General features: G+C 37.0%; 1 long non-coding RNA gene across 1 annotated transcript; it reads left to right on the forward strand.

The window, feature by feature from the left end:
* Nucleotides 1-8,168: 8,168 nt before the first annotated feature.
* On the forward strand, nt 8,169-110,291 carry LOC141339421 (uncharacterized). The gene is made up of 4 exons (XR_012356018.1): nt 8,169-8,430; nt 44,340-44,898; nt 81,461-81,506; nt 108,650-110,291. It is a non-coding gene; the product is annotated as an uncharacterized lncRNA (long non-coding RNA).
* The last annotated feature ends 33,888 nt before the right edge of the window (nt 110,292-144,179 follow it).

Consider the following 144,179-nt stretch of genomic DNA (forward strand, 5'->3'; position numbering starts at 1 on the left):
CAAGTAAAAAATATTATCTTGTTTTCAGTAGAAACAAGTCAAAATTAAGTGCGTTTTTGCTTAAAACAAGCAAAATAATCAGCCAATGGGGTAAGAAAAATAATTTGATTTTCTGTTTGAAATAAGATTTTTTTTCTGACCCCATTGGCAGATTATTTTGCTTGTTCTAAGCAAAAACTCACTTAATTTTGACTTGTTTTTACTGAAAACAAGAAAATAATTTTTACTCGTCTAGAAAATCCCTCTTGATTTAAGAATTTTTAGATATTTTGGCTGGAAACGAGACAAAAAAATCTAAGTAAGAAAAGCATTTTTTGCAGTGTACTAATCCAAATCCAGTTTTGATGTATTCACAGTAGAAAATGCACTAAAAAGAACATGATCTTCAATTAATATCCTAATGATTTTTGGTCTAATTTGTTGGCTATTGCTATAAATACAGCCTACTTAGAACTGGTTTAGTGCTCCAGGGTCACAAATGATACAGCATTGACTGTTAATATATGTGACCCTGGACCACAAAACCAGTCATAAGGTTAAATTTTACAAAACTGAGATGTGTACATCATATGAAAGCTCAATAAATAAGCTTTCTATTGATGTATGGTTTTGTTAGGATAGGACAATATTTGGCCGAGATACATCTATTTGAAATCAGAAATCTGAGGATGCAAAAAAATCAAAAAGACTGAGAAAATCACCTTTAAAGTTGTCCAAATTAAGTTCTTACCAATGCATATTACTAATCAAAAATTACATTTTGATAGGTTTACAGTAGGAATTTTACAAAAAATCTTCATGGAACATGATCTTTACTTAATTTCCTAATGATTTTTGGCATAAAAGAAAAATCAATAATTTTGACCCACGCAATGTATTTATATACCCCAGCGACTTAAGACTGGTTTTGTGCTCCAGGGTCACATATGTCAAACAGAGGTGTATCTGTTGGCTGGATAAGTATAAAACCTGTTAGACTTCACTTATACTGTGAATTATTGAATCGATCTGTAACTGAGGAACTCTCCTTCACAGAACAGCAGAAGGAAAAACAGAGCGAGTGTAGAGCGCGGCGGACTCAGGAATGCGAGACAGGAATGCGGTTGAGTTAGCATAAAGGGGGTTTGACTGAACACAATGTCTTTGTGTTTTGGTTCAGGGCTCTAGTCACGCAAACCTGCAGCGGCTCCTCAAGAAAGTAATTGACGTGCGGCTCAGGCACCGCTGGCTCCAGCTGGACTCCTGCCAGAAGAGAGAGAGAGAGATATTAAAGCGGGTAGTGGATCCGGAACTGGGTACACTGCACTTCAGACAACTATTCAGCTTTAATCCAATGCAACTCTCAAATCATCTCCGTTTATGAGGGGACTCATTGCATTGAATAATTCACCTTTTTTGGGATTATGAGCATTGTCTGAGTGAACTTTAGGTATGCACTGCTTCACCATCGATCCTTATTCTCAAATCCAGTCCCGGGTTTGGATTGTGGGAAATGAAAGCGTGTCTGGAGCTGACGGAAGAGCATTAATGAAACCATGATTCACTCTTTTGTGTGGCGTGACGACAGCAGATCTTATCTGACTCACGCTCCGCTGCTCACACGCGATGCTGTCATTAACACATTCTCCACAAACAACGCCAGCATCCCAGAAGATGCTCTCGCTGATCACGCTTCACAGTAGCAGAGGTTTACATTCTGGTCAGCTCTGAACAGGTGTGTCCAGGTTCAACTAGTCTGCTGTGATTGACAGGCAATAACTGTGCAAAGTACGTCCTAAAAACAAATGCACTTTGGATGGCCGCTTATACTGTAATTTTCAATATGCATGGTTTCAAGACAAAAGTGACACTATTGGAGGTGTTTACTTACGTCAGTAATAATAAGGCAGGTGCACATTTCATACACAGTGGTTATTCAAAGTGCTTTACAGACAATTTATATACAAATAAAAAAAACAGTGATTCTAAAGTAAATATGAGAATAGAGTCAAAATTATGGAAATAAAATGTAAATAAAGACGAAATTATGAGAATAAAGTCGTAATATTTTGAGAATAAAGTTAAAATACGAGAATAAAGTCAAAATTATGAAAATAAAATGTAAATAAAGACGAAATTATGAGAATGAAGTCAATATTTTGAGAATAAAGTTGAATTTATGAGAATAAAGTTCTAATATTTCAAGAAAAAAAATTAAATTATGAAAATAAAGTTGAAATTATGAGAATAAAGTCAAAATTATGAAAATAAAATGTAAATAAAAACGAAATTATGAGAATGAAGTCAAAATATTTCGAGAATAAAGTTGAAATTATGAGAATAAAGTCGTAATATTTTGAAAATAAAGTTGAAATTATGAGAATAAAGTCGTAATATTTTGAGAATAAAGTTTAATTTATGAGAATACAGTTGTAATATTTCAACAATAAAATCTAAATTATGAAAATAAAGTTGAAATTATGAGAATAAAGTTGTAATATTTTGAGAATAAAGTTAAAATATGAGAATAAAGTCAAAATTATGAAAATAAAATGTAAATAAAGACAAAATTATGAGAATGAAGTCAATATTTTGAGAATAAAGTTGAAATTATGAGAATAAAGTTTAAATTATGAGAATAAAGTCGTAATATTTTGAAAATAAAGTTGAAATTATGAGAATAAAGTTGAAATTATGAGAATAAAGTCGTAATATTTTGAAAATAAAGTTGAAATTATGAGAATAAAGTCGTAATATTTTGAGAATAAAGTTTAATTTATGAGAATACAGTTGTAATATTTCAACAATAAAATCTAAATTATGAAAATAAAGTTGAAATTATGAGAATAAAGTTGTAATATTTTGAGAATAAAGTTAAAATATGAGAATAAAGTCAAAATTATGAAAATAAAATGTAAATAAAGACAAAATTATGAGAATGAAGTCAATATTTTGAGAATAAAGTTGAAATTATGAGAATAAAGTTTAAATTATGAGAATAAAGTTGTAATATTTTGAAAATAAAGTTGAAATTATGAGAATAAAGTTGAAATTATGAGAATAAAGTCGTAATATTTTGAGAATAAAGTTTAATTTATGAGAATACAGTTGTAATATTTCAACAATAAAATCTAAATTATGAAAATAAAGTTGAAATTATGAGAATAAAGTTGTAATATTTTGAGAATAAAGTTAAAATATGAGAATAAAGTCAAAATTATGAAAATAAAATGTAAATAAAGACAAAATTATGAGAATGAAGTCAATATTTTGAGAATAAAGTTGAAATTATGAGAATAAAGTTTAAATTATGAGAATAAAGTCGTAATATTTTGAAAATAAAGTTGAAATTATGAGAATAAAGTTGAAATTATGAGAATAAAGTCGTAATATTTGAGAATAAAGTTTAATTTATGAGAATACAGTTGTAATATTTCAACAATAAAATCTAAATTATGAAAATAAAGTTGAAATTATGAGAATAAAGTTGTAATATTTTGAGAATAAAGTTAAAATATGAGAATAAAGTCAAAATTATGAAAATAAAATGTAAATAAAGACAAAATTATGAGAATGAAGTCAATATTTTGAGAATAAAGTTGAAATTATGAGAATGAAGTCAAAATATTTTGAGAATACAGTTTAATTTATGAGAATAAAGTTCTAATATTTCAAGAATAAAATCAAAATTATGAAAATAAAGTTGAAATTATGAGAATAAAGTTGTAATATTTTGAGAATAAAGTTGAAATTATGAGAATAAAGTTCTATTTCAAGAATAAAATTCAATTATGAAAATTAAGTTGAAATTATGAGAATAAAGTTGTAATATTTTGAGAATAAAATTTAAATTATGAGAATAAAGTCAAAATACTACAAGAATAAAGTCAAAGTGTTGAAAATAAAAATATTTAGAGAATAAATACAATATTTTGGCTAAAAGTCAAAATTATGAGAATAAAGTCATAATATTTGAAGTCCACATTACAAGAATAAAGTTGAAATATAAGAAATACAGCCAAAATTATGAAAATAAAATGTAAATAAAGACGAAATTATGAGAATGAAGTTGATATTACAAGAATATTGTCGAATTACTACTAGAATGTTTTGAGAATAGAGACAAAATATATACAAAAAAAACTGTGATTCTAAAGTTTCATAAGACATTTAAAAATAAACAAATGCAATAAACTTAAAGAAGTAAAATCTGAAAAATAATTAAAATAAACCAGTTAAAATTAAATAAGATTAGCCATTAAAATTTTGACAATATGATCAATGAGAATAAAGTAAAAATGTTTTAAGAATAAATTCAAAATGTTATATATAAATATTTATATAAGTGTTTTGAAAATCAAGTTGAAATATTTTGAGAATAAACTCAAAATTATGAAAATATAAAATGTGAAATTATGAAAAGTATTTCAACAATAAAGTCAAAATGTTTTGAGAATAAAGATGAAATATTTTAAGAATAAAGTCAAATTTATGAAAATGTAGTCTAAATGTTTAAAGAATAAATACAATAAATTCAAAATTATAAGAATAAAGTCATAATATTTCAAGAATAAAGTTAAAAAATGTTTCGAGAATGAAGTTGAAATATGAAAATAGTCTAAATATTTCAAAAATAAAGTCAAAATATTTTGAGAATAAAGATAAAATACTTAGACAGTCAAAATTATGAGAATAAAGTTGATATTACAAGAATAATGTCGAAATACTACAAGAATAAAGTCCAAATATAGTACAAAAATACTAAATGTTTTGAGAATAGAGACAAAATATATATATAAAAAAACTGTGATTCTAAAGTTTAAAAATAAACAAATGCAATAAATGTAATATTTTAAGATTAAAGACAATAAGTTCAAAATATTTAGACAATAAAGTCAAAATTATGAGAAAAAAGTTAAAATATTACAGCAATATAGTTGAAATATTTTGACAAATAAAGTCAAAATTACGAAAATAAAATCTAAGTGTTTTAACAAGAAAGTTAAAATATTTTGACAACAAAATAAAAATGATGAGAATAAAGTCCAAATTACGAGAAAAAAGTAAAAATATTACAGCAATAAAGTGTTTTAAGAAGAAAGTTTAAATATTTTGACAACAAAATAAAAATGATGAGAATAAAGTCCAAATTACGAGAAAAAAGTAAAAAAAAAAATATTACAACAAAATTACAAGAACAAAGTCGTAATATTTTGAGAATACAGTCAAAATTATGAGAATAAAAGTCATAATGTTTTGAGAATAAAGTCCAAATTACGAGAAAAAAAGTTAAAATATTACAGCAATAAAGTTAAAATATTACAGCAAAAGAGTTCAAATATTTTGACAATTAAGTCAAAATTACGAGAATAAAATCTAAGTGTTTTAAGAAGAAAGTTGAAATATTTTGACAATAAAATAAAAATGATGAGAATAAAGTCCAAATTACGAGAAAAAAGTTGAAATATTACAACAAAATTACAAGAATAAAGTTAAAATTACAAGAATAAAGTTGAAATATGAGAATAAATTAAAAATTATAAAAAAAAGTCAAAATGTTTCGAGAATAAAGATGAAATATGTCAACAATAAAATTATGAGAATAAAAGTCGTAATATTTTGAGAATAAAGTCGAAATTATGAGAATAAAGTTAAAATATTACAAGAATAAAGTCGAAATGATTCGATAATGAAGTCGAAATATGAGAATAATCAAAATATTTCAAGAATAAAGTGAGAATTATGAAAATAAAGTCAAAATATTTTGAGAATAAAGATAAAATATTTAGACAAAGTCAAAATTATGAGAATAAAGTCGAAATAATTAGAGAATAGCGATAAAATATATAGACAAATGCAAAATTATGAGAATAAAGTTGATATTACAAGAATAATGTCGAAATACTACAAGAATAATGTCAAAGTATTTCTACAATAAAGTCAAAATTATAAGAATAAACTCTAAATGTTTTGAGAATAAAGTCAAAATTACGATAAAAAAGTTAAAATGCTTTGAAAATAAAGACAAAATATTTAGACAATAAAGTCAAAATTATGAGAATAAAGTAGAAATATTACAACAATAAAGACAAAATTACAAGAATAAAGTTAAATATTAAAATATAAAGTCAGAATTATGATAACAAAGTAAAAATATTATGAGAATGAAATTGAAATTATGAAAATAAAGTTGAAATATTTTGGGAATAGCGATAAAATATTTAGACAAAGTCGAAATTAAGAGAATAAAGTTGTAATATTTCAAGAATAAAATCAAAATTATAAAAAAATAAAGTTGAAATTATGAGAATAATGTCAAAATACTACAAGAATAAAGTGAAAATATTTAGACAATAAAGTCAAAATTACAAGAAAAGTCAAAATATTACAAGAATAAAGTCGAAATGTTTCAAAAATGAAATCAAAATATGAAAATAAAGTTAAAATATTTTGAGAATAAAGATAAAATATTTAGACAAAGTCAAAATTTTGAGAATAAAGTTGAAATAAAGGAATAAAGTCAAAATTATGAAATTAAAATGTAAATAAGGACGAAATTATGAGAATTTGTAATATTTGAGAAGTTGTAATATTTCAAGAATAAAATCAAATCAAAGTCAAAATATTTCTACAAAAAAAGTCAAAATGATAAGAACAAAGTCTAAAGGTTTCAAGAATAAAGACAAAATATTTAGACAATAAAGTCGAAATGTTTCAAAAATGAAGAAGTCAAAATATGAAAATAAAGTTAAAATATTTTGAGAATAGCGATAAAGTATTTAGACAAAGTCGAAATTATGAGAATAAAGTCATAATATTTCAAGAATAAAGTCGAAATGTTTCAAAAATGAAGTCAAAATATGACAATAAAGTTTAAATATTTTGAGAATAAAGATAAAATATTTAGACAAAGTCAAAATTATGAGAAAAAAGTCGTAATATTTGGAGAATAAAGTTGAAATTATGAGAATAAAATTGATATTTTGATAGTCAAATTGTTGAAAATAAAAATATTTAGAGAATAACAACAATATTTTGGCTAAAAGTCAAAATTATGAGAATAAAGACAAAATATAATAAGAATAAAGTCGAAATGTTTCGAGAATAAAGTTGAAATACTTTGAGAATAAAGTTGATATTACGAGAATAAAGTCGAAATACTACATGAATAATGTCAAAGTGTTGAAAATAAAAATATTCAGAGAATAATGACAATATTTTGGCTAAAAAGTCGAAATTATGAGAATAAAATGTAAATAAAGACGAAATTATTAGAATGAAGTCAAAATATTACAAGAATAAAGTCGAAATGTTTCGAGAATAAAGACAAAATATTTAGACAATAAAGTCGAAATGTTTCAAAAATGAAGTCAAAATATGACAATAAAGTTAAAATATTTTGAGAATAAAGATAAAATATTTAGACAAAGTCAAAATTATGAGAATAAAGTCGTAATATTTGGAGAATAAAAATGAAATTATGAGAATAAAGTTGAAATTATGAGAATAAAGTTGATATTACGAGAATAAAGTCGAAATACTACAAGAATTAAAGTCAAATTGTTGAAAATAAAAATATTTAGAGAATAACAACAATATTTTGGCTAAAAAGTCAAAATTATGAGAATAAAGACAAAATATAATAAGAATAAAGTCGAAATGTTTCGAGAATAAAGTTGAAATATATTGAGAATAAAGCTGATATTACGAGAATAAAGTCAAAATACTACAAGAATAATGTCAAAGTGTTGAAAATAAAAATATTCAGAGAATAATGACAATATTTTGGCTAAAAGGTCGAAATTATGAGAATAAAATGTAAATAAAGACGACATTATGAGAATGAAGTCAAAATATTACAAGAATAAAGTCGAAATGTTTCGAGAATAAAGCTGAAATATATTGAGAATAAAGTTTGGCGGTAAAACTGACAGAATTTAAAGCTGAGCTGTTATATTAAAAGCAACAAAGCCCAAAATGATTGCTGTGCATCTGGCTACAAATAACTATCATTCCCAGTCAATGCGAATAGTCGCAAATATACCTCAGGAAATACAACGACAAAGCGGGTCCGTTCATACTAACCTGCCTACACTCCCCAGAGTGCAGTGCGGCGGGTGTGTGTCACGTGACGCTTGCGTGCGCGAGCATGAGCGCTGCAGTGCGCCGCTGACAGTCTCTCGCTGCAGTCAAAGCGAGCGTGTGTCCAGCAGCAGGTGTGTGGATCTTCAGGTGTGTTCCAGACAAACCGGATGACTTTCATGGGGATTCATGGGGATTGATGTCGTTTCTGTCAGTGTGGATGCTAACGGCTCTCAATCACGCGGGATACTGCTATGGATCTGTATTTGACGGCTTCTGGAGTTAACGTTACTTAACGTGTGGAATAAACTCGCTTTCAACGGTAAAGGATTGACAGAAGAAGAAGAAGCAGACGCCAATAATCATCTGGTAAAGTTTACCTCAGTTTTTCACTCGGTGTATTCTCGTTCAACTCTTCGTTAACGTCCATTATTAGCTTTCCTCAGCGATCGCGAGCAGGATTTAATGCCTGTGGTTGATTGAAAATCTATCGCTGTTGGTTGAACAGTCGTTCGGAATTATTCTGATTCATACTATTATGTCTGTTTATATATTTTGACTTGTTGTGTCATAGATAGCTCTTATTGAAACACATGTTCTTCGACACAGAATCATGTGTGGCTGGAAGTGTGACATGCAGCATCTTCTTTCTCCGTTACTTGTGGTGTGTTTCTGGGTGTGAGTGTGTTTAGATAGTGGACAGAACCGCCTCTATTGTTGAGATCCACTATATCCAGAGATCCCCAAACAAGACCTCCTTTCTCCTCTGGAGAGGGTCCCTATGTCCAACAGCAAGTGACTCTCATGGAAGCACAAAAGAGGCTGGAGTGTCCATAAAGCTGGTCGGAGCCCCGTCCCGAGAAGGACAAAGACACACTTTGTGTCCGCCGGGGGCCCTTGACTAAACACCAAGGGTCTTGTCTTTACCGCAGACCCCGGTGTCTCCTCTTCCTCATCCTGTTATCTTAAACCCGGAGCGGGAAGCACGTGTTTGTGTGGTGCTCAGAAGCTCTTTGGGCTGATTTGAACTGTTGACCTCTGAACGAGGCTGATTTGACCTTTGGGGTCACCCGCCGTTCTTGCGGTAAACGGGGGCCGAGTGGTGCTTGTGCGCCAGTAGCGCCGCAGGTGTTTACTGCGCTGTCATCCAACACATCTGCAGTAGCCAAAAGTACATCGTATGGGTTGAAATTGTCAGTTTCATGCCTAAAATCATTATGCGGTCTTCGTTTTGGAATCACACTCTTGGTCCCAGGCAGCAAAACTTACATTTTGTAACAAAATAATAGTAAAAAAAAAAAATTTTTATATTGTTTATTAATGTTTTTCCTCCGCATTTGTGCGGTTTTCGCCGTTTTTATGCTATTCTTTAAATATATATAAATTATTGAATAAATATATATTTTTAATAGGTTTCTTTGCAAAAACAGCTTTTTATGTAAAAATCACTTTAGAAAATACCCACATTTTAAATTTTTACATTCATTCAGGGGGATAACACTGATCATTTGATATGGTTTAGTGTAAGATTTTTTGGAAAAGGCAGTTTTAAAAGTAAAAACAATATAACTTTCACCACTAGATGGCTGCGGAGCACTACTATTAATACATTGTATGGGTTGAAATTGTCAGTTTCATGCCTAAAATCATTATGCAGTCTTCGTTTTGGAATCACACTCGTGGTCCCAGGCAGCAAAACTTACATTATGCAACAAAATAATAGTAAAAAAAAAAAAAAAAAAATGTTTTTCCTGTTTATTAATGTTTTTCCTCCGCATTTGTGCGGTTTTCGCAGTTTTTATGCTATTCTTTAAATATATATAAATTAATAAATAAATATATATTTTTAATAGGTTTCTATGCAAAAACGGCTTTTTATGTAGAAAATCACTTTAGAAAATACCCACATTTTAAACTTTCATTCATGGGGATAACATGGATCATTTGATATGGTTTAGTGTAAGATTTTTTGAAAAATGCAGTTTTAAAAGTAAAAACAATATAACTTTCACCACTAGATGGCTGCGGAGCACTACTATTAATACATTGTATGGGTTGAAATTGTCAGTTTCATGCCTAAAATCATTATGCGGTCTTCGTTTTGGAATCACACTCGTGGTCCCAGCCGACAAAACTTACATTATGTAACAAAATAATAGTAAAAAAAAAAAAAAAAAAAAATGTTTTTCCTGTTTATTAATGTTTTTCCTCCGCATTTGTGCGGTTTTCGCAGTTTTTATGCTATTCTTTAAATATATATAAATTATTGAATAAATATATATTTTTAATAGGTTTCTATGCAAAAACGGCTTTTTATGTAGAAAATCACTTTAGAAAATACCCACATTTTAAACTTTCATTCATGGGGATAACATGGATCATTTGATATGGTTTAGTGTAAGATTTTTTGAAAAATGCAGTTTTAAAAGTAAAAAAAAACATAACTTTTACCACTAGATGGCTGCGGAGCACTACTATTAACTGCTATTTGACCGACAATAAGATGTCTTTTCAGTTGAGTTCATATCTACATATTATGACAATAAAAAATGCTTTTTTCGACAAAGTTAAGCATATTTTGTACTGAAACAAAACCAGTTCTATCACATATTGAGTGGCAGCACACAACATGAACATAAGAATGCAACAACGACATCTGTTTATTTTTTATTTGACAAATGATAAGAGAGCAGTTTTTATGGTCTCCAAATGTAGTCCTGTGTGTTTCATGATATGTAGATATGAACTCAACTGGAAAAAAAACTTGTGAAAAGAAATCTTTCAGGTGGTCAAATAGCAAAAAGCATATAGTGGAGCTCTGCAGCCACCTGCTGCTAAAAGTATTTATTTACGTTTAAAACTGGATTTGGCAAAAATCTTACACTAAACCATGGGAAATTATCCTTTTTATCCCCATGAATGAAAGTTAGACATGTGGGTTTTTTATGAAAGGGAATTTTACAAAAAAAAAGCTGTTTTTGTGTGCAAACCTATAAAAAATATTTATTTATTAATTTATATATATTTAAGAAATATCCTAAATCCTCCAAAAGCCGCACACATGAGGAGTAAAAACATTAATAAACAGGAAAATAACGTTTGTTTTGTTTTTTTAACTATTATTTTATAGCAAAAATTGCATTTTGTTATACCCCAAAGACCACGAACGTGAGTATTTCTTTCACACTGACATAAAATCAAGCTATCATTCCAATTGAATTTTTTCTTTGTAGATCAAGATCGTGTTGACTGATTTACAAAGTCTCATACCATTTGGACAAAGGGAACGGTTTTTTTTAATTTTAGCGAACGCCATTCAGGGTCCAGAAATCCCCCGAAGATCGCATGAGGGTTAAGATCATGTTCCATGAAGATATTTTGTACATTTCCCACCATAAACATGTCACAACTTCATTTATGGTTAGTGTTGATTTCATTAATTAGTTAAGAAAAGTAATAATACCTGCATAGGTCAACTGATTCAGACATTTGATTGGTGACGCAATATTGTCTGTTTTTGCTCTATTTTGCCAACAAAAATATGAACTATAAAGCCATCTCCGAGCAACACACTGCACTGATTTGTTTCTGAATTAATCTGTAATTTGAATGAATCAGGTGAGTCAATGATTCAACGACTCGTTCATAAAGAGTCATTTACTTCATTTCTGAATGAATCGGGTGAGTCAGTGATTCAGCGACTCGTTCATAAAGAGTCATTCATTTCTGAATGAATCGGGTGAGTCAGAGATTTAATGACTCATTCATAAAGAGTCATTTACTTCATTTCTGAATGAATCGGGTGAGTCAATGATTCAGCGACTCGTTCATAAAGAGTCATTTCATTTCTGAATGAATCGGGTGAGTCAATGATTCAGCGACTCATTCATAAAGAGTAATTTACTTCATTTCTGAATGAATCGGGTGAGTCAATGATTCAGCGACTCATTCATAAAGAGTCATTTCATTTCTGAATGAATCGGGTGAGTCAATGATTCTGCGACTCTTTCATAGAGAGAGTCATTTACTTTATTTCTGAATGAATCGGGTGAGTCAATGATTCAACGACTCGTTCATAAAGATTCATTTATTTTATTCCTGAATGAATCGGGTGCGTCAGTGATTCAATGACTCATTCGTAAAGAGTCATTTACTTAATTTCTGAATGAATCGGGTGAGTCAATGATTCAGCGACTCATTCATAAAAAGTCATTTCATTTCTGAATGAATCGGGTGAGTCAATGATTCAGCGACTCATTCATAAAAAGTCATTTCATTTCTGAATGAATCGGGTGAGTCAATGATTCAGCGACTCGTTCATAAAGAGTCATTTACTTCATTTCTGAATGAATCGGGTGAGTCAGTGATTCAGCGACTCATTCATAAAGAGTCATTTCATTTCTGAATGAATCGGGTGAGTCAATGATTCAGCGACTCATTCATAAAGAGTCATTTCATTTCTGAATGAATCGGGTGAGTCAATGATTCAGCGACTCGTTCATAAAGAGTCATTTACTTCATTTCTGAATGAATCGGGTGAGTCAATGATTCAGCGACTCGTTCATAAAGAGTCATTTACTTCATTTCTGAATGAATCGGGTGAGTCAATGATTCAGTGACTCATTCATAAAGAGTCATTTCATTTCTGAATGAATCGGGTGAGTCAATGATTCTGCGACTCTTTCATAGAGAGAGTCATTTACTTCATTTCTGAATGAATCGGGTGAGTCAATGATTCAGCGACTCGTTCATAAAGAGTCATTTACTTCATTTCTGAATGAATCGGGTGAGTCAATGATTCAGCGACTCATTCATAAAGAGTCATTTCATTTCTGAATGAATCGGGTGAGTCAATGATTCTGCGACTCTTTCATAGAGAGAGTCATTTACTTTATTTCTGAATGAATCGGGTGAGTCAATGATTCAACGACTTGTTCATAAAGATTCATTTACTTTATTCCTGAATGAATCGGGTGCGTCAGTGATTCAATGACTCATTCGTAAAGAGTCATTTACTTCATTTCTGAATGAATCGGGTGAGTCAATGATTCAGCGACTCATTCATAAAGAGTCATTTCATTTCTGAATGAATCGGGTGAGTCAATGATTCAGCGACTCGTTCATAAAGAGTCATTTACTTCATTTCTGAATGAATCGGGTGAGTCAGAGATTTAATGACTCATTCATAAAGAGTCATTTCATTTCTGAATGAATCCAGTGAGTCAATGATTCAACGACTCGTTCATAAAGAGTCATTTACTTTATTCCTGAATGAATCGGGTGAGTCAATGATTCTGTGACTCGTTCATAAAGAGTCATTTACTTTATTCCTGAATGAATCGGGTGAGTCAATGAGTCAACGACTCGTTCATAAAGAGTCATTTACTTCATTTCTGAATGAATCGGGTGAGTCAATGATTCAATGACTCGTTCATAAAGAGTCATTTCATTTCTGAGTGAATCGGGTGAGTCAATGATTCAGCGACTCGTTCATAAAGAGTCATTTACTTTATTCCTGAATGAATCGGGTGCGTCAGTGATTCAATGACTCATTCGTAAAGAGTCATTTACTTCATTTCTGAATGAATCGGGTGAGTCAATGATTCAGCGACTCATTCATAAAGAGTCATTTCATTTCTGAATGAATCCGGTGAGTCAATGATTCAACGACTCGTTCATAAAGAGTCATTTACTTTATTCCTGAATGAATCGGGTGAGTCAATGAGTCAACGACTCGTTCATAAAGAGTCATTTACTTCATTCCTGAATGAATCGGGTGAGTCAATGAGTCAACGACTCGTTCATAAAGAGTCATTTACTTCATTTCTGAATGAATCGGGCGAGTCAATGATTCAGCGAGTCATTCATAAAGAGTCATTTACTTCATTTCTGAATGAATCGGGTGAGTCAATGAGTCAACGACTCGTTCATAAAGAGTCATTTACTTCATTCCTGAATGAATCGGGTGAGTCAATGAGTCAACGACTCGTTCATAAAGAGTCATTTACTTCATTTCTGAATGAATCGGGCGAGTCAATGATTCAGCGAGTCATTCATAAAGAGTCATTTAATTTCTGAATGAATCGAGTGAGTCAATGATTCAGCGACTCGTTCATAAAGTCATTTACTTCATTCCTGAATGAATCGAGTGAGTCAATGATTCAATGACTCGTTCATAAATAGTCATTTACTTTATTCCTGAATGAATCGGGTGAGTCAATGATCCAATCACCTGTTCATAAAGAGTCATTTCATTCCTGAATGAATCAGGTGAGTAAATGATTCAGCGACTCGTTCATAAAGAGTCATTTACTTTATTCCTGATTGAATCGGGTGAGTCAATGATTCAATCACCTGTTCATAAAGAGTCATTTCATTCCTGAATGAATCAGGTGAGTAAATGATTCAGCGACTCATTCATAAAGAGTCATTTACTTTATTCCTAAATGAATCGGGGGAGTCAGTGAATCAGCAACTTGTTCCTAAAGAGAGTCATTTACTTCATTCCTGAATGATCAGACACTTGAACAAATCAAATGAATGACTAATTTTTTAATAAATGAATGATTTTTGCTGCCTACTAATGGCAGTTTGAGTTTCTTATTCAAATAATTACTTAATTAAAAAGAAACAGTTCAAGTCATAATTCTGTTTTAATCAAATAGATTATTTTGTTCTAAGCTACTTTTTGTTTTCTCATTCAACACAATAATGGCTTTAAAATACCTTTTGGGTGATTTCTCATCCAAATTTGACGTGTAGTTAATTTAGATCGGGTTAATTAATTGCCACATAGTGTATTTAAGTAGATTAAAATTTGAATCACTTGACAGCCCAAATACATGAATGTTAAAAGTTTAATTAGCTAGATTAGCAATGTTCTCTTCAAACCTTTTTTCCATGAGACTAGGTTGATGTGACAGAGAAAACTGACCATAAGACAAAAAAAAAAAAAAAAATTAATAGGCAGGGTTGCCAGGTTTTCATAACAAAACCCACCCAATTGTTACTCAAAACTAGCCCAATTGTGTTTGGAGGGGGTCCCTGTTTTTCTGGAGGTAAAATACATATTTTTTGGGACTAAATATCACATATTTGAGTCGCTTCAACCCGCGGACGTAGTGTTGAAGTAGCCCAATTCTGCGGGAAAACCGTGAACTTGGCAACACTGACTATAGGTCAAGTCTAGCAGCGCATGATTTTGTTAATGCATTTTTAAATGTAAAGAAACCAAAATAGCATTGGCTATTTAGCAGCTTCTACACATTTTTATTTGATAATGCATTTTCTTACAGCCAGTGTCACCTGCTGCTCTTTCTTTGTTCTTCAGGGGTGTACAGATTGGAATTAAACCAGTGATAAAGTGTGACACGTTTTGAACTTCAACAGTGAAGCTGAATGTTTTTGTCAGGGAGTAGATTGTCTGAGTTGTCATCAACAGCAGGATTGTGATGGTGTCCTCACCTGTGCGGTTCAGGTGCAAACGTGACAGTGTGGGAACCTAACACAGGTGAGGAGAGTGTGTTTGCAGGCCCAGATCTCACATCTGTGTTGTGCATCTCTGCAGCCCAGTGAGAAATCTGAGAAAGATGGTATAAGCAGCAGTTATACTGTATGTGTGTGTGTGATACTGCAGTTATGAGTCCAGCGCACCGCACCGCACCTAACAATCGGGCTCTGTGCGCCGTACGCTCGCCGTGTCTCTCTGTGTGTGTGTTTAGCGCGGCTCCGGAGTCGGTCTGTCATTTGTTAGCGCTGCGGAAACAATGGGCAGCTTGTCTCTGGGGTGGCGATGCTGGAGAGAGGGGGTCTGGGATCGGCCTGCCGCAGACCAAGAACAAGCGTCTGTCTGATGGAAGGACCTGCTGACCCTTCCTTAGGAAAATGGGAGCTTTGTTCAGAGGTGTGTGTGTGTGAGAGTGTGTTTATGCTGCTGTGTGTGGGAATGTGTCTATCAATGGAAGAGGCTGAGAAAACCAAATGGCCAGATGAAAGGTCAGAGAAAACCGTTTCTGTGTTGCACAAATTCCCTTGATTCCTGCACAGAAAGCCAGCAGATTTTGGCTAGTGATGGGTCTTGATGGATGTGTTAAGTCCCAGATAGCACACGTACATCTGCAAGAGTGTGCATGCCTGGCAGACGTCTGTAAGATGTCAGTTTTACATGCATTCTAATATAGAAACATCTTAAAGACATCTAATAGACGTCTATTTGACATCTGATGGGAAACCTCCAATAGATGTATTGCAGATGAGCAAACTACATCTGGCAGACGTCTGTAAGATGTCAGTTTTACATGCATTCTAATATAGAAACATCTTAAAGACATCTAATGGACGTCTATTTGACATCTGATGGGAAACGTCCAGTAGATGTATTGCAGATGAGCAAACTACATCTGGCAGACGTCTGTAAGATGTCAGTTTTACATGCATTTTAATATAGAAACATCTTAAAAACATCTATGTGACATCTGATAGGAAACATCCAAAAGACATATTGCAGATGAGCAAACATCTTGCAGATGTAAATACAGACATCAAATAGATGACTCCAACATGTTCTATCAGGGTAGACGTCTATTTGACATCTTCAAGACATCTAATACTCAGATAGCACATGTATGTCCGCAAGATGTCTGTCAAAGATCTCTTGATCTGGAAAGCATCTGCTGTCTACAAACGTCTGGCAGACGTCTGTAAGATGTCAGTTTTACATGCATTCTAATATAGAAACATCTTAAAGACATCTAATAGATGTCTATTTGACATCTGATAGGAAACATCCAATAGATGTATTGCAGATGAGCAAACCACATCTGGCAGACGGCTGTAAGATGCCAGTTTTACATGCATTCTAAATTAGAAAAACATCTCGAAGACATCTATTTGACATCTGATAGGAAACATCCAGAAGACGTCTTGCAGATGTAAATGCTATCTATCAGGGTAGAAGTCTATTTGACATCTTAAAGACATCTAATTCCCAGACAGCACACGCACGTCTGCAATATGTCTGTTAAAGATCTCTTGATCTGGAAAGCATTTGCTGTGTACAAATGTCTGGCAGACGTCTGCAAGATGTCAGTTTTGCATACATTCTAATATAGAAAAACATCTTGAAGACATCTATTTGACATCTGATAGGAAACATCAAGAAGACGTCTTGCAGATGTAAATGCAGTCGTCAAATAGATGTCTCTGAGATGAACATGTTCTGTCAGGTTAGACATCTCTTTGACATCTTAAAGACATCTAATACTCAGATAGCACACGTACGTCTGCAAGATGTCTGTTAAAGATCTCTTGATCTGGAAAGCATCTGCTGTCTACAAATGTCTGGCAGACGTCTGTAAGATGTCAGTTTTATATGCATTCTAATATAGAAACATCTTAAAGACATCCTATAGATGTCCATTTGACATCTGATAGGAAACGTCCAATAGATGTATTGCAGACGTCAAATTTAAGAACTGCTGACAGTCTATTCCTGAAGCCTCGACATTGCACATACAGCACGTCAACTTCCCTGATAGCACACATACATCTCGGAGACGTCTATTTCTCATCTGCAGTACGTCTAGTGGACGTCAAACAGACGTCTATTAGATGTCTTTAAGATGTTTATGAATTAGAATGCATCTTACAGACGTTTGTACACAGCAGATGCTTTCCAGATCAAGAGATCTTTAACAGACATATTGCAAGCGTACGTGTGCTATCTAGGCATTAGACGTCTTTAAGATGTCCAATAAACGTCTACCCTGATAGAACATGTACGTTTCGGAGACATCTTTTTGACGTCTGCATTTACATCTGCAAGACATAGTTTGCTCATCTGCAATGCATCTATTGGATGTTTCCTATCAGATGTCAAATAGATGTCTTTAAGATGTTTCTATATTAGAATGCATGTAAAATTGACATCTTACAAATGTCTGCCTGACGTTTGCAGACAGCAGATGCTTTCCAGATCAAGAGATCTTTAACAGACGTCTTGCAGACGCATGTGAGCTATCTGGGTTTGTCTGAAATGCCCCTTTCAGGTTTCTGATTCTATTAATGAGCTGATGAGATGAATCAGGTGTGCAAAGTGTGGTTGGGAACCACTTTTGATGTTAAAGAAGCGTCCCAAAGTAAAGTGGCCTTCATGTCCAACAGGGTTTGGTTTGTGGTTTTGGTTTATAAACGTATAAACATCCATTTATGCTGAAGTCTGCGGTCGTCTCTGTTGGTCTTGAGTCAGTGACTTTTCAAAAGAAGGCATGTTTTTGTCCTAGTTTGTCTGTTCTCTGAAACGGAATTGTGTTTGAAGTCATGATTGTCAAAGACAGTGCAGTCTCTGTATTTTTCTCAAGTCTAGCAGAAATATGAGACTGATGAAGACATTGCATTATTTAGTGGTTTGTGGCGCCACCTGGTGGCCAGTGAAAGTAGTTTCAGTGTGAGATCAGTGGTTCTCAACTAGCTCTGCAAGCTATTTAGATGAATACATTGTTAGTATTTGAAAATAATCAAACTGGAATTCTGATTTAAAATTAAAAGATGAAAATGGAAATAATTCCTTTTTTAACCCCTCTATATATATATATATATATATATATATATTTTTATTATTTTTTTTTTTTTTTGAAGCATAGTTCTTGTAACTTCTGGAATCACAATATAAATCAAGGTTAAATTAGTTAATACATCAGTGTTCTCAGTGTATGTTACTTAAAAAAAAAGTTGGAAAGTAATGAATATTGTATTGGAGTCGAAAATGTTGAGAAGCACTGATTTAGAAAGACTTGTGCATTGTCGTGTTAGAATGGAAAAGGCTCCCGTCTAATTAGAAGCACACAATCCCCTAGAATGTCATTATATGCTTAAACATTAGTATTTGTACTCCTGGAAATGACTAAAGTAGTCAAACCTCTCAATACTTTTGGCACTATACATGCACAAATGTCTGTAAGATGGTCTCTAGATAGGCGGCTCACTTGGGTTTAAGACTCTATCTCGGTGTGTTTGCAATAGACATATTTCTGCTGGATAATGACAAACGCTGACAGTGAAACACATCTGTGTGTAAATGCATTTCTTGGTCACAGTGCGCCCTCTGGTGGTGAGTCGTGAACGGCACACTCGAGCTGAAATAAATCTCTAATTTCTGTGACAAGGAAATTTTCATGGCAAAGAAGCACTATGCAATTCATCTGATCACTCTTCATAACATTCATGTTTCATTCATTCTCTCGTGCAGAAAGTCCAAAACACACTCGTTTGATGGAAGACATAATAACTTCTGATGTATCAGGATGTAAAAGGCTGAATTCAGGTCATGCAGTTTCTGGAATATCATTGAAAGTTAGGAAGTTTGATATTTATTTTGTCACGGAAAATAAATTTTTGTTTGTTGTTGATTCGAATTTTGTTGTATCACGTTGTTTCACATGTTTTGGCTGTTATTGTTATGGTCATGAAAGCATGAAAAACATCAATTAAAGTCTATTTAACAGGTAAAAGCAAAAAAAGTATGGATGGATCCGTTCATTATAGGTCATGGAAATTCAGCTTTTTAATCCGTGAAAAACAAGCATAAACCCTAACTGATCAAACCTGAAGACGGTAAACAATTGTGACCCTGGACCACAAAACCAGTCATAAGGTGTTAAAAAAACAAAATAAAAACGAAAAAACAATAAGCTTTAAATTAAATATCATATTTTTGTTTGATACTGACAGCTGTTTGGGGACATATTACATGTTGAAATGTGTTTTTGCCACCAGTTTTATTACTTTTTTGGTTTATGAAATCCGCCCTTCTGCTGGGATCAGAATAATCGATTTTTATTTATTTATTTAAAAGTATCCCAATCTTACTAAAACATGTTGAACAACACAAACTGAGGATTTAATCCGGATCAAAAACAAGATTTTGTCATCTAAGCCAAATTCGGATTTTTTTGAAGAAATGAGACGCATCTCTAGTTTTGACATTATTTGTTCGTCAGACATTCCTTTTTAAAAGAAAATAAGTATCGTGTTTTTTAAAGCTTACCAACATCAGGTTTTTGAGCTCTGAAAATGTCCACATTTTAACAATTTACTCCTGGAGCCATACTGAAGTGCTAATATCTCTAGAGCCGAATCTCACACAGCATTCAAAATAGAGATACTAAAAGAAAAGCTTGGTAAGACCCAATATCTAAAAGGGCGTTGAGATATCTTTAAGACTTCTTGAGTTGCATGCAGGCAAACTTTGGAAAAGTGCTGATTCCCCATTTTTGAACCCCATTGGCACATGATGCAGCACAGATTTTAAGTGCATTTGTTTAGATGTGTCCTATCTAGGTCACGCTCTTGTGTTTGCCGGCTTGTGAGGGCTTGTCTTTGTTGACGTTGGCATCTGTTTCAGTCCTCAGTTTGATTGGACACACATGAGGGTTGTGGGTTTGTTCTCTGGTCTTTTATCAGTTAATCATTGAGTCGCACCGTTGTATCTCTCTCAGTGTTTTTGATCAGGAGTCTGTGAGTCCCAGCGGTGAGCACTAGATGGCACTGTGACTCTGTTGTTATTGACCGTCGTATTAAAACCGTCCGCCTTTGAAGATCAAAGCTCCGGCGCTCAGAGATAACATCCACCTCCGCCTCAATAAAGAGGATCCTCTGCTGCTCTGGCTTTGATCAGGGCCAATGAGATCCGCCGTCGACTTCTCTTTCCGAATGCTGTGAACCTGGGTGAGGCTCTTCAGCGTTTGTACAATGCACACTTAATCATTTGACGAGCGTTTGTTCGGCTTGACAGGCGTCTGGAACGGCCGGTTTGGCCAAATCCAGGAGACGCGGAAACAGCCGATGCCAAACTCTCAGTTGGTCCGCAGCCAGATCTCTGGTCACGCCGCGTCCTGATTGGCCGACAGTAATAGCTGCGCTATAAAAGACTGCTCTGTTTCTCACACTGTCAGTCTGATCATCAATGCTCCCACAGTTATTTACATTCGTTTTCAGCATTTGGACTTTATTCTTGAAATATTACAACTTTAGTCTCATAATCTCATCCTTATTTATATTTATTTTCATCTTTTTGACTTTATTCTCATATTTCATCTTAATTCTTATAATTTGGACTTTATTGTAGAAATATTTTGACTTTATTCTCATAATATCAACTTTATTTTCATCATTTTGATTTTATTCTTGAAATATTACAACTTTATTCTCATAATCTCATCTTTATTTATATTTTATTTTCATCATTTGGACTTTATTCTTGAAATATTATGACTTTATTCTTATAATTTTGAATTTATTCTCATATTTCATCTTAATTCTTGTAATTTGGACTTTATTGTAGAAATATTTTGACTTTATTCTTGTAGTATTTTGACAATATTCTCATAATATCAACTTTATTTTCATTATTTGGACTTTATTCTTGTAGTATTTTGACTTTATTCTCATAATATCAACTTTATTTTCATTATTTGGACTTTATTCTTGAAATATTATGACTTTATTCGCATAATATCAACTTTATTTTCATTATTTTGACTTTATTCTTGTAGTATTTTGACTTTATTCTCATAATATCAACTTTATTTTCATTATTTGGACTTTATCCTTGAAATATTATGACTTTATTCTCAAAACATTTGAACTTTTTATCGTAATTTTGACTTTGTTCTCAAAACATTTAGTTTATTCTTATAATTTGGACTTTATTGTAGAAATACTTTGACTTTATTCTCATAATATAAACTTTATTTTCATAATTTGGACTTTATTGTAGAAATATTTTGACTTTATTCTTGTAGTATTTTGACATTATTCTCATAATATCAACTTTATTTTCATCATTTTGACTTTGTCTAAATATTTTATCACTATTCTCAAAATATTTAGACTTTATTTTCATAATTTCAACTTCATTCTCAACTTTTTCACTTTATTCTCATAATGTTTTTTAGTTTATTATCATAATTTAGACTTTATATTTTAATATTTAACGTTATTCTTGTAATTTTGACTTTATTCTCAAAATATTATGACTTTATTACCATATTTCATCTTAATTCTTGTAATTTGGACTTTATTGTAGAAATATTTTGTCTTTATTCTCAAAACATTTGAACTTTTTATCGTAATTTTGACTTTGTTCTCAAAACATTTAGTTTATTCTTATAATTTGGATTTTATTGTAGAAATACTTTGACATTATTGTTGGAGTATTTTGACATTATTCTCATAATATCAACTTTATTTTCATTCTCATAATATTTTTTACTTTATTATCATAATTTAGACTTTAGATTTTAATATTTAACTTTATTCTTGTAATTTTTTGACTTTTTGACCTTTTGACTTTATTCTCGAAACACTTAGACTTTATTCTCATATTTCAACTTTATTCTTATAATTTGGACTTTATTGTAGAAATATTTTGACTTTATTCTCATAATATCAACTTTATTTTCATTATTTTGACTTTATTCTTGCAATATTACAACTTTATTCTCATAATCTCATCTTTATTTACATATTATTTTCATAATTTGGACTTAATTCTTGAAATATTATGACTTTATTCTCATAATTTGGACTTTATTGTCTAAATATTTCATCTTTATTCTCAAAACATGTAGAGTTTATTCTTATAATTTGGATTTTATTGTAGAAATACTTTGACATTATTGTTGGAGTATTTTGACATTATTCTCATAATATCAACTTTATTTTCATTTTGATTTTGTCAAAATATTGTATCGCTATTCTCAAAAGTTTTTTACTTTATTCTCATAATAATTTTTTAGTTTATTATCATAATTTAGACTTTATATTTTAATAATTAACTTGATTCTTGTAATTTTGACTTTATTCTCAAAATATTATGACTTTATTCTCATATTTCATCTTAATTCTTATAATTTTGACTTTATTGTAGAAATATTTCAAGTTTATTCTTGTAGTATTTTGACATTATTCTCATAATATCAACTTTATTTTCATCATTTTGACTTTGTCTAAATATTTTATCGCTATTCTCAAAACATTTAGACTTTATTCTCATAATTTCAACTTCATTCTCAACTTTTTCACTTTATTCTCATAATGTTTTTTACTTTATTATCATAATTTAGACTTTATATTTTAATATTTAACTTTATTCTTGTAATTTTTGTCTTTATTCTCAAAAAATTATGACTTTATTACCATATTTCATCTTAATTCTTGTAATTTGGACTTTATTGTAGAAATATTATGACTTTATTCTTGTAGTATTTTGACATTATTCTCATAATATCAACTTTATTTTCATCATTTTGACTCTGTCTAAATATTTCGATTTTATTCTCAAAACATTTGACATTTTTATCGTAATTTTGATTTTATCCTCAACACATTTAGTTTATTCTTATAATTTGGACTTTATTGTAGAAATACTTTGACATTATTCTCATAATATCAACTTTATTTTCATCATTTTGACTTTGTCTAAATATTTTATCGCTATTCTCAAAACATTTAGACTTTATTTTCATAATTTCAACTTCATTCTCAAAACTTTTTCTTTAAAGTTTTATTCTAAAAATATTATGACTTTATTGCTGACATATTTCATCTTTATTCTCGAAACATTGCCATTTTTTCATAATTAACTTTATTCTTGTGATTTCAAGTTTGTTCTCAGTCTGGTCTGTTTCTCACACTGAGTTCAGCTAAACTGGAGTCTAACGTGGATCTGTGCAGCTCTGAGAGCGATACTCTAATCCTGACCATCATAAGAGTTTCTCTGAGCTCTACTCAGAAGGCCAATGTAAGTAAAGACCGAGAGAAGCTCGCAGCGCCGCATACTTGAACCCTGCCCAAATTTGCTTTCAACAAATCAGATTTGGTGTGATTTAAAATGCTTGGTTACGCAGGTTCCAGCCTTCGGGGATTACGAGAAACTGCTTTCCTGTGTCCCTATGTGTGTGTCCCAGAAACCCAACGGCCCTCGCTGACCAATCACAGCGCAGGGTCTGGCTGCCAATCAGAGCGTGGCACGGAGTCAGAAGCGGTCAGTGCGTTAGCAGCGCTCAATCAAAGCTTATCGCGTGTCCCAAGGCAAATACTACACTGTCAGATTATTAAGTTGGCTTGAGAGAGCCAACTTACTGATATTCTATTTTCTTCCTAGTCAAAATTTTCTGACTGTATCTCCTCCTAGAGCTTTAACTCTACAAACTCCAAACTCAGCCCAGATCTTCAGACTGATCTGACTCGAGTTGCTATATCTTTTCTAACTGATCGGACTTACGGTTTTCCTAAAAATGACGATTAAATCTGGGAAAAATCTCATTGACTTACATTGACGGAATGTTCAAATGAGCCAAGACTTTTCAAACTCCAACTGTCAAAATTCAAATTTAAACTGCCAGAATCCTTTGAGACTCAATCAAGCTTCCCTTCTATCAAAGAACTTGCTTCTACGTACTATTTCTAATCCATTCAAACTCATCTATCTTTCTAAGTCATGCTAACAATATGCTAATCATGCTACAATCATGCTAGTGACTTGCTAGTCATGCTAGAATCATGCTAGAGACTTGCTAGTCATGCTAGAATCATGCTAGTAACTTGCTAGTCATCCTAAAATCATGCTAGTGACTTGCTAGTCATCCTAAAATCATGCTAGTGACTTGCTAGTCATGCTAGAATCATGCTAGTAACTTGTTAGTCATGCTAGAATCATGCTAGTGACTTGCTAGTCATGCTAGAATCATGCTAGTAACTTGTTAGTAATGCTAGAATCATGCTAGTAACTTGCTAGTCATGCTAGAATTATGCTAGTGACTTGCTAGTCATTCTAGAATCATGTTAGTGACTTGCTAGTCATGCTAGAATCATGCTAGTGACTTGCTAGTCATGCTAGAATCATGCTAGTGACTTGCTAGTCATGCTAGAATCATGCTAGAATCATGCTAGTCATGTTAACATCATGCTAGTCATGCTAACATCATGTTAGCATAATGTAATGACATGCTAGCATCATGCTAGCCACATGTTAGTCATGCTAGCATCATGCTAATACCATGCTAGTGACATGCGAGTCATGCCAACAACGTTCTAGTGACTAAACTTAAAACTTTTTTAGACTTTTAAACTCCTTTAAACTTCTCAAAACTTCTTTAAACTTTTTAAACTTTCTGTTCCGGCTTTCTCAAGCTAACTTAAAGTTTGTCTTGACGAACTTTTTTATCTAGTTGACTTTGTTCCTCGTGCAGATCTTCAGACTGATCTGACTCGAGTTGCTATATCTTTTCTAACTGATCGGACTTAGGTTTTCCTAAAAATGACGATTAAATCTGGGAAAAATCCCATTGACTTACATTGACGGAATGTTCAAATGAGCCAAGACTTTTCAAACTCCAACTGTCAAAATTCAAATTTAAACTCCCAGAATCCTTTGAGACTCAATCAAGCTTCCCTTCTATCAAAGAACTTGCTTCTACGTACTATTTCTAATCCATTCAAACTCATCTATCTTTCTAAGTCATGCTAACAATATGCTAATCATGCTACAATCATGCTAGTGACTTGCTAGTCATGCTAGAATCATGCTAGAGACTTGCTAGTCATGCTAGAATCATGCTAGTAACTTGCTAGTCATCCTAAAATCATGCTAGTGACTTGCTAGTCATCCTAAAATCATGCTAGTGACTTGCTAGTCATGCTAGAATCATGCTAGTAACTTGTTAGTCATGCTAGAATCATGCTAGTGACTTGCTAGTCATGCTAGAATCATGCTAGTAACTTGTTAGTAATGCTAGAATCATGCTAGTAACTTGCTAGTCATGCTAGAATTATGCTAGTGACTTGCTAGTCATTCTAGAATCATGTTAGTGACTTGCTAGTCATGCTAGAATCATGCTAGTGACTTGCTAGTCATGCTAGTGACTTGCTAGTCATGTTAGAATCATGCTAGAATCATGCTAGTGACTTGCTAGTCATGTTAACATCATGCTAGTGACATGCTAGTCATGCTACAATCATGCTAGTGACTTGCTAGTCATGCTAGAATCATGCTAGTAACTTGTTAGTAATGCTAGAATCATGCTAGTAACTTGTTAGTAATGCTAGAATCATGCTAGTGACTTGCTAGTCATGCTAGAATCATGCTAGTGACTTGCTAGTCATGCTAGAATCATGCTAGTGACTTGCTAGTCATGCTAGAATCATGCTAGTGACTTGCTAGTCATGCTAGAATCATGCTAGTGACTTGCTAGTCATGCTAGAATCATGCTAGTGACTTGCTAGTCATGCTAGAATCATGCTAGAATCATGCTAGTCATGTTAACATCATGCTAGTCATGCTAACATCATGTTAGCATAATGTAATGACATGCTAGCATCATGCTAGCCACATGTTAGTCATGCTAGCATCATGCTAATACCATGCTAGTGACATGCGAGTCATGCCAACAACGTTCTAGTGACTAAACTTAAAACTTTTTTAGACTTTTAAACTCCTTTAAACTTCTCAAAACTTCTTTAAACTTTTTAAACTTTCTGTTCCGGCTTTCTCAAGCTAACTTAAAGTTTGTCTTGACGAACTTTTTTATCTAGTTGACTTTGTTCCTCGTGCAGATCTTCAGACTGATCTGACTCGAGTTGCTATATCTTTTCTAACTGATCGGACTTACGGTTTTCCTAAAAATGACGATTAAATCTGGGAAAAATCCCATTGACTTACATTGACGGAATGTTCAAATGAGCCAAGACTTTTCAAACTCCAACTGTCAAAATTCAAATTTAAACTCCCAGAATCCTTTGAGACTCAATCAAGCTTCCCTTCTATCAAAGAACTTGCTTCTACGTACTATTTCTAATCCATTCAAACTCATCTATCTTTCTAAGTCATGCTAACAATATGCTAATCATGCTACAATCATGCTAGTGACTTGCTAGTCATGCTAGAATCATGCTAGAGACTTGCTAGTCATGCTAGAATCATGCTAGTAACTTGCTAGTCATCCTAAAATCATGCTAGTGACTTGCTAGTCATCCTAAAATCATGCTAGTGACTTGCTAGTCATGCTAGAATCATGCTAGTAACTTGTTAGTCATGCTAGAATCATGCTAGTGACTTGCTAGTCATGCTAGAATCATGCTAGTAACTTGTTAGTAATGCTAGAATCATGCTAGTAACTTGCTAGTCATGCTAGAATTATGCTAGTGACTTGCTAGTCATTCTAGAATCATGTTAGTGACTTGCTAGTCATGCTAGAATCATGCTAGTGACTTGCTAGTCATGCTAGTGACTTGCTAGTCATGTTAGAATCATGCTAGAATCATGATAGTGACTTGCTAGTCATGTTAACATCATGCTAGTGACATGCTAGTCATGCTACAATCATGCTAGTGACTTGCTAGTCATGCTAGAATCATGCTAGTAACTTGTTAGTAATGCTAGAATCATGCTAGTAACTTGTTAGTAATGTTAGAATCATGCTAGTGACTTGCTAGTCATGCTAGAATCATGCTAGTGACTTGCTAGTCATGCTAGAATCATGCTAGTGACTTGCTAGTCATGCTAGAATCATGCTAGTGACTTGCTAGTCATGCTAGAATCATGCTAGTGACTTGCTAGTCATGCTAGAATCATGCTAGAATCATGCTAGTCATGTTAACATCATGCTAGTCATGCTAACATCATGTTAGCATAATGTAATGACATGCTAGCATCATGCTAGCCACATGTTAGTCATGCTAGCATCATGCTAATACCATGCTAGTGACATGCGAGTCATGCTAACAACGTTCTAGTGACTAAACTTAAAACTTTTTTAGACTTTTAAACTTCTCAAAACTTCTTTAAACTTTCTGTTCCGGCTTTCTCAAGCTAACTTAAAGTTTGTCTTGACGAACTTTTTTATCTAGTTGACTTTGTTCCTCGTGCAGTTGTGCTCTTTGGTTTCTCAGTGAGGAGCACAAACAATACAATACAGCTACAATATGGCAACCGTTGGCTGAAAAAGTTGTATTTCCCATTCCTACTAATCCTACTAATCAAACTTCGTTCGTGTGTTAATTCATCATTTTTACATTAGAGAAAGCGAGGTTTGGTCAGCTTCAGCTCACTCCTCGAGACGGTTTTCTGAGGCGAAGTGAAGTGAGCTCATGCTGTCAGTGTTAATGGGGTGGCAGGAGTTTTCTTGGGAGTTTGTGAGCAGGTGCTGCTGTAGCGGTCAGGCAGTTTTAATAGGATTATCACACACAATCTGACCCAGCTCTCACACTGGCACGGCTCCAGCCCTCAGAAATGACTTCAGTCAAACACTCAGGATCCAGATCACTTTGTTCAGTACTAAAACATTCAGTAGCAAGAACCTGCGACAGTTCCCGGTTCATTTAGAATTAGACGAGTCAACAAAGTTTCTTCCCATTACTGAGATTATGTTTGCGGTTGCCAGATATCAGCAACTCAAATCCCCCAATCAGAGGTGTTCTGATGAACGGATATGGGCTTTTTGCTTTATGCATATGTGACGTATGTCACCCTGGAGCACAGAGCTGAATAAATGAGCTTTCATTGATGTCTGGTTTGTTAGGATAGGACAATATTTGGCCCGAGATACGACTACTTCTGATGAAATGTAGAAATTACATTTGCCAAATGAAAACCATAATTGCATAAAAAATTGAGCAAAATCATATATATTTGTGATCATTTTAGCCATTATGCGGTAAGACAAAATCTGACGAAAATGTGACACTGACTAAAACTAGACTAAAATGCTCAGTCGATTAAAACTTGACTAAAACAAGAGGAACACTGGCTCTGAAGAAGAGAATCTGAAGTTGAATTAACCTGTAATCACCAGATTAAACCAATTGTAGACACTAATCAATTTGTGTGTGGATTTTAAATTATTTTCACAGTATTGAGTGGAGGCGGGGCTAATTAGCATATTCATTCTCTGCGTATTTTTAATGAGGAAAGGGTGTAGAGTTACTCTCTAACCATTTTAAGACATAAAGATGCTATTTTCATGGGAGAAAAATGGATAAAATCCATTATTTTATTGGATACTGTTTGGTGTGCGCTCTGTAATTTTAACCAAACCAAACAGTGTCCATTAAAATAATGGATTTCATCCATCAAAACCCATCTTTGATAATCAAACTGACATATTTAAGCATTTTTCTCCCATGAAACTAACGTCTTCATGTCTTGAAATGGCTTGAATGTAACTTTCCTCATTAGGAAAACACAGACAATGAATATGCTAATTAGCCCCGCCTCCACTCAATCACTCAAGCTCCACTTTCACTCGGTTAAACACAACACCATAGGCCACACTGGGTAAATGTATGGGGTGAATTTATTTAATTCTGAATGGATTCAGAAGTCAAGGAAGCACACAAAGCTTGAGCACTCCCCTTATAATTCAGAGTCGAGTTTCAGGGCGGTAAAAATGAGTTCAGAAAGATGGCAGCATCACAGTGTTATTTGTACACAGAGATTGGTCACTCTATTAGTGAAACCTGTTGACTTTAGCAATCTTTATTGTACTGTGTGCCAATGGTGACCATTCGAAAATTGGGAAACAGCACTTTTTTTTAGCTTTTCTCTAAAGTTTGCATGCATGCAACTCGAGAAGTATTAAAGATATTGGAATAGCTTTTTAGATATTGGGTCTTGACAAACTTTTCTTTTAACGTCTTTATTTTTAATGCCCTATGAGATTTGGTTCCAGAGATATTGGCATTTCAATATGGCACATTCACACGTTTTGATTTCAGCCATTTACTCTGGGAGCCATATTGAAGTTCTAATATCTCTGGAACCGAATCTCATAGAGCACTAAAAATAAAGATGCCAAAAGAAAAGTTTAGTAAGACCCAGTATCTAAAAGGGCATTCAAATATCTCCAATACTTCTTGAGTTACAGACATGCAAACTTTGGAGAAAAGCTCAAAAAAAGTGCTGTTTACCTATTTTCGAATGGTCACCATTGGCACACAATGCAACAAAGATTGCTAAAGTCAACAGGTTTCACTAATAGAGCGACCAATCTCTGTCTACAACTAACAATATGATGCTGCCATGTTTCTGAAGTCATTTTTACCGCCCCGAAACTTGACTCTGAATCTCAGGTGAAAATTGCCATTTTGACCTCCCTCTACAAAATAGTGGATAACTCAGTGAATATTCATCCATCACATTTAATATGTTGGCTTTCATCACTATACATGTCTATCTTTCTTTAGAAAAAAATATTAGCAAAATCAAAAACCTCTGGTTGAGTTGACCCAGAATGACCCAATATTTAGGAGTGTGCACACGATGGTTGGGTCAACTTCATACAGCGCTGACATCATGGCACAGCGGTTTTATCTCTAGAAAACGAGCCGTTGTGTTTGTGTCTGGCAGGTTATCACAAGTCACTTGTCTTAGATCCGCCGCTTAAATTCTGGTTTAATATTGTCGAGCGTAAATTCCCAATAGTCTAGTCTAGCTCTCATAAAATGACACATTTGGCTTCAGCATGAAAGCGGAGCCGCAAAAGCGGCACTTTGAGATTTGCGCAGCCATAAAGTCATCAGCGTATCGCTCAGCAGAGGGTCAGGTGAGACTCAGTATCTCAGGGACTGTAAATCAGGGTCAAACTCTCTGAGTTTCCAATCAGACGTCGTCAGGTTCAAGAAAATGTCATGTGCTGTGGCTGAATTGGTGATTTTAAGGATGCCTTTCAGATCAGTTGACGGTTAGTTGTAGCTACAGACATCAAACTCGGTCGGTATATTGGTCTCATCAAGCCGGACACCTTTCTAATTTACACCCGTTACCTGCGACCAACAGGAAGTCGGCTATTTTGATTTGAATGTGGATTTTTGGAAACATATAGCTGTGAATAAATTCATATCACTCATAGCAGAATCAGACTGTTCACACCAAACTTTGTCGACATGATGCCAAGATACTGAAGATGCTGAATTGTGAACGGCTTTGGGATATCTTGAACGGTGTTGATGTGGCGATTTATGAAAGTAACAGTAAAAAAGATGGAGAGTTATTTCCATATATCTTTAAATTGCATTATTCTAACTCATCAAAACTTTTCACATATAAAGAACAAGAAATTCTTAGGAAATACGTGTAGTTTCAAAATGTTATCGTGCTCAGAGGCCCCAAAAACATTAAAAGTGTCATTTAAGTTTGTCAGATTAAAGCTGTAATACCAGGGATGAACACTAGAGGTATAAGATAAGATAATGCTATTTAGCTCATTCTCAGTGTATAAGAATGACAGTAATTAAAGCACACATTGCTTAAAACGAAAAGTCACATTTTTCTTAAATTAGTGAAAATAAATAACTTGCACTTTCGGAAACAAAATAAATTATTTATAAAGTAATAATAAATATTAAAAGTAGAAAATAAGCAGTATCTCTTCGAAATAAAATGACTCTTGTACACGCAGTAGTGTTTTTAAAGGGAAAGTAATTGAAAAAATTGACCTGGAAAAGTTTGATCGATTATAGGTTCTGAATGTCGATTTCGATTAATCGCCCAGCCCTAATATGTACTGTACTGTCAGTGTACTTTTACATAATTATTTTGTATAGGTGCTTAAAGAGCATTAAAATCTTCTTTTATCTTTTAAGGAAAAAATATATGATTTAAATACATATATACACTCTCACTGGTAGAACAAAATATCTTATAAGTATGACACTATACTGCTCAGTTCACTTAATTAGAATGAGAAACAAATACATCAACTAAGTTAATATGTATTTATTTTTAATGTATTTGTTACTGTTAAATGTATTTGTCATTGACTACTAGAGATTGATTCAAAAACGCAGATTCATCCAGTTATGTTTTTGTGAGCAAATCATTTATTCATTCAAACCACTTGTTTATAAATATATTCTATTTGAAATATTCTATTAAATTATTAATAATTCATTCAAATGAATTAAACACTTTTTAGTAGACTGAAGCGATTCATATTTTGTCTCACATTATTTTGCTTAGTTTAGAATTGCTAGGAAATCGTGATCTCTATTTAATCTCAAAAAACAAAAAAAAACTAAAACTGAAACTAAACTAAGTTTTATTGCAAATTTAAAAACTATACTAAAATAAAACCAATTTAAAAAAGCAAAACTAAAGTAACCTTGTTGGGAAGCCCCGCAAAATAAGGTGCCCTAACAAAAGTTGTAGACTGTGCAGCAAGTAGGCTGTTGTACATGGTGCTAAATTAATGTAATACAGTTCTGTGTAACCAATTATTAGCAGTTTTTTTTTAATTATTAACCTTTAGGAATCTTTAGGGGATCCAATCGTATCCCCTATCCAATCGTTCTTTTCGTCTGCAAGACAAACATATAGTTTCAGTGATTTATTATATCTTTAAAGTGCAGCATCCAAACTCTTTGAAACTTTTTTCATTCAAAGAACTATTCATTCTGATCAAGCACAGTTCATTTCATAATTATACAAGACTCCAAGAATGAAAGAAAATTAAAAACACATATCTGATCTCACTCTGCTCTGCGCTCTCTCTCTCTCTCTCTCTCTCTCTCTCTCTGTGTGTGTGTGTGTGTGTGTGGTAAGTGGTCCAGAGGGTTACTGTGAATGCACAGTTTTCCTGATGCTACCGGGATGGTGATTGCGTTTATGGCGAGGGCCCGTCATCGCTGCTTGCAGCTATATTTAGTGTTGTTTGTTTTATTTTTGATCTAGAATTATTGTTAACCGTCTGTATGTTGTGCTGTGTAACTGTGTGTGTGTGTGTAGTTGTCACAGACTGGTTGATGTTCATGAATAAACACTGCAGTGTCTCCTGTGTGTTTGTGTTGGAGGCCCTCTGTCTGCGGGACGTCCCTCTCTCTCTCAGTCTCACCTCAGCTGGACACAATATGTGTCTGACGTCGGTGTGTTTGAGCTTCCTCAACTCATCGTCTCCACACTCGCTCTCTCTGTTTGGGTGTCTGATCTTCTCCATGAGAGTAGAAACACTCTCCAGAGAACACGGAGATGCTGATCTTTGTCTTCAGTTGTGTGTCCATTAATGGTGCCGTCTGAAGTGTGTCTGTCCAAGCAGGCAGGATATAGGAGCCAGTCTTTTACAACAAATCAATTCTGACATTTAACCAGTCAATTAGAATTTATAGAAGATAAGACTTTTATAAAAAATAAAAGTTCAGACTTTTTTTTTTCTCAGAATTGCATGGTACAAATTTGCAATTCTGACTTTTTTTCTTGGAATTGTGAGATATAAACTTGCAATTGCGTGTTATAAAGTCAGAATTATCAGATAATTGTGAGTTAGAAACTTTTTTCTTTAGAATTACAACTTTATATCTCACCATTATGACATTGTGAGTTTATATCTTAATTCTGAGAAAAAAGGTTGGTGATTTTTTTTTTTTTTTTTTTGATTTCTGGAAGAAGACTTTTCTGCTCACCAGGGCTGCATTTATTTGATCTAAAGTACAGCAAAAACAGAAAAATTATTAAATATTTTTACTATTTAAAATAATTGCTTTCTATTTGAATATGTTTTAAAATGTAATTTATTCCTGTGAACAAAGCTGAATTTTCAGCATCATTGCTCCAGTCTTCAGTGCAACATAAACTAAGATATAAACTCATGATTGAGTTAAAAAGTCAGAATTATGAGATATAAACTTTCAACTGAGTTATAAACTTTTTTTCTTTGTTTTTTTTTTCTCAGAATTGAGTTTATATCTCACAATTCTGACTTAATAACTCAATTGTGAGTTTATATCCTGATTCGGGGAAAAAAGTCAGAATTGCAAGTTTGTATCATGCAATCCGGAGAAAAAAGTCACAATGACCTTTTTTTTTACTTTTTTTTTTTTTTAATTCAGTGGCAGAAACGGCTTTCATAGGGATCTGCGGTTACAAATAAAAATAAAAATTATTGTTGTTAGATACACTGCTGTTAAAAAAGTTTGGAGTAGGTAATTTATTCATTTTAAGTAAGATATTTAAGGAATTAATCATGATTTCCACTAAAAATATTGGGCAGCACAACTGTTTCCAATAATAATAATAATAATAATTTTTTGAGCAGCAAATCAGCATATTAGACTGATTTCTGAAGGATCATGTGACACTGAAGACTGCAGTAACAGCTGATGAAAATTCAGCGTTGCATCACAGAAATAAATTACATTTTAAAATCCATTCAAATAGAAAGCAGTTATTTCAAATAGTAAAAAATATTTCACAATTTTACAGGTTTTGCTGTATTTTAGATCAAATAAATGCAGCCCTGCTAAGCATAAAAGTCTTCTTCCAGAAAAAAAAAATAAAAAATCTCACCAACTCCAAACTTTTGAACAGTAGTGTGTTTATATAAAAGTAAATAAAAGGTCACTCTCATTGAACATTAGTAGATTGTATTGAAGTTTGCATTAACCGTACGTTTATCTTAATGAATTAATTTTGGATATATCATGAGATTCAGTTGAATATGGCCCAAACACACAGACCGTTTCCACGCTGAGGTCTCATGTGTTTTTCTTCTCCTCCCAGAGGACGGCTGTTTGTTTCTATCCATGTATGAAGTGTCATAAAAACATGTGATCCGTCTTGCTTCTGGGCAGAAATCAAACCGCGCCGGAGACATCTGCTGCGCAAATGTGTGCAGAATAAAGCGTCCCGGGTCGCAAATCTTCGTGCGATCTACAGTTTGATGTATTTTGATGTTAAGCGCTCTGGACGTCTCTAATAAAGCGTGTTTATTTCTCAGCCGTTATCTCCCTCGTGTTGGATTCACACCCCTTCGTTTTCTTGCAGCATTATGTCAAACTGCTTTAAATTAGTTTTTCCCCACATCAATTTACATAATAATGACGAAGCAAAAACCAGATTTGCAAATTTGACACATGTATTAAAAATAAGTAGATTACATAAGTATTCACCCCCTTAACTCAGTCCATAGTTGAAGCAGCTTTACAGCCTCAAGTGTTTTTGGGTCTGATGTGAGCATCTTTGCACATCTGCATTTGGCAATTATCTGCCATTCTTTGCCTCACCTTTTCACCTCTCCATCTCTGTCAGCTTGGACATTTTCTAGAGTCCTAGTTGTTCCAATCGTCTTCCATTATGGAGAATGCTTCTGTCAACCTTCAATGCAGCAGATTTGTTTCTGAACTCTTCTCTAGATCATCGCCTTAACGCAAGTCTGTCACTGAGCTCTACAGGCAGTTATCTTGGTTTTTGCTCTGATCTGCATTTTCAGCTGTTAGACCTTTTCTGAGAGGTGTGTGTCTTTCTAAATCAGACTCATTCACATGAATTTGCCACAGTTTAACTCCACTCCAAGTGTAGGAACATCTAGAAGCAATATGAATGCTCCTGAGATACATTTACAGTGTCCCAGAAAAGGGTATGAATACTTATGCACCCTGCTGAAAAGACCAGCATATGCTGGTTAGGTATGTTTTGGTGCTGGGATGCTGGTTTTAGCTGGACCTTTGCTGGTTTATGCTGGTCCTTGACCAGCAACATGACCAGCATAAACCGGCAAAGGGCCAGCGTAAACCGGCAAAGGTCCAGCGTAAACCGGCAAAGGTCCAGCGTAAACCGGCAAAGGTCCAGCGTAAACCGGCAAAGGTCCAGCATAAACCAGCTAAAACCAGCGTAAACCGGCAAAGGTCCAGCGTAAACCGGCAAAGGGCCAGCGTAAACCGGCAAAGGTCCAGCGTAAACCGGCAAAGGTCCAGCGTAAACCGGCAAAGGTCCAGCGTAAACCGGCAAAGGTCCAGCATAAACCAGCTAAAACCAGCGTAAACCGGCAAAGGTCCAGCGTAAACCGGCAAAGGTCCAGCGTAAACCGGCAAAGGGCCAGCGTAAACCGGCAAAGGGCCAGCGTAAACCGGCAAAGGGCCAGCGTAAACCGGCAAAGGACCAGCGTAAACCGGCAAAGGACCAGCGTAAACCGGCAAAGGACCAGCGTAAACCGGCAAAGGACCAGCGTAAACCGGCAAAGGGCCAGCGTACACCGGCAAAGGGCCAGCGTAAACCGGCAAAGGCCCAGCGTAAACCGCAAAGGGCCAGCGTAAACCGGCAAAGGGGCCAGCGTAAACCGAGGGCCAGCGTAAACCGGCAAAGGGCCAGCGTAAACCGGCAAAGGGCCAGCGTAAACCGGCAAAGGGCCAGCGTAAACCGGCAAAGGACCAGCGTAAACCGGCAAAGGGGCCAGCGTAAACCGGCAAAGGACCAGCGTAAACCGGCAAAGGGCCAGCGTAAACCGGCAAAGGGCCAGCGTAAACCGGCAAAGGGCCAGCGTAAACCGGCAAAGGGCCAGCGTAAACCGCAAAGGGCCAGCGTAAACCGGCAAAGGGGCCAGCGTAAACCGGCAAAGGGCCAGCGTAAACCGAGGGCCAGCGTAAACCGGCAAAGGGCCAGCGTAAACCGGCAAAGGGCCAGCGTAAACCGGCAAAGGGCCAGCGTAAACCGGCAAAGGGCCAGCGTAAACCGGCAAAGGGCCAGCGTAAACCGGCAAAGGGGCCAGCGTAAACCGGCAAAGGGCCCGGCAAAGGGCCCGGCAAAGGGCCAGCGTAAACCGGCAAAGGGCCAGCGTAAACCGGCAAAGGGCCAGCGTAAACCGGCAAAGGGGCCAGCGTAAACCGGCAAAGGGGCCAGCGTAAACCGGCAAAGGGCCCGGCAAAGGGCCAGCGTAAACCGGCAAAGGGCCAGCGTAAACCGGCAAAGGGCCAGCGTAAACCGGCAAAGGGCCAGCGTAAACCGGCAAAGGGCCAGCGTAAACCGGCAAAGGGCCAGCGTACACCGGCAAAGGGCCAGCGTAAACCGGCAAAGGGCCAGCGTAAACCGCAAAGGGCCAGCGTAAACCGGCAAAGGGGCCAGCGTAAACCGGCAAAGGGCCCGGCAAAGGGCCAGCGTAAACCGGCAAAGGGCCAGCGTAAACCGGCAAAGGGCCAGCGTAAACCGGCAAAGGGCCAGCGTAAACCGGCAAAGGGCCAGCGTACACCGGCAAAGGGCCAGCGTAAACCGGCAAAGGGCCAGCGTAAACCGAGGGCCAGCGTAAACCGGCAAAGGGCCAGCGTAAACCGGCAAAGGGCCAGCGTAAACCGGCAAAGGGCCAGCGTAAACCGGCAAAGGGGCCAGCGTAAACCGGCAAAGGGCCAGCGTAAACCGAGGGCCAGCGTAAACCGGCAAAGGGCCAGCGTAAACCGGCAAAGGGCCAGCGTAAACCGCAAAGGGCCAGCGTAAACCGGCAAAGGGGCCAGCGTAAACCGGCAAAGGGCCCGGCAAAGGGCCAGCGTAAACCGGCAAAGGGCCAGCGTAAACCGAGGGCCAGCGTAAACCGGCAAAGGGCCAGCGTAAACCGGCAAAGGGCCAGCGTAAACCGGCAAAGGGCCAGCGTAAACCGGCAAAGGGGCCAGCGTAAACCGGCAAAGGGCCAGCGTAAACCGGCAAAGGGCCAGCGTAAACCGGCAAAGGGCCAGCGTAAACCGGCAAAGGGCCAGCGTAAACCGGCAAAGGGCCAGCGTAAACCGGCAAAGGGCCAGCGTAAACCAGCTAAAACCAGCATCCCAGCACCAAAACATACCTAACCAGCATATGCTGTTTTTTCAGCAGAGCAACCGGGATCTTTTCAGTTTTTTATTTCTAATAAATTTGCACCAATGTTAAAAACCTATGTTTTGCTTTGCCATTATGGAGTATGAGATGTAGATTGATGTGGGGGAAAAAAACTAATTTAAAGTAGTTCAACATAAGGCTGCAACAAAAACAAAATGTGAAAAAAATGAAGGGGTATGAATACTTTAGCAAGGCGCTGCACGTGTGTGTTCTCTGCTCTGGAACGGACAGAAAGGCGATGGCACTTTAAAGCGCTTTTCCCCGTTTCACCTCCCGTCGAGGCCTTTGTATTACATAAAGCCTTGAGAACAGTTGTGTCATTGTTGTGAACGGAAAGGGCCTTTTCTTCTGATGCTTGCACTTCTGAATATGATATGCGCACATGGAAAGCATGGACAAAAAAACTGTGTTGAATTACGCCGTCTGTACCAATCCGTCAAAAATGGATGCGGCTCAGTTTTCATTTGACAGTCGCACCGACCGGCGACTCCGGACTTTCCCTGGAACCGGAGTTTCCACTCGGTTTTAACCTAATTACGCTGCTGCTTAATGACGCTATTGTTTGGTGTTTGTGACCCGCGCTTCATCTGAGACTAAGACAAAAACGAGAGAACGTACGACCGCAGCCGACTCAAACTGTTGAAAGCTGTAGAAACTTCAGAGTTTTTTCCCAGTCTCTGAGCTAGAAAATGAGTGGAAGAGGAAACGCATTCAGTTACACAGTGGAGATCACTGCCGTGCGTCTGAACATTTGACATCTTGCATTACAACTAATGTGAGCACAACACAATCTGTAAGCTGATATGAGCACACCTGTCAGTCAAGATTCAACTTTTCACCCGCCCTGCTTCCTGAGTTAGTATGTTTTTAGTTCTTTTAACATGATTAGCAAGTTACTAGCATGATTAACAATTTGCTAGCATGACTAGCATGTTGCTAACATGACTAGCATGATATTAGTATGTTGTTAACATGACTAGCATGTTGTTAACATGACTATCATGATATTAGTATGTTGTCAACATGATTAACAAGTTACTAACATGCTTCTAGCATGACTAGCATTTCACTAGCATGTTGCTAACATGATTAGCACATTATTAACATTATGCTAGCATGACTAGCATGTTGTTAGCATGACTAGCATGATATTAGTACGTTGTTAACATGATTAACAAGTTACTAACATGCTTCTAGCATGACTAGCATTTCACTAGCATGTTGCTAACATGATTAGCACATTATTAACATTATGTTAGCATGACTAGCATGTTGTTAGCATGACTAGCATGATATTAGTATGTTGTTAACATGATTAACAAGTTACTAACATGCTTCTAGCATGTTGCTAACATGATTAACACGTTATTAACATTATGTTAGCATGACTAGCATGTTGTTAGCATGACTAGCATGATATTAGTATGTTGTTAACATGATTAACAAGTTACTAACATGCTTCTAGCATGACTAGCATGTCACTAGCATGTTGCTAACATGATTAGCACGTTACTAACATTATGCTAGCATGTTGTTAACATGACTAGCATATTATTAGTATGTTGTTAACGTGATTAGCAAGGTACTAGCCTGTTTATAGCATGACTAGCATGTCACCAGCATTTTGTTAACACAATTAGCATTTTACTAGCATGATTAGCATTTTACTAGCATGTTGACATGATCTCAAGGGATTGTGTCTCAAGGGATTGTGGGACTTCTGTCAGTTGAAGTTTGAATTTTGTCAGTTGAAGTTTGAATTTTGTCAGTTGGAGTTTGAATTTTGTCAGTTGGAGTTTGAATAGTGTTGATCATTTGAACATTCCCTCAATGTAAGTCTATGGGATTTTTTCCCAGTTTTAATCCTCATTTTTAGGAAAAGCGTGAGTCGGATCAGTTAGAAAAGATCCAGCAGCTGGAGTCAGATCAGTCTGAAGATCTGGCCTGAGTTTGGAGTTTGGAGAGTTAAAGCTCTAGGAGGAGTTAGAGTTGATCATTTTAGTCTCAGAAGAATAACTGTAAGTTTAAGTAGAATCTTGTGTTCTGCAAGTGAACGGCACATTATTGTTCATCCCAAAGAGGCACTAAATCACTTTCACAGACTTTCACAATAAATGTACCCTTCTGGTGGAATCCCAACAGCTAAGTCCTTATCCATCTTCAAGAATCGGCTAAAACACACATCTCTTCCATCTTTATTTGACCCTCGAACTCTAGCACTCTCTATTCTTAAAAAAAATCTTTAGTCCTTCCATTGTCCTCTTTTGTAAGTCACCTTGGATAAGAGCTTCTGCTAAATGTCTAAATGTAATATTTCAAATCTACATGGACGGCTATGTGTTGAGTTCTGCGCATGAAAGCGAGAGCGAGAGAGAGAGTGCTCTCATTGAGTTAGAGGAAGTTGAGCATCCCCGCCGCAGGGTTCTTCCTGCGGCCGACCCGAGGGATCAGTACCTCCATAGTGCCAGATAACACTGGGTTTGTGTTGGAGCTCTCTTCGCATCTCTTCTAAGAGATATTTTTATCCGAACGCAGTTGACAGGAAGGTAATCTGAATTGGCCGGCCATATTTAAGAATCCATTTCCTTTTTCTTGGACTTTCTTTAATGTGCTCCGCAGATTGACGTGGCGCTGTGATTGAATCAAGACTCATTTGGACACAGCGAATAATGCGGCCGGAGAAAACTTGGAGTCAAGCATTGCAAATTTGTAAAAACAAAACCGGTATCAGAATAAAACCCTCTCCCAAAAAAGTTAGTAAATTATCAGTCAGATTGGGACTTGACTTAAAGTGTATGGGCCATTCTACAGAATTGAGTTGGAAACATCTAGCTAATGTTGTATGTATGCAAATTGCATAATATATCCATAATACACATTTCTAGTAATTGTGCCGTTAATTCTCAGATTGCATTTTTGGAAAGTTTTGGAATGTTTGTCCTCTTCCCAAATGTAACAATTTAATTAGAAGGGTTATATTGACCTATTGACATTTACCTGGTAAATATATTGCTATTTTATTCAAATGTTTTCAGAGGTAAATCAATACAATTTTAACCACATTTCAAGTGTGATTTATAAGATTTGTTATATTTTGAGTCCAGTCCTTCTAAAAGGCATAAAGTTAATCACTCTGATTTTAAAGTTAAGGATTCATAATTTTGAATGCGCATTGAACCAAACACTATCATAACATCTTAGTTAATATTTATTTTTGACAAAACATGGCCTGTTTCAGTTGTGACTGTTCATTTTTGGTAGTGACCACATCACAACAGATTTTAACTTGAGTACTAAAACATACTAAAATACAAAAAAAATTGCATAACTGTACTAAAACTGTGTTTATTTTCCCCAAATATGAGGACTGTGTGTTCCCTTTGGTCACTGCCGAAACAATGATGGCATGTTTCAGTAGTGCCAATAACACCCAAAAAACAAGGATGTCACTACCAAAACTTCAAATGTTTCTGACAATTATTGTATACTTTTGAAGAAATCGGTCTCAGCCAATGCACTAAAACATAAAGTGTTTTGGTAGCAACGTGAAAATGCTTGACACATTTTTTACATAAAGTTTCATGTTTTTCGAACATCACTTTTTGAAAGATATAAATTATTTCAGCATCATTTTCATAAGTTAAAATTTAAGGGTTAAGGTTTGGGACAGCCACCTCCCAATTGAAATTACCCAATAAATGACGATTGTATATGTATATTAAGCTTACTGATATTTTCTAAGATTTGAATACTTAAATGTTTTTAAGTGTTTTTTGGTTGTGGCACAGCAGTTTGCACCAATTCTGTATAGATATATATCTATATAGATAGAGTGGAGTGCGTGAAGTGCCTCACACATGACACAATTTAATTAAAATAAGGGAACAGATGAATAAAATAAGGCCACAAAATAGTAAGGCAAGGGAACTAATCCTTCATTTGTGGCAACAACGTTTACATTTTACATTACAGAATCATTTCCGTTTATCCAAATTCTTCCAGCACCCAGAAAACGGGAGGCGGTTGGATAAGGGGTGTAACAGGAGCTGTCCTTGGGCAGTTAACATCCTGGGCTGAAAATGGGCTTCACTCCAGCCCTGACTCCCACTCATGACGTTAGGCTATTTTGAGAAATACAGCAAACGGACGTTTCTTTCCGCCAGTGGAGTTTCTATCAAGTGACCTCTGTGTCTCTCACATGACGAGGTAAAGGTAAAACCTGAGCTGCGCTGATTTGATCTAGATCCAGAATTCTGCAGAAATGAGTCACAACGAGGAAGAAGTACTTGAAACGAGGCACGTAATGATTTATGCCTGAAAACTGGACTGGAGCACATTCTTGCGCTGCGCTTTAGAAACGGATTGATTTTTGTGCAGCAGTCAGAATTTAGCAGAGCCCCGCTGCTCTGAAGTTTAGGGGTTTTGGAGAGTGAGCATGAAATGCTTTCTGTGTACAAAACAAATATTCCGAGAGTTGGGAACAGGCCCTGTGCTGCGGTGAGGTAGGGCAAGGGGGGGTAATTGCTATATTAAGAGGAAGGAATTCAAAATAAAGTTAATCTCTCCACCCCTCCGTAAGCTCAGAACAAACGTGCTGCATCTTGTTCGCATTCAGAGACAGTGTAACTGAGACAAGGATGAAGGTTCTGCTGTGCCAGGATCCAGTTCAGCCCGGTTTAGGATCGGGCCAGCAATGGGTTTGACTTGGCACTGATGAAATGTTCATGTGTGTAGGTTCCTAAAAGTTCATGGGTATGCAGTGCTCTACAGTATGCCGTGTGTGAATTTAACTAGTGCATTCCTCAGCCACCCGCCCTCCCGTTGTGATAATGCTTCATTTTAACTCATTCACTCTCTACTGCAAGAATGAAAACTAACATAGCAACATCTTCAGCAGTACAACATCTTTGAAATTGTTCTATAATCTTGCCACTGATAAAGTCATAGTAATACAAGATTATTTTTGCAAAATGTGCACAGTCAGGCGATTGTGGTAAACTCCTCTCGAGCTCTTGGCGTGGTCTAATTGTCCAGCAGAGTTTAGTCCTATCCCTAATCGAACACACCTGCCTGTAATCTTATAGTGGAGGCGCTGTGTTTGATTGAGAATGAAGATAAACTCTGCAGGACAGTGGACCTCCACTAAAGGCCTTGCTCATCTCTGGCCGTTTGTGTGAGTAAGGGGTGTCCAGTCCTGCTCCTGAAGAGTTCAGCTCCAACCCCAGTTAGAAACACCTGAACCAGCTAGTCAGGGTCTTACTAGGCATCTTCCAGACAGGTGTGTTGAGGCAAGTTGGATCTAAACTCTGCAAGATACTGGCCCACCGGGAGAAGGTTTGGACATCCCTGACCTATAGGATGGTCCAGACCTGAATGGGCACATGGTCTCTTGGGAATGGAGTAGTCTAATTAAACTAGTCCAATTAGACAGACCCGAACCAGCTAATCAGGGTCTTACTAGGCATCTTCCAGACAGGTGTGTTGAGGCAAGTTGGATCTAAACTCTGCAAGATACTGGCCCACCGGGAGAAGGTTTGGACATCCCTGACCTATAGGATGGTCCAGACCTGAATGGACACATGGTCTCTTGGGAATAGAGTAGTCTAAACTTTTTCCTGGAGGGCCACTGACACTGTCCTGCAGAGTTCACTTCCAACCCCAATTAGACAGACCCGAACCAGCTAATCAGGGTCTTACAAAGCATACTAGAACAGGGGTGCCCAACCCTGTTTCTGGAGATCTACTATTCTGCGAAGTTCAGTTCCAACCCTGATTAAACACACCTGAACCAGCCAAGTAATCTCTTAGGTAGCACTTGATAATTACAGACAGCTGTTTTGGAGCTAAAGTCTGCAGGTAGGTAGATCTCCAGGAACAGGGCTGGGAACCCCTGTACTAGAAACTTCCAGACAGGTGTGCTGGAGAAGGTTGAATCTGAACTCCGCAGGATACTGGGCCACCAGCAGCAGGTTTGGACACCCCTGCTCTATAAGATGGTCCAGACCTGAATGGCACTTGCACATAAGTCCAACCTCTTTTCTGGAGGGCCACTGTCCTCCAACCCCAATTAAACACACCTGAACCAGCTAATCAGGGTCTTACAAGGCATACTAGGTGTGCCAAGCCAAGTTGGAGCTAAACTCTGCAGGACATCGGCCCTCCAGGACCGAATTTAGACACCCAAGTGTTCCAAGTGCAGTTCTTAGGCCACTGTTTCCCAACCCTACTCCTAAAAGCCTCCCAGCAGTACCATTTCAGGTCTTACTTATGAGTTGAATCCGGTTGTGTTTGATTACGAAGACAGGCTTAAGCAGGGGTGGGCAATTTCGGTCCTTGATAGCCATAGTCCTGCAGAGTTCAGCTACGACCCTAATCAAACACACTTAAACGAGCTAATCAATGTCTTCAGGATTACTAAGGCTATAGGCGGGGTGTTTTTTCTTTCAGGGTTGGAGTTGAACTCTGCAGGACTGCAGCTCTCTAGGACTGAACTTGCCTACCCCTAGTCTTTTGAAGCTGGTAGATGTTTGTCCATCGCTCTATCTCTCCACAACAGCTCTGTCATTTACCCAAACGTATACGACTGTTTTTCACTCTGTCAGATTCGATTTCTAGAAAGGTTAGTAATGTATCCCTTCTGTTTCTGCCCTTGCCACAGCGGGTCCACCCTGACTTCGCGTCGCGCTTCCTGAAGAAAGGAAAAGCCCCGATGTGCTTGTCACCCGAGCTGCGCGATGGAGGCCGAACGTCTTCACTCAGCTACTCTTCAGACACTCAAAGGCCGCTCTGTTTGGGATATAATCGAGCCGATGGGATGTAATCTTGAGCGGCGGACTCAGGAGATGGGGAGGGATGGAGAAACTCTACAGTAGGCTTCGCAGGGAAGGATCGTCTTTCTCCAAAAGTAGGAAACGAGCGTCGGAGGGTTCCTGCTGCCAGTCGCCTCTATCCTCCTGTTTCGACACGGGACCAAATTCAAACCATGTGTCCTCGCACCCGGTTAGCTGCTTTTGCCCACCTCTAGCATTAGCGGTCTGGATGGATCCATTTCACTGCCCCTCTCCCGTGCCGCGTTCTCATTCTCCCAGCCCCAAATGAGCCTCTCCGTGGGATTCCAGGCTTAATAGGCTGGAACTGTCTCATGTCCGGTCTCCGAAGGTGGCTGTTATCCTCCGAGGGCCCCCGTGCGAGGCTCAAGCTCGGGCTCGTGTTATGGGGTGAGTACAGTAGCCCACCTCCAGGGTCAAAGGTCACTTCCTCTTCAGATCTCTGCTTAAAGATGAGATGTTTCTGGGATATCTTTCTGTTTAAATATGCAGAACTAATGTGCCAGGAGGGGGAAATATGTGCTGCCTGCTGCAGTTCTGATCTGTCACCACTTGCAATGTGTGTGTTTATGTATTCTTTGAGAGAGAAGAAGGGAGGGAAGACGTCGGGGGGTTTACCCAGTGGGTTTTTCTTGCTCAGATGGCCTCTTTAATAGGCAGCCATCAATCTTTGTGGAACGTGACCCCTCGGCTAAGCACCATGGACAGCGTAGTGACCTGGTCTTCATAGCAAATCCAGGGTTTCTCAAATCTGGCAACTTGACTGGAAGCTTGGGTGAGTTTGGTCAGGGTTTGAGCTAAACCTTTGGGGAACCTGCTATAAGGGAACAAGGACTAGATTAGAACTTCAACAGGAAATGGTAGTACAATATAAATACGTCAAGATGTTTGCTCACTCCTACTACTGTTGTAAGACGAACTTGGCTTTTCTAAGTGATTCAGAAGTCCAGCAATCTCATGAGCTTGTGTTGAATAGATGGATCAGTTGCAGTGCTTAGGAAGTCAGTGCTGGCTTCGAACTTCAGCAAGTTATGTTTTTGTTCCTGTTTAACGGGTGATTTAAGAGCGAGGCATTTTCTGGTGTGAGGCCTGGTGAAGGTCAAATGGGTGACAATAGCAAACTTTTTTTCTACAAAATCACACATGCACACACTTTAATCTTGCTGTCTGTCCTAAACAAGTATGCTACCAGTCAGAAGTTTTTGGACAGTAAGATTTTTAATGCTTTTTTTAAAGTACAGCAATATTTTTACTGTGTAAATAGCTGTTTTCTGTTTGAATTTGAATATATTTTAAAATGTAATTTATTCCTGTGATCAAAGCTGAGTTTTCAGCTCAATTACTCCAGTCTTCAGTGTCACACGATCCTTCAGAAATCATTCTAATATACTGATTTCTCTGCTCATAAAACATCAGTTACTTCTATTATTATTATGCTGAAACCAGCTGAATATATATTTTTTTTTTCAGGTTTCTTTGATGAATAGAAAGTTCAGAAGAACAGCGTTTATCTGAAATCTCTTGAAAAATAAATGTCTTATCCATCACTTTTGATCAATTTAAAGCACAAGAAAAAAAAATGGATTGACTTTAAAACTTTTGGATGATATAGTGTTTAATGTTACAAAAGTTTTCACTTCAGATAAATGCTGATCTTTGGAACTTTCTGGAAAAAAAAATATACTCAACTGTTTTAAAAATTGATAATAATAATAAACATTTCTTAAACAGTAGAACAGCATATTAGAATGATTTCTGAAGGATCATGTGACACTGAAAACTGGAGAAATGATGCTGAAAATTCAGCTTTGATCACAGTAATTAATTACATTTTACAATAAATGTAAATAAAAACAGCTGTTTTAAATAGTAAAAACATTTTACAATATTACTGCTTTTACTCTATGTATTTTAGATCAAATGAATGGGTGATTATTCAGAAAAGTCCACTTTTGGTATGGCATGATGTCTTGATGTATTTATTTTTCTAACATTTAAACCACATTACTTTTTGACATATTAATGACAGCTTAATGTCTTAATGTTAGCTTTTTTGTGCAGTTACTTAAAGGCCATGTGCACCTTTTTTGTCACTGGTGTTACCTCCTTTGGCAATATTACAGGTTTTAATGAAATATTATTTCTCAATTTTTTGTAGCACTTACAGAAAAAGTAATCAAATTTGCAAGAAATAAGGAGAGTATGTTTTATTTATTTAATATACATACATATACATACATATACACACTACCGTTCAAAAGTTTGGGGTCAGTAAGACTTGTAATAGTCTTTAAAGAAGTCTCTCTTCTGCTCATCAAGGCTGCATATATTTGATTAAAAATACAGAAAAAAATCAGTAATATTGCAAAATGTTTTTACAATATAAAATAATGCTTTTTATTTTAACATACTTTAAAATAGAATTTATTCCTGTGATGAAAAGCCGAATTTTGATCAGCTGTTACTCCAGTCTTAAGCGTCACATGATCCTTCAGAAATCATTCTAATATGCTGATTTATTATTGGAATGATCAATGCTGGATAATATCAACTTCGTGCTGACAAATATTTTTTGAAACCTTCTAATTATGTGGTGAATAAAAGTATTAATTTCTTTAACAAAAAAAAAAAAAAGAGAGAGAGAGAGAAACATATATATATATAGATATTTCCGTGGAATGACCTAAATTCAGGCTTAGTGTTCAAACTCTTTTAACTGGTCGTGTACATATAACACTATTTCGATGATTTGTCCCCAAAGTTAAAAAAAAAAAAAAAGTGCCTATAAATAGAATTTCAAATGCCTACCGCCGCTCATAGATGTTTCCACACATATAACCGGATGAATTCTGGCGGTAATTTGTTATGATAGCCAAAAATAAACCCTACTGAGTTATGGTGAAACCAGTGTGTGACAGACAGGTATGTGTGTGAAAATGCCAGTCATCTGTCCTGGCGCACACACACATGTTTTCTCCCTGCTATATGGAGATGTTTGAAACCAGTCTGACCTGTGGCCTCTGTGTGCGTTTCACTTCCTCTTTCTCCTGGTCGCAGTGCTGCACGTGTGTTTCCAGAGTCGGTGCGCCTCTGATCGGCTCATTGTGTCTGCTCTGAGAGCCTCTTGTTGGCAGATCAGGTGTCTTGTTCACACACAGATGCGTCTGGTCGCTTTACCTCGATCGAGCGCGTCGACGGGAGGGAGGCGGGTCGTGACGGAAAGCTCTTAATGGAGACGCTCGGAGTAAATGTGCGGGGATTATGTGTGAAGACAGGGCTGCTTTTAGCCGTGTTTGATCATGTCTGGCCCTCTCGCTTCTCTGGCATTCCTCTCGTAACAGTCAGCCGGTGAGAAACGGAGGTATGCTCCTGCCTGGATTACTGTACTCGTTCCTGCCGGCCTGCATGGGAAACACACAAACAGCCAGGCCATTGTACATCCAGAGTGCTTCTGCCCTAAAGGCTTTCAATTTCTCCTTACCAGTCACAAAAATCCCCCATTGCCAGGCTCTGTTCCAGACCAGAGATGCCTACCTAGGCAACATTTCACGCCTCGGGCTGTTTCAGACAGGACTGAGATTGCTTTATCGTTAGGCTTCTTTTTGGTGCTGTACCTTAGTAACACAAAACCAGTCTTGAGTAGCAAAAAACATTAGGATATTAAGATCATTTTCCAGGAAAATATTTAGTCAATTACCCACTGTGGATATAGCAAAACTTTGTGATATGCATGGCTAAGAACTTCATTTGGACAACTGAAACTAACTAAAGTTATGTCACTTAGTTACTTTTTATGGAAAGTAATGCGTTACAATATTGAGTTACTCCCTAAAAGAGTAACAAGTTACGTCACTTAGTTACTTTTTATGGAAAGTAATGCGTTACAATATTGAGTTATTCCCTAAAAGAGTAACAAGTTACGTCACTTAGTTACTTTTTATGGAAAGTAATGCGTTACAATATTGAGTTACTCCCTAAAAAAGTAACGTTACTTAGTTACTTTTTATGGAAAGTAATGCGTTACAATATTGAGTTACTCCCTAAAAGAGTAACAAGTTACGTCACTTAGTCACTTTTCATGGAAAGTAATGCGTTACAATATTGAGTTACTCCCTAAAAGAGTAACAAGTTACGTCACTTAGTCACTTTTTATGGAAAGTAATGCGTTACAATATTGAGTTACTCCCTAAAAGAGTAACAAGTTACGTCACTTAGTCACTTTTTATGGAAAGTAATGCGTTACAATATTGAGTTACTCCCTAAAAAAGTAACGAGTTACGTCACTTAGTCACTTTTTATGGAAAGTAATGCGTTGCAATATTGAGTTACTCCCTAAAAGAGTAACAAGTTACGTCACTTAGTCACTTTTCATGGAAAGTAATGCGTTACAATATTGAGTTACTCCCTAAAAAAGTAACGAGTTACGTCACTTAGTCACTTTTTATGGAAAGTAATGCGTTACAATATTGAGTTGCTCCCTAAAAAAGTAACAAGTTACGACACTTAGTCACTTTTCATGGAAAGTAATGCGTTACAATATTGAGTTACTCCCTAAAAAAGTAACGTTACTTAGTTACTTTTTATGGAAAGTAATGCGTTACAATATTGAGTTGCTCCCTAAAAAAGTAACAAGTTACGTCACTTAGTCACTTTTCATGGAAAGTAATGCGTTACAATATTGAGTTACTCCCTAAAAAAGTAACGTTACTTAGTTACTTTTTATGGAAAGTAATGCGTTACAATATTGAGTTACTCCCTAAAAGAGTAACAAGTTACGTCACTTAGTCACTTTTTATGGAAAGTAATGCGTTACAATATTGAGTTACTCCCTAAAAAAGTAACAAGTTACGTCACTTAGTCACTTTTCATGGAAAGTAATGCGTTACAATATTGAGTTACTCCCTAAAAGAGTAACAAGTTACGTCACTTAGTCACTTTTTATGGAAAGTAATGCGTTACAATATTGAGTTACTCCCTAAAAGAGTAACAAGTTACGTCACTTAGTCACTTTTCATGGAAAGTAATGCGTTACAATATTGAGTTACTCCCTAAAAGAGTAACAAGTTACGTCACTTAGTCACTTTTTATGGAAAGTAATGCGTTACAATATTGAGTTACTCCCTAAAAGAGTAACAAGTTACGACACTTAGTCACTTTTTATGGAAAGTAATGTGTTACAATATTGAGTTACTCCCTAAAAGAGTAACAAGTTACGACACTTAGTCACTTTTTATGGAAAGTAATGTGTTACAATATTGAGTTACTCCCTAAAAGAGTAACAAGTTACGACACTTAGTTACTTTTTATGGAAAGTAATGTGTTACAATATTGAGTTGCTCCCTAAAAAAGTAACAAGTTACGACACTTAGTCACTTTTTATGGAAAGTAATGTGTTACAATATTGAGTTACTCCCTAAAAAGTAACAAGGTACGACACTTAGTCACTTTTTATGGAAAGTAATGCGTTACAATATTGAGTTACTCCCTAAAAGAGTAACAAGTTACGACACTTAGTCACTTTTTATGGAAAGTAATGCGTTACAATATTGAGTTACTCCCTAAAAGAGTAACAAGTTACGACACTTAGTTACTTTTTATGGAAAGTAATGTGTTACAATATTGAGTTGCTCCCTAAAAGAGTAACAAGTTACGACACTTAGTCACTTTTTATGGAAAGTAATGCGTTACAATATTGAGTTACTCCCTAAAAGAGTAACAAGTTACGTCACTTAGTCACTTTTTATGGAAAGTAATGCGTTACAATATTGAGTTACTCCCTAAAAAGTAACAAGGTACGACACTTAGTCACTTTTTATGGAAAGTAATGCGTTACAATATTGAGTTACTCCCTAAAAGAGTAACAAGTTACGACACTTAGTTACTTTTTATGGAAAGTAATGTGTTACAATATTGAGTTGCTCCCTAAAAGAGTAACAAGTTACGACACTTAGTCACTTTTTATGGAAAGTAATGCGTTACAATATTGAGTTACTCCCTAAAAGAGTAACAAGTTACGTCACTTAGTCACTTTTTATGGAAAGTAATGCGTTACAATATTGAGTTACTCCCTAAAAAGTAACAAGGTACGACACTTAGTCACTTTTTATGGAAAGTAATGCGTTACAATATTGAGTTACTCCCTAAAAGAGTAACAAGTTACGTCACTTAGTCACTTTTTATGGAAAGTAATGCGTTACAATATTGAGTTGCTCCCTAAAAAAGTAACTTTTGCGTTACTTTTTAAATCTGGGCAGGGCTTGCTTGTTTGTTTTTAATATAAAAAGTTCTATTTTTGTCAAATGTAAAAGCCTGAATGTAAAAGAAAAAATGTCAAAAAAGAAAACCAAATGTTAAATTATCTTGAGTAATTTCTTCTTATTAGTACGGATGAATTGGATCATCGAAGGTCGGCAGCAAAGACATCGGTTAATAAAATGGGATTAAATACATTAAATACATTTGGTCCAGAAGTGCAGAAGTCAAGTTATTGTGTTTTAAATGCTGGAGGTTGTGTGTTGAAGACTGAGGTCAGGTGGAGCAGACAGGGCTGTAGTTGACACACATGCTCCGCAGCGCTGCATCAAAGGCAGGTCTGCTTGTTAAAGTGTGTTATGGTGCTGAACGCAGCAGGGTGGGTCTTGCTGTTTAAATGTTGGCTCTCGGCTGGAAAAAGGCCTTTCAGAGCTCTGGCTACTGGAGTATGTGGAGCAGCTTTGAGAGAAGAAATATGAAAGGAATAGTTTACTCAGAATTAAACTTTTAATAAATTGCTGTTATATTGTGTTTAAATTAATTAGACATGCTTTTTGATTATTTAAAAGGAAAAAAATAATAATTCAGAAATATAAAAAAAAATGAATATAGGAAAAAGTAAAATGAAATTTGGGAAAAAAATAGAAATGCATTTGAGAGAAAAAAAATGGAATTTGCGGAAAAAGTGTTTTAGAAAAAAATATTTCATAAGATTTTGATGAATTAATTAGACATGCTTTTTGATATTGAAAAGTAAAAAAATAAATAAATACATAAATTTTAACAAAAAAAAATGAATTTAGGAAAAAAGTAAAATGAAATTTGGGAAAAAAATTAACTGAATTTGAGAAAAAAGATGTAATTTTTGTCTAACTTTAAATAAATTGCTGTTAAATTGTTTTTAAATTAATTAGACATGCTTTTTGATTTTTTTAAAAAGTAAAAACATAATAATACAGAAATATTAATACTGAAAAAATGAATTTAGGAAAAAATAAAATGGAATTTGGGAAAAAATAAATAAAATGGAATTTGGGAAAAAATAAAACTGAATTTTATTGAATGTTATTGAATGTTATTTTAGTTAAACTTTAAATGAATTGCTGTTAAATTGTGTTTAAATTAATTAGACATGGTTTTTTAATATTTGAAAGGTAAAAAAAATAAATACAGAAACATTAAAACAAAAAATTGAATTTAGGAAAAAATGAAATTTGGAAAAAAAAATAGAAATTAATTTGAGAAAAATGGAATTTGGGGGAAAATAATTTTTGTTAAACTTTTAATTGATGTTAAATTGTGTTTAAATTAATTAGACATGCTTTTTGATTATTGAAAAGTAAAAAACTAAAAAAAATACAGAAAAATGTAAACAAAAAAATGAATTTAGGAAAAAGTAAAATGAAATGTGGGTAAAAAATGTAACTGAATTTGAGAAAAAGATGTAATTTTTGTCAAACTTTAAATAAATTGCTGTTAAATTGTGTTTAAATTAATTAGACATGCTTTTTGATTATTGAAAAGTAAAAAGAATAATACAGAAATATTAGTACTAAAAAATGAATTTAGGAAAAAATAAAATGGAATTTGGGAAAAAATAAAATAAAAAAAAAGTATTTTAATAACATCTTAAAAATGTTATTTTAGTCAAACCTTAATTAAATTTCTGTTAAATTGTGTAAGTTTCATGATTTCAATTAATTAGACATGCTTTTTGATTATTAGTATTTTTAATAGAATCACTAAAATGTGTGGAAAAAAAGGAATCCATGAATTTGGGGGAAAAAAAATTGAATTTTAAATGTGATTTACAGTTTGACAAAAGTCAAAAATTTAAATGAATTGCTTTTAAATAATTGTAAAAAAATAAATAAATACAAACAGAAAAATGTAAGCAAAAAAAAAATTTATTTAAGAAAAAGTAAAATGAAATTTGAGAAAAAATAGAAATGAATTTGAGGGAAAAATAGAATTTTGGAGGGGGGATTTTAGAAAAAAATACATTTCGTAAGATTTAAATTTAATTTTTAATAAACTTTAAATAAATTGCTGTTAAATTATCTTTAAATTAACTAGTTAAATTAAATTAATTTAGGTAAAAATAAAACAGATTATTTTTTATTTAAATGTAACCATTAAAATAAAGTCTAAAAAAGGGAGTCCATGAATTTGGAAAATAACAAATAATTTCATATGGCGCTAATTTAAGTAGATTGGACACAATTAAATTAAGTACCGTCTTAAACAATTTGAAAAAGTTTTTTTTATAAAGTTTTTTAGAAGTACATTTTAAAAGCAAGTCCTGCTGGGTGTAGTCGTGAGACAGCCGCGACGAGCGTGTTTTCTCAGAGATGAAGAGCTGTAAATCTGTCATCCGCAGTGAATAATACACAGGAAGATTCAGATTGTGTTGTGAAGTCTTTAGGCGTTGAATGTTTACACAAGGCAGTGTCGGTGTTGTCTCTCTCTAGCCCACGGGAGCAGCACCTGTGGAAGCTGGCAGCCCAAGAGCGGCGCTGCACCGACACCAAACCTGAAACAATTGCAATAACCGGGGCTCCGTGTTTGGGAACGGGATGTTTGGGCCTCCAGGTGTGTGTGGGTCTCTGTCGGGGCTTGTGTGCCTCTAATGATAGGCCTCCGCAGACGCACACACAACAACCAGACACACACCACAGCAGCACAACGCTTACGTAAACTTACAGATCATCTGCTCATCCCAGATGCCTTTCTTTCTTCAGTCGTACAGAAGTTGTGTTTGAGGAAAGCACTTCAGGATTTCTCTCCATATAGTGGACGTCTATGGTCAGCGTTGCCAGATTGGGCGGGTTTCCACTTTGAAAAGAAGACATTTTACGCATATTTTCGGACTGTTTTGATCCGTGCTCCTGTGAAATTGACTTGTCTTTATTTTATCTTGTCATTATTATTTTTTTTTTTAAAGAGATAAAAAATGGTCCTTATCAACCTTGACATGGCAATACAATTGAAGTGGGCAGGTTTTGGTGAGCTTTTGGGCTGGAAATCGTCAACCCGATCTGGCAACACTGTCCATGGTGTCCCCGAGTTCGAACTTCCGAAATATGGAAAAGTTAACTAATTATATTCTTCTTAACCTCAAATGCTCATCTTGTCTAGCTCTGCCTGAACTCTGTGTATTCTGGGTCAATACAGTTAGGGGACGTCTAAAAACTCCCATCTCATTTTGTCCTTTTTTACACCGCTTTTACCTTTTCGTGTTAAAGGGCGTTTGATCTTCTTTGAAAATGAGATGGGAGTTTTTAGACGTACCCTAACTGTCTTGAACTGGAATACACAGAGTTCACACAAAGAAGAGCATTTGAGGTTAAAAACATATAAATTGTCTCTTTTTTAGAAAATAACCAATCGTTTCACTAGATAAGACCCTTCTTCCTCGGTTGGGGTCGTTTAGAGCCATTTGAAGCTGCATTTAAACTACATTTTGGAAGTTCAAACTCTGGAGCACCATAGAAGTCCACTATATGGAGAGAAATCCATGCCTTTCTTTCTTCAGTCGTAAAGAAATTGTTTTTTGAGTAAAACACTTCAGGATTTCTCTCCATATAGTGGACTTCTATGGTGCCCCAGAGTTTGAACTTCCAAAATGCAGCTTCAAATGACTCTAAACGATCCCAGCCGAGAAAGAAAGGTCTTAACTATGGAAAAATTAACAATTTATATGCTTTTTAACCTCAAATGCTCTTGTTTGTGTGTATTCCAGTTCAAGACAGTTAGGGTAGGTCCAAAAACTCCCATCTCATTTTCTTCTGGCCCCAGAGTTTGAACTTCAAAAATGCAGTTTAAATGCAGCGATTGGTTATTAAATTATTATTAAATTACAATTTATATACTTTTTAACCTCCAATGCTCGTCTTGTCTAGCTCAGCAAAGAAGATCAAACGCCCTTTACCAAGAAAAAAGGTAAAAGCGGTGTAGGGCGATTTTGATGTTGGAAATGAGATGGGAGTTTTTAGACGTACCCTAACTGTCTTGAACTGGAATACACAGAGTACACACAAACAAGAGCATTTGAGGTTAAAAAGCATATAAATTGTCACTTTTTTAGAAAATAACCAATCGTTTCACTAGATAAGACTCTTCTTCCTCATCTGGAGTTGTTTAGAGTCCTTTGAAGTTGCATTTAAACTACATTTTGAAAGTTCAAACTCTGGAGCACCATAGAAGTCCACTACATGGAGAGAAATCCATGCCTTTCTTTCTTCAGTCGTAAAGAAATTATGTTTTTTGAGTAAAACACTTCAGGATTTCTCTCCATATAGTGGACGTCTATGGTGCCCCGAGTTTGAACTTCCAAAATGCAGCTTCAAAGGACTCTAAACGATCCCAGCCGAGGAAAGAAGGGTCTTAACTATGGAAAAATTAACAATTTATATTCTTCTTAACCTCAAATGCTCTTGTTTGTGTGTATTCCAGTTCAAGACAGTTAGGGTAGGTCCAAAAACTCCCATCTCATTTTCTTCTGGCCCCAGAGTTTGAACTTCCAAAATGCAGTTTAAATGCAGCGATTGGTTATTAAATTATTATTAAATTACAATTTATATACTTTTTAACCTCCAATGCTCGTCTTGTCTAGCTCAGCAAAGAAGATCAAACGCCCTTTACCAAGAAAAAAGGTAAAAGCGGTGTAGGGCGATTTTGATGTTGGAAATGAGATGGGAGTTTGTAGACGTACCCTAACTGTCTTGAACTGGAATACACTGAGTACACGTTAACAAGAGCATTTGAGGTTAAAAACATATAAATTGTCTCTTTTTTAGAAAATAACCAATCGTTTCACTAGATAAGACTCTTCTTCCTCATCTGGAGTTGTTTAGAGTCCTTTGAAGCTGCATTTAAACTACATTTTGGAAGTTCAAACTCTGGGGCACCATAGAAGTCCACTATATGGAGAGAAATCCACGTCTTTCTTTCTTCAGTCGTAAAGAAATTATGTTTTTTGAGTAAAACACTTCAGGATTTCTCTCCTTATAGTGGACGTCTATGGTGCCCCCGAGTTTGAACTTCCAAAATGCAGCTTCAAAGGACTCTAAACGATCCCAGCCGAGGAAGAAGGGTCTTAACTATGGAAAAATTTACAATTTATATGCTTTTTTTTTACCTCAAATGCTCTTGTTTGTGTGTATTCCAGTTCAAGACAGTTAGGGTATGTCTACAAACTCCCATCTCATTTTCTTCTGGCCCCAGAGTTTGAACTTCAAAAATGCAGTTTAAATGCAGCGATTGGTTATTAAATTATTATTAAATTACAATTTATATACTTTTTAACCTCCAATGCTCGTCTTGTCTAGCTCAGCAAAGAAGATCAAACGCCCTTTACCAAGAAAAAAGGTAAAAGCGGTGTAGGGCGATTTTGATGTTGGAAATGAGATGGGAGTTTTTAGACGTACCCTAACTGTCTTGAACTGGAATACACTGAGTACACACAAAGAAGAGCATTTGAGGTTAAAACCATATAAATTGTCTCTTTTTTAGAAAATAACCAATCGTTTCACTAGATAAGACTCTTCTTCCTCATCTGGAGTTGTTTAGAGTCCTTTGAAGCTGCATTTAAACTACATTTTGGAAGTTCAAACTCTGGGGCACCATAGAAGTCCACTATATGGAGAGAAATCCACGTCTTTCTTTCTTCAGTCGTAAAGAAATTATGTTTTTTGAGTAAAACACTTCAGGATTTCTCTCCTTATAGTGGACGTCTATGGTGCCCCCGAGTTTGAACTTCCAAAATGCAGCTTCAAAGGACTCTAAACGATCCCAGCCGAGGAAGAAGGGTCTTAACTATGGAAAAATTTACAATTTATATGCTTTTTTTTAACCTCAAATGCTCTTGTTTGTGTGTATTCCAGTTCAAGACAGTTAGGGTATGTCTACAAACTCCCATCTCATTTTCTTCTGGCCCCAGAGTTTGAACTTCAAAAATGCAGTTTAAATGCAGCGATTGGTTATTAAATTATTATTAAATTACAATTTATATACTTTTTAGCCTCCAATGCTCGTCTTGTCTAGCTCAGCAAAGAAGATCAAACGCCCTTTACCAAGAAAAAAGGTAAAAGCGGTGTAGGGCGATTTTGATGTTGGAAATGAGATGGGAGTTTTTAGACGTACCCTAACTGTCTTGAACTGGAATACACAGAGTACACACAAAGAAGAGCATTTGAGGTTAAAAACATATAAATTGTCTCTTTTTTAGAAAATAACCAATCGTTTCGCTAGATAAGACCCTTCTTCCTCGGTTGGGGTCGTTTAGAGCCATTTGAAGCTGCATTTAAACTACATTTTGGAAGTTCAAACTCTGGGGCACCATAGAAGTCCACTATATGGAGAGAAATCCACGTCTTTCTTTCTTCAGTCGTAAAGAAATTGTTTTTTGAGTAAAACACTTCAGGATTTCTCTCCTTATAGTGGACGTCTATGGTGCCCCCGAGTTTGAACTTCCAAAATGCAGCTTCAAAGGACTCTAAACGATCCCAGCCGAGGAAGAAGGGTCTTAACTATGGAAAAATGTACAATTTATATGCTTTTTTTAACCTCAAATGCTCTTGTTTGTGTGTATTCCAGTTCAAGACAGTTAGGGTAGGTCCAAAAACTCCCATCTCATTTTCTTCTGGCCCCAGAGTTTGAACTTCAAAAATGCAGTTTAAATGCAGCGATTGGTTATTAAATTATTATTAAATTACAATTTATATACTTTTTAACCTCCAATACTCGTCTTGTCTAGCTCAGCAAAGAAGATCAAACGCCCTTTACCAAGAAAAAAGGTAAAAGCGGTGTAGGGCGATTTTGATGTTGGAAATGAGATGGGAGTTTTTAGACGTACCCTAACTGTCTTGAACTGGAATACACAGAGTACACACAAAGAAGAGCATTTGAGGTTAAAAACATATAAATTGTCTCTTTTTTAGAAAATAACCAATCGTTTCACTGGATAAGACTCTTCTTCCTCATCTGGAGTTGTTTAGAGTCCTTTGAAGCTGCATTTAAACTGTGTTTTGGAAGTTCAAACTCTGGGGCACCATAGAAGTCCACTATATGGAGAGAAATCCACGTCTTTCTTTCTTCAGTCGTAAAGAAATTGTTTTTTGAGTAAAACACTTCAGGATTTCTCTCCTTATAGTGGACGTCTATGGTGCCCCCGAGTTTGAACTTCCAAAATGCAGCTTCAAAGGACTCTAAACGATCCCAGCCGAGGAAGAAGGGTCTTAACTATGGAAAAATTTACAATTTATATGCTTTTTTTTAACCTCAAATGCTCTTGTTTGTGTGTATTCCAGTTCAAGACAGTTAGGGTATGTCTACAAACTCCCATCTCATTTTCTTCTGGCCCCAGAGTTTGAACTTCCAAAATGCAGTTTAAATGCAGCGATTGGTTATTAAATTATTATCAAAATACAATTTATATACTTTTTAACCTCCAATGCTCGTCTTGTCTAGCTCAGCAAAGAAGATCAAACGCCGTTTACCAAGAAAAAAGGTAAAAGCGGTGTAGGGCGATTTTGATGTTGGAAATGAGATGGGAGTTTTTAGACGTACCCTAACTGTCTTGAACTGGAATACACTGAGTACACGTTAACAAGAGCATTTGAGGTTAAAAAGCATATAAATTGTCACTTTTTTAGAAAATAACCAATCGTTTCACTGGATAAGACTCTTCTTCCTCATCTGGAGTTGTTTAGAGTCCTTTGAAGCTGCATTTAAACTACATTTTGGAAGTTCAAACTCTGGGGCACCATAGAAGTCCACTATATGGAGAGAAATCCACGTCTTTCTTTCTTCAGTCGTAAAGAAATTGTTTTTTGAGTAAAACACTTCAGGATTTCTCTCCATATAGTGGACTTCTATGGTGCCCCCGAGTTTGAACTTCCAAAATGTAGCTTCAAATGACTCTAAACGATCCCAGCCGTGGAAGAAGGGTCTTAACTATGGAAAAATTAAGAAGAATATAAATTGGTAATTATAAATTGCGCCCTACACCGCTTTTACCTTTTTCTTGGTAAAGAGCTTTGATCTTCTTTGAAGTTGGAGGAGAAAATGAGCTGGGAGTTTGTAGACGTACCCTAACTGTCTTGAACTGGAATACACAGAGTACACACAAAGAAGAGCATTTGAGGTTAAAAAGCATTTAAATTGTCTCTTTTTTAGAAAATAACCAATCGTTTCGCTAGATAAGACCCTTCTTCCTCGGTTGGGGTCGTTTAGAGCCATTTGAAGCTGCATTTAAACTACATTTTGGAAGTTCAAACTCTGGGGCACCATAGAAGTCCACTATATGGAGAGAAATCCACGTCTTTCTTTCTTCAGTCGTAAAGAAATTGTTTTTTGAGTAAAACACTTCAGGATTTCTCTCCTTATAGTGGACGTCTATGGTGCCCCCGAGTTTGAACTTCCAAAATGCAGCTTCAAAGGACTCTAAACGATCCCAGCCGAGGAAGAAGGGTCTTAACTATGGAAAAATGTACAATTTATATGCTTTTTTTTAACCTCAAATGCTCTTGTTTGTGTGTATTCCAGTTCAAGACAGTTATGGTAGGTCCAAAAACTCCCATCTCATTTTCTTCTGGCCCCAGAGTTTGAACTTCATAAATGCAGTTTAAATGCAGCGATTGGTTATTAAATTATTATTAAATTACAATTTATATACTTTTTAACCTCCAATGCTCGTCTTGTCTAGCTCAGCAAAGAAGATCAAACGCCGTTTACCAAGAAAAAAGGTAAAAGCGGTGTAGGGCGATTTTGATGTTGGAAATGAGATGGGAGTTTATAGACGTACCCTAACTGTCTTGAACTGGAATACACAGAGTACACACAAAGAAGAGCATTTGAGGTTAAAAAGCATATAAATTGTCACTTTTTTAGAAAATAACCAATCGTTTCACTAGATAAGACCCTTCTTCCTCGGTTGGGGTTGTTTAGAGCCATTTGAAGCTGCATTTGAAGCTGCATTTTGGAAGTTCAAACTCTGGGGCACCATAGAAGTCCACTATATGGAGAGAAATCCACGTCTTTCTTTCTTCAGTCGTAAAGAAGTTGTGTTTGAGTAAAACACTTTTAGGATTTCTCTCCATATAGTGGACTTCTATGGTGCCCCAGAGTTTGAACTTCCAAAATGTAGCTTCAAATGACTCTAAACGATCCCAGCCGTGGAAGAAGGGTCTTAACTATGGAAAAATTAAGAAGAATATAAATTGGTAATTATAAATTGCGCCCTACACCACTTTTACCTTTTTCTTGGTAAAGAGCTTTGATCTTCTTTGAAGTTGGAGGAGAAAATGAGATGGGAGTTTTTAGACGTACCCTAACTGTCTTGAACTGGAATACACAGAGTACACACAAAGAAGAGCATTTGAGGTTAAAAAGCATTTAAATTGTCTCTTTTTTAGAAAATAACCAATCGTTTCACTAGATAAGACTCTTCTTCCTCGGTTGGGGTCGTTTAGAGCCATTTGAAGCTGCATTTAAACTGTATTTTGGAAGTTCAAACTCTGGGGCACCATAGAAGTCCACTATATGGAGAGAAATCCACGTCTTTCTTTCTTCAGTCGTAAAGAAATTGTTTTTTGAGTAAAACACTTCAGGATTTCTCTCCTTATAGTGGACGTCTATGGTGCCCCCGAGTTTGAACTTCCAAAATGCAGCTTCAAAGGACTCTAAACGATCCCAGCCGAGGAAGAAGGGTCTTAACTATGGAAAAATGTACAATTTATATGCTTTTTTTAACCTCAAATGCTCTTGTTTGTGTGTATTCCAGTTCAAGACAGTTAGGGTAGGTCCAAAAACTCCCATCTCATTTTCTTCTGGCCCCAGAGTTTGAACTTCAAAAATGCAGTTTAAATGCAGCGATTGGTTATTAAATTATTATTAAATTACAATTTATATACTTTTTAACCTCCAATGCTCGTCTTGTCTAGCTCAGCAAAGAAGATCAAACGCCCTTTACCAAGAAAAAAGGTAAAAGCGGTGTAGGGCGATTTTGATGTTGGAAATGAGATGGGAGTTTTTAGACGTACCCTAACTCTCTTGAACTGGAATACACAGAGTACACACAAACACGAGCATTTGAGGTTAAAAAGCATATAAATTGTCACTTTTTTAGAAAATAACCAATCGTTTCACTGGATAAGACCCTTCTTCCTCATCTGGAGTTGTTTAGAGTCCTTTGAAGCTGCATTTAAACTGTATTTTGGAAGTTCAAACTCTGGGGCACCATAGAAGTCCACTATATGGAGAGAAATCCACGTCTTTCTTTCTTCAGTCGTAAAGAAATTATGTTTTTTGAGTAAAACATTTCAGGATTTCTCTCCATATAGTGGACTTCTATGGTGCCCCCGAGTTTGAACTTCCAAAATGCAGCTTCAAAGGACTCTAAACGATCCCAGCCGTGGAAGAAGGGTCTTAACTATGGAAAAAATTAAGAAGAATATCAATTGGTAATTATAAATTGCGCCCTACACCGCTTTTACCTTTTTCTTGGTAAAGAGCTTTGATCTTCTTTGAAGTTGGAGGAGAAAATGAGCTGGGAGTTTTTAGACGTACCCTAACTGTCTTGAACTGGAATACACAGAGTACACACAAAGAAGAGCATTTGAGGTTAAAAAGCATTTAAATTGTCTCTTTTTTAGAAAATAACCAATCGTTTCACTAGATAAGACCCTTCTTCCTCGGTTGGGGTCGTTTAGAGCCATTTGAAGCTGCATTTAAACTACATTTTGGAAGTTCAAACTCTGGGGCACCATAGAAGTCCACTATATGGAGAGAAATCCACGTCTTTCTTTCTTCAGTCGTAAAGAAATTATGTTTTTTGAGTAAAACACTTCAGGATTTCTCTCCTTATAGTGGACGTCTATGGTGCCCCCGAGTTTGAACTTCCAAAATGCAGCTTCAAAGGGCTGTAAACGATCCCAGCCGAGGAAGAAGGGTCTTAACTATGGAAAAATTTACAATTGATATGCTTTTTTTAACCTCAAATGCTCTTGTTTGTGTGTATTCCAGTTCAAGACAGTTAGGGTAGGTCCAAAAACTCCCATCTCATTTTCTTCTGGCCCCAGAGTTTGAACTTCCAAAATGTAGCTTCAAAGGTCTGTAAACGATCGGGACTTAACTATGGAAAAATTAACAATTTATATTCTTCTTAACCTCAAACGCTCATCTTGTCTAGCTCTGCCTGAACTCTGTGTATTCTGGGTCAATACAGTTAGGGTATGTCTACAAACTCCCATCTCATTTTCTTCTCCAACATCAAAACCGCCCTACATCGCTTTTACCTTTTTCTTGGTAAAGAGATTTGATCTTCTTTGAAGTTGGAGGAGAAAATGAGATGGGAGTTTTTAGACGTACCCTAACTGTCTTGAACTGGAATACACAGAGTACACACAAAAGAAGAACATTTGAGGTTAAAAACATATAAATTGTCTCTTTTTTAGAAAATAACCAATCGTTTCACTAGATAAGACCTTCTTCCTCATCTGGGATCATTTAGAGCCATTTGAAGCTGCATTTTGGAAGTTCAAACTCAGGGCACCATAGAAGTCCACTATATGGAGAGAAATCCTGAAATGTTTTACTCAAAAAACAATTTCTTTACGACTGAAGAAAGAAAGACGTGGATTTCTCTCCATATAGTGGACGTCTATGGTGCCCCAGAGTTTGAACTTCCAAAATGCAGCTTCAAACGACTCTAAACGATCCCAGCCGAGGAAGAAGGGTCTTAACTATGGAAAAATTAACAATTTAAATGCTTTTTTTAACCTCAAATGCTCTTCTTTGTGTGTACTCTGTGTATTCCAGTTCAAGACAGTTAGGGTACGTCTACAAACTCCCAGCTCATTTTCTTCTTTTCTTCTTGCCCCTTCATAAATGCAGTGATTGGTTATTAAATTATTATTAAAATACAATTTATATACTTTTTAACCTCCAATGCATTGTCTAGCTTAGCAAGACGAGCGTTTGAGATTTTAAAAAGTATATAAATTGTGAGTGTTTCTAGAAAATAACCAATGGTTTCGCTAGATAAGACCGTTGTTCCTGCGTTCAAACTCAGTTCAACCGTAGAAGTCCACTATATGGAGAGAAATCCTGAAATGCTTTCTTCAAAAAACAGCATTTCTTCACGACTGTAGAAAGACAGACAGCTTGGATGACAATTATCTGTACACGTTTGTTCTGGAAGTGAGCGACTCCTTCAATGCCGAAGTTCTCTCTGCTTCAGAAAGTGTGCCACACGGGAGACAATGAGTGCGATTGTGTGAGCCGTCAGTCTCGGGGAAGGAAAACCGGTCTGGTGGTGAACCGACGCACACAATAAAGGTGGCAGACGGGGCTCTGGATCCCATTGTGGGCTCACCACGCCGGCCGCGCTCACGCTCGATTCCCTGTTCTGCCGGAGCGCTTCGACCCTGTGTGGTTCTCCGTCAGAGCATTAACACTCGGCCCTTTGTCTCTCCAGAGCCCTGCCATCACACAGGTGTCCACAAAAACACCCTGGAAAAAGAAGTAGCCGTAATGACCGCCCAGTGCCAGCCAATCTCACATCCGTTTAGTTCCTGAGCCCGCATTAACATTGTGAAAAAGAAGTGCTGTTAAGGCGAGGTGTGTAAGTGCTGCTGAAGTAGAGATTTATGGCTCAGTGTAGGAGAAACAACTCTTGGCCTTTAAAAACATGCATTGTATTTGAAATCTATTGACACAAATAGATAAAGTGCTATAAGAGAAAGACCTAACAGTGTCTTTTGGGTGTTTTCTTTCCACTAGTCTGAAAAAACACTTTATGAAACACCAAAAAGCCCAAAATCTCACATTTGATAGGTGTACTAAATTAGTACATAAATGTACTAAAAGTGCACTCTTAGACAACTGTCACTGAAGTGGTACCTTTTCAAAAGGTACACTTTTGTACTTTATTTATTCTCCTTTAAGATTCATATTAGTACCTTAAGGGGACTAGATTGCTGTTTGTTTTGACTTTGGGATTAGTACAATTTTTATTGTTAATAAAAAAAAATTCAGCTTTTTTATCCATGCTGAATGAAAGAAGATGAAACTGACCTCAAACTTTTGAGGGGTTTTATTGTTACAAAGGATTTGTGTTTTGAACAAATCCCATTCCTGTTTGGACTTTTTGTTTAACAAAGTATACTGAAAAAAAGTGTTACAGGTTCCAAAGAAAATATTAGACGGCAACATTGATAATAAATCAGTATATTAGAATGATTTCTGAAGCATCATGTGACACTGAAGACTGCTGAAAATTCAGCTTAGTATCACAGAAATAAATTACATTTTAAAATCTATCCACATAGAAAACAGCTATTTTAAATTGTAAAAATATTTCACTATCTTAACAAATTTTTCTGTATTTTTGATCAAATAAACGCAGCCTTGATGAGCATTAAAAATCTCACTGATCCCAAACTTTTCCTTTCCTTTCTGCTCATCAAGGCCACATTTATTTGATTAAAAATACAGAAAAAACTGTAATAGTGTGAAATGTTAATGCGATTTAAAATAGTGATACTTTTTTCAGGATTCTTTGATAAATGTAACATTAAAAAAAAACAGCATTTATTTAAAACAGAACAATAAGCACCTCGTTCAAAGTTTAGGTTGAGTAAACTTTCTCTCTTTGAGAGAAATGAATACTTTTATTCAGCAAGGATGCGTTAAATTGGTAAAAAGTGATAGTGAAGTCTACATTGTTAGAAAAGATTTATATTTTTGATAAATTCTGTTCTCTTTAACCTTTTATTGTTCAAAGAATCCTGAAAAAAGTATCACAGGTTTCCAAACTGATAATAAAAGTGATAAATCAGCATATTAGAATGATTTCTGAAGCATTTGAAAATCCAGCTTTGATCACAGAAATAAATTAAATTGTAAAATCTATCCACACAGAAAACAGCTATTTTAAATTGTAAAAATATTTCACAATCTTACAAATTTTTCTGTATTTTTGATCAAATAAACACAGCCTTGATGAGCATTAAAAACTTCTTTAAAAAAAAACAAACATTAAAAATCTCACTGATCCCAAACTTTTCCTTTCCTTTCTGCTCATCAAGGCTACATTTATTTTATTAAAAATACAGAAACTGTAATAGTGTGAAATGTTAATGCAATTTAAAATAGTGATACTTTTTTCAGGATTCTTTGATAAATGTAACATTAAAAAAAACAGCATTTATTTAAAACAGAACAATAAGCACCTCGTTCAAAGTTTAGGTTGAGTAAACTTTCTCTCTTTGAGAGAAATGAATACTTTTATTCAGCAAGGATGCGTTAAATTGGTAAAAAAGTGATAGTGAAGTCTTACATTGTTAGAAAAGATTTATATTTTTGATAAATTCTGTTCTCTTTTACCTTTTATTGTTCAAAGAATCCTGAAAAAAGTATCACAGGTTTCCAGACTGATAATAAAAGTGATAAATCAGCATATCAGAATGATTTCTGAAGCGTCATGCGACACTCAAGACTGCAGTAATGATGCTCACAGAAATAAATATTTTAAAGTATATTAAAATAAAATAAACTGTTATTTTGAATTGCAGTAAAATTACTTTTTTGTATTTTTGGTCAAATAAATGGAACTTTGAGCATAAGAGACTTAAAAAAAAAAAAAAAACTTTTTTTCCTTTTTTTTTTTCTTTTTTTGCAAATAGCACGTAACTAAGTGTCTGACAACACTGAGCATAAGAGACTTAAAAAAAAACCTTTTTTTTCTTTTTTTTCTTCTTTTTTTGCAAATAGCACATAAGTGTCTGACAACACTGAGCATAAGAGACTTTAAAAAAAAAAAAAAAAAAAAATTTTTTTTTTTTTTTTTTTTTTACTTTTTTTGCAAATAGCATGTAACTAAGTGTCTGAAAACACTGAGTACTAAGTACTCTTATTATACTTTATTCGCATGATGGCAGTTACGAACAGTTTTCAAGACAATCAAGTTTCCGTCCCAAAGCACTGAGAAAAATGATTGATGGCACAGGAAATTCTCAGTGTAACCCACAAATAAGTCAATTTTCAGTTGAGAGCCACAGTGGGACCACTCCGACAGACGGACAGACACGGTCTGTAATCATAGCTGTCCCGCTGGTGAGCGGCTGCGGTGCATTGTGGGAGTGAGGGTTTTTCCCAGCTGGTCCGCCGCTCCTCGCAGGTGTGTGGGATCTACAGTAGGTGTGCGTTCATGCTTTCCGAACCAGTGTCTCGCTCACATTCTCCACATTCCTGCTGCGTGAACTCATCTTTGGTTCCTGTTGTGACACAGTTCCCAGACCATTGGCATTATGAAACCTCTGCCATGCTTAACCAAACACGCGCTGTTAGGGACGACAACAGCCAATGTCTCCATGAGAACGGAGAAACGTTAACCGGTTTGACAGAGACTGGAGAGACGTAACTTCAACCACGAACTTCTGTGACCTCTGTCAGCTCCTAAACTTTTGTTAACAGCAGTAACTCTATTGGAACAGGAAGTATTCAGGGCTGATTGACTGTCATAATTACAGCGTTCCGGAGCGTCATGTTCTGTGCTGATATGTGAGCTGTGATGGAAGGAATGGATGTCTTCATTAAGGAGATAATATCAGCAAACACACACACGCCCTAAAGCTGTTCTCCAGGACTCATTTCACACAAACACCTAATATTTAACCTGAGCTCAAATGGCTTTTGGGACTTTGTTTATATATTAAGTGTATGGGAACGAATGGACGTGTGCGAAAGCATTGACACCCCATACGAATACTATCAACACTGCTTTAAATTAATTAAATCAAGGCACTGTGTGTTGGTGCATTCAGGGCAAACTCCGCTTTAAAGTGAGGGCATGAATGTTTGGATACGACTGTGCAATGTGTGTGTTTGGTTCACCTCACACCCTACGTCTGATTTACACTGCATTGGATACCGTATCAAACCAAACGCCATCGGCAAACAAATTACGCCACAGCTTTCCTCAGAACTAACGCAGTCCTAGCAGAAAAACACTAGTGCACTTCATCACATTTATTCATGAAAGCGCACTAAACAGCTCGACAACTGAGATTTTCGTCTGTTTTCAACAGTATATCTCGCCAGCAAATTTCATTTCGATTGGCGAGTGTGCTTTTTCTTTCAAATAAATGGTGCTTGTTTAGATGTTTTGATCTATAATGCAAAGGCTTTTGAATTGTGTCTTAAGCATCCATTTTTGTGGTCACTATATGAATAAAACCACACTTGACCACAACTGCATCTTCAGTTTGAATGTTAATTTGATGGTAGACGGGCAACATCTTACAATTATTGTAACAAACTGGACTTTTAAGTCAAGTCTTACTTTATTTCAGCTTGTGTATCTGTGTCTGTGTAGTGCAAACCAACAAACATACGTAAATAAGTATAATGTAAGTATTAATGTGACTTAAAGTCTAGCTTTTTTAGCATGATTCGCAAGTTGCTAGCATTTTTTAGCATGATTAACATGTTTCTAGTATGATTAGCAAGTTGCTAGCATGTTTCGAGCATCATTAGCAAGTTTCTTGCATGTTTCTAACATGTTTATATCATGATTAGCAAGTTGTTAACGTGTTTTTAACATGTTTATAGCATGATTAGCGTGTTTCTATCATGGTTAGCAAGTTGTTAGCATGTTTCTAACATGTTTATAGCATTATTAGCATGTTTTTAGCATGATTAGCAAGTTGCTTACATGTTTCTAACATGTTTACAGCATGTTTAGCATTCTGCTAGCATGATTAACATGTTTCTGGTTAGCAAGTTGCCAGCATGTTTCTAACATGTGTATAGCATGTTTTTAGCATGATTAGTGAGTTGCTCGCATGTTTATAACATGTTTACAGCATTATTAGCATTCTGCTAGCATGATAAGCAAGTTTCTAGCATGGTTAGCCAGTTGTTAGCATGTTTCTAACACGTTTATAGCATTATTAGCATGTTTTTAGCATGATTAGCAAGTTGCTTACATGTTTCTAACATGTTTACAGCATGTTTAACATTCTGATAGCATGATAAGCATGTTTTTAGCATAATTAGCAAGTTGCTTGCATGTTTCTAACACGTTTCTAGCATGATTAACATGTTTCTTGCATGATTAGCAAGTTACTAGTGTGTTTCTAGCATGCTGCTGGCATGATTAGCATGTTTTTAGAATGATTAACATGTTTCTAGCATAATTAGCAAGTTGCTAGCATGTTTCTAGCATGATTATCATGCTGCTAGCATAATTAGCATGTTTCTAGCATGATTAGCAAGTTGCTAGCGTGTTTCTAGCATGCTGCTGGCATAATTAGCATGTTTCTAGCATGGTTAGCAAGTTGTTAGCATGTTTCTAACATGTTTATAGCATTATTAGCATGTTTTAGCATGATTAGCAAGTTGCTTACATGTTTCTAACATGTTTACAGCATGTTTAGCATTCTGCTAGCATGATTAGCATGTTTCTGGTTAGCAAGTTGCCAGCATGTTTCTAACATGTGTATAGCATGTTTCTAGCATGATTAGCAAGTTGCTAGCGTGTTTCTAGCATGCTGCTGGCATAATTAGCATGTTTCTAACACGTTTATAGCATTATTAGCATGTTTTAGCATGATTAGCAAGTTGCTTACATGTTTCTAACATGTTTACAGCATGTTTAGCATTCTGCTAGCATGATTAGCATGTTTCTGGTTAGCAAGTTGCCAGCATGTTTCTAACATGTGTATAGCATGTTTCTAGCATGCTGCTGGCATAATTAGCATGTTTCTAGCATGATTAACGAGTTGTTTGCATGTTTCTGACACGATTCTATCATGATTAGCGTGTTTCTAGCATGATTAGCAAGTTGCTAATCAGTCAGTGTAGGTTTCTTTCAGTGGAAACATATTCTTATAACGTATATTTCAGTCTAGGTCCAGGTTTAAGCCTTGTCTTGTCTGTGAAAGCAGGGCAGGGATCAGTTTATAGATGGCCTTAAAGCTAAAATGCTGAAAGTCAAAGAGCTTCCATTTTGATTTCATGGAGTCTTTAAATACGAAACAATAAGCCTGATTAGGAGTATCCTTTTCTAAAAAACTAATAATTTGAAAAGTTAGTTTTACTTTATGCTCACAGTTTGTGAAAGTGTTCATGCATCTTCAGTTTGAATGTTAATTTGATGGTAGACGGGCAAAATCTTACAATTATTGTAACAGATTGGACTATTAAGTTTATTTCAGCTTGTGTATCTGTGTCTGTGTAGTGCAAACCAACAAACATACGTAAATAAGTATAATGTAAGTATTAATGTGACTTAAAGTCTAGCTTTTTTAGCATGATTCGCAAGTTGCTAGCATTTTTTAGCATGATTAACATGTTTCTAGTATGATTAGCAAGTTGCTAGCATGTTTCGAGCATCATTAGCAAGTTTCTTGCATGTTTCTAACATGTTTATATCATGATTAGCAAGTTGTTAACGTGTTTTTAACATGTTTATAGCATGATTAGCGTGTTTCTAGCATGGTTAGCAAGTTGTTAGCATGTTTCTAACACGTTTATAGCATTATTAGCATGTTTTTAGCATGATTAGCAAGTTGCTTACATGTTTCTAACATGTTTACAGCATGTTTAGCATTCTGCTAGCATGATTAGCATGTTTCTGGTTAGCAAGTTGCCAGCATGTTTCTAACATGTGTATAGCATGTTTTTAGCATGATTAGTGAGTTGCTCGCATGTTTATAACATGTTTACAGCATTATTAGCATTCTGCTAGCATGATAAGCAAGTTTCTAGCATGGTTAGCCAGTTGTTAGCATGTTTCTAACACGTTTATATCATTATTAGCATGTTTTTAGCATGATTAGCAAGTTGCTTACATATTTCTAACATGTTTACAGCATGTTTAACATTCTGATAGCATGATAAGCATGTTTTTAGCATGATTAGCGAGTTGTTTGCATGTTTCTAACACGTTTCTAGCATGATTAACATGTTTCTTGCATGATTAGCAAGTTACTAGTGTGTTTCTAGCATGCTGCTGGCATGATTAGCATGTTTTTAGCATGATTAACATGTTTCTAGCATGGTTAGCAAGTTGTTAGCATGTTTCTAACACGTTTATAGCATTATTAGCATGTTTTTAGCATGATTAGCAAGTTGCTTACATATTTCTAACATGTTTACAGCATGTTTAGCATGCTGCTAGCATGATTAACATGTTTCTAGCATAATTAGCAAGTTGCTAGCATGTTTCTAGCATGATTATCATGCTGCTAGCATAATTAACATGTTTCTAGCATGATTAGCAAGTTGCTAGCGTGTTTCTAGCATGCTGCTGGCATAATTAACATGTTTCTAGCATGGTTAGCAAGTTGTTAGCATGTTTCTAACACGTTTATAGCATTATTAGCATGTTTTTAGCATGATTAGCAAGTTGCTTACATGTTTCTAACATGTTTACAGCATGTTTAGCATTCTGCTAGCATGATTAGCATGTTTCTGGTTAGCAAGTTGCCAGCATGTTTCTAGCATGATTAGCAAGTTGCTAGCATGTTTCTAGCATGCTGCTGGCATAATTAGCATGTTTCTAGCATGATTAGCGAGTTGTTTGCATGTTTCTGACACGATTCTATCATGATTAGCGTGTTTCTAGCATGATTAGCAAGTTGCTAATCAGTCAGTGTAGGTTTCTTTCAGTGGAAACATATTTTATAACTTATATTTCAGTCTAGGTCCAGGTTTAAGCCTTGTCTTGTCTGTGAAAGCAGGGCAGGGATCAGTTTATAGATGGCCTTAAAGCTAAAATACTGAAAGTCAAAGAGCTTCCATTTTGATTTCATGGAGTCTTTAAATACAAGACAATAAGCCTGATTAGGAATATCCTTTTCTAAAAAACTAATAATTTGAAAAGTTATTTTTACTTTATGCTCACAGTTTGTGAAAGTGTTAAACACAGTCAGAAAAGGTTACAATCTTATGTTCTCAAATATATGCAGATGATAAGGTGCATCAGTTAACATGAGCTACTTTCAGCATTGACTAATGGTTATGTTAAGTGTAAGAGTGAAGTTTGGAGTTTATGGTGAGTTGTAGGCGTGTGAGTACTTGAGGACTGACGAGTCTTCATCAGATTACAAACTAGGCCTAGTGAGGTGTTTCCAGTGTAGGTGATTGCTGTCTCGATGGATGGATGTGCTGCGTCTGAGGAGCGTGTCGCTGGCGTGCGGCGCTCCAGTCCTGCCTGAAAGCGAGAGTGGCAAGGCACCTGGGAACGGGAAGATGCGGTGGAGTGTGTGTGTTCCTCTGGTTCCTCCTTGTCGTGGAAGGGTCGTGATCGTGGTGCAGTGGGCCTCCTGCTCGCAGACCACCGTCCACGTCTGTCCCCCGCGCGCCGCAGCGAAACTCCCCCGCCGTTTCTTCAGGTGGAACCGGATTGTTCTGTGGTTTGGCTGCTGCCTCATGATGGCCATGTGCTTCATGCCTTTATCTGGCAGCTTGCATCATCCTCAGCTCATCACACGGCGCTCTGACAACGCTGCTCATGTCATTTTGTTACACGCTCTCTCACAATCTCTCAAAGCTGTGGAAGAGTAGCAGTAGTGTAACAGTGAGGATGTGTCACTCTGTGTACAGCTGCACACTAGATAAAACAAAAAAAAGTCAAGGCAAACTTTAAGTTCAAGACAAGAAAGTCAAAATTCAAATTCAAACACCCTTGAGACTAAATCAAGCTTCCCATCCGGGTTCAAGTCCTCCTGGGACATTTGTGCTGACGAGTTGACAAGTGATTATTACAACATCAAGATGGCGTTTGACCTTTTCTGCATAAACAAAACGCTGAATAAAGAATGTGCATCGTGTTTTGCTTTTTTCTGTTTTTATTCAGTTTATGAAGGTGATGTAAACTGCGTCATTATATATTCTACAGTAATTACACAACAATTGAATATTTAGTATGTGTAACCGATATACTTTCACTGTACATTACAAAAAATAATCATTTTATTCATTTCAACAAATTTAACGTCAAAAGAGACGCTGCATATCTGTTGTCTTTGGCTGCGTCCATTGCATCTGACATGTTTTCACTGACACGCCTCCAACTCAACAACTCTACGACACAACAACTCAACAACTGTCATTGAGTTGTAGAGCTGAGTTGTAGAGTCGTTGAGTTGTAGAGTTGTTGAGTTGTAGAGTCGTTGAGTTGTAGAGTTGAGTTGTAGAGTCGTTGAGTTGCAGAGTCGTTGAGTTGTAGAGTCGTTGAGTTGAGTCGTACAGTCGTTGATTTGTAGAGTCGTTGAGTTGTAGAGTTGTTGAGTCGTACAGTCGTTGATTTGTAGAGTCGTTGAGTTGTAAAGTTGTTGAGTTGAGTCGTACAGTCGTTGAGTTGTAGAGTCGTTGAGTTGTAGAGTTGTTGAGTTGTAGAGTTGAGTTGTAGAGTCGTTGAGTTGCAGTCGTTGAGTTGTAGAGTCGTTGAGTTGAGTCGTACAGTCGTTGATTTGTAGAGTCGTTGAGTTGTAGAGTTGTTGAGTTGAGTCGTACAGTCGTTGATTTGTAGAGTCGTTGAGTTGTAAAGTTGTTGAGTTGAGTCGTACAGTCGTTGAGTTGTAGAGTCGTTGAGTTGTAGAGTCGTTGAGTTGTAGAGTCGTTGAGTTGTAGAGTTGCAGTCGTTGAGTTGAGTCGTACAGTCGTTGATTTGTAGAGTCGTTGAGTTGTAAAGTTGTTGAGTTGAGTCGTACAGTCGTTGAGTTGTAGAGTCGTTGAGTTGTAGAGTCGTTGAGTTGTAGAGTCATAGTCGTTGATTTGTTGAGTCGTTGAGTTGTAAAGTTGTTGAGTTGAGTCGTACAGTCGTTGAGTTGTAGAGTTGTTGAGTTGCAGAGTCGTTGAGTTGTAGAGTCATAGTCGTTGAGTTGTAAAGTTGTTGAGTTGAGTCGTACAGTCGTTGAGTTGTAGAGTCGTTGAGTTGCAGAGTCGTTGAGTTGTAGAGTTGTTGAGTTGAGTCGTACAGTCGTTGATTTGTAGAGTCGTTGAGTTGTAAAGTTGTTGAGTTGAGTCGTACAGTCGTTGAGTTGTAGAGTCGTTGAGTTGTAGAGTCGTTGAGTTGTAGAGTTGCAGTCGTTGAGTTGTAGAGTCGTTGAGTTGTAGAGTTGCAGTCGTTGAGTTGTAGAGTCGTTGAGTTGTAGAGTTGTTGAGTTGTAGAGTCGTTGAGTTGTAGAGTTGTTGAGTTGTAGAGTTGAGTTGTAGAGTCGTTGAGTTGCAGTCGTTGAGTTGTAGAGTCGTTGAGTTGAGTCGTACAGTCGTTGATTTGTAGAGTCGTTGAGTTGTAGAGTTGTTGAGTTGAGTCGTACAGTCGTTGATTTGTAGAGTCGTTGAGTTGTAAAGTTGTTGAGTTGAGTCGTACAGTCGTTGAGTTGTAGAGTCGTTGAGTTGTAGAGTTGTTGAGTTGTAGAGTTGAGTTGTAGAGTCGTTGAGTTGCAGTCGTTGAGTTGTAGAGTCGTTGAGTTGAGTCGTACAGTCGTTGATTTGTAGAGTCGTTGAGTTGTAGAGTTGTTGAGTTGAGTCGTACAGTCGTTGATTTGTAGAGTCGTTGAGTTGTAAAGTTGTTGAGTTGAGTCGTACAGTCGTTGAGTTGTAGAGTCGTTGAGTTGTAGAGTCGTTGAGTTGTAGAGTCGTTGAGTTGTAGAGTTGCAGTCGTTGAGTTGAGTCGTACAGTCGTTGATTTGTAGAGTCGTTGAGTTGTAAAGTTGTTGAGTTGAGTCGTACAGTCGTTGAGTTGTAGAGTCGTTGAGTTGTAGAGTCATAGTCGTTGATTTGTTGAGTCGTTGAGTTGTAAAGTTGTTGAGTTGAGTCGTACAGTCGTTGAGTTGTAGAGTTGTTGAGTTGCAGAGTCGTTGAGTTGTAGAGTCATAGTCGTTGAGTTGTAAAGTTGTTGAGTTGAGTCGTACAGTCGTTGAGTTGTAGAGTCGTTGAGTTGTAGAGTCGTTGAGTTGCAGTCGTTGAGTTGTAGAGTCGTTGAGTTGAGTCGTACAGTCGTTGATTTGTAGAGTCGTTGAGTTGTAGAGTTGTTGAGTTGAGTCGTACAGTCGTTGATTTGTAGAGTCGTTGAGTTGTAAAGTTGTTGAGTTGAGTCGTACAGTCGTTGAGTTGTAGAGTCGTTGAGTTGTAGAGTTGTTGAGTTGTAGAGTTGAGTTGTAGAGTCGTTGAGTTGCAGTCGTTGAGTTGTAGAGTCGTTGAGTTGAGTCGTACAGTCGTTGATTTGTAGAGTCGTTGAGTTGTAGAGTTGTTGAGTTGAGTCGTACAGTCGTTGATTTGTAGAGTCGTTGAGTTGTAAAGTTGTTGAGTTGAGTCGTACAGTCGTTGAGTTGTAGAGTCGTTGAGTTGTAGAGTCGTTGAGTTGTAGAGTCGTTGAGTTGTAGAGTTGCAGTCGTTGAGTTGAGTCGTACAGTCGTTGATTTGTAGAGTCGTTGAGTTGTAAAGTTGTTGAGTTGAGTCGTACAGTCGTTGAGTTGTAGAGTCGTTGAGTTGTAGAGTCATAGTCGTTGATTTGTTGAGTCGTTGAGTTGTAAAGTTGTTGAGTTGAGTCGTACAGTCGTTGAGTTGTAGAGTTGTTGAGTTGCAGAGTCGTTGAGTTGTAGAGTCATAGTCGTTGAGTTGTAAAGTTGTTGAGTTGAGTCGTACAGTCGTTGAGTTGTAGAGTCGTTGAGTTGCAGAGTCGTTGAGTTGTAGAGTTGTTGAGTTGAGTCGTACAGTCGTTGATTTGTAGAGTCGTTGAGTTGTAAAGTTGTTGAGTTGAGTCGTACAGTCGTTGAGTTGTAGAGTTGTAGAGTTGCAGTCGTTGAGTTGTAGAGTCGTTGAGTTGTAGAGTTGCAGTCGTTGAGTTGTAGAGTTGCAGTCGTTGAGTTGTAGAGTCGTTGAGTTGTAGAGTCGTTGAGTTGTAGAGTCGTTGAGTTGTAGAGTTGTTGAGTTGTAGAGTTGAGTTGCAGAGTCGTTGAGTTGCAGAGTCGTTGAGTTGTAGAGTCGTTGAGTTGAGTCGTACAGTCGTTGATTTGTAGAGTCGTTGAGTTGTAGAGTTGTTGAGTTGAGTCGTACAGTCGTTGATTTGTAGAGTCGTTGAGTTGTAAAGTTGTTGAGTTGAGTCGTACAGTCGTTGAGTTGTAGAGTCGTTGAGTTGTAGAGTTGTTGAGTTGTAGAGTTGAGTTGTAGAGTCGTTGAGTTGCAGTCGTTGAGTTGTAGAGTCGTTGAGTTGAGTCGTACAGTCGTTGATTTGTAGAGTCGTTGAGTTGTAGAGTTGTTGAGTTGAGTCGTACAGTCGTTGATTTGTAGAGTCGTTGAGTTGTAAAGTTGTTGAGTTGAGTCGTACAGTCGTTGAGTTGTAGAGTCGTTGAGTTGTAGAGTCGTTGAGTTGTAGAGTTGCAGTCGTTGAGTTGAGTCGTACAGTCGTTGATTTGTAGAGTCGTTGAGTTGTAAAGTTGTTGAGTTGAGTCGTACAGTCGTTGAGTTGTAGAGTCGTTGAGTTGTAGAGTCATAGTCGTTGATTTGTTGAGTCGTTGAGTTGTAAAGTTGTTGAGTTGAGTCGTACAGTCGTTGAGTTGTAGAGTTGTTGAGTTGCAGAGTCGTTGAGTTGTAGAGTCATAGTCGTTGAGTTGTAAAGTTGTTGAGTTGAGTCGTACAGTCGTTGAGTTGTAGAGTCGTTGAGTTGCAGAGTCGTTGAGTTGTAGAGTTGTTGAGTTGAGTCGTACAGTCGTTGATTTGTAGAGTCGTTGAGTTGTAAAGTTGTTGAGTTGAGTCGTACAGTCGTTGAGTTGTAGAGTCGTTGAGTTGTAGAGTCGTTGAGTTGTAGAGTTGCAGTCGTTGAGTTGTAGAGTTGCAGTCGTACAGTCGTTGAGTTGTAGAGTTGTTGAGTTGCAGTCGTTGAGTTGTAGAGTTGCAGTCGTACAGTCGTTGAGTTGTAGAGTCGTTGAGTTGCAGAGTCGTTGAGTTGTAGAGTCGTTGAGTTGAGTCGTACAGTCGTTGATTTGTAGAGTCGTTGAGTTGTAGAGTTGTTGAGTTGAGTCGTACAGTCGTTGATTTGTAGAGTCGTTGAGTTGTAAAGTTGTTGAGTTGAGTCGTACAGTCGTTGAGTTGTAGAGTCGTTGAGTTGTAGAGTTGCAGTCGTTGAGTTGTAGAGTTGCAGTCGTACAGTCGTTGAGTTGCAGAGTCGTTGAGTTGTAGAGTTGTTGAGTTGAGTCGTACAGTCGTTGATTTGTAGAGTCGTTGAGTTGCAGAGTCGTTGAGTTGTAGAGTCGTTGAGTTGAGTCGTACAGTCGTTGATTTGTAGAGTCGTTGAGTTGTAGAGTTGCAGTCGTTGAGTTGTAGAGTTGCAGTCCTTGAGTTGTAGAGTTGCAGTCGTTCAGTTGTAGAGTTGTTGAGTTGAGTCGTACAGTCGTTGATTTGTAGAGTTGTTGAGTTGAGTCGTACAGTCGTTGATTTGTAGAGTCGTTGAGTTGCAGAGTCGTTGAGTTGTAGAGTTGTTGAGTTGAGTCGTACAGTCGTTGATTTGTAGAGTCGTTGATTTGTAGAGTCGTTGAGTTGTAGAGTTGCAGTCGTTGAGTTGTAGAGTTGCAGTCCTTGAGTTGTAGAGTTGCAGTCGTTCAGTTGTAGAGTTGTTGATTTGTAGAGTCGTTGATTTGTAGAGTCGTTGAGTTGTAGAGTTGCAGTCGTTGAGTTGTGGAGTCGTTGAGTTGTAGAGTTGCAGGCGTTGAGTTGTAGAGTTGCAGTCGTTGAGTTGTAGAGTTGCAGTCCTTGAGTTGTAGAGTTGCAGTCGTTCAGTTGTAGAGTCGTTGATTTGTAGAGTCGTTGATTTGTAGAGTCGTTGAGTTGTAGAGTCGTTGAGTTGTAGAGTTGCAGTCGTTGAGTTGTAGAGTCGTTGAGTTGTGGAGTCGTTGAGTTGTAGAGTTGCAGTCGTTGAGTTGTAGAGTTGTTGAGTTGAGTCGTACAGTCGTTGAGTTGTAGAGTCGTTGAGTTGTGGAGTCGTTGAGTTGTAGAGTTGCAGGCGTTGAGTTGTAGAGTTGCAGGCGTTGAGTTGTAGAGTTGTTGAGTTGAGTCGTACAGTCGTTGAGTTGCAGAGTCGTTGAGTTGTTGAGTCGTACAGTCGTTGAGTTGTAGAGTCGTTGATTTGTAGAGTCGTTGAGTTGTAGAGTCGTTGAGTTGTAGAGTTGCAGTCGTTGAGTTGTAGAGTCGTTGAGTTGTGGAGTCGTTGAGTTGTAGAGTTGCAGGCGTTGAGTTGTAGAGTTGCAGTCGTTGAGTTGTAGAGTTGCAGTCGTTGAGTTGTAGAGTTGCAGTCGTTGAGTTGTAGAGTTGCAGTCGTTGAGTTGTAGAGTCGTTGAGTTGTAGAGTTGCAGTCGTTGAGTTGTAAAGTTGTTGAGTCGTACAGTCGTTGAGTTGTAGAGTCGTTGAGTTTTAGAGTTGTTGAGTTGTAAAGTTGTTGAGTTGTAGGCTTCTCAAGCCAACCCACTTTTTGTCATGACCAAGCGGCAACCTTCTGCTCTCTCTATTGAAGCCAACACGGAAGTGGCTTAAACTGCAATTCATCAACTGGCCGCTAAAGACTGGCTGCAAACTTGACTCCCCATGTTAAAATGCCTAACTTTACAGCAGAAAAAAAAATGTTTACAGCCTGGTACAAAAAGTGGTTTTGGTCTATATAGCTTCCTAATAATTTCGCCCTTCATGTCAACCGTGAGGGGGGTGATTTTTTTATAACTCATCCATTTAAGTTATATTAAGCCTTAAAGTTCTGCATTAAGGCTGATTAAGGGCGTGGCCACTTGAGTGATGGGGGATTGCTGCTGCGGTCACCACTGTTGCTGTAGGTGGGTGTGGTTTCAGCAACCAGCTCCGCCCACATCCCGCCTCTTTGCCCATTTTCGATTATCCGGGAGTGGTGCACGATGTCGCGATTCCAAGATGGCGACGGCCAAGTCCCACCCATTACGAGCTTCAAAATCGCTCTTCAGAAACCTACGGCTGACGTCACGGACAAACTTTTTCTTATGTAGATTTGACTGCAACTGTATCTGACATGTATCAGAGGCTCAATGGGACACTCTTGTCTTTCTCTTCAAACTCTCTGAACTAGAAACAGACACGCTTATATACTTGTGCAAATAAACATAAATGACCATATTTATCATTTCAGATTTAATCTGATCCACTAGCCAACTGGAAACACCAAGCCTAAAGCAATATGGCAGACACATTACAAATGAGATGTTACTGTAAGCATTATTATATTTGACATAACAATGTTGTGGTAGTCTGGGCATTTGATCTGGTGAAGACATGAACACTCGCAAACAAACATTGACTTAAATCCTCCATTGTTGATCAGTCAGAGTATAAGCAATGAGGGTTGGCCGGTGTGGAGTTGCTCCGCCCCTCCTCCACTCTGATTGGACGGCTCGGTAAAAAGTGACGAGATGCTGCGTTTTGGCTAAAGTTGAACACTATAGACCTATCTCACAGTGTTTTGTAGGTGGAGCCTTTCTTGTGGCAAAAAAATTAGTTTTACAGTATGAAAGCCAGAGAGTAAAATAATTAAAAACATGTATTTCAAGTTGGACTTTTTTGTGCAATTCCGAGATTATAAAGAAATTATATATGAGTTATAAAGACTGAACTAGGAGATACAATACCAGTTTTGGGAAGTGTTTTTATTATTTATTTAGTTATTTAAGCCTGCATTTGTTTGGTCCAAAGTACAGCAAAAACAGCAAAAAATGTAAATCTTTTTATTTTTTAATGTAAATGTTTTATAAGTGAATATAAGCTGAATTGTTAGCATATTTACTCCAGTCTTTATTGCTGTTATTATGTTGACAATGGCTGAGTAGAATGTAGGTTTCTTAGAGTAGAAAGTTCAGAAGAACAGCATTCATCTGAAATAGAAATCTTTTGTAACATTATAAATGTCTTAATCCTCACTTTTGATCAATTTTAAGCAAATTAAATACTGACTCCAAGCTTTTGAGTGGCATAGTTTGTAATGTTACGGAAGCTTTTTATTTCAGATAAATGCTGATCTTTGGATCGTTCGATTCATCAATTGATTAACTGTTTTAAATATCGATAATATAATAATAAATGTTTCTTGATTAGCAAACCAGCATTTTAAAATTAAATATTAAAATGAAAATTAAGCTTTGATCACAGGAATAAATTACATTTTAAAATATGTTTACATAGAAAACAGTTATTCGAAGTACTATAAATATTTTACACTGTTACTGTTTTTGCTGTGCTTTGGATACAAATGCAGGCTTAGTGAGCAGAAGAGACTTCTTTAAAAAAAGCATTAAAAAATTTTGACCGGTAGTGTATAAACTTGCATTTGTGAGAAAAGAAAGTCAGAATTGTGAGATAAAACAGGAAAATGTTATAGGTTTAAATATAAGTATTTAATGGTGTAACTGAAGGGCCAATACAATATGTGACCCTGGAGCACAAAACCAGTCTTAAGTCGCTGGGGTATATTAGTAGCAATAGCCAAAAATACATTGCATGGGTCAAAATTATTGATTTTTCTTTTATGCCAAAAATCATTAAGAAATTAAGTAAAGTTCATGTTCCATGAAGATTTTTTGTAAAATTCCTACTGTAAACATATCAAAATGTAATTTTTGATTTGTAATATGCATTGTTAAGAACCTAATTTGGACAACTTTAAAGGTGATTTTCTCAGTATTTTGATTTTTTGCACCCTTAGATTTCAGATTTTCAAATAGATGTATCTCAGCCAAATATTGTCCGATCCTAACAAACCATACGCCAATAGAAAGCTTATTTATTGAGCTTTTATATTATATATACATCTCAGTTTTGTAAAATGTAACCTTATGACTGGTTTTGTGACCCTGGACCACAAAACCAGTCATAAGGGTTTTTATGTTTATATTCATACACGAATAAATGAGCTTTCCATTGATGTATGGTTTGTGAGGGTAGGACAATATTTGGCAGAGATACAGCTATTTAAAATTGGAATCTGACGGTGCAAAAAATATTCTGAAAATCGCCTTTAATTTTGTCCAAGTGAAGTTCTTAGTAATGCATACTACTCATCCAAAATTAACTTTTGATAGGTTTACAGTAGGAAATATCTTCGTGGCATATGATCTTTACTTAATATCCTAATGATTTTTGGCATAAAATTGATCATACTGGTTTATGTCCTCTGTGAAGTGCGTATGTAGACCTATTGTTTAAATCAAGTTCCTGCTTTAAAAGCAGGTTCCATCCACGGTGTGTCCTCAAAACATCTACAACTTCAAATGCCGTCTTTGATGACAGTGCTCTCTAAAAATGATTTGCATTCTGACTCTGACATCCAAAGGCAGACCAATACATGTTTTCTCTTAATCCATTGATTATATCCATTTGCCTCCACTTGTTACCAGCTGCAAGTGACATAACTGTGACGTCTGCTCCGAATTGGTCTATTACGCTCTTGGCGCTGAGAAGAAAATGCCAGAGCACCCAGCGTTCAGCGTGAAGTCGATGCTCCGCTCCCTTACACAAAGTTGCACAAAGTTAGACAAAGTTATCGTTCGACCTCATGAGTCTTGATTTTTATGGACTACTTTGGCAACACTTCTGCAGTCATGTTTACGTAAGTTGGCGGAACAGATTTTTGGCCGAACTCCCTCAATGAAGCGCAGGAACCGTGTGCGTGTGGGATGGGGTTTGCTGATGGAGTGGCTCTTCTCGCCGGAGGTCTGCGGACTCTCTTTGCGAGATGAGCGTTTCGTCAGCGGTGACGCGAAGGCTCTGTTGGCTGCAGGAGGAGGTTGGCTCTGTCCTGCCAGATTGGGAACTTTATTTTAGGAAAGCTTCTAGAAATAGACTCTGGCTCCAGCTGCGAGTTACTCCCCAAATCCCAGAATGACACACGCTGGACGTGAGATAGCACGCTTCTGTCCAGCGCAGGGCTGTGGTGAGGTTATATAACACTAATGAAGTCTTCGGCCACAGATCGGCTGTAGTGAACATAGGAGAATGTCCCATCACACATTAAGCGTTCATATGTGACCCTGGACCACAAAACCAGTCATAAGGTTAAATTTGACAAAACTGAGATGTGTGCATCATATGAAAGCTCAATAAATAAGCTTTCTATTGATGTCTGGTTTGTTAGGATCGGACAATATTTGGCTGAGATACATCTATTTGAAAATCTGGAATCTGAGGATGCAAAAAATCTAAATACTGAGAAAATCACCTTTAAAGATCTTCAAATTAAGTTCTTAACACTGCATATTACTAATCAAAAATTACATTTTGATATGTTTGCAGTAGGAATTTTACAAAAAATCTTCACGGAACATGATCTTTACTTAATTTCCTAATGATTTTTGGCATAAAAGAAAAATCAATAATTTTGACCCGTGCAATGTATTTTTGGCTATTGCTACAAACATACCCCAGCGACTTAAGACCACATATGTCCTATGTGTAGTCATCCCAGTTAAACCTCCGATTGTACATTTTCCATTTGAAGTTGCGTGAGGTTTTCTTAATCTCTTCAAACGATGGGTATTTATTTTGAATTCAGTCGCCCAATTGTATTAACCCATTATTGCACGTCTTCAGCAACACTGCTTTCTCATTTCCATAAATGTCTTGGGTTGATTCTGTGTTGACATTTAAAGCAGCTAACACTGTGTCTTCTTCTCTTTTGAAGGTGGACTCTGGGATGTCAGATGTGAAGCTGCACACAGATTTCCACGGTGAGAATTTAATTTTTCTGTGCGCTCCTCCAAACTCAGCCAGAAGAGACCGGTTTGAACCACATTAGTGCCATTTTTTTGTCGTCAGTAAAGCGTGGGAGAGTGGTTCAGTTCTTGTTTAAGAGCATAGCTGTAGCAGGTCCCAAATATTTGTCTAGTGAATGCTGATTAAACAAAATGCATTTTTTTTTTTTTTTTAACCTAAAGCACTTCTAAGCATTAAACCTGATTGACTGTGGTTAATAAGGTATAAGACGGTTGACAGTTGTTGATGTTTTCTTTCACGGGAGACGAACAGTATGATTTATGAGTGTATAACCGCATTTGGGTGTGTAGACTCTGAAGTATTTCTGATGCAGTTTTGTAACACTTATTATTGAACACTCCGGAACACGTGTGAACGACGTATTCTGAGAGAAAGATGGACTGAGCAGTTATTCTTTTATTCTCTTCGCATTCACAAGAAACATTAGTTTGAAAATCTGCTGAGGAAAGCGATATCTTTGTCGTAACATTAACATCCTTTCATCTGTTAAGGGTGATTTTGATACTAAACGCTATTATTAAATACTATTATTTATATTTATACATAGAAAATATTGTTTATTGAATGATAATAATATTTAATAAACAACAACAGCCATCATAAAACTTGCTAGGCAATTCGGTCAAAAGTACAAAGGCAGCGCTCTGATATACAGCTTTGAATTAACATGAGACTTTGCCAAAACTATCTTCTCTGGAACAAATAATAGATTACTGAGACTAATGATGACTTGCATCTCATGCTTAACCACTATAGAGACTTCAGAGCCAGCAGTAAATTTCAGAAGATCTGGCTGAATTGATGATCCAGACCTCGCATGTCCGAAAACGTCGACGCAAATGTTAAAATAGACATTATCGTTATTGACAAACTGCACTGTTTGAGATCACTCTAATATTGCACTCCTATCAGCCAATCAGATTCGAGAACCAGAGAGAACTGTTGTATAAATATAGTTTTCTTAACCCTTATGTGTTGTTGGGGACGTTTTCGTCCACTGAGGAGTGCGGTTGAGTCTTAATTTGGCCACAACTTTTTCTCTGTTAAAGCAAATGGATTGATTTTTGGTGACTAATCTTATTTTGATACATATTTTGGGAAAATGCTTTGAAATTTTTCAAAAACTCAACAGCACACTGTGGGCAAATTTACTACCCTGAAAACAGCCACTACTTTAAACTGCTGTAAAAAAATGTATCAGATAAATATTTTTTTCACTTTTTTTTTTTTTGCATAAATCTATTAATCAACCTCAGTCCTGCTCAAAAATACTAAATGTTTAAAAAAAAAATCAGGATTTTAACTCTTTAATTGCCACATTAATAAATGAAGTCACTGATTTGGGAAAAAAAACCCACACAAAATGACTAGTTTTCAATATAAAATGTGAATGTGGACTGGATTTTTTTTTAACCTTTTATCACAGTCTTGGACATGTCAAAGATTAGAAACAACATTGGTTTTGATGCATTGTTAGTTTTTGTGCAGCAGCAGCAGATTTAAACTTTTTCTCCCTCATTTGTTGTTCGTGGCTGTTTTTGCCCCATTGACTTCCATTATAACCACATTTTTTTGATTGCAAAGCCATGACACCATGTAATGCTGAATTCTTGATTGTTTGTGGTTTTCCCTGTTGGGAAGGGGTCAAATTAGTACATTTTACTGTTTATTATCAGTTGGCCCCATTAACCCTTTAGATAGGCCTTTGCAAAAAAAAGCTTAGTTTTACATAGAGTTCTATGGAGTTTAACGGCATATTATAGTGTGTGTGTGTATGTGTGTCTAAGTGTGTTTGAGTGTGTGAAAGTGAGTGAAAGTGTGTGAAAGTGTGAGAGAGACCTTTGTGCACCTTGATACCCCTGAGAAAATCTAAATAAGCACCTCAGCTCTCAGAACGACATGGAGTAAACAAAAATAAAGTATATTTATGTATTTGTTTACCATATAGTTCTGAGAGCTGAGGTGCTTTTTTTTTATTTTCTGAGATGTATCAAGGTGCACAGAGGTCTCTCTCACACTCAAAGGCCTATCTAAAGGGTTAATGGGGCCAACTGATAATCAACAGTACAATTTACAAATTTGACCCCTTCCAAACAATCAAGAATTCAGCGTTATATGGCGTCATGGCTTTGCAATCAAAAAATGCGGTTATAATGGAAGTCAATGGGGCAAAAACAGCCACAAACAATAAATGAGGGAGAAAAAATGAAAATCTGATGCTGCGCCAAAATTAACAATGCATGAAAGCCAATCTTCTCACTAATCTTTCACATGTCCAAGACTGTTAAAAAGGTTAAAAAAAATCCAGGCCACAATTACCTTTTATATTGAAAATAAGTCATTTTGTGTGTTTTTTTTTCCCAAATCAGTGACTTCATTTATTAATTTGGCAATTAAAGAGTTAAAATCCTGATTTTTTATTTTTTTAAACATTTAGTATTTTTGAGCAGGACTGAGGTTGATTAATAGATTTATGCAAAAAAATGTGAAAAAAATATTTATCTGATACATTTTTACTTCAAACCCAAACAAGGATATTTTTAATGAAACCTGTAGATTTCTGTCCCAGCATAGAAACCAAAATATCAGTGCCTAAACTAAACCTGTTCATCACAAATGAAAACTTGCTCGATATTTCGCGATCTCTTTATTAAGTCAAGTCACCTTTATTTATATAGCGCCTTTTACAATACAGATTGTGTCAAAGCAACTGCACAGTATTTAAACAGCACAATAGTGTGTAAGTAACGCATTATTGTAACAATCAATTTTCAGTTAAAAGCAGTTCATCAATGAATTCAGTGATATCATCGTCAGTTCAGTTCAAATAGTGTACGATATCGCTGGAAAGTGTCCCCAACTAAGCAAGCCAGAGGCGACAGCGGCAAGGAACCAAAACTCCACAGGTGACAGAAATGGAGAAAAAAACCTTGGGAGAAACCAGGCTCAGTCGGGGGACCAGTTCTCCTCTGGCCAGACCAAACAACAGTTTGTACCAATGTCTGATTGTAGAGAACTCATCAGGATCCTGTGGTGTAGTGCCGATGGCCGTCAAGGTTGGCGAGGTCTTTATTGGTGATCCGCCTTGGAGCTCATCTGGTTGACATCCACGGCTATTGAAGTCATCTCTAGGTGGTGATCCATGATCTAAGCTGGGTACGGACTGGATCCGGGGGACTGGAGTGACCATCTGATCCGGATACAGGCTGGATCTGGTGGCTACGGTGACCTCGGAATAAGAATGAAACAGACTAATATTAGCGTAGATGCCATTCTTTTTACGATGCAACGAGTGCATCAGGTGTTATGGGAGGTGTTTTCGGTTCCGGTTGACCTAATTAATGCAGCCTAACAATCCTTTAACGGATTTGAATTATAGAAATGTGTTAATGATTTTATGTGTAAGCCAGGTTAAAGAGATGTGTCTTTAATCTAGATTTAAACTGACAGAGTGTGTCTGCCTCCCGAACAGTGTTAGGTAGATTGTTCCAGAGTTTAGGCGCTAGATAAGAAAATGATCTGCCGCCGGCAGTTGATTTTGATATTCTAGGTATTATCAAATTGCCAGAATTTTGAGAACGCAGCGGACGTGAAGGACTATAATACGATAGGAGCTCGTTCAAGTACTGAGGAGCTAAACCATTGAGGGCTTTATAAGTAATTAGCAAGATTTTAAAATCTATACGATGTTTAATAGGGAGCCAATGCAGTGTTGACAGAACCGGGCTAATATGGTCATACTTTCTGGTTCTAGTAAGAACTCTAGCTGCTGCATTTTGGACCAGCTGGAGTTTGTTTATTAAGCGTGCAGAACAACCACCCAATAAAGCATTACAATAATCTATCCTTGAGGTCATGAACGCATGAATTAATGTTTCAGCATTTGACATTGATAGCATAGGTCGTAATTTCGATATATTTTTAAGATGGAAAAATGCGGTTTTGCAGATGCTAGAAATGTGGCTTTCAAAGGAGAGATTGCTATCGAATAGGACGCCTAGGTTCCTAACTGATGACGACGAATTTACAGAGCAGCCATCTAGTATTAGACTGTGTTTTAGGTCATTACTTGTGGAGGTTTTAGGTCCAATAATTAATACCTCTGTTTTTTCAGAATTTAACAGTAAGAAGTTATTCGCCATCCAGTTTTTAATATCAGCTATGCATTCTGTTAGTTTTTCGAATGGATATGTTTTTCCGGGCTGCGAAGAAATATAGAGCTGAGTATCATCAGCGTAACAATGAAAGCTAACACCATGTTTCCTGATGATATCTCCCAAGGGTAACATGTAAAGCGTAAAAAGTAATGGCCCTAGCACTGAGCCTTGAGGTACTCCATACTGCACTTGCGATCTAAATGATACCTCTTCATTTATTGCCACAAACTGATGACGGTCAGATAAGTACGATTTGAACCATGCCAGTGCACTACCACTAATGCCTACATAATTTTCAAGTCTATTTAAAAGAATGTTGTGGTCAATAGTATCAAATGCGGCACTAAGATCCAGTAGCACTAATAGAGAGATGCAACCACGATCGCTTGACAATAGCAGGTCATTTGTTACTCTAATTAGAGCAGTCTCAGTACTATGATATGGTCTAAAACCTGACTGGAAATCCTCGCAGATACCATTTTTCTCTAAGAAGGAGCATAATTGTGAGGATACTATATTTTCTAGTACCTTTGACAGAAAAGGGAGATTCGAAATTGGTCTGTAGTTAATTAATTCATAGGGGTCAAGTTGTGGTTTTTTATTAAGTGAGGCATCAAAGTGTTGGTTGCCTGGACTTCCAATGGAGAAACATAAATCTGCCCGGTTTTGTTACTCATGTCTTACATTGTGGCTTCAAGGTGAACGCCGGGTGAATAAATGACTATTCCTTCAAGCTTTAAACGAAAAAGGATAATTCTGTGCTTTGCTGACTCAGGAATGGAACTTTTCTAATCAACCTTTTCTCATTTCTAAGTCACGGTTCAGCCACTTAAAGTCTCTATCTTTGACGTGCTTGTGCAACCAGTGCGACTAGTTAAAAATAAAATGCATTTGCATTTGTAGTTTCCATATGGGAGAAGTACAGTATTTCTAGGATCTTGTGAGCGTAGAGCAGACGTGTTTGACTGTTGCGTGCCACATGTTGGGTGGTCGTCCAGCCAGGCGAGACTGTAATCCTCCAGCACATGCATCATTGTCCAGTTCTGCTTAACCACCACCGACTGGAGTCACACCTGAACTAGCTTCCAGCCATCTTCGCCGGCGCTCTGACACATGATGAATGTAGCATTGTAAAGGCAGACTCTCTGTACTCAGGCATGCTTCATTATAGATGAGCTTTCACATCAGGTAACACGCTTTACACTCAATGTTCAGCTCTTTCGCTAGTGGTCATATATGTTCTCCAGGAGCCTTCCTATCGGCCATTGTTTATATGAGGCTGTAGATTAAAGCTAGCAACGATCAGAACTCCAGCCATGCAATTAAGATGATGATGATGATGACGAAGCACTATGTCGCTCTCTCCGGCTCGGCGCGTCCCTTTAATCTAGGCTACAGAAGGACGCAGATGCTCTTGCCCACCCGCCGGCCTCCGCCACTCAACAATAAATAAAAGATAAGACAGTGCCATCGGGACTGTTTGGAATAATAACATTCAATTTAGAGAGAAGTGCCTCAACAAATGCACGTCAGAAGAATAGAAAAGCAGGAGATGAAAGGAGATGCTCTCCAAACAAATAGACTTCCTGAGAGCGCCAATCACAGGCTCTCGCCCTGATTCCTGACCCGCGGAGGACAGGCCCGAGGAACGCAATTTGTTCCTTTGTACGGCAGGATCACAAGAGCCACCGCGACTTACTTTCTTGCGCCGTTGCCGAGCGCGGTCGAGTTCTCCGAGCAGGTGGTCCGGGCCCGCTGCGACCTCGTCAACTTTTGCTTTTTTGTCCCCGACAAAGGTTGGCCGAGGTTTTGGCAGTCAGCTCTGGCGTGTGGGGCTTTCATGAAGTTGGGGATTAGGAAGGACAGATCGGAGGAGGAGGCTCGCATTAAAACGTGGCTCCAGTCTCTCGGCCTCTCCGCACGTGGCCTTTGTCTGCACCTAGACTTCCACGGGACAGAGTTGCCTTCAAAGCTCAGCTGGTCGGGCATTGTCCCTCCTCAAAGACGGCCGTAAGGGCAAGCAGAGGAAAAAGTGTCAGCCTCAGCTTTTACACACCCTAGGAAAACTCTGGAGAAGAGAAAGGATGGATTAGCGTTCTCTCATACCCAGACCCCCTCAGCTGTTTGAGACATCACTTGAGCCTTGTCAGTCCAAGCATTTCTGCAAAGTCTCTGAAGAATGTTGCTGCGTCGCTCTTTCTATAGAAATCGCGTTATCCCACGTCGAGCAGGAGACTTCTCTTGATCTGTGTGGCTTTGTGAAGGTGCACCCTTTTAATTACTCGATCATTGGGACACTTTAATGTCCTGAGAGCGAAGAGGCCCAAACAGCGAAGAGGGAATTCCTTTATCATGCTCTTCTCCATAATCATTAGAAAAATGTACACAATAACTCTGGACTTAAAGGAGAAGCTCACTTGATCCTGATAATGTACCACCCCCAGTCGAAAAGATATTAAGAAAACATCCTGAGATTTTTCTCCATACGGTGGACTTCAGTGGTGGCCAAAGTGCAAATTGCAGTCTCTGTACAGAGGGTTCTACATGATCCCAGCCAAGGAATAAGGGTCCTACCTAGTGAAACGATCAGTTATTTTCTAAAAACAAAAAAAAAATGAGGTACTTTTAACCACGATGCTCATCTTACACTAATTTTGCGATACACAGAGTCTACTCTGGTTCAATAAGGTTGGGCAGGGCAAAAAACTCCATCTAATTTTCTCCTCCAACTTCAAAATCGTCCAACAATGTTATTTTACCCTTTTTATGTAAGAGGCGTTTGACTTGCACATTTGAGCCGGCACTTTCACCTTTGTCACATGAGACCTTTCCAACATGATCACGTAATGCATTTGTGGTTAAAAGGTATATAATTTATCGTTGTTTTAAGAAAATTACCAACGTTTTGTTAGACACAGGGTTCATCCGATGTGCTGAAGTACTTGAATTTGACTTTTTGAAATTTAAGGCCCGGAAAACCCTTGAAAATGGCAATATAACAGGTACTTGAAAAGTGCTTCAAAGATGACGTATCTACAATATGAAATAGTTCACACATTTTTTCAGCTTTTTTCAGGTCATGAGCTTAGCCAGCAGTTGTGCTGACAGTGTTGTGTAAACATGGTTGAGGGACCCAAAAAGAGTAACAGATGAACCAAATCAGTCGAGTGAGTCATTTACACTGGAACCGCTCCAGCTGATTCAAACCCGGGACTTTGATCATTCAGTTCAAGCGATTCGCTAGCAAAAAAAATAAAATAAAAATTAAGAAAGCAAGTATACACAAGTACAAATCCCTTAAGAAAATGAACTGTGGTTTTACTATATTAGATGTTTTTTTGTATAACCACAGTTTTGCTAAAAATACCATGGTTAAACTTAGGAAAGCAATGGTTAATTTGTGGTTACCATGGTTTCTTTTTCTTTTTAGCTTGACATCATTGCATACTTTGCATGTGCTTCACTTTAGTTTGGCCATTTTCTTTTTTTTTTCGTTCATCTGTTCGATAAGTGAGATCTGTGTGAAGTCCTTGAAAATCAAAAATGTCTCATTTTACAGCATCTATACGAACCCTGTAGATAAGACCCTTATTCCTCGGCTGGGATCGTGTAGAGTCCTTTGAAGCTGCAGTTTGGACCTTCAATCCGTTGGCCAGCATCGAAGTCCACTATATGTTTTCCTCACAAACCTTAATTTCTCTGTGACTGAAGAAAGACAGACATGAACATCTTGGATGACATAGGGCTGGCTAAACTACCAGGAAATTTTTATTCTGGAAGTGAACTAATCCTTTAAACCCAGCTTGCCTTTGGCAGTAATAGCGCCACGCTACACATATGACGGGCACATATTGGAGACGTTCATCAACCTGGCTCATTCTATAGAAAGTGTATACAAAGTGAATGGTTAGTAAATGAAACATAGGGTTTAGTGCTGAAGCACGGTTGCTAAAGGCCCCGCGGTGTTTATCGGTAATATCTACGCCATGGTTTTATGATCCGTCCTCAGACATGCAGACAAGACCTGGATAAAGCGTAATAGTGTTTATGAAAGCTAAGTGTTTTGGAGCGCTGTGCTCCAAGTGTAGCCAAGGTTTATTTTTCTGACAAGGACTGAGAGTGGCTGACTCCATTCGCAATGATAAACAGGGCAAATTGGAAGCAGACGCTGATGCAGTTGCTCGCTGGCCTGGGGGGGATCCCGTACCGCCTAGACCAGACCTTTGAATCACTTGTTTACGGGTGACATTTGGTCAGATTAATTCCTTGCTGGGACCGAAGCGAAATCATCTCTGTTCACTGACCCTCGCTGGAAGAAGTGGAGCATTTGTGTGGGATTCGAAGACGGAAACACGGCAATCATCAGCATGAATGTCAAAAGCGATCTGCTGATCCAGCATCGCTAACAGGACCGTCGAAAGACGCTCGAGAGGCGCTCCTGGTGCGCGGCCAGCCTCTCGGCGCACGGTTCAGTGGTTGGATGAGTGTTGGGACTTAATGACTCAAGGTTTTATGTAAGCGCTTCTTGAACGGAAAATAGCAGGAGCCCTTCAGGAGGCATTTAATTAAAGCCATCGCCTCCTGCTCTCTCCTATCTGAGCGAAAGGGGAAAACATGACATCACGCATGGCGGGAAGCGGGAGAAAGCGTAAGGGCAGATGAGCGGAAATGGTCAATAGACGTAACCGAGTGCCGGTGGGGGTCAAGTGACCAATTTGACCTCTGGAAACACAAGGTCAGGGCAGGGCTGCCTCCCGCTTGACCTTTACGCCCAAAATGTCAATTAAGACGTCTCCGCCAGAAGAAAGAGGACGCTCCGTGAGAGATTTTGGCGTTTCCTGAAGAAAATATAAATAGCCCTCGCCCATAACAGTGTTAGCACCTTGTCTACTTTGCCCTTTATATGGTTTCTCTGGTCCCTTCTTCACCTAAAGTCATTGGGATGACTTCTTGTCAACAGGCCAAGTCTTTGTGTCATTCATGTCTGTAGCATGGATTGAAGTTTAGGCCAATACTTGGGTCCAAGGTTAACCTTATGTATGACCAGTAATGATGGAGCTTGCCTTAGCTTTTGTAGCAATAGCCAACAGTACACTGCATGGGTCAAACTTATCCATTTTATGCCAAATATCTTTACATGAAGATATTTTGTAGATTTCCTACCGTAAATGTATTAAAAAGTAATTTTTATTAGTAATATGCATTGCTAAGAACTTCATTCGGACAACTTTAACCCTTAAATGCATGACTGTTTCGGCAATCTCTATACATATTCGGGTCTTTAGCGACCCGGGCACATATCAAGCACGGATGGATCTCTTGATATTTAGTCTTGATATTTTAAGAACCATTACAAAAGAATAAAATAGAGCATATTTCGTTGCCTTTTGAAACTTAGAATTCAATTTGAGCAGATGATTTTACCATCGCCGTCATTGGCTCATATTCGCCATGTCAACCATATTCGTTTTCAATGACTTCAGAAATCATCATTTTGATAACCAACTGCTTATTTACCACATCCACCATCAAATGACAGTGACGTTTATATTTTAATTGCGTACAGTAATTGCTCTGCAGTAAAGCCATTCAAACCAATTCAAATTTTGCTGAAGATATTCTTTTGTTTTATGCCTGCAATAGTTATGAGTGAAACATCACGTCATTATTGTCTTTCAAACAGTGCCACCTCGAGGACCAAAGGTGAATTGCATGTATTTAATCATCGGATATTTACATTTTTTGCACTATTGCACACCTAATTTAAAATTGAGGAATACTAGGAAAGCTGATGCCAAACTTACAAAAATGAAAGAGGGAGAGGGTAGTAAATGACGTCCCGAGGTATGCATTTAAGGGTCAAAGGTGGTTTTCTCAATATTTAGATTTTTTTGCACCCTCAGATTCCACAGTTGTATCCTGACAAACCGTTCATTAATTTAAAGCTCATTTATTCATCTTTTAGATGATGTATTTATCCATTTTGTACATTTTCTTTCCCTTCAGTAAATTTCTGTGGCTCACTTAGACGCTGAGTGCATCGCACAGTTAGTTAGCCTCTCAGGGGTTCTGGGGGAATTTAATTGGTTTACTGAATGGGACTAGATATGCTTCGCTGTGCGCGTCCTCATAGCAGACCCCATTCTGTGAACCTTTAAAACCTTCCCTGTAATTGTTGCTGCCGTATGACACGGGCAGTCAAACATTGCGCCTTCTTTTGTCATGAGAACACAAGAGTCAGTCCTGAAGAACCCTGGACCATCTGCCCGAGTGACTAAACCCTTACCTGCTGTGCTCTTGTGTGTTTGTGTGTGTGTGTTTGTCAAAGAAAACAGCCGACCATTTTACAAGTGTTTACACACAGTGGCCCCGCCCTCGCTCTTCTCATTCCCCACCGTCCCGCTCTCCTTCAACAGTCCTCCTGTCATCCCTGACGTTCTGTCTTCTGCTTTCTCCCGTTTCCATAATACCCTCTTCAAAGATATTCCCTCAGCAGTGTCAGGTGGGCTCTGAAAACCCAGATCCGCCGCATTTCAACACCGTTTCATATCCCGTCACCTACCGGCTGTTTGTGGGAGCTCAGAGTCGGGCCGCTCCGTCAACACAGGGGCACGTCTGCTGCCTCCGTCCCTCTTGACCTCAGCGCCGTCGGTCCGGAGCGGCAGTATTCCCCTGGACCTGAAAGCATTCACTTCACACCATGAGGCCAGGAACGGCAGCCTAACCCTCCTGGTCTGCTTTAAACCACAATGGGAACCATGTGCTGGCGTTTTGTGGGATTGGAGCCCACCATGGAGGAGGCTGTTTCTAATCCCAGTAAAACAGCATGCCGTAGCTTGTGCGTCCAGTGCGAGATGTCCTGCCTTTGTTTTCATCCTCTTTGTGAAGAAAGGCTGTTGTGGCCGTGTTATGTAACCACACCGAGTATGACCTTTCAGCAAAAGAACAGTTCCAAGCGCTGTTTACTGTTGAACACCAAAGGAGAAATTCAGCAGCATGTTCACGCTCCTCTTTGCCAAACGAAAGCCAATGATAATTTATGGTTCCAGAAAGCCCAGTGTTAATATGTGACCCTGGACCACAAATATGGGTAATTTCCATTTCCAAATAGGCTTTCCACTGGTTTGTAAGGATAGGACAACTATTTGAAAATCTGCAATCTGAGGGTGCAATAAAATCTAAATATTGAGAAAATAACCTTTAAAGTTGTCCAAATGAAGTTCTTAGCAATGCACATTACTAATTAAAAATTAGGTTTTGATATATTTATGGTAGGAAATTTACAAACTATCTTTATGGAACATGATCTCAATGGCGTAAAAGAAAAATCAATCATTTTGACCCATACAATGTATTTTTGGCTATTGCCACAAATACACCTGTCCTACTTACGACTGGTTTTGTGTTCCACGGTCACATATGAGTTCTTCATATTAAAATCTGAAGACATATGATAACTTTGTGTGAGAAACTGGTCCAAATTTTATGAAGTTTAATTTATTAGTCATCGGGTTACATTTTCCCCATTACTCATGTATCGTTGAATGCATTCAAACAATCAAGATGCAAAGTTCAGCTAACCCTTTAAAGGGTTAGTTCACCCAAAAATGAAGGGTTGCCACCCTCATGTTGTTCCAATGCTTTTTTTACTTTGTCTTGTCTCCAGCCTCCAGTGTCCAAATCAAGACGGATTTCTAGACAAAGACAAAACAATTGTCTTTTACAAGCAAAATAATTGATACAAGCAAAAAGATTATTTTGCTTGCCCCACAGGCAGATTATTATTTACAATTTTTATTTGTCAGGAAGATTCTTCTTGATTTAAGAATTGGCTGTAAACAAAATATCTAAAAATTAAATGCAAGAGCTCTCTACCACTTTCAAGGCCCAGAAAGGAACCAAGAACATTGAAAAAATAGTCCATTGTGACATCAGTGGTTCAGCCATAATTTTATACAGCTATGAGAATGCTCTTGCTGTGTATGGAGGATCAGAGAGCTCTTGGATTTCATCAGAAATCTTTATTTGTGTTCCGAAGACGAACTTTCGGGGTTTGGAACAACATGAGGGTGAGTAATTAATGACAGAGTTTTCATTTTTGGGTAGACTATCCGTTAAATTGGTGGCTATCGATGATTGATGGCAATGGAAGTATTGAAATATTGCTCCGTGTGTGAAAGGGGATCATGTATCTCTGCTGACTTCTAGCAATCTTGCTTGAACTTGGCATCTCCTCTTGTGTTCTCCTGTAGTCCGTCCGTCTGAAGGGTGGCTCTCTCGCTTCCATGTTGTTTAATGTTTGTGCTCAAGCATACAGTCATCTGAAAGCGATAGAAGCATGTAAGAGATTACCAGCGGGGTGTTCGACATCCAGCCAACAGGAAACACACTCCAGATGAGAAGGCTTTACTGGCTTAGCCTTTTTCGGTCCAGAACAAACTGCGTGGCCAATCCAGTAGTAGAAGATTTATGATTGAGAAATAAAAGGTATTCAGATGTTTTGTTATAGGTTACAACAGTATAAGACCACAGGAAAGCTCTATAAATTCTGGTCTGACTTGATTAATGATATCGTTCCTCATTTTCTTCAGGTTTGTTGACTTTTTTTATTGTTAGAATGCATTTCTATGGCTGATAGCTGATAGCTGATAGTTGATAGCAGTACTCGATACTGATTGGCCAATATTGCATTTCTGACAATATTCAGGCCATAAAACACCTGTTCCTGGCTCCAAACGAATCTCCAAATGACATAATTTTCCCCAATAAGGCAGTGGCCATATTGAGATGCTTTGGCTTCACTTTTATAGTGAAAAGAAGCGGAGCCACGTTGTCCACCTTTTTTTTTTGTTATCGATCATCAGAAAACTGACAATAAATAAGCTTTCCATTGATGTAAGGTTTGTTAGGATAGGACAATATTTCGTTGAGATTCAACATTTTGAAAATCTGAAATCTGAGGGTGCAAAAAAATCTAAATATTGAAAAAAAAAAAACGCCTTTAAAGTTGTTCAAATGAAGTTCTTAGCGATGCATATTACTAATCAATAATGTTTTGAGATGTTTACGATAGGAAATTTAAAAAATATCATGAAACATGTTAATATCCTAGCGAGTTTTGCCATAAAATCCATCATTTTGACCCATACTATGTATTTTTGGCTAGTGCTACAAACATACAGTGGTGTGAAGAAGTGTTGGCCCCCTTCCTGATTTTTTTGTTTTTTTTTTGCATGTTCGTCACACATCACATCAAGACTTAAATAGGACAAAGTGAAGTAGACCAAAAGATCCTGGAAAGCTACACATCATGTTGAGATCCAAAGAAATACAGGAACAAATGAGAAAGAAAGTAATTGAGATCTATCAGTCTGGAAAACATTATAAAGCCATTTCTAAAGCTTTGGGACTCCAGCGAACCACAGTGAGAGCCAATATCCACAAATGGCCAAAACATGGAACAGTGGTGAACCTTCCCAGGAGTGACCAACCGTCCAAAATTACCCCAAGAGTGCAGCGACGTCTTGTCCAAGAGTTCACAAAAGACCCCACAACATCTAAAGAACTGCAGACCTCTCTTGCCTCAGTTGAGGTCGGTGTTCATGACTCCACCATAAGAAAGAGACTGGGCAAACATGGCCTGCAAGGCAGAGTTCAGAGACGAAAACCGCTGCTGAGCAAAAAGAACATAAAGGCTCGTCTCAGTTTTGCCAGAACACATCTTGATGATCCCCAAGACTTTTGGGAACATACTCTGTGGACTGACCAGACAAAAGGTGTGTGTCCCATTACATCTGGCATAAAAGTAACACAGCATTTCAGAAAAAGACCATCATACCAACAGTAAAATCTAGTGGTGTTAGTGTGATGGGGCTGTTTTGCTGCTTCTGGAGCTGGAAGACTTGCTGTGATCAATGGAACCATGAATTCTGCTGTCTACCAAACAATCCTGAAGGACTCCGACCATCTGTTGGTGACCTCAAGCTGAAGCCAACTTGGGTTCTGATCCAAAACACACCAGCAAATCCACCTCTGAATGGCTGAAGAAAAACCAAATGAAGACTTTGGAGTGGCCTAGTCAAAGTCCTGACCTGAATCCTATTGAGATGCTGTGGCATGACCTTAAAAAGGCGGTTCATGCTGGAAAATGCTGTTCATGCTGCAAGTTATGGCAAACGCTTGATTGCAGTTGTTGCTGCTAAGGCCCAGCCAGTTATTAAGTTTAGGGGGCAAACACTTTTTCACACAGGGCCATGTGGGTTTGGATTTTGTTTAAGGAAATAAGACAAAAGACCTAAGTAAGAAAAGCAGTTTAACCAGTTTTGTAACCATTACACTGCAAAAAAAGCTTTTCTTACTTAGATTTTTTGGTCTTGTTTCCAGCAAAAAAATATCCAAAAATTCTCAAATCAAGACGGATTTTCTATACAAGTAAAAACTATTGTCTTGTTTTCAGGAAAAAAAAAACAAGTCAAAATTAAGTGAGTTTTTGCTTGAAACCAGCTAAATAATCTGCCAATGGGGTAAGAAAAATAATCTTGTTTTCTGTTTTAAATTGTATATTTTTTTTGCTTACCCCATTGGCAGATTGTTTAGCTAGTTCTAAGCCAAAACTCGCTTAGTTTTAAATTTTACTCGTCTAGATTTTTTGGTTTAGGAATTTGTGGATATTTTGGCTGGAAACGAGACGAAAAATCTAACGTAGGAAAAGCATTTTTTTTGCAGTGTGTACAGAAATGTGACTAAAACTTGACTCAATAAAAACAGAACAAGGTTAACTAAATATGATAACTAAAATGTACATTTTAGTAAGATTAAGACTAAATAAAAATGGCTGCCAAAACTTATTTAATAATTAATTGATGATTAATTAATTGCTAAATTGTCAAGTTTTCATTGACTAAAGCTAAAATACTTTTAATTTCCTTTGACAAAACTGGACTAAAATGTTGAGACTTTTACGCCCGGTTTCACAGACAAGGCTTAACCCTCAAAGACCGAGACAGAATAACTATTGTTCTTAAATGTTTAATAACGTTTGAACCGCTAATCCAATTCGAATGCTTTAAAAAGTCTCGTCATGTACAGAGTCTACTCTTTTCAGTATTATCGCATGTGATTACGTCATCGCATTTCCTCAGCACTGATTTGTCAGGCGAAATCAATACGTTTCGGTCCTCTGAGCCAAACAGGAACGATTGTTGATGCTTAGTCCCACCCCTGTGCCCTGATTGGTTCAAACTGTCACCCATTCAACCAATAAACATAGGTTTGGGTCTTTTGAACCACCAATTAGTATGTTTCTTTGCAAATCTGAATAAATCCAAAGTGAAAGCAAAGTGCGTCTTGCCTGCATGAAAACAAACGCAAAATAACGCATTTGCATGACAGAATTCTTTGAAAATGTGCAGAAATACTCACGACAGAGCCCTTTGACGTAACACAAACCAAAAACAAGGATGAAACAGCAGTAGATATCGGATAAAGCACTGGAATGTAGGTTTTCGCGTCACTAGGTGAAATAGATTCTGACGCAGACTACATCTATTTGGTTGTTATATTACGTAACTAAATCTTATATGTGACCCTGGACCACAAAACCAGTCATAAGGTTAAATTTTACAAAACTGAGATGTATACATCATATGAAAGCTCAGTAAATAAGCTTTCTATTGATGTCTGGTTTGTTAGGATAGGACAATATTTGGCCGAGATACATCTATTTGAAGATCTGGAATCTGAGGATGCAAAAAACTCAAAATACTGAGAAAATCACCTTTAAAGTTGTGCAAATTAGGTTCTTAACAATGCATATTACTAATCAAAAATGACATTTTGATACATTTACAGTAGGAATTTTACAAAAAATCTTCATGGAACATGATCTTTACTTAATTCCCTAATGATTTTTGGCATAAAAGAAAAATCAATAATTTTGACCCACGCAATGTATTTTTGGCTATTGCTACAAATATACCCCAGCGACTTAAGACTGGTTTAGTGCTCCAGGGTCACATATAGTTTTTAAAGATTATTTGCACTATTTTTTCGGTTGCACTCTGTATATTTCTCACTCATTTTGTGTGAAGTTTGTGAATAATTTGGACTGTTTTGTGCAACTTTTCTTGTGCTGCTTTCTACACTGTTCCGGTTTATCGTTAATCTTTGGATTAAGAATACATTTATCCGAAAAAGTAAATAGTTTTTTACTGTGCTTTGCTATTATATAACACCGTTTCTGCCATGCCTTTACTCCTGAAACGTTTTTGGACAGGGTCTATATTGTCAATAAACTAACTTGGCCTGTTTTTCACTGAAAATCGCCTAAAATAATATGTGACCCTGGAGCACAAAACCAGTCTTAAGTCGCTGGGGTATATTTGTAGCAATAGCCAAAAATACATTGCATGGGTCAAAATTTTAGATTTTTCTTTTATGCCAAAAATCATTAGGAAATTAAGTAAAGATCATGTTCCGTGAAGATTTTTTGTAAAATTCCTACTGTAAACATATCAAAATGTAATTTTTGATTAGTAATATGCATTGCTAAGAACCTAATTTGGACAACTTTAAAGGTGATTTTCTCAGTATTTTTGATTTTTTTTGCATCCTCAGATTCCAGATTTTCAAATAGATGTATCTCGGCCAAATATTGTCCTATCCTAACAAACCATACATCAATAGAAAGCTTATTTACTGAGCTTTCATATGATGTATACATCTCAGTTTTGTCAAATTTAACCTTATGACTGGTTTTGTGGTCCAGGGTCACATATTGTAATAAATGGCTATAACTTGCTCGGGGAATGTTGCATAAAGGCAAAATTTTATTTGGAAGCGTAAAACACCTAAATGCAAATTTTTAAAGAAAAAAAAAATCCAAACTTCAGGAGTTTTTGTTCGAGTACGCAGTAAAAAAAAACAGTTTTTCCTAAAAATTCTGGAAATTCACTAATTTTTTAGAGAAAACAAAAGGAGATTTGTGATTTTAAATTAGCTGGACATAAAGCTCTTAGTTCTTATGTTTATAATGATATATGATGCTGACTGCTAGAGTAGGTCTGAAAAAACTAATAAGTACACAGGTGGCTCAGGTGCCCCCCAAAAAATGTTCTAGGCCTTTAAGGCTGGACTAAGTGTGACTTCAGACATTTTACAGTAGAGAGTTGCTGAATGGTATCTCTCAGATGTGGTATGGTGAGCCGCTTCTTCTTTCAGCTGAGGATGGGCAGGGCTGACAGAGGGGCTCCGGCTCACTTTTCCTTCTTTCCGGCGGTCTGTCATGGACAGGGGTCTTATCAGAGAGACGTCCGCTCTCACTGTCACCTTACTGTCAATCCTAGCCCCACTATAGTGGGAACTTGTGTAGTCTTTACTCAATGTATAGTAAGACAGACCTTGAGTTAGTTCCTAGATTAGGTGATTCGGATCAAGCTGATGTTATCGTGTTCGGGCCGCAGGCTGTGAGCGAGTCTCTCCATTGGTGGTTAATCAGAGTGAGTTTAATGAAGTCGCCCGCAGGAGTGTCTGTGTGTGATTAGCACGCTTCCACCAGCATGTCCTCCTGCGCGACCAGTTCAGCCGGCCTTTTTCAACACGCGCCGCCACTGAAGATCAAATCAGGACACACTGAAATCAGCAAGCGTGTGACGTGACGCCCGATGAGCCGGTGCTTGAAATCATCTACTTTTATTACAGTCTGACGAAACCCAAGCGGTTCATATTCTGAACCGGTGCTCTGGGACAAAACCCCACATCTGATAAGGCAGGAAATCACATCCTGTTTGCTCGCAGAATCTGAATAATCGGTTGCTTATGGCTGCCTTTCAGAACTAAAACTGCTATTGGATTATTTCGCGAGTTCTTGTCTGTGCAAAAGTTGCTGCTTGCAGTGATCTTTATGGGATGCTGTCTTAAGAAGCATGTGCGGTCTATATTTGTTGCATGGGTTTCTTTTATGGCAGAAATCATTAGGATATTAAGGAAAGATTGTTCCGGGAAAATATTTAGTTTTTGATTAGTAATATGCATTGCTGAGACAACTGTAAAGGCGATTTCGCATCCACCGCTCAGATTCCATTCGTCAATGGAAAGCTTATTTATTGTTAAGTTTTGTGGTCCGGGGTCACATATACAGTACAGACCCAATGAATCTCCAAATTTTTGGTCTGTTTATTAAAGTTTTTACTCTACATTTCTGCAGTTTTCAGTGGGTTAGTGATGTTTGTTAAATATATATAAATTATTAAATAAATATTTTTTTAAATGGGTTTTTATACAAAAACTGCTTTTTAATGGTAAATTACCAAGTTTCTAGCATGATTCTAACATGATTACCAAGTTAGAATGTTTCTGGTCAGATGAGCATGTTGCTAGCATGTGTTTACCATATTGTTACCATGATTTTATCATTATTAGCAAGTTGCTAGCATGATTCTAACATGATTACCAAGTTAGAATGTTTCTGGTCAGATGAGCATGTTGCTAGCATGTGTTTACCATATTGCTAGCATGATTTTATCATTATTAGCAAGTTGCTAGCATGATTAGCAAATTGATAGCTTGTTTCTAGCTTGATTGACAAATTGCTAGCACGTATCTAGCATGATTAGCATTTTTTTACATGATTAACAATTTTTAGCATGTTGCTTGCTAGCATGTGTTTAGCATGTTGTTTCCATGATTTTAGCATGATTAGTGAGTTGCTAGCATGTTCCTAGCATTATCAACAAGTTGCTAGCATTTTGTTAGCATGATTAACAAGGTGCTAACGTGATTCTAGCATGATTACTAAGTGGCTAGCATGTTTCTAACATGGTTAGCAAGTTGCTAGCATATTGTTAGCATAATTAGCAAGTTGCTAGCATGTTCTTAGCATGATTAACAAGGTGCTAACATGATTCTAGCATGATTACTACATGGCTAGCATGTTTCTAACATGGTTAGCAAGTTGCTAGCATAATGATTAGCAGGTTGCTAAAATTTTTCTAACATGGTTAACAAGTTGTTGGCATGACTCTAGCATGGTTATCAAGTAGCTAGCTTGTTCTAGCATTTAGTTAGCATGATTAGCAAGTTGCTAGTATCCAAGTCGCTCAGATTCCATACGTCAATGGAAAGCTTATTTATTGTTAAGTTTTGTGGTCCGGGGTCACATATACAGTACAGACCCAATGAATCTCCAAAATTTTGGTCTGTTAATTAAAGTTTTTACTCTACATTTCTGCAGTTTTCAGTGGGTTAGTGATGTTTTTTAAATATATATAAATTATTAAATAAATATTTTTTTAAATGGGTTTTTATACAAAAACTGCTTTTTAATGGTAAATTCACTTTATAAAAGACCCACATTTCTAACTTTAGTTCGTGGGGATAACATGGATCATTTCACATGGTTTAGTGTAAGATTTTTGCCCATCTTTTGGAAAATCCAGTTTTAAAAGTAAAAAAAAAACAACTACAAATAACTTTTTTACAAGTTTTTTCGGTGTATATATTTTCGGTATGCGATATTTTTTCACAAGTTTTTTCGGTTGAATTCATATCTACAGTACAGACCAAAAGTTTGGACACACCTGAACTTTTGGTCTGTACTGTATGTGTGAAATACGTGCTCTATTATATTTAGTTGTTTGACGGTTTAAACAGCATGTATCTTAGTTTTGACGAAGATTTTTTTTTTTTTAAGCTGTGCTCCAAATTTTTTTTAGACTTAGTTTTAACGGTTACTAATTAACTGAAATCATGAAACTTACAGTTTAACAACAATTTATTACAAACCCTATAAATACATGACCAGTCAAAAGTTAAACAAAAATGTTTAAAAAGATTTTGTTTTTTTGCTCGCCAAGCCTGCATTTATTTGATCCAAAGTACAGCATAAACGGTACAAGTTTGAAATATTTTAACTATTTAATATATTTAATATTTAAAAATGCAATTTATCCCTGTGATTTCAAATCTGAATTTTCAGCATCTGATTTACTGCTCAAAAAGCATTCATTATTATTATTATTATGTTGAAAACAGCTGAGTAGAATTTTTTTCATGTTTCTTTGATGAGTAGAAAGTTCAGAAGAACAGCATTTATCTGAAATAGAAGTCTTTTGTAACATTATAAATGTCTTTATCCTCACTTTTGATCAATTTAAAGCATCCTTGCTAAATAAAAGTATTACTTTCTATCATTTCTTTTGTAAAAAAAATTGTAAAGTGTATACTTTTACAAAAGTTTTTTTATTTTTTATTTATATTCATCAAAGAATCCTGAAAACGTACTCAACTGTTTTAAATATTAATAATAATTAAAAAAAAAAAGATTTGAGCAGCATATTAGAATGATTATTAGTTATTTTAAATAGTACAAAAATATTTCACTGCTGTACTTTGGATCAAATAAAAGCAGCTCTGGTGAGCAAAGACTTCTTTCAAAAAACATTAAAAATCTTTTCCATTAATTTTCTAGATTCCATTTAAATGTTTTCATTACATATTAATAATGAAAAGCACCTCTAATTAATTAATTTATTTTATTTAAGTAGTAGTAGTAGTAGTAGTAGTATCATTTCATTAATATATTTCTGTCACAGTTTCTTCAAGTTAAACCATACATTTATTTTGCTACTGTGTATTAAATGAAAGCGTGCATCTGCGCCATTCCAGGGTACCCGCGGGGTCTTAAAAGCATTGAAAAAGTCTTAAATTTGATAATCTCAAATTAAGGCCTTAAAAGCCTTGAATTTGGTATGCAAAGTCTTGGATTTCATTACAAAGGTCTTATTTTATTTATTTTTGCCTTTCCTAGGATTAAGATCATACCGTAACAAAATTAACTGTTACTAATGTAGGTTAATTAAAAATTCATGCAGCGTAAAGCTGAGTGCACCTCGCGCTCCACGTCATAGCAGAAAGCGCGAAAGCGTGCGCACCCGTTACTATGGTTACTAGGTAGGGCTGGGCGGAAAATCGAGTTCTGGGGATATATGTATATGATTCCCCAACGCGATGCGGGATTATCCAATATCTTTCATATCGATATGGTTTGAGGCCACACATGCGCGTGCGGGTTCTGCGCGAAACAGAAGGAAACAGGAACACGCAACGCCGGTCAACACAGAAAACATACTGGTCAGTAAAATGAAAAACAATGGTTCACTTATCTGGAGATGGTTCAGATTTAAAATTTCCTATGAGCAGCAAAAACAGCCCATCTGCAGGGAATGTTATAAATCAGCTGTATCAAACTGTGGAAGCACGGCAAATCTCTTCCACCATTTAACGTTACAGCTTTACAATAAAGTGAACTGCCAGCCAGACGGGCTATCGTAAAGTAAGTTAGAGGGCTCCTGCCAGGTCCAAAAACTCCTCAATTTAGTTGTATCAAATTTAAGGCCATTAAACGTTTTAAATATGTTAAATAGCATAAGAAATGTCAATTATAATTTAGGAGGTCTAACATTTGGGGAGGGAAAGACGAGAATCGCGATAGGGCTGGATTATACTTCAAAAGGCAATGATGTCATTGAATAAAAACATAGGTACTGCACGTTTTAAGGTCAAAACGCCACACGGATGTCTTTATATGAATGTATCTGAAGGGAACCGACTGTCCTCAGAAACATGTCGTTGGCATTTTCATTTCATGTCTGATAAAACTGCGTCAATGCTGTTTTGTATACAGCCGTTACTAGTGAAACCGTAATATTTCAGCGCTCCTAAAGCGCCCCCCCGTGACGGAGAATGACATTTTATTTCCACATTTTTTCAGCTGTTTGTCAAATGATTGCAATTATCGACCTGTTTTTATGCAGCAACCACAAAGAGTTGTAAATGTGAAAGAAGTTAATGTGCCTTCTCAATATCTAAACAATTAAGACAGTAATATTTATGTTTTAAATATAGAAATAAACTATATACTCAATTTATCCCTTTTAATGGTATAAAGGCTGAAATGGCATTGTATAAGCTATTTTGTTTTTGTGTGTACCTGTATCTGAATTATAAATCATGCCATTTTATTGCTGAATATTCTACATTACACTGTCCAATCCTACTCATACTGTTCATTTTACTTGTGCAGCTCTCAAAAAGGGTCATAAATTGCCTTAAATTGATATTTAAAAATTCTGCAGATACACCAAATAGTGAAATAAAATTACTTGCTTGATATTTGTGTATTGAAAAAATTGCAGCCAAGGCAGCAGAGCTGCGAAGTTCAAATTTATTTGTTTATTACAAATCAAATGTGTGTTACGCTGTTGCGTATGTATTAAATATAACTGATAATTTAAATAAAATGTTTAATTTAATTCAAGTAGCCCACTTGTACATAATTATTTTCTAGGGTTCAAAATTTATACAGATTTGACATTTTCCCCTCATACTTCTGTCGGAATGGGTACGAAGTTGGCATTGAATTTCATTTGAAATGGTATTAAAAAGGTCTTAAAAAGCCTTGAATTTCATTTGGAGGATGCTGGGGGTACCCTGCATTCATTCACACAGAGATGCACGGAACATGTTTTGATTTCGTGTACTGACCTACTTTTGATTTATTCATCTAAAAAATCAGTGAATTCAGGTTCTAATGACTGTATTCCAGGATTCCGTCTGTGTTTTCACAGGGCTCTAGTGTGGATCTTATGTATGCAGTAGTGTTCGTGTTAATAATGAAATGAACCCTAGTGCTTCACCTCAGACTGGAACAGACACAGCAGAACTCTGGCTTCCTCCGCACTGCATCCTTGTGTTTATGCGTCGAGAGCCTTATTTTGAACTATTGGACCATCAGAAATGATATGAAACCACTGAAACCATAGCCTCTGTTCTCCTCGTGTGCTGATTCTGTGGGAGTTTGGCTTTAATTCTTTATATGTGTATTATTTGAATTGTCCTGCAGTGGAGAGAGGGATTTAACCCACTGTAGCTCTGGAAGACAGTCACAGATCAGTAATCCACAACTAGAGAAACTCTGAAACCAGAAAGTTTGAATACGTTGTAAAAAGTTTGAACAAAAGTCTAAAAAGATTTAAGTTTGAGGGTTTTTAGTCTGAAATAGTTTGAAGTTTAAAGTAGTTTTAAAAGCTTGGGAGATATTTAGCATGTATCTAGCATGATTAGCGGCTTGCTAGCATGATTAGCAAGTTGCTAGTATGTTTCTAACATGATTAGCAAGTTGCTAGCTTGTTTCTAGCGTGATTAGCATGTTACTAGCATGTTTTTAACATGATTAACAAGTTTCTAGCATGATTAGCAAGTTGCTAGTATGTTTCTAACATGATTAGCAAGTTGCTAGCTTGTTTCTAGCGTGATTAGCATGTTACTAGCATGTTTTTAACATGATTAACAAGTTTCTAGCATGATTAGCAAGTTGTTAGCATGTGTCTAGCATGTTGTTACCATGATTTTAGCATTATTAGCAGTTTGCTAGCATGATTAACAAGTTGCTAGTATGTTTCTAACATGATTAACAAGTTGCTAGCTTGTTTCTAGCGTGATTAGCATGTTACTAGCATGTTTATAACATGATTAACAAGTTTCTAGCATGATTAGCAAGTTGTTAGCATGTGTCTAGCATGTTGTTACCATGATTCTAACATGATTACCAAGTTAGAATGTTTCTGGTCGGATGAGCATGTTGCTAGCATGTGTTTACCATGATTTTATCATTATTAGCAAGTTGCTAGCATGTATCTAGCATGATTAGCAAATTGATAGCATGTTTCTAGCTTGATTGACAAATTGCTAGCACGTATCTAGCATGATTAGCATTTTTTTACATGATTAACAATTTTTAGCATGTTGCTTGCTAGCATGTGTTTAACATGTTGTTTCCATGATTTTAGCATGATTAGCAAGTTGCTAGCATATTGTTAGCATAATTAGCAAGTTGCTAGCATGTTCTTAGCATGATTAACAAGGTGCTAACATGATTCTAGCATGATTACTACATGGCTAGCATGTTTCTAACATGGTTAGCAAGTTGCTAGCATGTTGCTAGCATAATGATTAACAGGTTGCTAGCATTTTTCTAACATGGTTAACAAGTTGTTGGCATGACTCTAGCATGGTTATCAAGTAGCTAGCATGTTCTAGCATTTAGTTAGCATGATTAGCAAGTTGCTAGTATGTTTTTAACATGTTTCTGGCCTGATCAGCATGTTACTAGCATGTTGTTAGCATGATTAGCAGTTAGTTTAAATGAGTTTGAATGTGTTCTAAATCTAGTTGATAGAAGGGCAGTTTGATTGAGTCTCAAGGGATTGTGGGAGTTTTGACAGTTGAAGTTTGAATTTTGTCAGTTGAAGTTTGAATTTTGTCAGTGTGAGTTTGAATTTTGTCAGTGTGAGTTTGAATTTGGTCAGTGTGAGTTTGAATTTGGTCAGTGTGAGTTTGAATTTTGTCAGTTGGAGTTTGAATTTGGTCAGTTGGAGTTTGAATTTTGTCAGTTGGAGTTTGAATTTTGTCAGTTGAAGTTTGAATTTTGTCAGTTGGAGTTTGAATTTTGTCAGTTGGAGTTTGAATTTTGTCAGTTGAAGTTTGAATTTTGTCAGTGTGAGTTTGAATTTTGTCAGTGTGAGTTTGAATAGTGTTGATCATTTGAACATTCCCTCAATGTAAGTCTATGGGATTTTTCCCAGTTTTAATCCTCATTTTTAGGAAAAGCGTGAGTCGGATCAGTTCGAAAAGATCCAGCAGCTGGAGTCAGATCAGCCTGAAGATCTGGCCTGAGTTTGTAGAGTTAAAACTCTGAGAGTTGATCAGTTTAGTCTGAGAATACCAGTAAGATGGAGTGATTATCAGTGCCTGATGTGATGGTCAGGCTGTGTTGGGCTGATTGTGAAGAGACGACTGTAATGAAGCGTATGACTGCAGATGTGTGGGAAACACTGAACCTGAGCTGTTGAGCAACACACAGAGAGTAACCCGAGTCGGTTCAGCGGGAAGCTTGCGTGTCCAGACTAGACCCGAGCGGCGGTTTAAAATAGAATTAAACACGGCTCCAGAGTCCGATCAGATCATGTGTGCATTGTGCTTTAATGCCTGCAAATAATGTCAGCATTCCAGCGGCCATCTTTCTCAGAGAGTAACGTGAGGCAGACTCACTTTATATCAGACGGAGAGCGGATCGCTGTGATTGCCGTGTGTGTGTGGCCCGATGGAGAGTCTGATTATGAGACCGGTTCTGGGTCAGACGGTGTCTCTGAGGGCGTCTCTGAGGGTCTGTCCGTGAGCTGCGGAGGGAAGTATGTGGAGACAGACGGAGGATCTGATGGAGCGATAGGCAGGCAGGTTTGAGCCTGGTTCTGCGGTGCGGGTAGAGCTGGAGGCGCGAGGCCCAGACAGGTAGAGGAGGAACGTGACTCCTCGCAGGTCTGCGCAGACGGAGACGGACGGACCCTCGCGCATCGTCTCCACGGCAACCGCCGCAACAGCGGTGATGTCATGCGGAGGTGTTTTTGTTTGGGGCTGATGAAGTCACCTCTACCTGACACTCGATGGTCGACTTCTGAAACCTGTCCTCCAGATCTCCGAAGCGCTGTTTGCCAGTCATGACCTTCCAGTTGATCCCATATGAATGACACCAAGCATTTTCAAGCAGCTCTTCAGGAATATTGGCATTTCCAAGGGTTTTCCAGGCCTTAGATTTCATAAAGTGCTTTAAAGCACCTTGTATGGACTCTGCATTATGGAAGTGTATTTTAGTGCCAGTTCACATACACAAACATAAATATAGACATTCAATCCCAGTTCAGTTCAAACAGAGTATATATATAAGTTTGGGATCAGTAAGATTTTTCAAGTTTTTTTTTATTTTTCTCTGTTTATTTGATTAAAAATACAGAAAAAACTCTAATATTGTGAAATGCAAATGCAATTTAAAATAGTGGTTTTCTATTGTGATATACTTTGATAATAAATCAGGATATTAGAATGATTTCTGAAGGGTCATGTGACACTGAAGACTGCAGTAACGATGCTGAAAATTCAGCTTTGCGTCAGAAATAAAATTTGATAATTTTACTTTTTCTGTATTTTTGATCAAATAAATGGAACTTTGAGGAGCATAGGAGACTTTAAAAAGAAAAAAAAACATTAAAAGTCTTTTGAGCAGCAGTTTTTTTTAACTGAACTGGGATTTTGATGTCTAGATTTATGTGGTTTGAATAAAGTAAAGTATCCCAGTGCACTAAAATACACTTTATTTCAGTATACTTAATGCAGAGTTCATACAAGGTGCTTGAAGTACTCGAATTTGACTTTTTGGAAACTTCTACTGTGTTTGTCAAAACAGAACTTAGTGATAGTATAAAAATCCACTGAAATTTTGTGTGAAGCACACTTTTAGTAATGCACATTTCTGTATATTTAGTGTATTGTATCTGACTACACTTCAGTTGCATACTTTACTCTTCAAAAATCAATTTGGGTGCTAATTAGTGCATTTATATTAAGTGTGTTTACCATATAAATATCTATTAAGATGAAACTAATTTTGAAAGCGTTCAAAGCACGCTTTTAAGAAATGCAGTAAAACTCCTAACTCAGTAGTATACTTTATTTCAATGCACTAAAAATCAACGTAAGTCTCAGTGGTATTTACTACTTTTTTAAGTGCACTGAAGTACTACTGATGTAGAATATACTTTTAAATAGCGAATTACTTTTACGCTTTTATTTAGCTCAAAAAATAAGAATGTACTTGCTTGTATTTAAGTATTTTTGAAGTATGGAGGAGATGATTTCATTTCTTGGTGCAGTCAAAACGGTTCGGATGTGGAAGTGTCTGCCGATTGAATATAGGAAGTTGTCATTGTTTGAACTCTGTTTTACCTTTGATTGAGTTTTCTATTTATTATTATGTGCAAGATGTTTGATTAATCTCTGAGAATGTACCTGTATGAAGGGAGTCTGAACATGTTTTCTGCTTGTTTTCACAGGTAGTGTCTGAACAGAGCTGTGGATGACGGCTGATTTCTCCACATCACGGATTGGTCAGAGATATACATTTCATAAGTGGATTTAAGACCTTGCACTGGATTTCAGCTTTGACTGGAGATACTGGATTACTTGGACTGTTTTCTACTTTACACCATTTGTTTTCTGCTGTCGTGCTCAAATATACAATACACACAGTTCTGATGTGCCAGGCACTAGAATTATTATAATATAAATCCTGCTCATATTTCAATAATATAGCAGTTTTGTTTTATAAAGAAATAAATGCTGTGCTTCCCTTCAGCAAGGCTGCATTTATTTGATCCAAAGTACAGCAAAAAACAGTAAACTCTAAATTAATTTTACAATTTTTAAAATAACCGTTTTCTATTTGAATATATTTTAAACTGTAATTTATTCCTGTGATCAAAGCTGAATTTTCAGCATCATTACTGCAGTCGTCAGTGTCACATGATCCTTCAGAAATCATTCTCGTATGCTGATTGGCTGCTCAAAAAACATGCATTATTAGCGGTGCTTGCCATAGGCAAAGCATCACTATTACTATCTCACATACTTATTATTCTTCTTCTTGTTACTTCTTCAGTACGTTTTTCGGCGCGTAACTAGTCCCCGACCCTGGTTACCCTAGCAACCACATAGCAACACCCTAGCAACCACCCCGGGTACCCTAGCAACCGCATAGCAACACACTTGCAACCACCCATGGTACCCTAGCAACCAACCTGGCTAACTCCGAGTACCCTAGCAACCACATAGCAACACCTTAGCAACCACCCTGGGTACCCTAGCAACGCATAGTAACCACCCCGAGTACCCTAGCAACCGCATAGCAACACCCTAGCAACCACCTTTGGTACCCTAGCAACGGCCCTAGCAACCACCGTGGGAACCCTAGCAACACCGTAGCAACCACCCTGGGTACCCTTGCAACGGCCCTAGCAACCATCCTGGGTACCCTAGCAACGGCCCTAGCAACAACTCCGAGTACTCTAGCAACCACATAGCAACACCTTAGCAACCACCCTGGGTACCCTAGCAACGCATAGTAACCACCCCGAGTACCCTAGCAACCACATAGCAACACACTTGCAACCACCCATGGTACCCTAGCAACGGCCCTAGCAACTAAAGGCCAAGTTTTGCCACTGCAAGCACCACTCACATTTTCTTCAGGAAATGTACATATCTAGTTATTATTATTATGTTGAAAACAGCAGAATTTCTTCAGGTTTCTTTGATGAATAGAAAATCCAGAAGAGCAGCGTTTATCTGATTTTTTTTTTTTTAATTATATATTTTCATCACTTTTAATCAATTTAAAGCATCCTTGCTAAAAAAAAAATAATTTCTATAATTTCTAGCTTTGATTTTGATTAAATTCAGATTAGATCACAGGAATAAATTACATTTCAAAATATATTCAAATATAAAGCAGTTATTTACAATAGTACAAATATTTCACAACTTTACCGCTGGCTTGGTGAGCAGAAGAGAATTCTTTAAAAACCTTGCAACTGCTAATGTATTTTTTTTTTTACATACATGGGTGTGTAATTGATATAATACTATTTTTAAAGATGTCCTGAATTTGTGCTTAAATAAACTGGAATTAAAGGAAAATATATCATGTCATGATGTTAAAAACGTCAACACAAACTTTTCATAAGTATATTTACTATACAGCTGTAATAGCTTCACACACATTTGGAAATTCTCCCAGAACACTGTTCTCAAGACTATCAACATCTTCACGTACAAACAGCAGCTCAAAAACCGGCTCACAAAGTGTAAACATTGACCAATTAGTAATGTTAGTCTTATCTGACATTGACTTACTGCAATCGATATGTGTGTGCGGCAGACATCCTGTTTACCCGCTGTCGGCTGCGGATTTATCGAGCTTCATTAACCTTAAACCAGACACGTCGTATCTGCGTGTGACGCTACTGGTGAGCGCTGGCATGGTCTTCCTGGTCATGCGGCGGAAACGCTCCGTACCAGTTAGGCTGGAATTGACTTTATCTGTCATTTCTTTTTGCACAGATCGATAATTCTGAGATAAAAAAAAAAAGTTATGAAAGTTTATGGGTGAAAACTTGTCGAAAATTATAATTGCCTTATTTACAGAAGAAAATGATAGTAATAATAATACAGCCTTCTTAAATTCTTCAGCATGGCCTTTCTTTGTGAGATCCAGCGTTGTGCCAGACAGAGATGGATTACATATTGTGTATCCAGTCAAATCTTATGGATTCCCTCCATGATCATTTCCTATTCAAGTGTCGTTCAACGTCAGCCAGAAGCGGGGCTCAATAACACCCGTCCGCTGAAGTTACGAGCCCGGCGGGGTGCCGCGGGGCAAGAAATATTATTTGCGGGTTACCTTTGTGGAGGAGGGCGCACACACAGAAGCATTACGACATGATTTCACCTCCGAAGAGCTCATCAAAGTCTTCCTCCGGCGGCCAGAAAAAGGTCCCGCCGCGGGTTCGGGAACAATGGGCGCGTAGGCCGAGCGCCGATGTTTTGGCAATTAAATTTCATGACATCTTTATGGCGCTATCTCCGCTCGGCACCATTAGCATGACCACAATGCTTTCCCCTTCTCGCTCGCCTTTCCTTTTTTCTCTTTTTTTCTCACACGCAGAGAAAATGACCTCTCCGCCAATCTCAATTCACTGCACTTCTATAGCGCTGAATGGACAAACTCAACAAAGGTTGACATAATTTTCTCAGGCTTTGATTGGCCCCCAGCATGCCCCACAATGACATCATGCCCCCCCTCCCCACCTCCTCTGCTGGATGCTGGATCGTCAGGGTTACGGTGGGCAGGATTTGGCATGGGCCCGTTTGGCTGGTGTTAATGAGTGCGGGCAGAGATGGCGGCGTTTTGTGGTAAACAGTCCTGGGAAACGGCGAGGGAGGGCACGTCCGACCCCCGACGCTGCCGCGGGAACTTTCGCATGGGCCGTCCGCACGAGCACTTCTCAGCCGGCCGTGAAACTTCTGAGGAGGCGAAGGAATAAATGTAAGCGGCCGTCGGTCAGCGGACGGGGGGTTGGTGCGTGTCTCTCGGAGGATATGAAGTGATTAAAGGAGCTGTGTGTTGGGAGAAGCCTGCTGTGATGAATTTTTCCTGAATTAATTACAGAAGCTTGTGCCAAAGGGGATTTTCTCAGTCCTCCAGCACCACCTCCCCGTGTTTCTTTGTTTCCTCATGACTCCGTCCAATCGCATGACAAGAATTAAATCCCTAAGTCACACCCGTAAATCTCCAGCCCTCGCTCGACTCCCTTTTCAGCGAGGTCTTTTTCTTTCTGTCTTGCCATTTGAAGGAAGGGTTCGTCCAAATATGAGAAAGCTGTCATCGTGCACTCATTCTCTATGACTAGAACACAGGAACTTCTTAAAAGTAACACGAAAGCGGTCTGTATGACTTCTCAAAGATTCTCAAAGGGCACCGTGCCAACTCAAAGCCAAACGTTATGGTTTTTCACGTGTTATAATCGATTACAGTGCACCAGCATAGGATAAAGAACGAGATTTGAGTGTTTTAAAGGGTAACGACTTGGTTTCACGGGTGGGAGCAGTTGAAACTGATTCAGTGTGATAAAGGGTGCCGGTTAATCACTTTACACCGCTTGCGTAAGGAGACCTTGATTATGAGCTGTTTGTCTCGCTGTCAAAAGCATGTGACGTCAATGTCTAAATTCTAGTTTTTTTTCTTCTGCGAGAGCCTTCCAGGCCTTGAGAGGCTCTGCTGGCCAAATCCGTGGGTTTTCCAGCTGGGGACCTCTGACCTCGCGCAATGAAATGTATTTTTCTCATTGGTGGAGCTCCAAAACCCCAACAGCCTCGTAGGTACAAGTATCACACACATACAAATGGCCATTTCCCCTCGGAGGAGCCGTTAATGAGAATAATTTGAGGCCGAAGCTTAAACGGGGCCCGGTGCCAAACCCCGCCGCATGTGAATGCTTGCACAGCACGCTTTAAGCTCCATCCAAGCCATTTCCTCAAAACGCTCCTGCCTCCCAAAGAATGACAGCAGAATAGAAAAAAGGCCACAATTGCTCCTAGGCCCCTGGCGCGGCCCCAGCGCGAGCCGAAGCTTTATGTACGATATTCCTGTGACCTCACGGATATGCCCAGAGACCGTTCCCGAACGGTTTCCCGTCTTTCATCCGATACCTGAACCGAGGACGCGGGACACCTTGGACACATCTCTCGGTGCCACTGTGACGGATGTTGAGCCAGTACTCTTTTACTCCAGTGATTTATTCCTTTTAATAGGCTTATTAAGTGGACGTATTACTAACGCCCTGGGCAGACGCTAGCCAAGGCTTCCCACTTGTCAGGAGAGCGCCGATCTCCATGCCGCTGTGTGGCTCCGGGCGTTTGGCAGCGCAGCATGCGGGCGTTGGGCTGGGCCGCTGCGGGCGGAGGCCTGCCAGTTTGGATGGGCCGCACATGTATCGGTTACTGCTGGCTGGTGGAGGCTGTGTGGGTGTACGGGAATATGAACCACACCGCTGAGCTGGATCGCTCTGTCTCTGTGAGCATGAGAAAACTTTCCAAAGCAGTCCTTCAATCTGCTGACCTTTAATAGAAATCTCTTGCTTTGTCACTGTGGATGTCAAATATCATTTCTTCATAAAACAGATGCGGTCCACAGCGCTGAACTTTCCCGTCTGGCTAAAATGCTTGGATTTAGGAGCAGCTATGACGTGAAACGCCTGCAGTTTGAGAGAAAAGGATGGCGCTTTGACTGAAACCGTTGTGCATCGGGATCCGGATGCAGTAGCCCTGTTTGTGAACGTATACAATGAACGATGGCATGCTGACTAACGTGGATGCCTGATCATCTATTGCATAATTCCTCAAAGCTAAGCCACAGAATCCTGCCAGAAGAGATGTGTTGGAGTTGGATGCATCTGTTGACTATTAAACTCATCCCATGCTTTCTGTTTCTTCCTCATTCACAGCGAGGGACGGAGGCGGGGTAGGGTAGGGTAGAGTGGGAGGGATATGGTGCGGCGGCCAGCGGCTAGACTGACATGCATGGGAATCTGGAATTCCATTCAGCGGTAATTATCTCCATCAATACAGCGAGCAGGGGAGGGGGAGCTTTGAGAGGACCAGTGGAGGCAGGGGAAACTTGGAAGACTGAGGAACTGAAACCTTAAATCTGCAAAGATGGCACTTCCGTTTGGTGCCGCTAGGAGTCCGGGCACTCTCCGCAACTATTGAGAGCACATCCGCGATTGGATAATAGGCATGAGGCCGTAAGTAGAGTCATATAAGCATGGTACAAATCCTTCATCATGCTCCACCTGGTACGATGGCTTCCCTGGCGGAGCCCCCATCAGTTGAAATCATGTTCACTTTTTGGGCCCTCCATCCACAATCCAGTCCCCCCAATGCCTGGTAACCAGTTGTCCCCACTTTTTCTGCAGCCCTGGCCACAAGCAATCAGCCATGATTATATGTGACCCTGAACCACAAAATCAGTCTTAAGTAGCACAGATATATTTGTAGCAATAGCCAAAAATACATAGTATGGGTCATATGATTGATTTTTATATTTAGATATTTAGTAAAGATCACATTCCATTAAGATATTTTGTACATTTTTGATTAGTAACATGAACATAATTTTTGATTAGTAATATACATTGCTAAGGACAGCTTTAAAGGTAAGTGTCTCAAAAAAAAAATTTTTTTTTTCACCCTCAGAATTACTCGGATGCAAATAGAAACACAAAACAAATCCTAAATGAAAGAAAACATGTTGACAAAAATTGAATCCAATATTTGGTGATAATATAGCTTAATGAAGATTGATAAGCAATTGTTTGGACACAAGTGTGCAATTTTGTACAAAATAAAAGCATTCAGTTCCAGATTTTTAAAAATCTGTTAAAAATATTGTTCTTTCTGAACAAACCATACATCAACAAAATGCATATTTGATCAGCTTTCAAATGATGTATAAATCTCAATTTCAAAATCTGACCCTTATAACTAGTTTTATGGTCCATGGTCACATATTCAGAACAACAGCAGGATTGCAAGAGTGATAGTGTTTCTTTGTATCTTCTTTTATCTGCTTGTCCAGTCAAAGAAGATTACAAATGTTTTGGAATCAATTCTCACATATCTATCTGTTACTAAAAGTTCTTTTGGAACTAAATGTTCTAAAAGAGGTTTTTGTGGAAATGTCCATAGAAGATCCATTTGAGGTTCCCCAAAGAACCTTCCAGTGAACAGGACCACTTTTTGGTGTGCTTTTAGATGACAGGAAATTGTTCAGTGGAGCAAGATCGACAAAGGACCCTAGGGTGAGATTCAAACCCAGGTTGGCTGGAGGTGCAGTTGGACTATATATGTCAGTGCGGTAACCACTAGGCCATCGCCTTTGTTCTTACCTTTTTCCACTGTAAAGGGATTTTGTGGCTCCACGGATGTTCTTCGTGGATCTTTAGATGCCAAATGTGCACCTGTGGTTTTTACCCATTGTCTGAGGAAGAACCTCTTGAGGCCAAAAGTTGTTTATGGTCCAGGTAGGTTCAATTGCAAGGTTATGAGCGATGGTGTCACAGTTATACAACCAGCAGATTATCTCATAGCACATGCAATATTTCATGGCATTTTGTAAGAGTGCTCTGACTCATCGTTGCATTCTCTACCATAGATTAGAAAGGTGGTTTCACTCCATTCAGGTGTGGTTTGTGATTATTGTTGAGCTCAGGCCTGCTGAGATAAAGTATCTAACATAACCTCCGTCTACTTGAGATACAAACTATTCCAGCCGAGCTGCAGGCTGGAGCTGAATGAATGAGCGAGGCCATGCTCGAGGGATTGTTTATAGCGTGTATGCTGGTATCTGACAGATGCTATCAGGCCGCTCATGTTTGTAAGTGAATGGATTACGAGGTGAGGCGCATGCACCGAGGCTGGTGTACGTGTCAGGATGGCAGTTTCAGGCCTGTTCTGAGCTTCCGAAGGAGCCGGCGGTCGTGGGGAACTTTCTGACCTACTGACCCCGGGACACTCTGGGGTCTTTTTTACAGGCAGCACTTGAATTTCATCGGGCGGTGTGGTGGGCTGACGGGGAGGTGAGGAAACCATCTATCAAACAGGGACAGCTAGGTGACATGCTAGCCAGGTTAAGGACAACGGAGGCTGTGCTCCGCTTCTCTTCTCCGGGGGTCATGGGGACGCTCTCTGGCTCCCACGGTAGCTCCCGCACCCTGATAAACGCTGTCAGGGTCAGCCAGTGGGTCGATAGCCATCCTCTTATCTGGGTCATGTTTGCAGATGGTGATGGACGCCTGATTGAGCTGTTTTTCCTTCTTTTCACACATATTGAACTGAGCCGTCAGGTCATGCACTAATGGCTCAGCTCTACGCTCAGTGTTTTTACACACACAGGAATGTTGACTGTCAAGTCATGGTCAGATGCGGGTAGTGCCTATTAAACTTTTAGCCCATGTCTGGTAAACTAAGAGAAGTGCCACACATATGGATTCTTTATTAGAACCCAAAATGAGTCACAAATGAAACTCACAATTCCTTATATGTGACCCTGGACCACAAAACCACTCATAAGGGGCATTTATTAGCTTAAAGCAAATACGTTTTCCATTGATGTATGGTTTGTTAGGATAGACAAATCAGAGAGTGCAAAAATATTGAAAAATGCCTATAAAGTTGTCCAAATGAAGTTTAGCTATGCATATTCCTAATCAAAAAATTAAGTTTTGATATATTTATGGTGGGAGCTTATAAATATCATGGAACATGATCTTTATTTAATATCATAATGATTTTTGGCATAGAAGAAAAATTGATAAATTTGAGCCATACCCGTGCTACTTAAGACTTAAGAAGGTTTTGTGGTCCAGGGTCACATATTTTCCTTAATTTTCCCAGCAGTCTTTCATGTTAGCTCAGTTTTTTCATAGTAGTTAACCATTCCTGCTCTGTACACACTGGGCTTCTCTCATATAACATGATGAGGTGCATTCTGGGAAGGTCTTTAAACCTAAAAAAAGAATTTCTAGACATGTTGGCTGCTTGTCTGTTTTTCGTTCTCTATTGACTCCAAAAATTTTGGAAAAAGTTTCATAGGTGGGCACAATTTATTTTGGTAAAAAAAAAAAAAACATTTAAGTTTTAAATGGAGAGGAGTCAGATTTTTGAGTCATCACAGGTTTTGCTCATGAATACAGTATTACTGTTTAATTTTTTTTTACATATTAGAGTCAAAAGTTTTTACAGAGGGGATCTCGTTTCGTCACAACGTATTTCAGAAAAAACTTTTTTGAGGAATAAAATGTATAAAATCAAGCAAATTATATATGAACAAATCCCTCTGTAAAAACCTTCAGGAGTGGTGTGTGTAAGTGCTACGAGAAAAAACTCTTGGCCTTTAAAACTATGTATAGTAATTTAAATCTATTGACACAAATATAAATAAAAGCTATAAAAGAAACACTTAACAGTGTCTTTTGGGTGTTTTCCTTCCACTACTCTGAAAAAAACACTTTATGAAAAAGCAAAAAGCCCAAAATCTCAAATTTGACAGGTGCATGAAAAAAATGTTTTTGCTTACAGTGTTAACATCTACCTTGATAATTATTAAACGTTGTAGTAAATAGTGAGAACTGGTGCCTAAACTAATGCATGAGCCACTTACTTCAATAATAGTCTTGACATGTCAGATCTATCTGTGCATCCTGCCTCGTACTTTCAGATCAGTCCCGATGTGATGTTTAATCTGGGAGCGCAGGCTGATTAAAATAATGACGACTAAGGGATTTTTCTCTCTCTGCTCATGTTCAAAGACATCTTTGTCCTTCAGTGCAACCTACTTGAAATTGCGCCCAGAAAGTTGATGCTGCCCGATTGTTATCAGCAGGCCCTAAAATCACCCTGTTTATATCCTCTCTCTTGTAATTTAAGACACTTGCTTCTTATTAGAAATCTGAGATATGCTGCATGTTTCATCATCTTTATTCTGCTCTTTGTTTTTGGTCTCATCTCCTCCCTGTGTAAAAAGTGAATTTCAGCTCATATCAAATGAAACCAGAATGACAGCTTGAAAGGGATATTGCTCCTCTGACAGCTCATTATGAAGATGGGCAGGTCTGGAACACAATCAATGGCTCTGTACCACTGCTAATCTAGCCTTCCCTGTTATTTAGCGCATATGCATTTAATGCATATGTGTATGTGTGTGTGTGTGTTCAATGTGCTCATGTATAATTAATTGAAGTTGTTTTGGCCTCGGAACAGCTCCTGAAATACAGGAAGGAAACACATCCTCTCTGTAGTGACAGTTCAAAGAGAAATGAAAGTGAGATGTGAAAAAGTGAAATGTTACTGTATGCTAATTTTATACATGCACTAAAACAAGTGGGTGTTCGTATTCCTGGACCATTATGATTCAGTTTCTTTCTCTTTCTCTCTTTCCCAACAGGGGTAAAAACATTTTTACAGAATTTTTGGTTTCTCGGAAGCAAAATGATGACTGACTTATTGCAAACAAATTTTGAAGAAAACATTTTTACATTGGACCTTATTGCATGTACAGTGGGATTCAGGAGTGAAGTGCCTCTATGCGCTGAACCTACAAAAGCTCCATGGGAATGGATTCTGGCCCAGACACAATTTCCACCCGCTGCCTGAGGGATCCATTCATATGGCCCTAGAGGGGAGACAAATCTGTGTGTGAAATGAGATTTTGCTACAAATGTGCCACTTTGGTGGAATATAACCTGAGCAGACTAATTTGGCTAAACGCAACATTATGAATCATTTTTAACCCACTCCATTAGAGTCCATTAACATAACGTGAGTCTGTGAGCCTCGCTGGACACGACTCAGCAAATCCATTTGCTAAAATAACAGTGTAATTGCGCTAACCTGCTCTCCAGAGATTATTTCCTCTGCGCAGACACAAATATTCACTTAATATAGGCAGTTTGATTTGGAGGGGGAGATGCATTGCGGTGGATATTATCCAGACGTGTGGCGTTGAATGGCAGAGGTGTATCCTCGCAGATGTGCGCTACATGACGCAAACCGAGTAGCCAGGAAGTCCCGTGGTGCCAGTTGGGATTGACAAAACGGTTCTCCGTAATAAAGATTTCATTCAGTCCGAAGACTGCTGCTATGAATATGAATGTGTTTTTTTAGCTGTCTGAATGCAGAGACATGTTCCAATCAGAGGGGGCTGTTGGGACACATTAAATGGGGACGTTAAGTGGTGAAGGAGAGTGGGTGGCTTGCAATGACTGGGTTTGACAGCCTGCGTGATTTTCCAGCCCTGGCTTCTGGGTTTGTGGCACACTCAGCGATATAATGAAAATAAGTCGGTGTAAAAATTCCCAGAACACAAAAACATCAATAGCACTACTTGATTCTTTTCAGTCATCTTTTGCTTAAAGGGTTATTATATACCCATTATTCACTCACTCTCAAGGCATCCTAGGTATATGTGAGTTATATTAAAACTTTTTCTGGCTCCTTCAAGCCTTATTATGCAAAGAGTGGGTGTTTCTCTTCATCAGTCCAAAACAAGTCCAATAAAGCGCATCCATATATGAGAAAACATGCCTCACTCGGATCCGAGGGCTGAAAAGAGGCCTCCTGTAGCAAATCGATGCATTTTTGTAAAAAAAATATCCATATTTAAAACATCATAATCATTTTTGTCTAGCTTGCACTAATAGTTGTAAACAGAAGCCGTGTTTATTACCGATGTTTGTCTACAGGAGCAGAGGAAGCAAAGTTCCTTAGAAAAGGCTAAAAACAGTCTCCTCTTGGCTTAATATCAAAATCCTCTGACATTTTTCTTTACAAATCCTCATTTTGTACTTCTAATTTGTGACCGTTGCATTATAAAGCTTGAAGGAGCCAGAACAAGTTTTAAAATGGTTGCATTCGTCTAACAGAAGGAAGTCGTATACACCTAGGATGCCTTGAGGGTGAGTATATAATGGAAAAACTTTCATTTTTGGGTGTCACAACTGAAAAAATGCATTCGAATGTTAAAGCCTGGAGATGAGCAAACTAGATTGGTTGTGTTTGTTCAGTTTCATAGGATGGTTTAGTGGTGTCAAAATACTATGCTCACTTCCTGGGTCCTTGTGTTGGAAGGGGCACACCGGGTCTAATGCCGTGTTTCACCTAAACCAGGGGTGTTCATTCTTGCTCCTGGAGGGCCACTGTCCTGCAGAGTTCAGCTTCAACCCCAGTTAAACACACTTGAACCAGCTAATCAAGCTTTTCAGGATTACTTGAAACTCACAGGCGAGGGTGCTGTGGCAGGTTGGAGCTAAACTCTACAGGATATTGGCCCACCGAGAACAGGTTTGGACACCTCTGACCTAAGATGGTCTACAGTAGTCTAGGGTATTGTTTTGGTGTTAGGACAACTGTGATGAAAGGTTTTGATCCACTTCAAATGTTGACTACTGTAGACCTGAATGGGACTGCACACATGGTCTCTTGAGAATGGACCAATCCAAACTCTTTCCCAGAGGGCCACTGCCCTGCAGAGTTTAACTCCAACCCTAATTAGACACACTTGAACCAGCTAATCGAGCTCTTCAGGATTACTTGAAACCTCCAGGCAAGTGTGCTGTGGCAGGTTGGAGCTAAACCCCACAGGATATTGGCCCATTGGAAGCAGGTTTGGATGCCATTGTCCTTGAGAAAGAACTAGACCAGGGTCCGGACTCATTCCTAGAGGGTCACTGTCCTGCAGTGTTCAGCTCCAACCCCAATTAAACACCTGATCCAACTAATCAAGGTTAGCAGACTCACTAGAAACCTCCAGGCCAGTGGTTCCCAATCCTGATCGTGGAGAAAACCCAAAACTGCACATTTTAAAAACACTTGATCCAACTCATCTGCAGACTGCAAGACTTCAAATGTGAGTGTCAGATAAGAGTCATCATAAAACATGCAGTGTTGGGGGGCCTCCAGGTCCAGGATTAGGACCCCACGGTTCCAAAAGTGTTGGAGCTAAACCAGAGGAGTCCAAACTCACTCCTGGAGGGCCACTGTCCAGCAAAGTTAAGGTCCAATCCTAATTAAACGCACCTGGACCAACTAATCAAGGTAAACTTCTGGACCAGTGTGTTGGAGCTAAACTCTACCGGACATTGGCCCGCCAGGAGCAGTTTTGGACACCCTTTGACCTACAAATTTGAATATGGATATTTTTCTTACAAAAATGCATCGATTTGCTAGAAGAGGCCTTTATTCACTCCAAGAGGTTTAAACACCCTTTGTCCTATAGGATGGACCATCCCTGAACAGGACTGCATACATGGTCCCTTGAGGAAGTAGTAGACCAGGGGAATCCAAACTTGTTCCTGGTTAGCTTCAGTCCTAATCAAACTCACTTGAACCAACTAATCAAGGTACTCTGATTTAATAGAATCTTCTAGGCAAGTGTGTTGGAGCTGGTTAAAACTAACCTAAACATTGGCCCTCCAGGAGCAAGATTGAAGACCCCTGGACTAGATCAAGGGGTAGGCAAGATTGGTCCTAGAGAACCACTGTCCTCTCTCTAGGACCAAAGTTGGACTGAGCCACTGACCACCCTGCATGTAAACATTCTTTTGGAATATCTGTCAATTTTATGTGGTGCGAAGAGGTACACTCATGAGCACATCTTCGTGAGAGTGATTGTGTGAGAACGCGTGGGATTTAATTAGGTCTTTTTGTGGTCAAGCTCTTATTCTATTGTCATATGGGCGCATGAATGAGAGGGGATGGGCTAAGCGTCATTAGAATGAGTCACCTGTGGCCACTTGTATGTAATACCTTTGGGAACGGGCTGTTTTTAACGTCTCCACTGGGGATTTTCTCCATTTATGGAGATCCCTTTTATACAACCCTCTTACACAACTCCTTTGTCACGCTAGACCAGGGTTTTTCAATCCTTTCCTATGCTGCACATTTTGAGTATCTCACTAATCTGACACGGCTCATTTAGTTGACGGAGCCCTCTACTAACGAGCTCATGAGAGAATCAGGTGTGCTAAATAAGGACGATATGCGAAGCGTTCGGACAGGAAGTGTGAAAACAGCTACAGTCCCACAAAGTGGCCTCAGCTGCACTTTGATAAGCCACTCTGTGGCTCTCCCTGTGTACTTCCAATGGGGAGTATGTTTCATGAGTTTTTCCTCAACTTTCACCCACAGATCGGTTTGGAGAGACCGGGAAGCGATCCATGCATCATCTGAGATGTGACAGCGGTGCTAGCGGTGTCGGGGCTTGTTTATGTGTTTACATCAGCGCTGTCGCTGACTTGATCTGCAGCAGCGGTCGCTCTGACCACGAGTGTGAAGTCATGGGGTTTGACAGAGCTCCAGCACTCTGCATATCAGATCATTAGCAAACCAGCAACAGCCATAATGACGCTTTGGGGGTTACAGAGCGGCAATGATCATTTTTATGACAAATGTACAGCAGCCAGGCTGCTCATGCCAAATGCTCTCAGTCTAGAGTCTTTAAGAGCATCTGATTATCTGCTAGGTCTAAACTGCTGCATGTGCACTCCAAACCGTTTAGCACAGATGAGTGCAGGCTCACAGACACCTGTCCATCTGGTTTTTTTTTTGTTTTTTTGTGAGTGTAGATTAAACCCTGCTGAAAAAGACGGCATATGCTGGTTAGGTAGGTTTTGATGGTGGTTTTAGCTGGTTTATGCTGGTCCTTTGCTGGTTTATGCTGGCCATTTGCTGGTTTATGCTGATCCTTTGCTGGTTTATGCTGGTCCTTTGCTGGTTTATGCTGGTCCTTTGCTGGTTTATGCTGGTCCTTAGCTGGTTTATGTTGGACCTTAGCTGGTTTATGTTGGACCTTAGCTGGTTTATGCTGGCCATTTGCTGGTTTATGCTGGTCCTTTGCTGGTTTATGCTGGTCCTTAGCTGGTTTATGTTGGACCTTAGCTGGTTTATGTTGGACCTTAGCTGGTTTATGATGGTCCTTTGCTGGTTTATGCTGGTCCTTTGCTGGTTTATGCTGGTCCTTAGCTGGTTTATGTTGGACCTTAGCTGGTTTATGTTGGACCTTAGCTGGTTTATGCTGGCCATTTGCTGGTTTATGCTGGTCCTTTGCTGGTTTATGCTGGCCATTTGCTGGTTTATGCTGGTCCTTTGCTGGTTTATGCTGGTCCTTTGCTGGTTTATGCTGGCCATTTGCTGGTTTATGCTGGTCCTTAGCTGGTTTATGTTGGACCTTAGCTGGTTTATGCTGGTCCTTTGCTGGTTTATGCTGGCCATTTGCTGGTTTATGCTGGTCCTTTGCTGGTTTATGCTGGTCCTTTGCTGGTTTATGCTGGCCATTTGCTGGTTTATGCTGGTCCTTAGCTGGTTTATGTTGGACCTTAGCTGGTTTATGCTGGTCCTTTGCTGGTTTATGCTGGCCATTTGCTGGTTTATGCTGGTCCTTTGCTGGTTTATGCTGGTCCTTAGCTGGTTTATGTTGGACCTTAGCTGGTTTATGCTGGTCCTTTGCTGGTTTATGCTGGCCATTTGCTGGTTTATGCTGGTCCTTTGCTGGTTTATGCTGGTCCTTTGCTGGTTTATGCTGGTCCTTTGCTGGTTTATGCTGGTCCTTAGCTGGTTTATGTTGGACCTTAGCTGGTTTATGCTGGTCCTTTGCTGGTTTATGCTGGCCATTTGCTGGTTTATGCTGGTCCTTTGCTGGTTTATGCTGGTCCTTTGCTGGTTTATGCTGGTCATTTGCTGGTTTATGATGGTCATTTGCTGGTTTATGATGGTCATTTGCTGGTTTATGCTGGTCATTTGCTGGTTTATGCTGGTCCTTTGCTGGTTTATGCTGGTCATTTGCTGGTTTATGCTGGTCCTTTGCTGGTTTATGCTGGCCATTTGCTGGTTTATGTTGGACCTTAGCTGGTTTATGCTGGTCCTTTGCTGGTTTATGCTGGCCATTTGCTGGTTTATGCTGGTCCTTTGCTGGTTTATGCTGGTCCTTTGCTGGTTTATGCTGGCCATTTGCTGGTTTATGCTGGTCCTTAGCTGGTTTATGTTGGACCTTAGCTGGTTTATGCTGGTCCTTTGCTGGTTTATGCTGGCCATTTGCTGGTTTATGCTGGTCCTTTGCTGGTTTATGCTGGTCCTTTGCTGGTTTATGCTGGCCATTTGCTGGTTTATGCTGGTCCTTAGCTGGTTTATGTTGGACCTTAGCTGGTTTATGCTGGTCCTTTGCTGGTTTATGCTGGCCATTTGCTGGTTTATGCTGGTCCTTTGCTGGTTTATGCTGGTCCTTTGCTGGTTTATGCTGGCCATTTGCTGGTTTATGTTGGACCTTAGCTGGTTTATGCTGGTCCTTTGCTGGTTTATGCTGGCCATTTGCTGGTTTATGCTGGTCCTTTGCTGGTTTATGCTGGTCCTTTGCTGGTTTATGCTGGCCATTTGCTGGTTTATGCTGGTCATGTTAGTCAAGGACCAGTATAAACCAGCAAAGGACCAGCATAAACCAGGTAAAACCAGCATCCCAGCACCAAAACCTACCTAACCAGCATATGCTGTTTTTTTCAGCAGGGAATGTACAAAATAGTTCTTAGGGCAGTAACTGAGTCTTGCAGAGCAAGATTTTTGACTTGCATTAGAGAGTCCACTTTGAGGTTCATTCAAGCCAAGAACCACCCATCTCAAACAGTTTATTTTATGTGATACAGTTTATGTACAGTTTAGGGAGGGTTTATCGGGGGAAAAAAGCTATGCAAATAAAGCCAGCAGTAAAAATGCCGAAGTAGAAATAATGGATAGTTGGAGATGATATAAAGAATCACCCAGATGAGATTATCTCTATAGTAAATATCATTTTACAGTATGTGGCTGCACTGTTACTATAGGTATGATAACCCATATGTAAACTGCCCCATAATACTTGTACATAATACATAATAGAACATATGTTTTTGTCCCTGAGTGTGCAACTGTGGCAAGGAATAAAAAACTCTATTTGATTACTGGATAATGAAGAAGAAAAACCTGGAAAGAAACCAGGTTACACCAAGAGGCCAGTTCTCCTCTGGCTTTATAATTATAATGTAATTCTGCATGAATCAAATAAATGGCACAATCTGGATTATTATGCGAAAGGTCAAATTTGTTTTTGACCAACAAAAATATGCATTCAGTATATATTTAAAGGATTAGTTCACTGATTTTTTTTTTTTCCTCAGTTGAAAAGAAATTAGGGTTTTTGAGGAAAACATTCCAAGATTTTTCTCCATACAGTGGACTTCAGTGGAGATCAACGGGTTGAAGGTCCAAATTGCAGTTTAAATGCAGCTTTAAATGCAACACAAGGCATAATGATCTTATCTAGTGAAATTCTAATAAAGTCATTTAAAAAAAAAAAATAATAATAATAATAATAAATAGTGTACTTTTTAACCACAAATGCTCCTGTTGCTCTAGCTAGTGTTCACACATTACGTAATCACATTGGAAAGGTCAAAAACAGTTATTCTTCATCTGTGTACTCCGGTTCAGAAAGGTAGGGTAGGGCGAAAAACTCTCCACTCCAGCTTCAAAATCGTCTGACATTGTTGTTTTACCTTTTTGTGTAAAGGGTGTTTGAATTGCTTCGCACATTTGCTTTGTAAACACTGGGTCGGTGTAAAGCGAGAGGTCAGGCTAGTGCAAGACAAGCACTTGTGGTTAAAAATTCTATGATTTTCACTTGTTTCAGAAACTGAGCGATCGTTTCACTAGAAAAGACCCCTTATTCCTCGGCTGGGCTCTTTGAAGCTGCATTGAAACTGGACCAATTTAGCTCCCACTGAAGATGGAGAAAAGTCCTAACTCGGCTGAATAAAGACCATCTTGGATGACACAGAGGTTTTTTTATTCTGGAGTGAACCAGAATCCTTTAATCCTTTAAGTGAACATTGCACCACCGCGCCACATGATCATGCGCTTGCTCAATAAAAATGTACATTTACAAGAAAGTGGATTATAAAGATTTGGAACGGCATGGAAATGAATGATGACGGCATTGTCATTTTTCGGTGAACTGTCACTTTAAGGATGATGCATGCATAGATTATTCATCTGCAGAGCAGTGCTGTTCAGTTTAGTATTTCTTGTGTGGCCTGACGTGGATGAAGTCCGCTGCCAAACAGGTCAGGTGGTGTGTGCTGTGGTCTGGAGGCTGTCACAGGCTAACACCGACACCACCGCCGCTGAGCCGCCCGCCACACCACCAGCTTACGGCTAAAGCCCCAGATAATCTGCTGCACTTCCACCTCCCAGCAGCCCTGCACCTGGACCCTGCTGTACTCCCACACACGCATCTATGGACCTTGCCACTGTTATTGCACATGGAGCCAATTATATTTGCTCTAACCTTACCCTTACAGAGCCCTTTGGCATTTTTATGATGGACCATTGTTATATCTCACAAAACAAGTTTTTTACTGTTTTGGGGCTAGATGTACAACGCAGACTTCTATAGCCACACACACACACACATGGTGGCATTGGATCAGTAATTTATGAGCATGCTAGCTCATGCACCCTTTGAACTACGCATAAGTCTCTACGCCCGAGATCAATGTGTTTGCTAAAGGTACGAGAGGAAGTTTGCATGGATGTTTTTTTTTTTTTCAGGGCAAAGAGGTGAGGTTTCTCGTTTTTCATGTTTTGTTTCATTCTTGTGCATCTCGGCCCTGTCTGCAAACACTCTCGAGCCCTGAACGCTCACAAACAAAGCCTCCGATATCACTCTGTTCACGCGGATGCCGTCATCTCATCTCCAAATCAGATTCCTCGCTATCACTTCAACAGATGTGGCAGACAATAAATGTTCATTCATGTCTCACTAATAGAAAGGAGCCAGAAAGATTTTTTAGATAAACTAGGTTTCTGCTTTGAAGCACAAAAATGCCATTTGAAGTGGTATATGAATATAGTAACCATCGAATACAGTGCTATCAAAGTATTAATGCACTGTGGATAAATTCGACATCTGATAAATACTATTTAAAGGGAAGTATGTGATTTTGGATGCGACCAATAATGTCAATTACATTATTTGCGGTGCTTCATGGGAGTGAGCATGAACTACTAGCTTTTTTTGGCACAATTTGCTTGATTGGTTGATTTTCTTTGCAGAATTATGGGTAATGTAGTTTTTAACACAAAATCAGCTTTTGAACAAGATTGCATTAAACATAAGTTGAAGATATGAAGTATATAAGCTTGCAGGTTTGTCTATGAAGGTTTATTAGTTGCTAAACATATATTTTTTTTTACTTTGAGAAGTGCATCATCCCGGTATTTAAAGTGCATTTTGTCTTAGCATAGAACCTGGAATTATGAAATATGCAAACTGGGACACGCCTTGTGTACTTCAAAACTTATAAGTATATTTTATTTTAATATTAATGAAATTCCTTCTTAAAGGCATAGTTACCCAAAAATCACCCAAAAATAGAAATTATTTTATCATTTATTGGTAGCCATTGACTTCTGAAGTTGACAGCTTCTGTGAACTGTTTGGTTACCAACATTCTTCAAAATATTTTGCTTGACAGCTGAAAGATACTTGGAACAGCATTCGTTTTTGGGTGCACTGTCCCTTTAACACTCTTAAGCTCACTTTTGAAAATGTGCAGTTGAAATTAAATTTAACATATTTTTCATTTGTTAGCAATCAAAACGTGTCTGAAAACCTACAGTGCGTTCAGTTCGTCCTTCCATGATGAAAGTGTGCTAAAGTGTGGTTTAATTCACAAAGGGTCTGAGTAAGTGTGAGTAAGTCTATGTGTCTGCAGTCGCTTTAGAGTTTTAGTGGTTCAAATCTCACACTTGAGTTTGTCAGCAAAGGCCTCCAGCTGCGATCCTCTTGTTTCCTCCCTGCTGCGCTGCGGGCGTTCGCTGTCATGATCTCATCCACCTGTGCAGACAAGAATCTGCGCTCGATGTGGCAACGCTCAACTAAATAAACTGGTTACTGCTTCAGTAACCCAACAACAGCGTCAGGAAGACTTCACACATCATCCTAAACAATAATGAGAGAACGGGACAGGACGGAGGGCTAGATAAGTCTGCGTTTGATGGGACTCTAAGGCGGGCTGATAAGGGTCTGTCTGGGGCGGAAAATGACTCACGACTGGGAATCGAGTGACTATCTGGAAATCAGCAGTGTCTGTGTGTGCAACTGACATTACAGAGCCGCTGTGTGTGTTCGGTGGATAGCAAGAGAGCCTGTGCGGTAGAGCGCATGTTGTGTCACTTTGATTTTGTCTTTGGGACAGGAGCCAGAGGTGTTTTCTGGCTCGGGCTCTGGGTGTAGATGTGACAGACCGCTCTTGCCAAGTGGGCTAGGATGGCGGCCCTGCGCACGGGCATGTCCGTACAGGGCCTTCTCTGGCTTCCTGTACGCTGTATAAACTTGTGAGAGAGCAAATTGCTCGCAGATAATCATAGGCATTATTCCCACCTGGATAATCATGCTGCCGCTAAGGGTTGTGGGTAATGATAGTGATAGCGACTCTGGAAAGACTGATGTCATGGAGGAGTGCAGAAGGCAGTCGATAAATAATGGGAATCACTGGAGACCTACTGCTTACAGTTCATATCAATAATCCACTTCAGACGATCCACTGAATAGAAGTACAACTACATGTCCACTAACTCTCATTAGAGTATGAGTAGACTGGGTTAGGGCTAGAAGAATAAGTTGACATGTACATGTATATTGCTTTTAGTCAGGAGAATGTCTGAAGTAGACCTAATGACCTAAAGGATTTCTGCAGTTTCGGCCGCAGGATAAAAATACATAAAGCTAACTGCAAATTTTTCATCTCACAATTTAGGCTTTTCTGATTAGGATTAGAACTGTGAAAACAAGTCATAATTTTCAGATTAAAAAGTCAGAATTATTAGGTAAAGTCAGAACTGTGAGATTAAAAAAATCAGAATTATGAGATAAAGATTGTGAGATAACAAGTCAGATTTATGATACAAAGTCAGAACTATGAGATAAATCGGAATTGAGATGAAAAAAAAGTCAGAACTGTGAAATAAAGTCAGAATTGTGAGACTGAAAAATGAGAATTATGAGACAAAGTCAGAATAATAAGATAAAGTCAGAATTGAGATTAAAAAAGTCAATTGTGAGATTCAAAAGTCAGAATAATGAGATAGTCATAATTGAAATAAAAATTTCAGAATAATGAGATAAAGTCAGAATTGAAATAAAAAAGTCAGAATTATGAGATAAAGTCAGAATTTAGATAAAAAATCAGAATTATGAGATAAACTCAGAATTTAGATTAAAAAGTGAGATAAAGTTAGAATTATGAGATGAATTCAGAATAATAAGATAAAGTCAGAATTGAGATTAAAAAAGTCAATTGTGAGATTCAAAAGCCAGAATAATGAGATGAAGTCAGAATTGAAATAAAAAAGTCAGAATAATAAGATAAAGTCAGAATTGAAATAAAAAAGTCAGAATTATGAGATAAAGTCAGAATTTAGATAAAAAAGTCAGAATTATGAGATAAAGTCAGAATTTAGATTAAAAAGTGAGATAAAGTTAGAATTATGAGATGAATTCAGAATAATAAGATAAAGTCAGAATTGAGATAAAAAAGTCAATTGTGAGATTCAAAAGTCAGAATAATGAGATGAAGTCATAATTGAAATAAAAAAGTCAGAATTGTAAGATAAAGTCAGAATTGAAATAAAAAAGTCAGAATTATGAGATAGTCAGAATTTAGATAAAAAAGTCAGAATTATGAGATAAAGTCAGAATTTAGATAAAAAAAGTCAGAATTATAAGATAAAGTCAGAATTTAGATTAAAAAGTGAGATACAGTTAGAATTATGAGATGAATTCAGAATAATAAGATAAAGTCAGAATTGAGATAAAAAAAAGTCAATTGTGAGATTCAAAAGTCAGAATAATGAGTTAGTCAGAATTGAAATAAAAAAGTCAGAATTGTAAGATAAAGTCATAATTGAAATAAAAAAGTCAGAATAATGAGATAAAGTCAGAATTGAAATAAAAAAGTCAGAATTATGAGATAAAGTCAGAATTTAGATAAAAAAGTCAGAATTATGAGATTAAGTCAGAATTTAGATTAAAAAGTGAGATAAAGTTAGAATTATGAGATGAATTCAGAATAATAAGATAAAGTCAGAATTGAGATAAAAAAAAAGTCAATTGTGAGATTCAAAAGTCAGAATAATGAGTTAGTCAGAATTGAAATAAAAAAGTCAGAATTGTAAGATAAAGTCATAATTGAAATAAAAAAGTCAGAATAATGAGATAAAGTCAGAATTGAAATAAAAAAGTCAGAATTATGAGATAAAGTCAGAATTTAGATAAAAAAGTCAGAATTATGAGATTAAGTCAGAATTTAGATTAAAAAGTGAGATAAAGTTAGAATTATGAGATGAATTCAGAATAATAAGATAAAGTCAGAATTGAGATAAAAAAAAAGTCAATTGTGAGATTCAAAAGTCAGAATAATGAGTTAGTCAGAATTGAAATAAAAAAGTCAGAATTGTAAGATAAAGTCATAATTGAAATAAAAAAGTCAGAATAATGAGATAAAGTCAGAATTGAAATAAAAAAGTCAGAATTATGAGATTAAGTCAGAATTTAGATTAAAAAGTGAGATAAAGTTAGAATTATGAGATGAATTCAGAATAATAAGATAAAGTCAGAATTGAGATAAAAAAAAGTCAATTGTGAGATTCAAAAGTCAGAATAATGAGTTAGTCAGAATTGAAATAAAAAAGTCAGAATTGTAAGATAAAGTCATAATTGAAATAAAAAAGTCAGAATAATGAGATAAAGTCAGAATTGAAATAAAAAAAGTCAGAATTATGAGATAAAGTCAGAATTTAGATAAAAAAGCCAGAATTATGAGATTAAGTCAGAATTTAGATTAAAAAGTGAGATAAAATTAGAATTATGAGATGAATTCAGAATAATAAGATAAAGTCAGAATTAAGATAAAAAAGTCAATTGTGAGATTCATTTACATTTACATTTACATTTATTCATTTAGCCGACGCTTTTATCCAAAGCGACTTACAATTGGGAATACAACAAGTGATTCATCCTAAGGAGGCAGATCAACATAGGAAGTGTTCACATGAATCATCAATCTCACATGTTTCTCCAACAGCAAAACATCTTTGGAGACATATCAGCGGACACAAGTCAAACGATTGTGGATATGCAGTAAGAGCTATAAAACTACTGTGGAAATCACAGCTCAGACATTAGGTTTGAATAAGTGAAGAAGGGGAGTTGAGATCTGTGACTTTTGGCCCAGTTTGAGGCATTCTGTCACAGAGAAACATCTGGGAAGTGAGAGATCTTTTGAGATATTCCCTTGTCGGTTTTCTTTCCTATTTCTTCTGACCCAATTGTTGTGTGGATTTTCGAAAAACCCTGCGTCCCTGAGGCGTGAAGTGCTGGGCTACGGCAGTGCGTCTGCTGTGTAAACAGACCCTTGTGAGGTCTTCATAACCGTGTGCTCGTCCTCTCCATCAACCCCGTTCTAGGCCCCTCTGCTACTTCTCCTGGAGCACGTAGACACCCCGTCCCTCACCTGCCCACATCTGCAGCCGCCCTCATTACATCGTCCCTCCGCTGGCACACACTCGACACGCAGCCCTCGGAGAATGAGCTCAAAGACTTTGACACAGTGAGAATGCTAATACATGAACTTTAACTTGGTTTTGTCATGATGGCATCTCGTAGGAGCAAATGATGCCACTGTATCCCAACGTGCACCTGTAGTTCTGCATTTGTTCGTTTGATCTTCACCGGATTGCAACAGCAACGAATCTCATCGAATGCTGCCTGAATGGATTTCAAGACGTGAATACGTTTGAATAAGCCTCATGTCTTCTCTCCTCTAATCCTTTGTTGACCGTGCAACCGGTTGGCGAAGAACATTGCGCAATTCCCTTTGTGTGAAGTTTTAAAGAGTGCAAACAGAAAGATCTGTCACCTCGTCACCCCACAACGTCAATGTTACATGAGGTTAGACTCAATTAGCTCTGGCTTTGTACAACCAAACGTGCCAAAACGTGGTTCAATAATTTTGCAGCTGCTGGTCACGATTTGAAGCTGATCTGACCTTTGCTGCCGTTATTCTAAGACTGCACACCACCCACTGAGCTCCTCATCTGGGTTTTCTCAAACGGGCGAGAGAGCACACTCTCGTATGGCCTCAGCTGACCTCTTTGTCCGGGACAGTGATGTATGGGAACCATCTTTCCCTACCGTAAGACACAGCTTACAGCACCTCATCTTCTCGGCTCGGGACGGGCCGCACATATGGGATCCATGCAGTAACACGATGGGCCATTAGCTGCTGTACCATCACTCTTTACATCATTATTCTCCTCTTCTACGGGGATCTAATGCACTAATTTAATGCAGATCACAGACATTTTATGCACTTTTTCCCAATCCAGTTTCCAAGCAATCTGATAAACGTCGTCTTCGGTGCTTGCTCAGAGTTAATCAAAACCCATACCCTTCCGAAAAAGTTCAAACTTAAAAATAGGAAAAGATACTTTCGGTCTACTTTTGATGCACTTCTTAAAGGTCTAAGTTTATTTGAGCTCTACTTGTGCTCTGAGAATGCTTTCGTTATTATTTGCTAGGGGCGCTATTACACGGATTCTGCTTAGAATTTCCAAAACACAAGCGAAGAAGAAACCCAAACAGCAGATGCTTAATCTAACATGATCAAAACTGTGTAACGTTTTGGAATAAAACACTGAGCCATGAAGAGGTAATAATGACTGTCAAGCTTCAGGTTGATCAACTTCCTCTATGTTTTGATCATCATTCTGAATCAGGTTCAGTCTTTTTTCAGCTGTTTGTTCAAAATGTTGTTTATTTATGAAACTTACCCACATTCATGTGTTTACAAAAAAGAATGCATGAAGCTAGACTCAAATGTTTTTGTTTACCAGCAGATACCCTGTTCTTTCTTTTGATGTTTTGGATGTTCCGATTTATAACAAAGTATATACACATTAACACCTCAGTAGGGACATAATAGTGTACTTAAAGAAAACTTACGAGTGTACTTGCAGTATAAAACTACTAAAATAGTAGTTTACTGAGACTATACAGCAAAGTGTACTAAAAATGCAAAAAAGGTATACCTGTAGGCTCACTTTTGGTATACTTGCAGTACAAACTAAAAACATAGATGTAAACTAGTTGTGTACTCAAAGTTTACTACTGTTATACTTTTATATACTAGAAAGTGGGCCAATTTAGTCCCTATGAAATAGTACATTTACAAGCGTACTACTACTACTTATTACATTAAGTATACTTAAGAATATACTGAATAAAATAAACTTAGTATACTTCTTTCTGGTAAGAGTACTTAGGGTTAGTGACTTGAACAATCCCCAGTACTAAACACGAATTATCCCTCAAATCATGTGCTTTTGTGGAGAGGTTTACTAGTACTTCTCAAGGCTAGAAAATCCTTTAGACTTCATATACTTAGTTCTAGTATATTATTTCATAACCCAAAGCCTTGATTCATTCCGGATTGTCAAGCAAACGTCATGCAAATATCTCTTTATATAATTGTTGCAGCTTTGGACTATCAATAGTCGGACAAAAATCCATTAACAAAAGTCTTATAGGACTAAAATGACACGAGGATGAGCGAATGATGACAGAACTACCTGGCAACCACCAAGTCCACCCTATCATTATGCGGTGAGTCCTGGCAGCCAAACAAAATAAAACTGTTAGGAGAGAGGATATTGATGCTGATTGATATATTCCAGTTGCACTACAGAGAACTGATTCAAAGTTTCCATCAAATCTTTGTACTTGGCTCATACGTGCTGGATATGAGCATTTGTTTATGAGAAGGGAGTTATACTCGTACTGTACTCTACTGTAGCTGTCAATCTCCTCAAAGCACTTACAACACCTCTCAGACATGAAGGAGCCTGTGTTTGCTTCCTTTGTGTTTGTAAATCTTTTCAGGAAAGGACCGAAAGCAGGACAGACAGACAGTAAGACATTCTTTCTGCATATGAAGTGTCATGTTTCAGTCTCGAACAAACAGTCTCTTGTCTGCGGATGTGTTGAACTGTCCTGGTGCCATGAGGGCTGTTTTCCCCTCGCTCTGATTTGAAGATCTTGGTTCAAGCGGAGGACACGTTTGTATAGATGCTGTCCTGGCCGTGTCTGAGCGCCTGCCAGCGAAGCAGCCCGCTATTACGGAGTGTCACCACGTCAGCTCCTGAAAGAGATAAACATGTTCATGCCGTCTTGAGTTTCATACCTGTGCAGTCAAGGCATCAGTTCAGGGAATCGGTGCAGCCGAGCAAAGCCTGACGGGATGTTTTTCGCAGCGATAATCTCCTACTGCCATGTTTCACACGGCACACATACTTACTACAATGAGTGTTTCTTGGAATTAATGACTGGTTATCAGGATTCAGCCTCTGAGAATTATTACGAGGCCACATATGCATCTGAATGGAATGGTTAAAGTAAGAATTGTGAGATAAAAAGTTAGATTTGTAAAATAAAATCTGAATTATGAGATTAAAAAATCTGAATTATGTGATGAAGTCAGAATTGTGAGATAAAAAAACGGTATTATGATATAAAGTCAGAATTATGAGGAACAAAAATTGTTTTTATGATATAAAGTCAGGGGCCTCATTTATAAAGACTTGCGTAGAAACCATCCTTGATTTTATCTAAGAACTTTTCTGATTTGATCGTAAGAGCGATTCAGAGAAAAAGAGCGTACCACGAAATCCATGCGTACGCCAGTCATTCAGTTATAAATCAAAAATGATCGTGGAATTGTGTGCAGCTGAATGTTCCGCCGTCGAAACGCCCCTGCTTAATTAATTAACATATAAAATGAGCTCATTCCTAAAGCAAAAACTCTGTGACAATGGCAAGTAAAAAGGAGCGCAAGAAATCAAATTATAGTGAGGCTGAACTATCTGCAATACCAAGCATTACCACAAGGAAACGGTCGTACGCCAAGCTGGAATCTGACGTGGAGATAAGTACTTTTCCACGTCAAAGACGGTTTTTATAAATCTGTACTTTGACGTGGATTTGATCGTACGAACACTCTAAGATCAAATCAGTGCGTAAGAAAGTTTTATAAATGAGGCCCCTGAATTGTGATATTTAAAAAATCAAAATTATGAGATTATGTGAAAATTGAGAGATAAAAAGTCAGAATTGTGAGATAAGGTCAAATATGAGATAAAAACGTCAGAATTATGATATAAAGTCAGAATTGTGAGAAGAAAAAGTCAAAATTGGAAGATAAAGTGACAATTGTGAGACAACGTCAGAATTATGAGATTTTAAAAAAAGTCAGAATTGTGAGATAAGGTCAAATATGAGATAAAAAACGTCAGAATTATGATATAAAGTCTGAATTGTGAGAAGAAAAAGTCAAAATTGGAAGATAAAGTGACAATTGTGAGACAACGTCAGAATTATGAGATTTAAAAAAAGTCATAATTGTGAGATAAGGTCAAATATGAGATAAAAACATCAGAATTATGATATGAAGTCAGGATTCTGAGATTAAGTAAGAATTATTAGATTTAAAAAAAACTTGGTATTATGATATAAAGTCGGAATTGTGATATTTAAAAAAAAAACATAATTATGATTATGTGAAAATTGTGAGATAAAAACGTCAGAATTGTGAGATAAAAAGTTAGATTTGTAAAATAAAATCTGAATTATAAGATTAAAAAAAATCTGAATTATGTGATGAAGTCAGAATTGTGAGATAAAAAAACGGTATTATGATATAAAGTCGGAATTATGAGGAACAAAAATTGTTTTTATGATATAAAGTCAGAATTGTGATATTTAAAAAATCAAAATTATGAGATTATGTGAAAATTGTGAGATAAAAAGTCAGAATTGTGAGATAAGGTCAAATATGAGATAAAAACGTCAGAATTATGATATAAAGTCCGAATTGTGAGAAGAAAAAGTCAAAATTGGAAGATGACAATTGTGAGACGACGTCAGAATTATGAGATTTTAAAAAAGTCATAATTGTGAGATAAGGTCAAATATGAGATAAAAACGTCAGAATTGTGAGATAAAGTCAGATCTGTGAGAAGAAAAAGTCAAAATTGGAAGATGAAGTGACAATTGTGAGACAACGTCAGAATTATGAGATTTTAAAAAAGTCAGAATTGTGAGATAAGGTCAAATATGAGATAAAAACGTCAGAATTATGATATAAAGTCAGAATTGTGAGAAGAAAAAGTCAAAATTGGAAGATGACAATTGTGAGACAACGTCAGAATTATGAGATTTTAAAAAAGTCATAATTGTGAGATAAGGTCAAATATTAGATAAAAACGTCATAATTGTGAGATAAGGTCAAATATGAGATAAAAACGTCAGAATTGTGAGATAAAGTCAGATCTGTGAGAAGAAAAAGTCAAAATTGGAAGATGAAGTGACAATTGTGAGACAACGTCAGAATTATGAGATTTTAAAAAAGTCAGAATTGTGAGATAAGGTCAAACATGAGATAAAAACGTCAGAATTATGATATAAAGTCAGAATTGTGAGAAGAAAAAGTCAAAATTGGAAGATGACAATTGTGAGACAACGTCAGAATTATGAGATTTTAAAAAAGTCATAATTGTGAGATAAGGTCAAATATTAGATAAAAACGTCATAATTGTGAGATAAGGTCAAATATGAGATAAAAACGTCAGAATTATGATATAAAGTCAGAATTGTGAGAAGAAAAAGTCAAAATTGGAAGATAAAGTGACAATTGTGAGACAACGTCAGAATTATGAGATTTAAAAAAAGTCATAATTGTGAGATAAGGTCAAATATGAGATAAAAACGTCAGAATTATGATATAAAGTCAGAATTGTGAGAAGAAAAAGTCAAAATTGGAAGATGACAATTGTGAGACAACGTCAGAATTATGAGATTTTTAAAAAGTCAGAATTGTGAGATAAGGTCAAATATTAGATAAAAACGTCAGAATTGTGAGATAAAGTCAGAATTGTGAGATAAAGTCAGAATTGTGAGATAAAGTCAGAACTGTGAGAAGAAAAAGTCAAAATTGGAAGATAAAGTGACAATTGTGAGACAACGTCAGAATTATGAGATTTTAAAAAAGTCATAATTGTGAGATAAGGTCAAATATGAGATAAAAACGTCAGAATTATGGTATAAAGTCAGAATTGTGAGAAGAAAAAGTCAAAATTGGAAGATGACAATTGTGAGACAACGTCAGAATTATGAGATTTTAAAAAAGTCATAATTGTGAGATAAGGTCAAATATGAGATAAAAACATCAGAATTATGATATAAAGTCAGAATTGTGAGAAGAAAAAGTCAAAATTGGAAGATGACAATTGTGAGACAACGTCAGAATTATGAGATTTTAAAAAAGTCATAATTGTGAGATAAGGTCAAATATGAGATAAAAACATCAGAATTATGATATAAAGTCAGAATTGTGAGAAGAAAAAGTCAAAATTGGAAGATGACAATTGTGAGACAACGTCAGAATTATGAGATTTTTAAAAAGTCAGAATTGTGAGATAAGGTCAAATATGAGATAAAAACGTCAAAATTGTGAGATAAAGTCAGAATTGTGAGATAAAGTCAGAATTGTGAGATAAAGTCAGAACTGTGAGAAGAAAAAGTCAAAATTGGAAGATAAAGTGACAATTGTGAGACAACGTCAGAATTATGAGATTTTAAAAAAGTCATAATTGTGAGATAAGGTCAAATATGAGATAAAAACGTCAGAATTATGGTATAAAGTCAGAATTGTGAGAAGAAAAAGTCAAAATTGGAAGATAAAGTGACAATTGTGAGACAACGTCAGAATTATGAGATTTTTAAAAAGTCAGAATTGTGAGATAAGGTCAAATATGAGATAAAAACGTCAGAATTGTGAGATAAAGTCAGATCTGTGAGAAGAAAAAGTCAAAATTGGAAGATGAAGTGACAATTGTGAGACAACGTCAGAATTATGAGATTTTAAAAAAGTCAGAATTGTGAGATAAGGTCAAATATGAGATAAAAACGTCAGAATTATGATATAAAGTCAGAATTGTGAGAAGAAAAAGTCAAAATTGGAAGATGACAATTGTGAGACAACGTCAGAATTATGAGATTTTAAAAAAGTCATAATTGTGAGATAAGGTCAAATATTAGATAAAAACGTCATAATTGTGAGATAAGGTCAAATATGAGATAAAAACGTCAGAATTGTGAGATAAAGTCAGATCTGTGAGAAGAAAAAGTCAAAATTGGAAGATGAAGTGACAATTGTGAGACAACGTCAGAATTATGAGATTTTAAAAAAGTCAGAATTGTGAGATAAGGTCAAACATGAGATAAAAACGTCAGAATTATGATATAAAGTCAGAATTGTGAGAAGAAAAAGTCAAAATTGGAAGATGACAATTGTGAGACAACGTCAGAATTATGAGATTTTAAAAAAGTCATAATTGTGAGATAAGGTCAAATATTAGATAAAAACGTCATAATTGTGAGATAAGGTCAAATATGAGATAAAAACGTCAGAATTATGATATAAAGTCAGAATTGTGAGAAGAAAAAGTCAAAATTGGAAGATAAAGTGACAATTGTGAGACGACGTCAGAATTATGAGATTTTAAAAAAGTCATAATTGTGAGATAAGGTCAAATATGAGATAAAAACGTCAGAATTATGATATAAAGTCAGAATTGTGAGAAGAAAAAGTCAAAATTGGAAGATGACAATTGTGAGACAACGTCAGAATTATGAGATTTTTAAAAAGTCAGAATTGTGAGATAAGGTCAAATATTAGATAAAAACGTCAGAATTGTGAGATAAAGTCAGAATTGTGAGATAAAGTCAGAATTGTGAGATAAAGTCAGAACTGTGAGAAGAAAAAGTCAAAATTGGAAGATAAAGTGACAATTGTGAGACAACGTCAGAATTATGAGATTTTAAAAAAGTCATAATTGTGAGATAAGGTCAAATATGAGATAAAAACGTCAGAATTATGGTATAAAGTCAGAATTGTGAGAAGAAAAAGTCAAAATTGGAAGATGACAATTGTGAGACAACGTCAGAATTATGAGATTTTAAAAAAGTCATAATTGTGAGATAAGGTCAAATATGAGATAAAAACATCAGAATTATGATATAAAGTCAGAATTGTGAGAAGAAAAAGTCAAAATTGGAAGATGACAATTGTGAGACAACGTCAGAATTATGAGATTTTTAAAAAGTCAGAATTGTGAGATAAGGTCAAATATGAGATAAAAACGTCAAAATTGTGAGATAAAGTCAGAATTGTGAGATAAAGTCAGAATTGTGAGATAAAGTCAGAACTGTGAGAAGAAAAAGTCAAAATTGGAAGATAAAGTGACAATTGTGAGACAACGTCAGAATTATGAGATTTTAAAAAAGTCATAATTGTGAGATAAGGTCAAATATGAGATAAAAACGTCAGAATTATGGTATAAAGTCAGAATTGTGAGAAGAAAAAGTCAAAATTGGAAGATAAAGTGACAATTGTGAGACAACGTCAGAATTATGAGATTTTTAAAAAGTCAGAATTGTGAGATAAGGTCAAATATGAGATAAAAACGTCAGAATTATGATATAAAGTCAGAATTGTGAGAAGAAAAAGTCAAAATTGGAAGATGACAATTGTGAGACAACGTCAGAATTATGAGATTTTTAAAAAGTCAGAATTGTGAGATAAGGTCAAATATGAGATAAAAACGTCAGAATTGTGAGATAAGGTCAAATATGAGATAAAAACGTCAAAATTGTGAGATAAAGTCAGAACTGTGAGAAGAAAAAGTCAAAATTGGAAGATAAAGTGACAATTGTGAGACAACGTCAGAATTATGAGATTTTAAAAAAGTCATAATTGTGAGATAAGGTCAAATATGAGATAAAAACGTCAAAATTGTGAGATAAAGTCAGAATTGTGAGAAGAAAAAGTCAAAATTGGAAGATAAAGTGACAATTGTGAGACAACGTCAGAATTATGAGATTTTAAAAAAGTCATAATTGTGAGATAAGGTCAAATATGAGATAAAAACGTCAGAATTGTGAGATAAAGTCAGAATTGTGAGAAGAAAAAGTCAAAATTGGAAGATGAAGTGACAATTGTGAGACAACGTCAGAATTATGAGATTTTAAAAAAGTCATAATTGTGAGATAAGGTCAAATATGAGATAAAAACGTCAAAATTGTGAGATAAAGTCAGAATTGTGAGAAGAAAAAGTCAAAATTGGAAGATGAAGTGACAATTGTGAGACAACGTCAGAATTATGAGATTTTAAAAAAGTCAGAATTGTGAGATAAGGTCAAATATGAGATAAAAACGTCAGAATTGTGAGATAAGGTCAAACATGAGATAAAAACGTCAGAATTATGATATAAAGTCAGAATTGTGAGAAGAAAAAGTCAAAATTGGAAGATGACAATTGTGAGACAACGTCAGAATTATGAGATTTTAAAAAAGTCATAATTGTGAGATAAGGTCAAATATTAGATAAAAACGTCATAATTGTGAGATAAGGTCAAATATGAGATAAAAACGTCAGAATTGTGAGATAAAGTCAGATCTGTGAGAAGAAAAAGTCAAAATTGGAAGATGAAGTGACAATTGTGAGACAACGTCAGAATTATGAGATTTTAAAAAAGTCAGAATTGTGAGATAAAGTCAGAATTGTGAGATAAAGTCAGAACTGTGAGAAGAAAAAGTCAAAATTGGAAGATAAAGTGACAATTGTGAGACAACGTCAGAATTATGAGATTTTAAAAAAGTCAGAATTGTGAGATAAGGTCAAATATGAGATAAAAACATCAGAATTATGATATAAAGTCAGAATTGTGAGATTAAGTAAGAATTATTAGATTTTAAAAAAAACTTGGTATTATGATATAAAGTCGGAATTGTGATATTTAAAAAAAACATAATTATGAGATTATGTGAAAATTGTGAGATAAAAAGTCAGAATTGTGAGATAAGGTCAGAACTGTGAGAAGAAAAAGTCAAAATTGGAAGAGAAAGTGAAAATTGTGAGACAAAGTCAGAATTATGAGATTTAAAAAAAGTAATAATTGTGAGATAAGGTCAAATATGAGATAAAAAGTAATAATTGTGAGATAAGGTCAAATATGAGATAAAAACGTCAGAATTATGATATAAAGTCAGAATTGTGAGAAGAAAAAGTCAAAATTGGAAGATGACAATTGTGAGACAACGTCAGAATTATGAGATTTTTAAAAAGTCAGAATTGTGAGATAAGGTCAAATATTAGATAAAAACGTCAGAATTGTGAGATAAAGTCAGAATTGTGAGATAAAGTCAGAATTGTGAGATAAAATCAGAACTGTGAGAAGAAAAAGTCAAAATTGGAAGATAAAGTGACAATTGTGAGACAACGTCAGAATTATGAGATTTTAAAAAAGTCATAATTGTGAGATAAGGTCAAATATGAGATAAAAACGTCAGAATTATGGTATAAAGTCAGAATTGTGAGAAGAAAAAGTCAAAATTGGAAGATGACAATTGTGAGACAACGTCAGAATTATGAGATTTTAAAAAAGTCATAATTGTGAGATAAGGTCAAATATGAGATAAAAACATCAGAATTATGATATAAAGTCAGAATTGTGAGAAGAAAAAGTCAAAATTGGAAGATGACAATTGTGAGACAACGTCAGAATTATGAGATTTTTAAAAAGTCAGAATTGTGAGATAAGGTCAAATATGAGATAAAAACGTCAAAATTGTGAGATAAAGTCAGAATTGTGAGATAAAGTCAGAATTGTGAGATAAAGTCAGAACTGTGAGAAGAAAAAGTCAAAATTGGAAGATAAAGTGACAATTGTGAGACAACGTCAGAATTATGAGATTTTTAAAAAGTCAGAATTGTGAGATAAGGTCAAATATGAGATAAAAACGTCAGAATTATGATATAAAGTCAGAATTGTGAGAAGAAAAAGTCAAAATTGGAAGATGACAATTGTGAGACAACGTCAGAATTATGAGATTTTTAAAAAGTCAGAATTGTGAGATAAGGTCAAATATGAGATAAAAACGTCAGAATTGTGAGATAAGGTCAAATATGAGATAAAAACGTCAAAATTGTGAGATAAAGTCAGAACTGTGAGAAGAAAAAGTCAAAATTGGAAGATAAAGTGACAATTGTGAGACAACGTCAGAATTATGAGATTTTAAAAAAGTCATAATTGTGAGATAAGGTCAAATATGAGATAAAAACGTCAAAATTGTGAGATAAAGTCAGAATTGTGAGAAGAAAAAGTCAAAATTGGAAGATAAAGTGACAATTGTGAGACAACGTCAGAATTATGAGATTTTAAAAAAGTCATAATTGTGAGATAAGGTCAAATATGAGATAAAAACGTCAGAATTGTGAGATAAAGTCAGAATTGTGAGAAGAAAAAGTCAAAATTGGAAGATGAAGTGACAATTGTGAGACAACGTCAGAATTATGAGATTTTAAAAAAGTCATAATTGTGAGATAAGGTCAAATATGAGATAAAAACGTCAAAATTGTGAGATAAAGTCAGAATTGTGAGAAGAAAAAGTCAAAATTGGAAGATGAAGTGACAATTGTGAGACAACGTCAGAATTATGAGATTTTAAAAAAGTCAGAATTGTGAGATAAGGTCAAATATGAGATAAAAACGTCAGAATTGTGAGATAAGGTCAAACATGAGATAAAAACGTCAGAATTATGATATAAAGTCAGAATTGTGAGAAGAAAAAGTCAAAATTGGAAGATGACAATTGTGAGACAACGTCAGAATTATGAGATTTTAAAAAAGTCATAATTGTGAGATAAGGTCAAATATTAGATAAAAACGTCATAATTGTGAGATAAGGTCAAATATGAGATAAAAACGTCAGAATTGTGAGATAAAGTCAGATCTGTGAGAAGAAAAAGTCAAAATTGGAAGATGAAGTGACAATTGTGAGACAACGTCAGAATTATGAGATTTTAAAAAAGTCAGAATTGTGAGATAAAGTCAGAATTGTGAGATAAAGTCAGAACTGTGAGAAGAAAAAGTCAAAATTGGAAGATAAAGTGACAATTGTGAGACAACGTCAGAATTATGAGATTTTAAAAAAGTCAGAATTGTGAGATAAGGTCAAATATGAGATAAAAACATCAGAATTATGATATAAAGTCAGAATTGTGAGATTAAGTAAGAATTATTAGATTTTAAAAAAAACTTGGTATTATGATATAAAGTCGGAATTGTGATATTTAAAAAAAACATAATTATGAGATTATGTGAAAATTGTGAGATAAAAAGTCAGAATTGTGAGATAAGGTCAGAACTGTGAGAAGAAAAAGTCAAAATTGGAAGAGAAAGTGAAAATTGTGAGACAAAGTCAGAATTATGAGATTTAAAAAAAGTAATAATTGTGAGATAAGGTCAAATATGAGATAAAAAGTAATAATTGTGAGATAAGGTCAAATATGAGATAAAAACATCAGAATTATGATATAAAGTCAGAATTGTGAGATTAAGTAAGAATTATTAGATTTAAAAAAACTTGGTATTATGATATAAAGTCGGAATTGTGAAATTTAAAAAAAAAACATAATTATGAGATTATGTGAAAATTGTGAGATAAAAAGTCATAATTGTGAGATAAGGTCAAATATGAGATAAAAACATCAGAATTGTGAGATAAAGTCAGATCTGTGAGAAGAAAAAGTCAGAATTGGAAGATAAAGTGACAATTGTGAGACAAAGTCAGAATTATGAGATTTAAAAAAAGTAATAATTGTGAGATAAGGTCAAATATGAGATAAAAACATCAGAATTATGATATAAAGTCAGAATTGTGAGATTAAGTAAGAATTATTAGATTTAAAAAAAACTTGGTATTATGATATAAAGTCGGAATTGTGAAATTTAAAAAAAAAACATAATTATGAGATTATGTGAAAATTGTGAGATAAAAAGTCAGAATTGTGAGATAAGGTCAAATATGAGATAAAAACATCAGAATTGTGAGATAAAGTCAGATCTGTGAGAAGAAAAAGTCAAAATTGGAAGATAAAGTGACAATTGTGAGACAAAGTCAGAATTATGAGATTTAAAAAAGTCATAATTGTGAGATAAGGTCAAATATGAGATAAAAACAGAATTATGATATAAAGTCAGAATTGTGAGATTAAGTAAGAATTATGAGATAAAAAAAACTTGGTATTATGATATAAAGTCGGAATTGTGATATTTAAAAAAAAACAATTATGAGATTATGTGAAAATTGTGAGATAAAAACGTCAGAATTGTGAGATAAGGTCAAATATGAGATAAAAACGTCAGAATTGTGAGATAAAGTCAGAACTGTGAGAAGAAAAAGTCAAAATTGGAAGATAAAGTGACAATTG

Source organism: Garra rufa, chromosome 1 (assembly GCF_049309525.1).
Source record: "Garra rufa chromosome 1, GarRuf1.0, whole genome shotgun sequence".
In the NCBI taxonomy this organism is placed as follows: Eukaryota; Metazoa; Chordata; class Actinopteri; order Cypriniformes; family Cyprinidae; genus Garra; species Garra rufa.